The sequence below is a fragment of the Barbus barbus genome, assembly GCF_936440315.1.
Source record: "Barbus barbus genome assembly, chromosome: 49".
Classification (NCBI taxonomy): domain Eukaryota; kingdom Metazoa; phylum Chordata; class Actinopteri; order Cypriniformes; family Cyprinidae; genus Barbus; species Barbus barbus.
Genome location: NC_136727.1, coordinates 20214352 through 20331132, shown reverse-complemented (window position 1 = coordinate 20331132; position 116781 = coordinate 20214352). Strand labels below are relative to the sequence as shown.

Sequence of the window (116781 nt, the reverse complement as noted above, 5' to 3'; positions counted from 1 at the left end):
TGCTATTAACTGTAATATTAACTAACGACAGTGTAATTCTACATAATTAATTTGTAACATTTATAAGTAGCATCACAGCTACAGTCATGGCTAAAAATATCGGCACCCTTGGGGGGACATAGGCAGTGTCCTCATAAACCACCTTCATATTGTAATACCTCTGTCATACCCATGTCATTATACACATTTGTGTCCTCATAAACCACATAAACATGCACAGCAGTGAACACACACACACACACACACACACACACAGCAGTGAACACACACACACACACACACAGCAGTGAACACACACCCGGAGCAGTGGGCATTTATGCTGTGGCGCCCGGGGAGCAGTTGGGGGTTCGGTGTCTTGCTCAAGGGCACCTCAGTCGTGGTATTGAGGGTGGAGAGAGCGCTGGACATTCACTCCCCCCACCTACAATCCCTGCCGGCCCGAGACTCGAACCCACAACCTTTGGATTACGAGTCCAACTCTCTAACCATTAGGCCACAACTTCCCCTGACCATCCCTACAGTATAAATAACGGGTATCTCTTGTTCTTTGAAACCACAATAATGGAGAAGACTGCTGACTTGGCAATGATCCAGAAGATGAACATTGACGCCCTCCACAAAGAGGGTAAGTCACAGAGGGTCATTACTGAAAGCTGTGGCTGTTTACAGAGTGCTGTATCAAAGCATATTAAATGCTAAGTTGACTGGAAGGAAGAAATTGGGTAGGAAAAGATGCACAAGCAACAGGGATGACCGCAAGCTTGAGAATACTGTCAATCAAAGCTGATTCAAACACTTGAGAGAGCTTCACAAGGAGTGGACTGAAGCTGGAGTCAGTGCATCAAGAGTCTCCACGCTCAGACGTCTTCAGGAAAAGAGCTACCATGCCACTTCTGAACCAGAGACAACGTCAGAAGCATCTTACCTGGGCTGTGGAGAAAAAGAACTGGACTGTTGCTCAGTGCTCCAAAGTCCTCTTTTCAGATAAGAGTAAATTTTGCATTTCATTTGGAAATCAAGGTCCCAGAGTCTGTAGGAAGAGTGGAGAGGCACAGAATCCATGTTGCTTGAAGTCCAGTGTGAAGTTTCCACAGTCAGTGATGATTTGGGCTGCCATGTCATCTGCTGGTGTTGGTCCACTGTGTTTTCTGAAGTCCACAGTCAAAGCAGCCATCTACCAGGAGATTTTAGAGCACTTCATGCTTCCTTCTGCTGACAAGCTTTATGGAGATGCTGATTTCATTTTCCAGCAGGACTTGGCACCTGCCCACACTGCCAAAGGTACCAAAAGCTGTTCAAAGTCCATGGTGTTACTGTGCTTGATTGGCCAGCAAACTCTCCTGACCTGAACCCCATAGATTCTCTATGGTGTATTGTCAAGAGGAAGATGAGAGACACCAGACCCAACAATGCAGATGACCTGAAGGCCGCTATCAAAGCAACCTGGGCTTCCATTACACCTGAGCAGTGCCACAGACTGATCACCTCCATGACAAGCTGAATTGAGGCAGTAATTAAAGCAAAAGGAGGCCCGACCAAGTATTGAGTGCATAGAAATGAACATACTTTTCATTTGGTATGTTCATTTCATATACCCTCATTCAATGAAATACTAGATTTTTGTGATTTTTTTTAATAAAAGATCAAAAGGATTAATAATGCAGATTCATTTTCACAGCCTTCTTTGATCATATTTACCAAGGGTGCCGATATTTTTGGCCATGACTGTATATTAGGTGTCTAACATCATCTTTGGACTGTGGAATATTTATGCTAATAGTAAGCAATAAATGACTAATAAGGTTTTTTTTCGGCCACCCAAATATGACAATCATACTGGACCGAATGATCAGTTTACTTGTAGCCTGTTAGCAGAGGCTGCACTTTTTTCACCATGTAAACTCATATTTATGCTGTTGTATATAGGCCTACAGTAGGCTACCTAATCTAAATGTAAATTATTCATTATTATTATTTTTTAATTTCCATATACATGCACAACAGCACGCTCTAATTAATGTGTATTTAAAAAAATAATTCTGAACCGCCCTCTGCTCCGTTGCACTCACACATTAGACACGATTTTTTTATTATTATTTTATTTTTTGGCATTTGATTACAAAACAGAGAGGGTTTGCCAGATTTCGACTGATTTAAGTCATGTTGAAATGAGCTTCATGCGGTAACATCTTAGTTAACTGGTTTTATTTGAGGCAAAATTGCCACATCAGATTGTTTCTAAGTATATTCTACTATATTGTATTCTACTATATTCTATTATGGTGTTGTGGCTGGTTGCTACCATAAATTATACCTTCAAAAGCGAAATGGAAATATGCTGCCCTTGGCTCTAACTGTCAATGCAGAAAGCCTTAGAATATCTTAATTCTCATGTGCCTGTAATAACCTGACACGACACGACACGCCTGCTGAGTGACTCATGAAAACTGTCTTTGAAATCCCATGAAAGTTGTCCAAATGAAGTTCTTAGCAATGCATATCACTAATCAAAAATTAAGTTTTGATATATTAACGGTAGGAAATGTACTAAATATCTTCATGGAACATGATCTTTACTTAATATCCTAATGATTTTTGCCATTAAAGAAAAATCAATCATTTTGACCCATACAGTGTATTGTTGGCTATTGCTACAAATATACCCCAGCGACTTCAGACTGGTTTAGTGCTCCAGGGTCACATTTGGAAAACATTGGTTTAACAGCGCCACCGTGTAGCCACAACGTGTAAGGTCCCAAATTTTCTCATCGCTTCGGACAGTTGTATATTTGTATTTAAATTCAGTTCAGTTTTGGTTGTTTTTAATTGTTCATAAATATTTAGCTTTAAATATACTTAAATATTTAAATTGCATTTAAATGTAATCATAATTAAAATGAATGTAATGTAATAAATTAAATATAAAAATAAATGCAAAATGAATTAAATATGTCAAATAAATAAAAACGAAATCCTTCAATAATATTTTTGTGCTTTAAAATTATTTACATTTAATTTATAATTAAAATAAATGAAATATAATAAATATAAAAGTAATTAGAAAATAAATTAAATAGGCTATACCAAATAAATAAAACCTAAATAATTACTTCGAATATAATTCACATTTAATTAAATATAATACATGAAATATAAAAATAAATTAAATATACCATGTAAATAAAAAACGAATTGTTAATTAATATCTTGCTTTAAATACAATTTAAATTTAATTAATAATTACAATAAATGCAAAATAATAGGCCTAAATGAAATATTAAAATAAATGCAAAATAAATTAAACGTACCAAATAAAATAAAAGAAATTGTTCATGAAAGGTTCATTTCAAATACAATCCAAATTTAATTAAAAATTTAAATAAACGCAACGAAATAAAAAAAGCAAAATAAATTAAATTTACTACCGAATTTTAAAAATATAAACAAAATAAAATTGTTTTAAATTGTTCATAAATATTCTGTTTAGATACAACTCAAATATAATGAATAATTCAAATAAACGTGATATGAAAAACTAAAATAAATGCAAAATAAATGAAATATACTAAATAATAAACACCAAATTGTTCATAAATATGTTGTCTTAAATATAATTAATCATCAAAATAAATTAAATGAATGAAATATTAATCATGCAAAATCAATATACAAAAACAGCATTAATGAAATATATAAAATAACAGCTGGCGATTTTACTTAATATTACTTAATTACCTAATATTTAATCTAATAAGGGGAAATGATGACCAGTATGTGTTTTTATAAGATAAAATTCTACGTTTAACTTTTATTTTGAAAAACAATCCTCTTCCGCTACTTCAAGAAGCGCATCCGGTCAGAGCGCGCTTTATCTCCGACTTCACCGTCGTCTCTCTTGTTATGGTGAGGGACGCCCAGTGGAAACATCTTCTACCTGTCCGCGGATTTTCAGTGTTTAAACCCGACCTAAACTCTAAATCAAGCCGCTACCTGGACTGGAGATGGAAATATCCCTGGAGGCGGAAGATAGAGAGCGCAGGTAAACACAAACATTAATATCTAACACTTACAGCAGACCTGAGTTTGACAGCTAGACTCTCAGCTCTAGTTATAGTGCTAAATTAAATAGCTTTATCATCTCATACTTGTGTATATATGTATTTAAGAATATTTAAATGAAATACGCATACTCTAAAAGTCTTAGAAGATCAGATCGAGCTAGCCGGCTAGTTTTTTGGACATCCAACTACTAATGAATATTAATTACGCCACGGTACGTTTGCCCTCAGTGCGTCTCATCTGATTGGCCGAACTCTAGATATGATGACGTAAGCAGGAGAATCAACCAATGGGAGGCTTGGCGCTCGCGGAAGCGTTCGGTATCGTGATTAATATTAATGAGTCTCGCCCTCGCCGTAGTGGGCTTCTGTATCGTATGTTCTAGTAGCTTTAGACTTATAACTACAGTCTTGTGCCACGCTCACATTTAGCTGCTAAACAGCAGGTGCAAGCGCGAGATTTCATTTTAAGCGGTTATTTCGTGCGTTGTTTGCTCCTGCGAGCTGACCAAGTCATAATCATAACTCTTAGCTCACTTGTGGATTTTTTAAAGTCACAGGTTCATCGGAATGGTACGAAACTTGGTGACTTTTTTGATATTTGGAATGTGAACACAAAAAAAATAAAATAGAGGGCATGATTCGAGCAGGCTAAGTGGTCAAATAAAAGCTATAATTCAACTACAATGCAGTATAAAAAATGGACAAAACCGCTTCCTTTAAAACATCAAGAATGCAAAACAGACACCCACACAATTATACACACTCAAATGAACTGATATGCTATAACCATCTAGCCAAAACAAGTCATCAGACCCAGAAGAATTAAGCTCTGATATACATTTTTATAGAATTGTAATGTTTTGTGTAACAAACTGCTTTCTCTGTGTTCAGGTGTGACTGTAGTAGTACACTGATTCTTGAGAAGTGGGACAAAATGGAAAAAAATACAAATAAAACCTTGAACTCAGAGAAATGACACTTCATTTATGTACTAAGCTACTGAGCTATGCTTTGATACAACCTCCCAACGTTTCTATTTTTTAAACAAAATGTGGTTTTTACCTTGACTTTGTAATAGAAGTTCAACTTTATCTTTAACAGCATTCAAGATGTTTTTAACATTTCAAAACCTCACAAAAACTATTTTTTTTCTTGTTTTCTCGTGATCACGACATAACAAAAATGGTTCTTTTAAATGATAGTTAGATTTTTAAAACACAATGCATCGTGAGTCTACTGTTGCTATAGTAACGAACGCAACCTTGACCGGAACATTCTAAAATACTTAACCTGGCTTAATGCATTAATTGAGAGTTTTTAAAAGACAAAACGCAGTATATACACATTATTAGCAATTCATACTATGTACAGACAAGAAGATGAACCCATAATAAAAACGCAGTTTGTTTAATTCCGCGTTACGCATTTTCCTCCCATAGAATGCTTACGGAAAACACGTAACGTGGCCTCTACTCTCCTCTTCAGCTGCTGAAATTCATGTTCAATCAGATTTAAATCTGGAGATTGACTTGGGCAATCTAAGACTTTCCATTTCTTTGCCCTTATAAACTCCTTGACTGAACTGGCAGGGTGTTTTGGGTCATTGTCCTGATGCAATATGAAGCACTTCCCAATGAATCTGGTGGCATTTTCTTGAATATTGGTAGGAAAGATGGTTTTGTACCCTTCCAAATTCATTCTGCTACTGTCATCATACATTAAGTCATCAGTAAAGTTGAGAGGGCCTGTTCCAGAGACAGCATACATGCCCATGCCATGACACCACCTCCACCATGCTTTATAGATGAGGCTGTATGCTTGGGATCATTGCAGTTCCCTTTTTTCTCCACATTAGTGCTTTCCCATCACTTAGATAAAGGTTCATCTTTGTCTCATCGGTCCATAAACACAGTTCCAAAACTCTTCTGGCTCACCTTTGTGCTTTTTTGCAAACTCTAATCTTGCCTTTCTATTTTTGGTGCTGGTCAGAGGTTTGCATCTTGCTGTGTAGCATCTGTAATTCTGTGTCAAAGTCTCCTGAGGACAGTAGATTGTCAGAGCATCACCCCAGCTTTCTGGAAGTTGTTGCTGATTTTACAAACACGTCTTTAAGGATTCATTTTTACAGCTTTTATGATTTGTCTGTCATCAACTACTGTTGTTTTCTCAGCCGATCAGGTCGTTGTTGGTTGCTGGTGGTTTCCAACCTCTTGATTTCTCCATGCCCTTTGTTTTTGCTAGAGCTCTAACTGACTTCCTCTTTTCTTTTAGCATCCAAATTACTTGCTTTTCTCTCAAAGTCAGCTCCCTCATCTTCATCCTGGTTTGTGTGTGTCATCATCAAATGCAAGATTCAGAATACAGAAGTAATGGATATAACTGCTTTTAATATCTGAAGAATTAATGCAACATATTCATCTTTTAATCATATTTGTAAATGTCTTGACTCCACAGCCAACAGAGCAATTTTGTCTTTACTGTTCCAATACTTTTGGAGGGCACTGTATATATATTATTTTCAATGGGATTAAATTGATCATAGTTAAATCATAAATTCATATCATAAATATTAATTAGTACCATTAAATTATCCAAATACAAAATAAAAAAATTAAAAATATTATAGAACAAAGTAAAATTAATGTTAAGTTTTTACCTTAATGGAATGTAATGGCTGACTTGAGTAATACAATTTAATATAACACTACAGTTAAAATATAATGAAGTACTTTACATGTGCTTTAGTATGTTAGTCAACACATTAAAGTATACGATGAAAGTTTTTATTTAAAATCTATTTCAAAGCAAACAAGTACACTTAAGTGGCCTTTATTTACTGTAATTAATATTGTTATCTGTATATTTAAAATCATTAAAGTACAGTTTTCTATTAAATGGTACATTGTTTTTTTAATAAAATATGTACTTTTAAGATGTGAAGTACACTACAAGTGCACATTCAGTATACATTTACATTTGCTCTGTAAAAAGGTTTTAGAAATTTACTGTAAAAAACAAAACAAAAAAACTGGCAGATGTGGTTGCCAGAAATTTACCATAAAAAATATGGTAACAGTATTTTAGGTTTAAGGATTGAACTTAAATTTACAGTAAAAAACATATATAATATTAAATATTTAAATTCTCTCTCTCTCCCTCTCTACACTTTTTACACAATATACAGTAATGTACTTCTAAGTCCCTTTCAGGGAAAGTCCATAGGCGTAATGGTTTTTCTACTGTACAAACCGTATTTTCTATCGCCCTAAACCTACCCCTTACAGGAAACTGCAGTTTTACTTTCTCAAAAAAACTCATTCTGTATGATTTATAAGCGTTTTGAAACATGGGGAAATGTCCTCATAAATCACCTTCTCCCTGTAATACCTGTCATACCATGTCATTATACAAATTTGTGTCCTCATTATCACAAAAACACACACGCATAAAGACGCATGTAACCATCTTGTGAGGTATGAACTGCTTTAATTTTATTTGTTTGTTTATTTTTTTTTTTTATAATTTTAAGCAATCTCATACATGTCCTAAAAGACAATTCAAAAGACTTTTCATCTATCACCAAATTCTTTTGAGTCTATGGGAATTCTTTCATATATATATATATATATATATATATATATATATATATATATATATATATATATATACATACATGCATGCATGCATACATGCATGCATACATACATACATACATACATACACACACACACTTAAATAAACATGAGACAAAGTCAATTCTTAAATGAAACATGAAGCTTTGCGAGCGCAAACTTTGAGCAATGCATATTCCTCTATATATAATTATTTAAGCACACTTCTTTTTCACAAGGGTTGAAGCGTGTTCAGCACACTGTATTATTAATATACTTCTAAAAGCAATTTACATGTGTTTTCTTCAGATGGGAACACTGGAAGCTTCTGTCTAATCTGAAGACGACTGTTGAAGGGCTGCTGTCCACCAACAACCCTAACGTGTGGTCCCGCTACGGGGGTCTTCAGCGCCTGCACAAGGACATGAACAACATCCTGGGCCATGGCCTCAAACACGAACAGGTGTGGAGGAACATGAGGGTTTTTCTTGAAAGTACCTAGAAGATCCTGTGGTGACGGCAGGAATATGTTTAAAACAGCAGCCTGATTTACCAGGAACCATTAGACACACACAAGCTCTGTGGCTAATCAGACAAGGAAGAGGGTTTTTAAGTTTCGTTACTACTTTGTTTTACTTTCTGTACCTATCTGGAGATAAGAAATGGCCTCTGTGGCCTTTCCAACAAAGAAAATATTGTGCTAGTTTATAGATTAACTTCATGAAACCTACATCAGGATTATTATACACCACTGGTCGGTAAGATTTATTTTTATTTTTTTTACGTTTTTGAAAAAAGTCTCTTCTGCTCACCAAGGCTGCATTTATTTGATCAGGAAAGCACTAAAACTGTAATGTTGTGAAATATTGTTACAATTTATAATAACAATTTGACTTTTTTTAGTTATATATTTTATTCCTGTGATGCAAAGCTGAACTTTCAGCATCATTACTCCAGTCTTCAGTGTCACATGGTCACGTTTTAAAATATGTAAAAACAGAAAATAGTTATTTTAAATTGTAATAATATTTCACAATATTACTGTATTTTCACTGCATTTTTGATCAAATAAATTCAGAATTGGTGAGCAGAAGAGACCTTTTTCAAAACCCGGCAGCGTTTCTTTGAAAATCTCTAGCTTTTGTGTTTAAAGTCTAAAAAATATAAATTCATATCTATTTTCTAAATGCACTTTATTAGTTTTATTCTGAATTGAGCATGTAATTTTTTAATTTACATGTCATGACCGTCGGGGAATAAACCAATCAGCGCAGAGGGGCGTTTCATTCCACCCACATGTAGAGATTGAATATTCAAGTAGTTTATTCGTTTTCTATCCCTGAACGTAAAAATGAAAAATGAAGTTGAATTCTTGATTTTTCATAGTTTGAACAAATGAAAAGCGAAAAAATTCGCTTTTTTTTTAATTTTTCAGATTTCAATATTAAAATAAAAACAATTTCATCACAATTTTAAATTCCATTTGATTGTTCCATTTGACTCTATTTTTAGAGATTTTTGTTGTTTAAATGTAACTTTTTTTTCTTTTTTTTTTTTTTTTATATTTTTTTATTTTTTTATTTTGTTATTAATAAGTGTTGTCAAGCACAGAAGTGACCAAACACATTTTTAATGTACGAATCATTACGCTGTGGCACAAGATCTAATTTGGTAATTTTGTTTTGCAGATTTACTATAAACAAAAAGACTACTGGCGTTTCGTGTGGTGTGTGCGGTATCTCTGTCCTCATCTCGCCCGTCATGTAGAACAGGTACTTGTCAGTCCAATGAATATTTCCCTCGTGAAGCTTGTTTTGACACCTTCGGTGAGATTTTTGACTCCTCGTTCTCTCTCTTTCAGTTCAGTCAGCTGCAGCCGGTGTTGAGCAGCGGCGTTCAGAGTTTCGGTGAGGGTCATAAAGCCGAGCGTTGGCTTCTACACAGCCTCCAAGGTCACATCTTATCTGCCCAGCTCAAACCGCTGCTGCAGCATAAGACAAATACACAGAAATATTACAATGGTAACTCAACATCCTCCAAACCTTTAGCATCTTCACTTGCGTATATGGTTTTCCTGTGAGTGATAATGTTGTTGATTGTCCTCTTCTGTAGACGGGGCCTTCCTGTTGAGTGAACTACACGTGTCTGCCATGTTCCAGTGTCTGGAGGCTGTAGAGCAGAATAGCCCTCGACTACTGGCTCTCATAGACACCGGCAGGGTGAGAAACGTGACCTCCTGGTAGAGCAAGTCTGTAATTGATTCATATTAGTAAGGTTTTTTCTACATGACTCTAGAGGATGCGATTAAGCATAACAAAGAAGAGAAATGTTTTTCCTGGTCTTTGTTGAATCCAAACAGTGATGGAAACTCGTGTCTGAGACCCAGACCTAAAGGGATAGCTCACCCAAAAATGAAAATTCTGTCATTATTTACTCGCCCTTAAGTTGAGTTTCTTTCTCATGCTGAACATAAAAGAAGATATTTTGATGAATTAGGGTATCCAGACAGTTTATTGGGTGAACTGTTCCTTTAAGTCACAAATCAATATTAACTCAGTTTGTAAACAATTGACTTGAGACTTTTGTAGCAGTGTCGGTATCATTAATTAAAAGTAGATCTGTCAGTCGATTAAATTTTTTATCTTAATTACGCAATGTTGAGATTAATTAATTGCAATTTAGTTGCTCATCAATTTTGGCTGAGAAATCGGCCCCTAAAAGATAATTTAATGTCATTATTATCTTAAATGAGAAAAGCATGAAATGGATATTACAAAAAAAAAAACTATTAAAATCACTTTCTGTTAAATGAAATAAAGCTAAAGTAAAATGTAAATATTAGATGAAAAACTGAACAAAAGTTTGAAATGTTGCCTTGGCAAATAACTTAATTACTAAAGTTAGGATAAAGTTATAATACTTAAGTTCTAAAATTACTAACTGAAATAAAACTAATATTAAAGTAGAAGTAAAAAACTAACAAATAACAAAAGATAGTTTAGTATTAATAATAAGCATATCACAAAATTTAAAATCGTATTCAGAACTATAAAATAAGTACATAATACAAAAATATCACTGGATTTTAGCTGTGGAAGCATAATTTTAATACCATTACTGTCAAATTGTTTTCAAATATTATTTAAACTTAACATTGAAAAGCACAGATTTCTTGCATGACTGAAAATTGCTGCCCAAAGGCATTACCAAGATGGCCGGCGAGTGGATCGACTGAGGGGTGTGCGATATTGACAAATTAAATCCAATATGATAACTAAACAATGTTTTGCTGTGTGTTTTTGTGCTGGTACCTTGGCTGGTTTAGGCCTGTCATGGATAAATATATATAACACCAATACAGTCAGTAGATGGCAGCAAGTCCCTCCTTTAATGACTGATTCATTGAATCATTCATTCAAACGGCTAAATTTAAACCGCTTATTCATTTAGAAACAAAGTGATTTATGAATGGCTCATTGAATCATTGACTCAAATGATTTGTTCAAAAACACATTTATTCAGGAACAAAACACAGCATTGTATAGTGTTGAAAGCTGAGCTATAGTCAATGAATAGCAGCCTTACATAATTCCCATTGTTGCTGTCCAAGTGTGTGAGGGAAGAGTGGAGAACGTGAGAGATGGCATCGTCCGTAGATCTGTTTGGGCGATAGGCAAACTGAAGAGGGTCCAGAGTATCAGGGATGGAGGAGCAGATGTGGCCCTTTACAAGTCTCTCAAAAGCCTTCATGACTATAGATGTGAGGGCAACTGGGCGATAGTTATTCAGGCAAGAGGGTTTATTGTTCTTTGGCACAGGGATAATAATGGATTTTTTTAATGGAGTGGGAACCACGGAGGTAGCAAGGGACTCATTAAAAATGGAAGTGAACAAACCAGCGAGCTGATCGGCGCAGGACCTCAGAACACGGCCGGTTATCCCATCAGGACCGGCTGCTTTCCTGACGTTCACTCTCTTTAACGCCCTCCGAACCTCATCCTCCGATACGGTGATTACAGGATCATCGCTGCTCTGCCTGCTGCTTCCTGACGCGCCGCCGCCGTTGCCATCGAAGCGGCTGTAGAAGATGTTTAACTCGTCGGCCAGCAACGGATCTGCTCTCACCTCCGCGGAGGATTTGTTTCCGAAGTCACAGATGGTCCTCAGTCCCTGCCACATCCGTCGAGAGTCGTTGAGCTGGAAATGAGACTCAATTCTCTCTCTGTATCTGTGTTTGGCGGCTCTTACTGCGCGTCGGAGAGCATAGCACGATGCTTTGTACTCGCTCGTATTCCCAGACAGAAGAGCCTCATTGTAAGCGGCAGTGCGTGTGTTAACCGCGGCACGGATTGTTCTGTCCACCCACGGTTTCTGATTGGAGAATGTCCTTATCGTTATTGTTTCTGTAGCTTGCTCGGTTAGCGTGTTTACAAAACTTAATGCTACATCCGTGAACTCGCTGACGTCAGAAGAACTCGCCCGGAACATGTCCCAGTCGACGTCATCAAGTGCCGCCTGCAGCATAGTCTCTGAGTGGGAGGACCAGCGCGTCACTACTCTCTGCACCGGAGGTTCCTGAACGAGCCTTTGTTTGTATCCCGGTGTTAGAAAAATTGTGGCATGGTCCGATTTGCCAAAAGCCGGTAGTGAGCGGGCTTTGTAGGCATCCTTGAACTGAGTGTAGCAATGATCCAGTGTGTTTGGTCCTCTAGTTGGACAGGATACATGTTGATAAAAGTTCGGCATGACCTGCTTGGGGTTGGCTTTGTTAAAGTCCCCCGCGATGATGAAGGCAGCGTCAGGATGTTTGTTAATGTAGCCGCTGAACACATCGTGAAGCTTAGACAAAGCCAAGCCGGTGTCCGCCTGTGGTGGAATGTACACAGCAGTAACAATGATCGATGAAAACTCCCGGGGCAGATAAAATGGGCGGCAAATAATGGAAAGATGTTCCAGATGAGGCGAGCAGGAACGCGACTGAATGGAGATATTCCTGGGATCACACCATTTCTTGTTGATCATGAAACATACTCCTCCACCCCTGGATTTACCGGCCTCTGCTGTTCTGTCCGTCCGAAAGACAGAGAAGTTATCACTCGGCATTACAGCAGTGTCCGGGACCGAGGACGAAAGCCACGTTTCTGACAAACAAAGGATGTTACAGTCCCTTATGTCCCGTTGGAAACTAATCCTGGCTCTAAGATCGTCCATCTTATTCTCCAAGGATTGGACATTAGCAAGGAGAATGCTTGGAAGAGGAGGACTGTGAGCCCTTTTCCTGAGTCTGACTCGAATTCCAGCGCGCTTCCCGCGGTGTTTCTTGATCCGTCGCCTCGGGGGGGTGTTGTTCGTCTCCGCGTTCCGAAGAATCTCCAGAGGCCACGCAGGATTCGTGGATAAAGTGTCCTGAAGCAGGTTGGTGTAGCGGTTTCCAATGTCCAAAAGTGTTTCTATGTTGTAGGTGATCAGTGCCGACGTGAAATGTGTAAAAGTAGGTAAAAAAGTAAGTTTAAGCAAAATCTCAGTGGAGCGACCCGAACGGCGTCCGAACACAGCGGCGCCATCTTGGTAATAGATGATGCTTGTGTGATATCACTTAACTATATCGCATCTTACAAATTTACAAAAAAACGACCAAACAAACTTTACTTGAATTATAAGGGCGTTCTAACTGCATTCCACTAGGCTTCATCACGCAGTGAATGCTTTTTGTTTGTTTTTGCGAAGTGATTGACACATGACTGTCAGCTCGCGTATCGTTAAAACAATAATTACGTTATTATCGCAGACGATAAATATCAAAAACCCCTAGATCGGCTTGCCTTAAAAGGGCATGCAAAGACTAGGTGATTTTGTTGGGCTGCAGTGTGTAGTTTGGTTTTTGTACAAACACTAAGCGTTGACGCACCTAACATGTGCAGCTGTGACCCTGCAGTGTAAAACAAAATTGCTTTGGTAATCTAAAAGAGGTTTTAAATATCCTTCACTGGTAGGAATTCATTTGTTTGGGTTTATAGAGGCCAAAGTCCATAGAAAGCTTTTGTAATGAGCTGAGAAGGGTTTAATATTGTGAGGTCCTCTGAAGTCTGAATACCAGAAAACAGTTCCCTTTATAAACCTGTCCTGTGAAATGTTTATTTGTAGGATAATGACAGTCAGTGTTTGTGTTTGTCCATGATCTCATGTCACACACTTGGTTATCTCACTGAATGTCTGGCACAGATTCCACTTTTCACAGAGCTTTCATTGATCTATCCAATAAACATCTTTCCTATCAGATGAGACCATTGACGCAAGATAAAGAAATAAGTAGCTTTGAAAAAGAAAACCCCTTAGACAGAAATAAAAACATTGCATTTTATGATTATGAATTGTTATAAAGGATTATGTAAATTTAGGTTAGTTAAACTGTTGACATGTTTACAGCTTGCTAGCTGAGTAACATCCAGTTTTTAAGGGGTCAGGGTTTGGCTGATTAGCATAGTCCTTTTAGCCTCTTCTGGTAGAGCTTACTTCAGTTTAACTTGGTTAAACTGTTGACATGTTTATAGCTAGCTAGCTACCTAAAATACAGTTTTTAAGGGGTCAGGGTTTGGCATAGCCCTTTAGCCTTTGCTGGTAGAACCATAACTACACCAACCTTATTCGATTTAACATAGTTAAACTGTTAAAATCTACGTAGTTAGTTAGCTAACTAAAGTACAGTTTTTAAGGGGTCATGGTTTGTTTAGCATAGCCCTTTTAGCTTCTTGTGGATACCATAACTACACAAGCTTACTTGGGTAAACATATCAAAATGTTTATAGCTAGTTAGCTAGCTAACTAAATAACATCTAGTTTTTCAAGGGGTCATGATTAGACTGGTTAGCATAGCCATTTAGCCTCTGCTGGTAGATACCATAACTACACTATACCATCTCACTTTTCAATTTAAGTTTAACTGTCAACATTTGTCTAGCTAGCTAGGTAACTACATCCAGTTTTTCAAAAGGTCATGGTTTGGCTGGTTAGCATAGCTTATTTAGCTCCTGGTGGTAAATACCATAGATATATATACGTAGATGCCTCTTTAGCGACTGTTTCTATGGGCCGCGATACGTAAGCCATCTGCCATTTTTGGAACGGTCTGCGAACGCCTTTGAGTGTGTTGACTGTGTCAACAACAGCAAGTTATGTAAATGCCATGACTATACTATCTTCAATTTAAGTTAACTGTCAACATGTGTCTAGCTAGCTAGCTAGCGAACTACATAACATCCAGTTTTCAGTTGGTCTTGGTTGACTGGTTAACATAGCTTATTTAGCCCCTGCTGGTAGATAACATGACTACACCATTTTCAATACAAGTTAGTTAAAATGTCAGCATGTTTATACCTAGCTAGCTAGTTAAATAACATCCAGTTTTTTAAAAGGTCATGGTTTGGTTGGTTAACAGCCCTTTTAGCCTCTGTTGTTAGGCATTATAACTACACCATCTTACTACGTTGTTGGCCTCCACTGTAACTGTGCATTTCTACATGGAGATATGTAAATTTCTTTTGTCTCTTTTGTCTTCAAAGCTTTCGCATGTGAAAGATTCTCCCTTTGGTTTGCTGAAGAGTCAGAGTTTGTGTTTGCTTCCTGGGGCCACAGGAATTTGGAGGCCTGCGGACAATTCAGAGTCCCGTCGACTCGCCACGTCCCAGAGCTGCCTTACAGAGATTCCCAACACCCCACTCTCCAAGAGCAGCTCAGGTCAGCAGGTTTCAGAGAACAACAGACCGCTCTGTGGCTCCATTACCACACTAAATGCTTGCCTTGTTTACACACAAAATGTCCCAGAAAACAGTATGTTATTTGGCGAGAGAACTAGCAATGGAAGGTGGGCAGTTAGCAGTGCTTGCGGTGGAGAAGTGTGACCGTTCCTTAGTATCACAGTGCATCTCTTTGTTTGTCGTCAAGATGTCACTCCATCCAGCAGCACTCAGGGAGCTCCATCGTTGTGCGATAGAGGAAACCAGGACGCAGGAATCCCCCAGATCTCCTTCACTGAGCTTGCCTCAACCGCTCCGCCCGAGATCCAGGATTGTGTGGAAGCAGATCTGGATGACGGCCCGGAGTACCTGGCTATCGGTAATCTGGGGAAGCACAAACGGCGCGACTCGTCCAGCTCCACTCAGAGCAGTGAACACATGGGGGCTCAGGGCGACGCCCACACTCCTTTGGCCCCGCCCCCGCCACGCCGCTGCTCCTTCTCAGAGACTCAGAGAACCACAGGGAGGAGCTTGAGAGGCCACATCCGGTCTCTGTCCGACACGGGCGTCACACAGAAGCAGAAAAATGGTGCGTACAAACAATTCTTTGGAACACAGGCCTTGTCAAAACTAACGAAAAGTAGCGAAACTACTAACGAAGCAACATTTATTAGTGTAAAAGCCTGTTTACGCTGAGGACATTAACTATAAGGATAACTCAAGATATTCGTACTCATTGTATGAAAATAGCGACATCCATGCCACAGCTATATCGATAATGGATATAGAAAAGATATGGTTGGAATCACTTTCAGAACCATTTTTTTCTAGCTATTTAGTAAAATACTTGGAAAAAAGTCTGCGCAATCTCATATGCGACATTACTGAAAGTTTCTGTTTACTGAAAAAACAAAGCACCAAGGCAAACATTTCAGTCACATGTGACCTTTTTCAGTGCCAAGCATGTTTGCCTTGGTGCCTTGTTTCTTAAATTGCTTTTATCTCGCATTTGAGAGTCTGCAGACTTTTTTTCAAGGATTTTACTTTTTGGAACTTTTTTGGTCTAAGCACTTCGGTTGGATTGTTTTGAAGGCTTTTCCCATTTTTTTTTTCTTGCTATTGAAGAATAAAAGCTTCAATCATAATCCACCCGACTTAAAAGAGCTTGAGCATTTAAAGTGAAAACGTACTAAAAATGTTTATATTTAATGTAAAATAAATATTTAACAAAATATTTTGGAATCTAAAAATACTGTAAAATCAAAGCCACATGTCTAAGTTATGTTCCAAATTTGAAGTTAACATTACAAAAATTGAGGTTCCTATCATATTTTGTTTAGGCGCTATAGCAAAAATAGCCACAGGTTGACAACCAGACTCCAATTCATACAATTTATACAATTCTTTCACTACATAACCACCAAAATATGTGTTTTGTCAAGATTAGAAAAGTTTTGATAATACTGTAGTAAATTTTGTAATATGACACTTAACACTGGAGGAGGAGCCCACTGAAAGGTTTTAAAGTACCATTATCATGATTTCAAAATGGTTTCCACAAGATGAATTTTGAGTGTTTAAGCTGTCAAATTATATACATTTTAAAATTGATCCTATTTACTTTCTTAATATTTAAAAAATTGCAATATTACATTAAAATGTCAAAAAATCTTTAGCAGTTTTACAAAAATATATCCTTTGTTCCACCTTCATGAATCATTTAGTTTATAATTGATCAAGTCAAGTAATCTACTTTTTTTATTTTTCTGTCATGTATTTGACCTTAATATACATCAGATTATGGAAGTCAAATTGGCTGTTCGCTCACTTTAAATGATTTGTAATGCTAACTAGCTTGATTTTAATTTATAAATATAGCATTCCCATACACATATGCAATAAAAACCGATCTCCAACTCTTGCTTCTAGCTGTTGTACCTCTTGTGCTCTTTGGTCTTGCTGTGGATCAGGGTGATATTTTCTCTGCTTCAACTCTGTTCTTCTCTTTTTCTTCTCTGTATGGAAAGGAGGGAATCACAGGAAAATCACCATTATTATCGAGGACCCCGTCGCAGGTTTGCAGTGCCGTGGTGCTGCATCTTGTCCACCCGTCCATTTCTGTTACCCATGCATGAGTCGCTGTTGCCGCTTTATATTTTGTTTTTCTCTTTTTCTTCAGCTTTTGGCATCGTTGTCAAGCTGTTCCTGTCCTGTGCCATTCCATTTGTTCTTATTTCTATTTAGTGAAATTTTACACTGTTGGAAAGTTTTTAATATTAAATTTTTCTGAGTTTCCTTTTAGTGTTTTCTGTTTTTTGGCCATCGTGTTATCAGTTATAAACACTCAAACACTACATGTTGTGTAGATCTAAATTTTCATCAGTGTTTATCATGGATCAGATCCTGCACCAGGAAGATGCATTTTTTATCTTCCTTAACCTAATATCATGTATTTGTGCATAATTTGTATCATGTTTTTCTGTATTTCCCAGAGTCTATTGCAGCTACACCAATTTCAAAGAGCTGTGGTCCTTTCTCACCCCAGAGCAGCGACAGCAGCACCAACAGTTCCCTTTATATGGAGTCTAGTGAGTGAATTCAGTCTTTCTTTGGGGCAATGACATGATGCTTTCTATCTATCTTTAATTTATTCAAAAATACATAAAAAATGCAACTCATGCTTACAATGGCCTAAATACAATACTACTTTGAAGAGTGTGTTTTTATTTAAAATTTTGTTTTATATTATTCGTGAGCATAAAGTAAAAATGTAAGGGTGGTACAAATGTTCTGATGTTGAGACGAAGGAATATAGTTAAACAGTTAAAAATGTAGTAAATATTTTTCACTTGGTTACACCATATGACATTTTTGTCAAAAAATTCAGTTTTTTGTTCCAAAACCATGCAAAACAAACATGAACACACAGTGCACATTTCTAACTAGATTTCCTTTTCTTCATCATTGACACTTGCATATTTTATCAAATTATATCTTAATCTTAAACGTGCCTTCATGCTTCCAGACGGCAGCCAGTACAACAGCGTCCCAGACGGATTGTTCCGCAGGCCGTCCAAGGGTCAGAGTCTGATCAGCTACCTCTCCGAGCAGGACTTTGGCAGCTGTGCTGATCTGGAAAAGGCAAGCGCAAACTCCTCACTTGCGCTCAGCGTCTCATATATGGTGTTCATAACTCACATTCATATCCCATCACTGCAGGAAAATGCCCACTTCAGCATCTCTGAGTCTTTGATCGCGGCCATCGAGCTGATGAAGTGTAAAATGCACAGGCAGGAGGAGGCGGAGGAAGAGGGCGACAGCGACTCGGAAATCCAGCAGCTCAAACAGAAAATCCGTCTACGCAGACTGCAGATACGCCGCACGCGGATAAAGCCAGCGGTCTCCTCTAATAACCGTAAGACTGAGGTCGTTTGCAAGAGGGAAATTAAATGTAAACAGGATGTGTGCAATTTATATTTATTGCTTTTTTTGCACAGAAACCCTATCTGTGGATAGTGGCGGCTCACGGAGGAGCTCCCAGGATTCCTTTCACCCCTCTGACTCCGGCTCGGATAGAGATGTGGAGGATATCGAGCTCAAAGGTAGGAGCTCCAGACAGGAAGTCTGACCTCATTCCCGCTTGTGATCGTATAATCCTCCTCACAATTGCCCTCATTACCCATAATGCCATGTGATGAGAAATGTGTTTGCATCCCAATCACTTGACTGATTTCTAACTGATTATGCTTATTTTTGATCCCTAATTTGTAACTTTGAATGAAGTTTTTTATTTTTTCTTGATTCGTTTGTGTTAGCAGGAAAGAGCAGAATAGTCATTGCAGGTGTTGTTATTCTTAATGCATTAGACTTCAGTATGCAAATCAATCAATGTGAAATCAGAATTAACACGTTTACGTACAGAGATGTTCACTCTAAACGTTTTACGTGGTTAAAAATCTTGTTGGCCTTGGAAATGTCATATTACTGTATTGAAAAGGACAATACTTTTAACCTTCATAATGTGACATTTCAAAGAATCATTGAAATGTTTAGCTAGAAATAATGTATTGTGGGACTTATGGGTAATATTTATAAAATATGTTTCTAAATTTTAATAAAACAAAAGAGTCATATTGTGCAACCAAAAATGTATTTAGTACAACCAACATCCTGAAACACGCATAAAAACAGTCCCTTAAAATGTCAGATAATTTGGCTTTTCTATGATACCAGGATTAGTCCTGGTTGTAAAATGTCATGTGGTGCAACTGTCCTGACATAACGAAGAAATAATGTAATGTGAAAAAAAATAAACTGTCATAGTATAACATATTTCAACGAAATATCTGGCTAGAAATAATGTATTTTGATTCACACAGGTGATATATTCCAAAATTGTCAATCACTTTTTAGTAAAACATAATGAAATATTAATATAAAATTGTCTCTATTTATGTACCTGCTATAAAATATTTGTTCATATTTGTACACAATATATGAACATAATAAACATCAAAATTTTTTACATAAATGTTTAAATTTTAGTTTATGAGGTATATATTTAGAATATTTGCAATATATAAACTACCCAAAACTTGTTTTTTTTTAAATGAAAATTAATACTTATGTGAGGATACATTAAATTTATTACAAGACAGTAGATTTAATGACAGTAAATGCATTCATAATGTTACTGGCTTCTGAATTTTTTATTGATCAAAGAAGAAACCAGTTATTAAATATTAAATGAAATATAAATTTTGAATAATGTGCAGTTTCTGCATTGATGAATGTTGACCAGGACCTTTATTAAGACAGTAGTTGTGGCCCGTTTAGATTTCCTGTTGTCTTTATAAACTGTTGGACATCAGAAACGGGCGTCTGGTTGAGGAAACGGTCTCTGGTCTCTGTCTCTCAGATGGCAGTGATGGTCAGTCCCTGCTGGCGGTGTCTCAGAGCGGCCTGTCCCTGTCACTCGCGTCCCTCTTCTCAGGTACCAGAGACATGGTCTCACAGCCTTCGCTGCTTGATAGATATGATGGTGGATCAGAGGAGTCAGGGGTTTAGACTCTGTAGCAGTAGTTGGTGGCTGTGCCTGCTTTTTCCTTGGCTTTGCTTGTTCATCCCCTCTCACAAGTGTCCATCCCATGTGTCAATATGCATGCCATATAAGCCTCTTTTTTGATGTTGCCGTTTTCTGGCTTTTATTTATTCTATGTGCTAATAAACTTGCAACCTTTAGCACTGCTTTCCTGCATTATGATGGGTGTGTCTCAAAAATGATACAATACTATATAAGAATGGCTTCAATCATGTGCCCTAATCTTTTTTGTTAATATTAATCAGTAAATCTAAAGTTTTCTTATCTTAATGCTTCAATTCATAACCAGTGCCATGAATCATCTCTCTGTTGATCAACTTATGTAATGTTAGAACAAAGGCCATTTGCGAAATAAAAACTAAACTTTTCACTTAGTTTTATCAGACATTTTGCCAGACACTTCAATACTTCAATAATAAAAAAAAATATTTTAATTAACATTTGCCTATAAAATGTAACATTTAATGGTTTATAAATTATACTACATAATTATTCTATATATATTTATAAAAATGTGTGTAATGTTTAAATATTTGTGATTTTAAAATGTAACTTAATTTTAATATTATTTAATATAAATGCATCTTAGTTAAGAACTAAAAAAACTGTTATTACTATAACTACAAATTACAACTCTCTCTCTCTCTCTCTCTCTATATATATATATATATATATATTAATATATTAGTGTGTATATTAGTGCTGTTGCCACAGCCATATCAACCTGCAGCCCAAGACTGGTTGCCCACTGAAGCGAAGCAGGGTTGAGCTGGTCAGTACCTGGATGGGAGGCCTCCGGTGAAAACTAGGTTGCTGCTGGAAGAGGTGTTAGTGAGGCCAGCAGGGGGTGCTCACCCTGTGGTCTGTGTGGGTCCTAACGCCCCGGTATAGTGACGGGGACACTATACTGTCAAAAAGCACCGTCTTTCGGATGAGACGTTAAACCGAGGTCCTGACTCTCTGTGGTCATTAAAAATCCCATGGCACTTCTCGTAAAGAGTAGGGGTGTAACCCCGGTGTCCTGGCCAAATTCCCTCTACTGGCCCTTGTCTATCATGGCCTCCTAATAATCCCCATACACTTGATTGGCTCAATGACTCTCTCTCCTCTCCACCTGTAGCTGGTGTGTAGTGAGCGCACTGGCACCGTTGTACTGCGGCTGCCGTCGCATCATCCAAGTGGATGCTGCACACTGGTGGTGGTTGAGGAGAGACCCCCCACATGATTGTAAAGCGCTTTGGGTGTACAGCAATACACAATAAAGCGCTATATAAATGCATCATTCATTCATTAAACGATTAATCGCATACAAAATAAAAGATTTTGTTTGCATAATATGTGTGTTCTGTGTATTTGTGTAAATTATGATCCGCACTCGGTCTTCTTTTTTAGTTTTTTGTTTTTTGTTTTTAACGGCGATGAACGTTAAATAAAATGAAAAAAGAAGACTGAGTGCGGATCATAATTTCTCATACAAAGTAACTTAATAGATTGACGCACCAAAATATAAAGATCAAGTAACGGAGGAGCGCGGTGCAAACGACATTGTTTGTTACAATAAACTATATTTATTACGTACGCATAAATGCACACACATACAGTATATATTTAGAAAATATTTACATGTCTATATTTATATTCATATAATTTATATTATAAATAAATATATTTAATATACAAACATAACCTATATTTCTGAAATATATGCATGCATGTGTATTTATATATACACAGTACACACATATATTATGTAAACAAAAACTTTTATTTTGGATGCGATTAATAGTTTGACAGCACTAGTATATGTGTGTGTGTATATGTATATATAACGCGTTAATATTTTAACGCAAATTAATCGTTTGATAAGGTTTGAGCCCAACTTCTTGCCGTCATCGCAGCGCGGAAGGTAATCATTGCCTGCGTCCCAATGTGCACACTATCCATCCTAATTCTGTGTGATATTAGTCATTTTCAATACTATTTAGGGCAGATAGGGTGGATAGTATGCTCATTGGGACGCAGGGATTGTGTGATTTATGAGGCGCCGGGCTCGACAAAAGTGAAGCGAACGCAGAGAGAGAGAGAGAGTGTGTCCGAAAGAGAGAGAGAGAGATGTGTATACTCGTATGTGATAAGGGTACAGCGAACCAGTGTTGCCAGGGTCGCAAAAGGAAGTTATTACAAACACTTGATGGTGGTTTAAAGTGAGTTCTGAGTAAAAGCGTACTATTAATATCATAAATTGTTTTATGTAGCATGACGCTAATGTTGGCTCTAAAGCACCTGCAGAACAGGTCCAATTCTTCATCATAATGCATTTTGTCATAATACTTCATGTAAGGTCGCAAGAAAATGTTTTGTTGTATTTATTTAGATATATACGTTTGATAATAGTCGGGTAAATGTGTACTGGGATTGAAGCGATGTGGCTTGGTAAACGTTTTATTGCCAATATTAAGGCTGATAATGGCTGCCAAAAAATTCTCATTCCTGGCGGAGATGTGAAAGGTTCTGTTTCCTTAAACTAGTTTGTCACGCATTCCTTTATTTCAACACATTTACAGGTAAATGCTAGTATTTTAAATGTGCGATTAATCGTGATTAATCACAGTCCATGACTGTGATTAACGCGATTAAGTTTTTTAATGGATTGCCAGCACGTACGTATGTATGTATATGTGTAAAAATAGATGAGAAATTTGATTCCAAATTTATACTATTAATTTTTTATTAATATTTAATAAATGTTTACATGTATTTTCATACGTTAACAAAATATGTCTATTTAATTATTCAGATTTCTCCAAATATTTTAGGGACGCTAAGTGTTGCTCAGCTAAGCATGCAATAATGTAAAAATGTCTGATTTATTGGTCTGTCGCTGTTAGCTCTTCTTATACAGTAGATCTCATTGGAGATGGTTTTAATAGTTTTATTCTCGTTGTCAGATGCAGACATCAAGCGCAGTGCGTCAAGCGGCAGGTCCTTCCTCAGCTCCGACTCCATGTAAGAACATCGCAAATCTGTCTTTTTGTTTGTGCATCTTTTTGTGGTCGTGAAGTCTAGTGGTTTTGAATGGTATCCAGAACTGATTGGTGATCTGCTGTAATGTCTCTCTCCACAGCTCTCCATCAATGCTACAGTCAAACTCAGCAGAGTCTGTGGCGATGGGTCTCCTCAGACAGTTTGAGGGCATGCAGCTGCCCGCCGCCTCAGAGCTCGACTGGCTGGTTCCAGAACAAGACGCCCCTCAAAAAGTACCACGACTTCTCTATTTACATCCTTAGGCCTGAAACACGCACTGTTTTCTGCGATACTGACCGTATTGGAAAGTAACGGTTGATATATATGTTTAGGCTGCGGCTGTTTGCACTAAGTGAAAATAGCATATTTTCTAAGTGATAGATGTTATTTACAGTAAGTGAAAATAACAGGTTTTTTAGCGATATGCTATTAACACAGTGTAAATAGAATCTACAGCTTTTTGCACTGTTTAAACATGCAAATGAGGTATTATGTAATTAAATATGTACTAATTTGCAGAAATCTGAACATCAGATAAAGCCAGGTTCAAAATTCTTGTTTTGTTTTGATGGCATGCTACAGTTAAAGGTTTTGCATTTCTCTTTTTATCACAACATAATTAAAAAAAATACTGTCAACAGACAAAAAAATTAAAAAGTAAAATAAAATAAATTTTCACAATTTTTTTAGGAATGCAAGGAATGGAATAAAAATTTAAAATTTGGAATATGCAAGTGCTGTGGGATAGTTCACCCCAAAATGAAAAATACCCCATGATTTATTCTCTCTCAAGCCATCCTAGGTGTATATGACTTTCTTCTTTCAGACGAATACAATCGGAGTTACATTATAAAACTTGGAAGAGCCAGGATATTTTTTAATGGCAGTGAATGGGTGTCGAGATTTTGAAGCCCAAAAAAGTGCATTCATCCATCATAAAAAGTGCTCCAGATGGCTCCAGGAGGTTAATAAAGGCCTTCTGAAGGGAATCAATGCATTTGTGTAAGAAAAAATATTTTTATATTATATATAATATATGGATGTACTTTATTAAGGCTTGAAAATCTCAACAGCCATTCTCTGCCATTAAAAAAACTGAAGAGCCAGGACATTTTTTAATGACTCGGATTGTATTCGTCTGAAAGAAAAAGGTTATATGCACCTAGGATGCCTTGAAGGTGAATAAATCATGGGCTAATTCTCATTTTTGGGTGAACTATCCGTTTAAATCTTTAAAAGAGTGCTTTGTAATTAAAATCTCCAGATGCAGATAGATCAAGTGTAATAAAATAAACACTTAAGTGTATCTTTCCTGTTTTCTTATGGACTCAAAACAGCCCAAAATCTGTTTATAAATGCATGAAAAAGCCCGTAGTGTCTTGCCTTAAATTTTGGTTGTAACCGAAAATGTCAATTTCTGCTAATTTTAGCATGTTTGTTATTTTGTTTTAAAGCTTCTTCCAATACCAGATTCTCTTCCCATTTCACCTGACGACGGAGAACACGCAGACATTTACAAGTTACGCATCCGAGTGCGAGGGAATTTGGAGTGGGCTCCTCCCAGACCACAGATCATCTTCAACATCCACCCTCCTCCAAAGTGAGACCCTCCCCATCAGTGTTCAGCTTCATTCCCTTCATGACATGCTTCTGTAACATATGTATCTCTCCATTGATCTGTCAGGAGGAAAGTGGTGGTGGCCAAACAGAACTACCGCTGCGCCGGCTGCGGCATTCGCGTCGATCCAGGTACAAAACACACATGCGTTGTACAAATACAGCTCGATTTCCTTGACTCTGTGGCTTTACGCTGGTGGTTTCTCTGTGTAATAGACTACATCAAGAGGCTGAGGTACTGTGAGTATTTGGGCCGCTACTTTTGCCAGTGCTGTCATGAGAACGCACAGGCCGTCATACCAGGAAAGATCCTCAGGAAGTGGGACTTCAGTAAAAGCTACATCAGCAACTTTTCAAGGGACTTGCTGGCCAAGATCGCAGGAGATCCGCTCTTCAACCTGAACGACATTAACAGCAGCCTGTACAAGAAAGTCAAAGCCCTGGAAACCGTGCGCGTACGTTACAGTCTCATGACCAACATTTGCTCCTCTTTAAGAATTGACATCAGTTTAGTTGAAGTTACTACTTTGATTAGTTTTAGTGTAATAATAATATATAAATAATATAATTGTATATAACATGGAATATAAATAAATAAATAAAAATAATTTTAAATAAAATGGATAAATAAAAAAGAAAAATAAGAAATATGAATAAAATAAATAAATTTTTTATTTATATATATTTATATATGAAAAATTTAAATTTCTCTCTCTACTTTTTTAGTAATAGTGTGATATAATATGTAAATATTGATTATAATAAAATTATTTATATTAGGGGTGTAACGGTACACACATTTTCAGTACAGGTCTTTTGGTTCGGTACGCATGTGTACTGAAGAAATAAAGCGTTATTATAAACACTGCATGAGTGGAACTTAATTAGAAACTTCCAGTTTAATATATTGTTACTTTTGATAAGAGACAAAGTCTCATCTTTCAAATTATGCCCTTTTTTTCAGGAAATTCAAACATTAAATGCCGTTGTGGCGCGACAGATCTGTTCGAACAGCAGCGCGATCATCCCTTCCTCTTTACTACTAGTTTTACACGAAATAAACATGAATGAACATCTCATGTAACCACTCAATCAGTGTTTCAACCGCAGGAAGACGGCTTGTAAATAAAATATCAGGTACCGTTGCATTTACATCAGGCAAGTCGTCATTTCTCTAGCAAATAACGAGCTGTAGACACTGAAGTCTAGAGAAGAGCATTTCGTGAAATATCAGACTATATACTCATTATATTTTACGTTACCTGTTCGTGATGTCTTAACTTGTTTCATAACTCATTTATTCAAACATGCATTAAATAATTATGACAGCCACTGTGTAAATTAATTTATTTCAATAACAAATAGGCAGACATTTTATAATTTAGAAGTTAATTTAAAAACTGCATTATATGCAATTTATATGTTTGTATAATTTAAATTTTTTTTAGTTGTCGATTATTATATTTATTATATTTACAAATGCGTAGTAATTAAAAGGTCACAATTAACAACAGAGCCCAAACTAAAATTTAAGTAAGTAAATAAGTATATATATTTAATTTTATTATGTTTATTTTGTTAGGATTCATTAAACCATTAAAAGTAACTTTTTTTGCTTGGCACGAAGAACACATTTAGTTTGATCTTTTGGGAAGTATATCTATCTATCGTTTTGTTGTAATAGTGTACTAATTAATAAAGTACTGTTATAATAATATGTGACAATGTAGTTTATATAAATGCACTATTCGAAGGTTTGAGGTCAGTAAGATATATTTTTTTAACTAATACTTTTATTCAGCGAGGATGCATTAAATTGATCAAAAATGACAGTAAAGACATTTATAATGTTTATTTTAAATAAATGATGTTCTTTTAAACTTTCTGTTCATCAAAGAAACATTTAAGCTGCAGAAAATTCAGCTTTGCCATGACAGGAATAAATCATATTTTAAAATGTACTTATTTACAAAAAAAGTGGTTGAATTGTAAAAAATATGACTATTTTTACAGATTTTTGTACTTCTAATATTTAATGTTTCTAATTGTGAATTGTATAGTTTCATTAAGAATGCATTTACTGTATTACAGGCGTTGAGGGAGCAGTTGAACCACATGAAGAATCTTTTAAGAACGTGCCGTTTGGCTAAAGAGTGAGTGTTTCCTGCACTTTTTCTTCGAGACCGCACTGAAGAGCTGTGCGTCTCAAGTCTCTGTTCTGTTGACAGGGTTCTGGATCAGTTGGACACTCTTCCTGGACATCTGACCGAAGACTTTCACCTGTTCTCTCTCAACGACCTCACAGCTGTCCGCAGCGGTGGTCTGGCGTCAAAGCTGCGAGATCTGCTGCGCCTCGGCTCCAGCCACGTCACGAACTGCGTGGTGAGGGGCCATTCACACACCGCTTGACAGGACTTACAGAACATTGTTTCTTTAGATGCCTGAAATGGGGAATTAATATTTTATGGTTTAGATTTGCGGTTGATCTAGATTTATCCGGTTTATGTGTTCTTCTCCCACAGCTCTGCCAGGCCAAGGGCTTCATTTGTGAGTTCTGTGGAAATGACAAGGACATTATCTTCCCCTACGAGCTCAACAAGTGCCTACGCTGTGAAGGTGAGCCTCTTATTGACTGGTTGATTTATTAATGCATTTGTTTATTTTTGCATTTTTGTATTTATTTCAAAATTTATTGTTACACTTATGCATTTATTTATAAATGGAAAAGTATTTCTAATTTAGTTTATGCATTTATTTATACATTTATTTTTTCATTCCTACATTTCTACATTTATTTATAAGTTATTTATAATTTTGTTATGAATGTGTACATACAATTATTTATTTATTTATTTATTTATAAATTGAAAAGTATTTATACGTTTATGCATTTTTTAATAACTTTTTACATTTATGCATTTATTTATGCATAAATGAATAAAATGTAAAATGTGTGTTTTATATATATATAAATATAGGTATGCACTTATTTATTTTTTATTTTGCTTTTTTATTTTTCTGCTTTTATTTCTACATTTATTTAGAAATGTATCTAATTTTTTCCTATATTTAAGTATTTCAACATTAATGTATGCATTTATACATTTATTTATTTATAAACTGAATGGTATTTATTTATAAATTTATGTGTGCACTTATATACACATTTATTTATGCATGTATTTATACAATTATTTGTTTGTTTATAGATTTATGAATTCTTGCCTTAATGTATAATAATACATAATCTTAATGTTATTTTTTGTTATTTATAAAATTATTTCTGCATTTATTTATATGCTTAAATGAATAAAATATATGCATACATTTATGTATGTATTTGTTTATATGCATGTCTACATTTGTTTTTTATTTTTATTTATACATGTATTTGTTTATTTATATATTCTTTTATGCATTTATTTATACATCAATGCATTTGTTTTGCATTTATTTATGTTTATTAAGCTAAACTACAATGTTTTCTTTAGGTCTTTTCCCCATGTTATGGTGGTTGGTTGTAATGGTGTGTTTTTGTTGTTGTGCAGACTGTCGTGCGTGCTATCATAAGACCTGCTTTAAGGGAGGGAAGCAGTGTCCTCGCTGTCTGAGACTCGCCGAGAGGAGAGAGTGGATGGCTCGCAAGAACATGGAGGAGCAGGAGGACAGAGAGGAGGACGAGGGCAGCGGGACCTAACACACAACGCCAGTAAGATTTCACCAGAGCACAGCGCAGCAGTGAATGTAGTGACTGATATTCAGCCAAAAGTTGCTTGATTCCCGTCCCAAATAAGCTGCTCTAAAAGTCCTGCTGACTGGAGCACAATGGATCATTAATGCTAAAGAGTTTTATGTGCAAACAAGCGTTTCTGTTTTTAATGACTACCGCCTTTAGACACAAAATCATATTGTTTTTTTACTATATGCCATGTTTTTTTGTTTGTTGCATCCGTCCTTAAAAATCCAATTTGTTTTAATCAACAGTCTGTCGAGTCCTGTTGTAAGCTTTTTTGTAATTTTTTTTGTCTTTGTTGGTTATATTTAAGTGTATAACTTGTGTTTGTTTGTATCGATGAGAGACGGAGAAGGGCAGCTGAACTCCAGCGAGTTTTGCACAACCTTTGTTTCCCAAAGTTTCTAGAAGTGCCAAGTTCAAGCTTACTGTGTGTTAAAGATCAAAGCTACTAAAAGAAAAAATGCTTCATTCGTGAAATGCGAGCAAAAATTAATTTGTTCATTTGTAAATAAATATTAATTTAATGCGAAAATGTACCATAAGTAAACTACGAATTTCAAGTAAAACTAATTTTTATGTAAATGTTAACGATTGAAGCACAAATTGTCATATTGAACTGAATGCAACGATTTATGTAAGAATTATTCACAGTTTGTACGGAAATTCAATTTGCTTTTTCGTAAAACCATTTTAAAGACCGAAATTTGCTCTGGTTATTCGTAAAACAATTCATGCATAAATTGTTTTGGTTTTGTGAACATTTTAACCAGAAATATAAATAAAACCAATTTGTAAAACCATTCTTGTGGAAGTTAATTTTTTTAATTTGTTTTGCTCAAGTTTCACAAATGAGGCCCAATGCTGGTCTTTTAATTGTAAATTTGAAGGCCTTTTTGCTTTAACATTTTGCACCTAACAAAAAATGGCACTTTGTATGTTTTCTGTTCCTTTTTAGACAAAAAAAGTCTTGTTGGTTTTTTGATTTGCACTAGTTTGATGTTTATTTGAATGAGAATTGTATTAATGTTTGAGCCAGAACATCATTCCAACATCTCACATTCAGTCCATAATCTTGCACAGTGGCCCATACTCATCCAATGAAGCTACTCATTGAAAAATAAATTTGTACCGAAGTGTTAATTGATTAAACGAGTTTATTACATTGGTAAGCTGTATTAGAATTCTCTACATCATACATACTGGCCCTAAGTTAGTTTGAGTAGTACTTAAAAGAAAATATATTCAAGAGCCCTTTTGTATGCTGCTGTGAGTATATCTGAAGCAATAACGACCATGTGCTACTCTGCCACAAGCGTTAAATGACTTGAAATGTACTGTCCTTAAGTATATGAGATTGAATGAATGAATGAACAAACTTGCTTTCGTGTGGTTGCTTTTGAGATCTAATATTAAGTTTGTAATGTTTCATTTGATCCTGCTGACGATGTGTCTACTTGAGTTTATTGTTGTAAAATTACTGAGTTGCCTTTTTTATTCAGGGGCTTTTGATGCACTATTTGAGAAAATGTACATATATAATTTCTTATGTAAATATATGTAACTGACAATTAAAGATGTTTAGACTGCCTTATTATTTTGGAGTCATTATTGTATTGTTGTGTTACACTCAACATTTAGTCTTTATGTTAGAAATTAACTGTTAATCGGTTTTACAGATATCCCCCCCCCCCCAATATTTGTGCATTTTTCTATAATCAAATATCGGTGTTGTAATGTCAGATCCACCGATAAATGGTTCAGTTATGCATATCGGTTATCACCAGATAAACTTAATCAAATAATCGGTATCTGTTATAATAGGGTGTCCATACATACTATTTTTTTATTTTTTGGAATCGTCAGAATTGCCTAAAATGTCCAGGTTTTGCTTTGTTTTCATACTTGTACAAAGTAATGACTTAAAAGTACATAACTGACCAATGTGGCATGTAAGAAGGCAGAATCTACAGAGAACAGTCAAAGCAATGCAAATATACGTTCATATAATGTATGAGAGAACGTCAATAGGAAAACAGCCAAAATCTGGAAAAGTTTTGGTCCTGACCAGGACAGGAAATGAGGACATATGCAAATAATCAGTATCGGTTATAATAGGGTGAGCATGTTTATAAGCCGATAACTGATATGCAGTAATGAGCCATTTATTGGTGGATCTGACATGACAAAACTAGTATTTAATTATGTAAAAAAGTAGTGAAAAATACATTTCTACTCACTACATTTCTGCTGTAGTAAATATGGAAAAACTACCAAATGTCTATATAAACATTCTTTTCTGCTAGCCTGTACTCTTTCTACTGGTTTATCCAAATGCACCACATGCATATGATTACAAGTGCATATCCTGTGATCATCAACAGGTAAATGCGGAAGAGAAGGAAGTCCAGGATATAGCCCACATGACACCACTGGTTCTGTAGATGGTCTTCTTTTCGTAGAATGGACAAATAAGTGTTCATCTCTCTAAGATCCTGACTGATCTGTCTTAGTTCAGGCACATCCAGTGTCATGGATCCAGACGCTAGGGGACAAAAAGCAAACATTTAGCATTTTTAAATAGAGGTGTCCACTCCTGCTCCCTGAGGACCAACGTCCTGATGAGTTTAGCTTCAATACACTTGCCAAGACGTTTCTTGATTGGGTGAATCAGGTGTGTAAAATTAGGGTTGGAGCTAAACTCTGCAGGACACTGGCCATGCAGGAACAGGTTTGGACACCTTTAATTTGAAAGTTAACATCAGGTTCTATTCTTGTCTCACCGTTAGTGGACGTCTGTTGACTGGACGTTGATTCTGAGGGCTGGACGACCCATGGATTGGTTTCTTGTTTCCCTTCTAGCTTAGCTAAAGGGTCTTCTGGGAAACTGTAGCAAATAAGTCGAGCAATGAAGTGCATCACCAGCACCTGAACCCAGTGTGGCACCTCCCTGTATTTCATTGAATTGTGGTGGAGAACACAGGTAATGAGGACCGTCTCCAGTAGACTTATAGTCATGAATGCCAGACACACAGAGAAATAGATACCTAAAGAGGTGAAACCAAATTTTAGAGATATAACTAAATGAGTGTTTAAAAAAAGTTAACAATACTACATAATTCAATTCTTTATTCTCTCTGAAATACTTGATCCTTATTGGTCAATCATTTCAATTGTCCACTGTCCATGGCAACATACTGGTTGTTCTGTTATGTCTCTCAAATCACTCTCCATGTTACATCTTGCTACTGTGTTTTGGTTAACTATTGGCCTTGGAGGACTTAAGTATAATGGTGTGTTCACTTTTGTGAAATTTCATGAGTATAGAAAGTTCCATTGCCTACTGTCAGTAAAAACCAGTATAAAAAACTGCCTATTGTTAGTCAAACCAAGCAGCTTTACCAACTGAACCCAGTGCAAAATCTGCATGGGGAAATCTTTTTCTCACAAATGTGTGGATTCCTATTGAAATGACTGGAATTCACCTGCGAAAATTCTTCTGAAAGAAAGTAAATGTGACCGCATGTTAATGCCCAACACACACACACACACACACACACACACACATATACATATATATATATATATATATATATATATATATATATATATATATATATATATATATACTGAAATATATATATAGAACCCGAATTCCAGAAATGTTGGGATGTTTTTTAAATTTGAATAAAATTAAAACTAAAAGAATTTCAAATCACACGAGCCAATATTTTATTCACAATAGAACATAGATAACATAAATGTTTAAACTTAGAAATTGTAAAATTTTATGCACAAAACGAGCTCATTTCAAATTTGATGGCTGCTTAGTTAAACAATTTGGGTTATTAGTTTAAAATTTGCACTAATTAGTTGGTCCACAAGGTGGCGACACTGATTGTTTCACAGTCAAAACAAACTTTTTTGCGATGAAACAACAAAAACAAACTACTGAATAAATATTTATATATCAATAGACGGGCACGCTGAAGAGCGCTTGTGTGACAAAGTTAAGAAATACCTGCATCTCCAATTTAAATAAGTACAAAGACGTTTTTGTCTGTCATGATTCAGAGAAAATGCACAGACACCTAGATGAACACAAAGATTAACCATATGCGATTGTGCACACTATCAAATAGAGTACACGTTGAAAGACTATGTTTCGGTTGTACACATACACTTGGGACAAGATTTACTAAAAAGGGCAAATTAGTGCGAGACTGCAATTCCATTAAAGCACCAATGGGAAAGGAAAGTTCTGCCGGGCTAATTTTTCGCTGCCTGGTTTTAGTTAAACCAGACTATCTTAAAAACTTTAGTTAAACAAAAAAAAAGAAATCAACCGATAATCGGTTTTACCAATTTTTCCCGATAATTGCATTTTTCCACAATCAGACATTCTGCAGGTTTGCAGTTATAATGTACAAAATGTGCAAATATTAGGAAAAGAAAACGCAAAGAAAAATGTGCAAATATCGGTAAAAATCTTGGTACAACGATTATCGGTTGATCTTTCAAAGCTTTTGTTAAGCCATCTATCAAAGATTTTCTCTTCTGAAACCCAATGTTGACTTCCATTTTGATACAAACGCTTGAGGCCAGAAAGAAGAAAATGAAAGTTCACACATTGCTGCACAGTGGTGTGTTGTGGCTAATTGACCTATTAAAGGTGTCCCATTAGCAGTGCTGGGAAGCAGGTCGTTCATAATGAGAAGAAAGACTGTATATCCCAGAATAAGGGTCATTTTGAAAGAGGATCGATCCACGCTGTGCGGTGGCAAGTAGAAGGACAGGATGTCAATAATCATGAGGAAGGAGCTGGGAATTATCAGGTTCACCACATACAGTATCGGCCGTCGTTTTATCACCACCTGCAGGATGGAAAAAGTAAGACTTGGACTGACATATATTTAGCTTGAAGTGCTGTATGTTTCTTGGAATTTTTATTTTGGAATGTCACACATTTACAGAGCTCTGCACGTGAAATGCGGTAGTAAAAATATCTTGTTATTCATGGCCAATAAATAATTCATTTCTCAGACTAATTAGTTTCCTCGTTTTAATTTAGTTAAATTATGGGCAGACTTTAAGAAAACAAATTAGTAAAATGTGGCCACAAATTAATAATTATCTCACAATTCTTGCAATTTTTCTTGCAATTCTGAGAAGAGTTAATCGTGAGATAAAAAGTTGCAATTACACTTTTTATTTTTTCTGTGGGGGAAAAAAACAAACAAAAAAAAAAAAACAGAATTTTTAGAAAAAAAAGTTAAAGTTGCAAGAAGTAAACTCATAGTTCCCAGAAAAAAAGTCAGAAATATGAAAGGCAAGTTTGCAGTTCTGAGAAAAAGAGGAAAAATTACGAGTTTAAACGTGCAATTCTGAGATACAGACTTCCAAGAAATTCAAAATTCCAAGAAAGTCCAAATTATGAGATGTAAACTCAGAATTCAGAGAAAGAAAAGTTTAGAATTGCGATATGTAAACTCAGAATTCTACGAAATTCAAAATTCAGAGAAATAAGTCCAAATTGTGAGATGTAAACTCAGAATTCCAAGAAAAAAGTTTAGAATTGTGAGATGTAAACTCAGAATTCCAAGAAAAAAGTTTAGAATTGTGAGATGTAAACTCAGAATTCCAAGAAAAAAGTTTAGAATTGTGAGATGTAAACTCAGAATTCCAAGAAAAAAGTTTAGAATTGTGAGATGTAAACTCAGAATTCCAAGAAACAAAGTTTAGAATTATGAGATGTAAACTCAGAATTCCAAGAAACAAAGTTTAGAATTATGAGATGTAAACTCAGAATTCGGAGAAAAAAAAGGTCAGAATTATGATTTAACCTCACAACTGAGAAAAAAAAATCATTTATTTTTGGCAGAAATACGTTTTTGTAGTACACATTGTTACAATGTTATAATGATGACATATGATATCATTTGTCAAATGTAGTAGGTCATTTGGGTATAAAAATGTGCACATACAACTAGATACTAGAGAAACAGAGTAGTATGTTAGTATGTTATTCTAAACATAGCCTATTATCTGCCCTGCTTTTGTCTCTTTCTTACCCAGAAAGTGATGATGTCCCATTCATCTATTCCGAACTTCAAAATGTCAGCGTCACCCAAGATAAACACAAGCTCCCACTCTCCACTGGCCTGCAGGTAACGCTTCGAGTTTTCTGTCATCTCATTAAAGGACAGGGCAGGACTGACACGGACGTCCTTTACTGAAAGGGTTACAGGTTTTACAGGTGTTAGAATCGTTACTCTTAAAGAAACACATTCATGAAACAGGAAATTATGTTAGACATTCGTAACTGTGTGTCAAGGTCAGTAAGTCTTATTTTTAAAAATAAAGTGTTTTATTATATTTAAAAAGTATATATTTTTTATACTATTAAGGTGTGTACATTCACATGAATTCAAGATGCAAGGAAAATGTATTTATGATGTTTTAACGGATGGTTACACCACTTGACATTAATCAAAGCATTAAATTGAAACTTTTCAAAATTGGCATTCGCTTACTACAATATGCTGACTTAGACACACATAAAGGGAAATGCTTTCATGGCAAATATATGCTGAGATGGCAGGAAATGAGGAGAGCAGTGAAAGAGGAGCCGTTACTGGTATGCATGTAGGAGCCGAAGGTGAAAGAGCAGTTCTGTATGTCGAAAGGGAAACTGAAGATCTGTAGGTTACAGGCGCTAACCAGCCTCAACATCCTGTCATAGCGGATGTGGCCCGTGTGGTTCACATACACATAAGGACAGGCCTGAGAGACATCGTCATCCACGCTAAACAGGAGAAAAGAGAGAGTTCAAATTATTATATTTATGAATTTTTTTTTAATAGATTACTTGTAGTCTGTATTATTTTAAACCTTCTGCTAAAACAAAAATAATCCAATTTATAGAACTGGCCTAGATACAAGACGAACACTGCAACAATATTACATATCTATTTAATTCAATTTTAAATGTTCCGAAGACTTTATTGCTACAGTTTTGTTTATAGTTAATTAATGATAGCTGTATAGAGTGTTTATGTATTTCTCATATATTATTCCCGAAGATATGGGATAACATTTCACTGGCGAGAATGTGTTGGCTTGCGTTTTTATATGTATTAATTCAATATTAGGATGTTAATGGCATGTTAGCTAATGCCGTCACCTTGTTGTATTGTGTTAGATTAACACCATATTGAACCATATTGATATAAAAATACAAAGTCATAGAAAAATATGTTATTAAAGATATAAGAAACATCATGAAGTGCATTAAGCATTAGATTGTCAAATTTAATGAAAGGCTAAAAACAAAATAATTAAATAATTTAAAATGAACAATTATCTAAATGGAACACTTACTAAAAACAGTAATATATTTTATTTAACTGCATGTCATGTGAACGTGCAAATGTGTTACTTAATTATTAACTTATTAGCTCAATCTGAGTACTTCTCAAGTAAATATATTAGGTGACAAAAAAATAAAAATGTGGGAATCCCTGCATAAATAAGAAATAATCTTAATTTGAATGTGTTTTAAAGACAACAGTGACTAATGATTCAAATATGTTAATTATTAACCTGTTCATCAGTAGTTGATGCATGTTGAGAAAACACTGAACTTATATTTTGTAAATGCAGTGGTCTGATTATGTAGCCTAATATAATCAATAATTACCACATTTTTTCTAAATAGGCCAACCTAATTTTTGGAATCTGATAACATAATCCAGATTACATTGCAGAAATAAATATTCATCCATTCGTATAAGCACGTTTGCATACGTACAATAAACTTGTTCTAGCTGGCTTTGACCAGCTATGCCAATGAGGCATCTGTGTTTGTTGATCTATAACGGCAACACTAGCATCCACACCAACGAACGATAACGATAACGGTAACGGTAACAATAACGATAACGATAACGATAACGTTGTTTATTGCAAGCTGCAGTTTGCCGCTTTAAACTCATGTGGATTCTGATTGGCTGTCAGTGTTTTTATGGTTCATCCACTGGAAAAAATTCCTGCTGGTGAACCATACCATTAATTCTCCCCCAAAATATCCCAAACCTCCCCAGTAGAGGGCACTCACAACTCATAAACGATAATGTCGGGAGTCCAGAGATCTTTGACTGGAAGAGAGATCTTCGTAATGCCGTCACAAGCTTCTGGATCCCAGATGAGGAACTCATGGAACCAGTACTATAACAAAATATGATTGGAGAACAGGATTGAGACATATTCAGGTGATTATTCAAAGATCTCTTAGTGTTCATGCACCAAACCTACCAGCCTGAGCCAGAGGAATGTGGTAAGAATTTGTGCTTTTTCATTCTGCAAAACAAAACAAGCATCAAATGTTCAAACACAAGCACAGACTACACAACTAGAGACATACAGCTGGTGCTGCACTGACTCACCACTCCCAAGATAGCGTAGAGAGTGAAGGAGATGTTGGTTATGGTGGGGCTGCTGAGGTTGACAGAAGGTCTGAAGGACTTCTTGTCAATGACCTCCTGTAGAGAGTCATACGTGGGTCCACTTTGTCCTTCTTCACAGCGAAGCATGTTCGCCAGACACGATACTTAACATGACCATAAACCAGGGAAACTTGCTTAGAAATTCATTTGATATCCATTTATTAGCATGAAGTCAGCAAATAAATGCTGTGCTACGCAGTACTTTTGTATATAGTCACCCCAAAACGTATTTGGACACTTAAAAATGTACAGATATTACACAAAAAGCAATTTGTCTATGGTGTCTTTAATGAAATTCAAAAGTGTTTATTTTAAACATAAAAAAATATTCCAACATTTTAAGTGTAAATGTATATTATTTGATCACCCCTAATGGGTATTTCTAGCATATTTAACTTTGACAGTGAATTAAAAGTAGTGTACATTATCTAATCTTATAAACGTACATAGAACATAAATGTATGTAAAGCAGAAATAAATGTATGATATATATTACAGAAACTGTACTCTAAAGCATATCCTGTAACACGGGGTGAGATCAGTTTATCATTTTAGAAATTAGCAACAAGTGATGAAATCACATTGCAATTACAGAAGCTGTAATAAAGTAAAATACATTGCGTTATAATTTTATTTGTCCAAACAGCTGTGACGAAGATAAATATATGAATGTTATACCAATGTTTGTAATGCATAGCACAAAAAACCGAACAAGCACCCGCTTACAAAAAGACTATTGATTTGGTATAAAGAGTAATTCTGAATCACTGAAGATATTGCATAGTTGTTTTTAACAAAGACAAAAGTATAACTGACTAAAATGTTAAGTCTGTGATCTACATTTAAGTTTAATTCATTACCTTTAAGTAGAATGAAAAATGGCAAAAGAAGACGCCAAAGATGTCCCATAATGCTTTTTGTGGATGAGATATCCTTTTGTTTAAAACTGCTCACTTCCACGGGTGAAATGTGATGACTTTACTGGCACATCATGTGCGTTTACATGTTGTTCAACACCTTCGATAACCACTGACCTGTCTTGTTTTAATAGCTTTGGATGCGTTCGGTTGAACTCATTAGAGATGTATCTGTTTTCCATTAGATGATAAAAAACATGTTCAGTTCCACACATTTAATTAGAGGAAAGAACGCTTGAGCTATTATGGCTCCTCAAGACGTTATTAAATCTATTTTAGCATATTAAATCATCTTGAATATATTTCCAGTTGTTTTATTTACCATGGGCAGTTTTATATTTTCGTGATACCACCTAGAAATCTAGAGACTGGCATACATCAAATTAATAACTATCATTAAATATAATTATTAATTTAGAAATTCTTGACCCTATGCTTATTTCAATACAATAACTCAAATCAATAAATCCTTTAAAAAACAAACACACACAAAACCAGGAGCAAAGTTTGTTTGATATTTAAATAATATTTAGTATTATTTAATAATATAACATTTGAAAATAACAGTGAACAAAGTCATATTTGCTATTTATGTTACCAAAGCTAACAAAACATGTTTTGGTGTTACAGGTACAACCGAAAGTCAGATTCTACATATTTACTAATTTTGAATATTTATTTGTTTTATGTTCCAGAGCTTCAATGTCTATGGAAGTTTAAGTGTTGGGACACTTAAAGGGTAAGTTCACCCAAAAATGAAAATTCTGTCATCATGTACTCTCCCTTGAGTTGTTAAAAAACTAACAGTTACTTCTTCTTTTTTTGCCATGAAGTCAATGGCTACTGTCAACTGTTTGGTTACCAACATTCTTCAAAATATCTTTTTGTGTTTGAAACAACTTGAAGGCGAGTAGAAATTTCATTTTTGGCAAACTACCCCTTTAAAGCCCCAATAAAGAGTATAAAGCTAGAGTATTTTGTTGAAGATCCCTTTCGTTACATCAGAAATAAATCAGGACATCAGAGTTTTGGTGTTATCCATTTACAGAGCAGGCAATAATAAATCACGATCTTTTGTCTAGACTGTATGAGTACAGCCACAGAACCATAATTGTGCTTAAACTCACAACGATAAAGAGACTATATATTATAAAGAGCACACGGTCAATGACCTGACCAAACATGAACCAATCATCTGTTCTGTTGTCATTACTGAAGTGCTCTTCAACTTGGTGACGGATGGCCAATAAATCCGTACTCATCTTCTTCATTTCATCAAGGCATTGTTCCCAGACTCTCACTGGACTTGCACCAACTAGTTCTGTCTTTGGAATATCAGTCATGGTGTTTTTGTAGAAAGTGCACTCAGATGGGTTTGCTGTGGCAAGAAACAAGACCACCATTGGAAAACATCTTTTACACCAATGATATGAATTCTGACGTCAGGTGCACACCAATAAAGTGAAAGCATACTGGAAGACAAAAATATATTGGCTTCCAAAAAGAGTCTTACCTTCTAAGTGTTTATCACAAGATTTCTTCATACAAGCAAGTCGAGCAAGATATTTCAGGACCAGAATCCTGAGCCACTTGGGTAAGGGAGGCATGTCACGGGAACCATACAGGAGATTGGTGATGAGGATAGTCTCAAGGAGACTTGCTACCATCAAGGCCAAACAGAGTGAGAAAAACACATCTAGATCGAGAGAGAAAGATAAGATTGGAGGTAAAGAAGGATCAACTAACCTGCTGAAAAGTTCAGGTTAGAGTCCTCGGCTTCATTTCCCAAAAGTATTGTAAACCACTGTAGAGACCATTGATACCATTGATGGTCTACATTGCTTTTGAGAAATTCCGACCAGGGGTGCATTTCCCAGAACCATCGTTAGCTAACTATGGTCATTAGTTCCATTGGACTCTTTTGTTAACAACAGAACTTGCGACCATAGTTGCTTTTGGGAAACTCACCCCAGGCTGGTTTATGCCAGAATGTAGATCAGAAAAACTCAAGCCGGGGTGCCCAGTCTTGTTCCTGGAGATCTACAGTACTTATCTACAGTTCAATTTCAACCCTGACTGAACACACCAGTCTGTAATTATTAAGTGCTTCTGAAAATCTTAATAAGCTGGTTCAGCTGTGTTTGATCACAGTTGGAGCTGAACTTTACAGGAAGGTAGATCTCCAGGAACAGGATTGGGCACCCTGGACTTAAGCTGATTGACCAGGATGATCTTCACGATACAATTGGGGGTGGGGTATTCCAGTAAGCAGGTTATGTGATATACCTGGGTATGTTTGAGGATAAGCGAGTGGATAACCTCAGCTTTCGGTTCCAAAATTGGAGGTAACTTTCAGGGTAAGTAACCATAGCAAGAAGTTGCTATGAAACAGAAAGTAGGTTTTCTTAGCATCCGTTTCCATAGTGACTCGTCGATTCGTCGCTCTGTTGAGAATGTCTTGAGTCTTAACCAGGAACATATTCTGTGTTGAATGAACTTACTCCTGGACGCGTTTTTGGACCCACATACCTTGAGTAAGCAGGTTTTGGGTTAATTAACCGAAAGTTCAGGGTTCAGCTGACGGTAAGTTAACCGTGCTTTCTGGAATGCACCCCTGGTCAACTCAAAGAGGTCTGTAATACCTTGAGAACACACTTGCTCCAACTCTGATTAAACACACCTGAGCCAAAGTAATCGATGTCTTTAGACTCACTATAACCTTCTAGGCAAGTGTGTTGGAGCTGGTTGGAGCGAAACTCTGCAGGTTACTGGCTCTCCAGGAGCAGGATTGCACAACTTTTGACATATACTAGCCTTAGCTGGGTCATGCCAACTTTGGTTTGCCAAGAAAATATTGCTGTGTAGATTGCACCAGCATCCCATTCTGGAGACCAGCAACTTATGCTGGTGAGCATCTGGGGCCACATTTTAGCAGAGTAAAGACAAAAATATGCAAAATGAGTGAATAAGAAGGTTTGACAACATACTTATGAGTGGTAAATTGTTTCCTGTGACGGGCAGCAGATCGTTCATTAGCAGCAGGAAGACGGTGTAACCCAAGATGAGGGTCATTTTGAAGGAAGCACGGTCCACGCTTTGAGCTGGCAGCAGGAAGCTGAAGAGATCCAAAGAAAGCAGGAAGCAGCTGGGAATTATGAGGTTCACCACATACAGTGCAGCTCGACGTCTCAGGACAATCTATTCCACAATGAGTGAGGACATTAGTGTTTATCAAGTATAATTTTCACAGTAGAAAAAAACAAAACAAAAAGGGGCGAATTCACAAAGAAGTTGCACAACTTTTGTGTGTGGTATTTCCTACTTGTTTTCAGCTTTGTCCTCTGTTGTTTCATTGACGTTTTCCATCCACTTATTTAGCTAATTCTTTAAAAGTAAAGACCCAACTGTGAGTGTTGGAACCAGGTTGGCCTACAAATCTCCAAAAGAGCATGGGAACTCGCAGAACCTGATTTTACTAAGTGCGACATGTTCCTGGATCAACATCTTTGTGATTAACCAATCAGATTTGAAGAACCAGTTTTTGTGAATTTTAGGCTTACAATCAGTGTTTGGTGCTTGTACATCAGTGTCATTCATCTATAATTTACTCTGATTTTAGGGATTACTCATGGTTAAGGTTAGGTTTAGGTATAGAGATATGGTCAAGACTAAATATTTGGATTAAAATGTTCCAGGGTCAACAAAGTAAGTTGACCTAAGAACACATCTAACTCAGTAAAAATCAGGATATGCATGGGAACTCCAGATGGAGCAAAACCTAGCAAGGATTTCACCAAATTGTAAGAGTTAGATCACAGATTCAGAAAACTCAGTTCTTCTTACTAGAGGAATTAATGTTGCACTAAAACTGCATAGAATGTATGACATTACACTCTACCCACATTGGACAAGCGGTTTGGAAAATGGATGGATGGACGATTCAGCTGTTGGCACCAACTTCTGGTGAGATGCAGGAATTCATTCGGCACATCCCTCACAGGGCATTATGGGTATTCTCTAGTATACACCGGTTGTATACTAACTATCGCAGTGCATAATGGGATTGAATAAGTACACTCGATAATGTTCACCATGGGTTTGAACACCACTACAAATGGCTGTTCCCTTAAAAAGTGCCCTATTTAAGGGTAAAGGGGCGATTTCAGGCACAGCAAAGGTCTTCAGAAACTTCCAGGCAAGTGTGTTGGAGCTGTTTGTAGCTAAACTCTGCAGGACGTTGGTCCTCCAGGTGCAAGATTAGACACCGTTAGTGTAGTCAAACACACTTTCAGCTTTTTTTTGTTGATGTCTGGATCACAGTGGTGCAGCAGTGCTGCACAGTCCCAGTAACATGCACCAAATCATGACGGTGGCTGTGATTTTGCCAAGTAAGAAATGTTCCTGGATCAACGTCTTTTGTTTATCCTGGATCAACATTACTGTCCAAAAATATAGACTTAACCCAATCCCTACCACTTAACCGAAACCTACCTATAATTTATTCCTAAAATCAGTGTGAAATGATAGCTGATTAACAAGGGTGTAGAAGCACCTAAAACAGATATTTCCTGAAAGGTTATCCCTCAATTCTGATTGGTTGATTGGAATGTTGTTCCTGGATCATCCAGGATGTTGATCCAGGAACACACTGTACTTGGTGAAATCAGGTCAGTATCAGTTGCAATTCTTAGTGAATTCCCCCCCAAATCTAAAATGGCACCAACATAAACAATGAGGTTATCCCATCCCCCTTCCAGAAAGAGCTGTACAGGTTTTTCTGCTCTCATGTCTATCAGCTCCCACTCTCCTTTAGTTGTCATCGCTTCAAGAGAATTTTTGAATATCTGCTCCACTGGCAGAAAGAAGAACAACTGAACATCATCACCTAGAAAAAGAGACCAATAGGTACAATATAATCACAAGTAGCCAAACAGGAACATACTTTTCTCAGTTTTTGCTTACTCACGAGAGTGTTTATAAGAGTTGAACGTGTATGTACAGTTTTGAAAATCAAACGGAAAGGTGTAGATGTCCAGCCTGCAGGAGCTGATCACATGAAACGGCCGTCCGTCAAGCACCAGACCAGTGTTGGTCACATAGACGTAATAGGTTTCTGGTGCTCGGTTTTCATCCATGCTGCAAAAAGATGGTGGGTAGCAGGTTAAAGGTTATGGATGTCCATTGCAAGTGCGTAAACACCCCCCCCCTCCCCTCATAGTTGTTACATTCAATATTTGCAACTTACAATTCATTGATGACAATGTCTGGAATCCATATCTTTTCTCTTGGTAGTGAGATCTTTTTTGTTCCACACTCAGCAGGATCCCAGCTCAAACCTTCAATCTGCCACCTCTACAAAACATAATAATTCAACTAGTGCTATTGCTTCATGTGCCTGGAAGTATTTAGCGCCGTAAAATGTGAATGGATCATGCGAGGTGACTATTAATACTTCCTAAACTAGGGGTGTGTGATATTTATCATCCGGATTTATGCATAGGCTTAGTACAGTAAAGAGATATATAATATTTTTTTACTCTATGGGCTACGTACAACAGCAAAAGAACCAAAACCCCCCCAAAGTAATGACCAAATAAATACAAGAAAAAATAGGAAAAAAATGACAAAACTATTTGCATGTTTTCCAAGTTTTTTATTTATAGAAAGCACGTTTTCCTTCTCCCAATCTCTCTCACAAACGCATGCATACATTTATTAATAAATAATACACATCCCTGAATGGGATTTTGTTTTTAATATTTGTATGACGCAAAATAGTGAAGTAATCTCACATAAGCATCAGTGCCGTTTCCCTAACTATTAGCGCGGGAGCGCAATCGCGAATGCTGTATTGATTTTATACAACAATTCAACAAACAAGAAGTTAATATTCCATGAGTTTTCTTAGTTTCATTAATGAAAAGTAGCGCTTAGTGATCCATTCATAAATCACTTGCTGTGCTGGGTAGTAACTGATTACATGTAATCTGGATTACGTACTCAAACTCCAAAAATGGAGTAGCTACTTGTACTTAGATTATGTTTTAAAATGTTTATAATCAGAATAAAGTGACTTTTTATGGATTACTTATTTACATTTTATTCACATTTCACACAATTTAATAAATATGGTACACAATAGCCACTTTTCCACTGTTGGGCCAGTGCGAGCCAGTGCTTTAAACGGGCCGGGTGGGGCTAATAGCCTCGGACCTGTAGCACCAAGCCCAAAATCACGTTGCGTTTCAACCGTCGGGCCAGAAGCTCCACTCCGCTGCGCTTCACTAAAACCCACCCTTTACACACCTCTTTGGGACAACGTCATGCAATCCCTTCATTTCAGTTATCAGAAAACTATACATTGATCATAATTAAATAATTTTTCAGGACTGAAAATAAGCCACACAAAAATAAAATGGTATTTATCGTTATTTCACAAAAAAAAGAGGACACATTTATTCAGTCACATCTGTTTCTGTCTATTTGTAGTAACAGTATACATCACATTTAGAAAGAATGATTATTTCTATAATTTTTCTATCAAAAATACGACCTGAGTAGCAGAGGGAGGTCCTGAACACTATGATTATTTTATGACATACCCCATAAAGATTTGAGACTTACTGACAGATAAAATATGTTACTAAATAAATGCACGATTGTAATAGCCTATATGATTTGTTTGATTTCTTCAAGCGGTCGTATTATCATGTTTACTATGGTAATGGCTAGCATGCGTAGTCTTTTGCATCGCGTATAAATATTTCTGCCTTGTAAGGTGATTATTATCCACATCAGATCTCAAACAGAAGTTATTTCAAAAAGTTGCTGTTGTTGGAAAGTGAGTTTTGAGCTAAAATTATTTTTTAAAGTCTTTAATGCTGGTGTTATAGCTGTTAACTTTATGAAATAATCCATGGCGCCGACGCTCTCCAGACGCGGAGAAACTTCGCCTTTGTTCATATCCACTCCTCAAGCCCGAGCTGGCCTGCTTTGGCTCAATTTGTTTCGGCGGGCCCAAAACCCTGGCCGTTGGCCACAAGGAAGCCCCGACGAGGCACGATCAAGCCCCGGAAGTGAGAGTGGAAACGCGACTGGTCCTGGAACGCACTAGCATGCCCGCTTTTGGCCCGACAGTGGAAATGTGGCTAATAAGTCCAATCAAGTCAATGTGATAAACAAATTAGGTCAAAAGTAATCTAAAAGTAATTAAAAAGTAGTCAGACTACATTACCTAACATGTGTAATCTAGATTATATCACTAACTACAAATTTACTAACTGAAAATGTTTTAATGTATTTTGTAATCTGTAATGAACCATAATTTGTAAGTAATCTACCACCACTGATTACTTACAGTACATCATCTCTAAGTGAATCAGCCGTTTTTAATTAATCATGTGAATGAATGATTCAATGAATCCCCCAAGACAGGGACTTGGTGCCACCTACTGGTTGTTTTAGTGCCTTATTTATTTATCCATGACAGAGTAAACCAGCCAAGGTACCAGCACAAAAACACACTCAACAATATCTCAATATCTATAGTTCAAAGCAATATTGTTTAATTATCATTATTGGAAAAATACCAATAAATATTGGGATTTTTTTGTCAATATCACACACCCCTTGTCTAAACAGTGTATTTGTAGACTCTTACCATCCTCACCCACAGATATGTTTCCAACACCTGTGATTTTTCATTCTGAAAGGGAAAGTATAGCAATCTGTAACAAATTCTATAATATTAAGTGGGGTTAGTGCTATAAAAATGTCATGATTTTGTAAATGTTAAGTCAAAGTTGCTTACCACTCCTAAGATTCCATAGAGAGTCAAGTCCACGGTGACGTTGGTGGGAGTACTCAGACTTATAACCGGCCGTGCATCGCTGTAGAGGATGACTTCCTCTCTCACGGCATTAAGGAGCGATTTTGTGGTCGGTTCTGAACAGTTTAACGGCTCGACGGATCCTAGCAAGAGAGCTGAAAGAGCAAAACCTGAACAAAGCATTTTGCACTTCATGTAATAACAGTGGACAATGCAGTTTGTTTGTTAAATAATGTTTTTTCTTCTATCAAATCACCTCAAATGTTCTTGCTATAAAATCACAGTTCTTTGAAATAGATTAAGAAAAAAATAATTGTATGGAAATGAATCTTACTGTGTATAATTAAGCAGTTGGTGATCAACTGGAGCCAAGTGAGAGCGGCGTGCCATGTAATAACCTGTTGAATATTCAATTGGGTTACACTAAGGTGTCATTGTTACAGTGTAATTATACACTTAAGTACTGAGTAATATTAATTAACTACATGTAATTACTATATGGTTAGGCTTATTTGCATGTAATTATGTATAATTAATAGTGCTGTCAAACGAATAATCGTGATTAATCGCATCCAAAATAAAAGTCTTTGTTTACATAATATATATGTGTGTGTACTGTGTATATTTATTATGTATATATAAATACACACACGTGCATGTATATATTTAAAAAAATTACGTTTATATATTAAATATTTATATATGATGTAATTTATATGAATATAAATATATACACGTAAATATTTTCTAAATATATGCCATATGTGTGTGTCTTTATATATACATAATAAATATGCACAGTACACACACATATATTATGTAACACTTTTATTTTGGATGCGATTAATCACGATTAATCGTTCGCCAGCACTAATAATGAATTGTTATTATAATAGTAAGTACACCTTAAAATAAAGTGTTATCTCCAATTGCAATGTATAACATATAATCACAAAATACAACCTCATTGATTAAATACAGCAAAAACTGTCATTACCAAGATTCTTCAAGATATTAAACTAAATGAAATTAAAATTTGAATTTCAAAAGGTTAAAAAAGTATTGTAGAGGAGGAAATTAAAACTCAAGAAAAAACAAAACAGAAAAAAAAAAAAATTATTATTATAGCTATTAATCTTTTCAAACTAGAACAATGTGTATTTAAAAAAAAGTTTATTTTGCCCAATACACATAAAATTAAAATGAAATATTATAACACCAGATACAGTCTTACCTGCATTCTTGGAAGACGGATAGAAGCCATCAGCTCCTCAATAACCTGGACTGCAAGTAAATGTTTAGCAGATTTTTTTCCTTTGCCAATTTGTTTTATGTGTGGAGGTTTGAATAGCAGAATGGAGAGTGAACATTGCATAAATACTTGCTTTTTATATGGCTTATTTGTTTAAACAAAATAGAACACCACAAGGGGATCTCTCTCATATTTCAAAGCATTTTTCTAAATGGTGTAGTTAAAAAAAATTCTGTATCAGTATTCAGTATCTAAATTTGTCATGCATTTGATCAACCCCCCCCCCCCCCCCCCCCCCAATCAGAAGAGTTTTTTTTTTTTCCTCGATGGAGGCCAGCTTGAAGTAAGTTGCAGGAGTGAAGATGAGATCAGACTGAGGCCTGCAGCAGAATCTGAGCAGGTAAGAAAAGGTCTTGCAAATGTTTGATAAACAGACCAAATGAGATTTGTCTGATGCGTTACAAAGATTCTTGTCTTTCTGTGCGGGTGAGATGTCTGAGTTGACAAGTCTTGGCAAGGATGATTCTTCACTCTTAAAAGGTTCTTTACAGCGATACCACAGAAGAACCATTTTTGGTTCCACAGAGAACCATCCAGTCAACGTTTGTTTAAAGAACCATCTCTTTCTTACCTTTTAATAATCTGAAGAACCTTCTTTCGCCAAACAAAGAGCCTTTTGTGAAACAGAAAGGTTCTTCAGATGTTAAAGGTTCTTTATGGAACCATTTAGACAAGATGGTTCTTCTATGGCATCGTGAAGCACTTTTATTTTTCAGAGTGTTGGCTGGAATTTGCAACATTTAAAAAAATGTAGCTTCAGATGAAATGCTTTCATGCAGTATGCAGGTTGTATGTTAACATGCAGTAAAAAATCTGTAGTATAAATAATCTGCCATGACTTCTACACTGTTTTTTACTAAAGGAACATGCAAAAGAATATGTGACTCAAATCGTGTTTCGAATCATGTTCCTTTTGAGAAGAGTTGTCATATATTTCTGAATCATTGGACTTACACAATAAAACTTTGAATAAAAATATTGTATTAACCCCAGTGTTTTAGTGGCACAAGGTAACGTAAGTATAGTATATATAACTGCAAACAATAAAATCATTTAGTAGCATCATTTGTAGCAAAGTCAGCGTGGACACCTAGCCGTGTTTGTTCTGTACAGCTTAGGTTTTATTAAATCACATAACTAACACACCCAAGCTCCTACATGCATTTACTGTAGATGAAGTAGCAATTTTTATAGTGTATTAAACATCTATTTTTAATTATTAAATGATTTGATTTTGAAAAACTTTTGTAACAACTTAGAAAAATAATACCACTGTATCAATGAGAACACCTCCAGAAAATACAATGCTTAATAATTGATGGACAACGCTTAGCTTCCTAAAACAAGCACAGTTGCGGTTTTAGTGACAAATGGCTTTAAAATTTACGATAAAAATAATGGCAAACAAATCTCCAAAATGAGCAATAAAACCTCAAATGTTCTCCTGCTGAGGCAGTGACCACAAGGGGTTGATGGGTCATACAAACCAAGGAAAACAAGGTTGAAAGTTGGGTAAGAGCACTTACTCTATGTAAATAGTGGGCATTTGTACAACCTGAATATTTGATTAAAATCAAACAACCAAATACAGCATTGTCTTTGATCTCTTTGTCTTCTTCTTTAAAGTTTTGTTTCTAGCCAAAGATGTTGATAAATCTCAGCTTGGTTTTGCAGAAAAGCTTTAAATCATCATTGCTGCCAATAGCATGAATAGCATGAGACACTTAAAACCCAAAGCTACATCCACATTAATCTGGATACATTTGAAAACGCATCTTTTTCTCAACGCTTTGGCCTTTCTTCCATACTGAGACAAGCTTTTGTCATCAATATCATTTTCACATCGTAGTGTGGACTGTGAAAATGGATGTATTCAAAACCAATGACACATGTTTAGTCATGTGACACATATTGTACCCTATATGTATGTTTGTAAAGGCATTGTTTTGCGAGCTATTCACTTTAATTATATTGCTGAAGATAAATTTGCTTTGTATCTGTTACGGAATCAACAGAGGAGGCGTGTGAATCCATTTGCAAAAGCTTTATTCGAGGGCGTGATCATACAACAGGCATAGGTCGACAACAACAACAGGAATAGTTCAGGCAAGACAAGAAAGTATCCAAAGAAAGGCATGAGTCAGTCGACGGCAAATGGAATCTTGAGGGCGAGGCAAACGGGGAATCCACAAGACGAGCTAGAGTCCAGGCGAGGTGCAAACACAGTCTGAAACAGCAAGGCAAAGGGTAATTCCAAAACAGGCTATACATTTCAGGGCAGGCAGAGATCAGACGAAACGAGAAAACGGGCAAGGATCAAGACACGGGTAAACAGACAAAGAACAAGGCTAAACTAGACAATGGAAACTGGGAATGGCTCTGTAAAGTAGCTATGGCTATACAGTGACAGATGCTAAACAATACTCGGCAGTTTGAGAAGGATAATATGTGTGTGTGTGATTGGCTACAGCTGTGTGCAATCAGTGCAATGGATGATGGGAAATACAGTCCAGGGTAACGTGAAACAATCAGTGTAGTTTGAAAGTCAATGGCTACATTTACTTGCACAATTTTTGGTTCAATCGGACTGAATTCATACCGATTGATGAATTTGAATGTGGTGTTGACATGAACATTAAATAAAGTGATTGGGGGGATGTGCGCATATATGTCACAGGCTTCAAATCGGAATTGATTTTTTTTACATGCGCACTGCACAAATATAGAGTTTCTCACTGTTTGCACATAATAGCCACTCTCCTACACTGTTTCTTTATTTGATTTTAACAGCAGAATTAATATTAACATTTTTGGAAAAATGCCCCTCCCTGCGCCCAAAACGGGTTGCCTGTGGCTGAGAATCCAAAACAAGGACTGGTGGGAGGTTGTCCTGCTCCACTCCAGAGAAAGGAGAGTATTATAATGACAGGACATGCATTTGTACAACACTTTATTCAAAAGGATGCACCGCTCTTTCCACGCGTCATGCATCATTACGCTATTTCTGCGTCATTGCACATGCGCAGTCCTTTCAGTTTCGGTTTTCAATCCGATCGAGTGTTTACATGCACGCTCGATCGGTTTAGAAAAGGAATAAACCACCCCCTTCAATCCGATCTAAATTTCATTCTGATCGAGCTCAATCGGATCGATTAAGGTGTCGATGGAGAGCGTTTTGAAATAGAAACTATGTTTTCAAATATGTCCTGATTAATGTAGATATAGATTGATATAGATGTAGTCTAAGTCTACAGATTGACATCTCAATTGGATTTGCAAAACGGACAGCAGTAGTTGGTAGATTACTTACTGTACAAATTGTAATCCATTACTGATGACAGATTACATGATGAAAATTGTAGTTAGTAACATAATCTAGGTTACTCATTTTAGGTAATGTGTTCTGACTAATTTTTAGATTACTTTTTTACCCAACTTGTTTTAAACATACCATTAAATGTGCCATATTTAAGTGAAAGAATATTATGATATTACTGACATTGGATGAATAGTGTAATAATGTAATCCATAAAAAAGTAACTGTAATCTGATTATGACCATTTTATAACGTAATATAAACCAGTTACGACTACCAAATTTTGGAATCTGATTACGTTATCCAGATTACATGCAACCAGTTACTACCTAGCACTGCTAAAAAAACTAAACAATGGCAAACAAATCTCAAAACGTGGGCTAAAGACGTTCTACTTTTCAGGCGGTGACCACAAGGAATACATATAAGGATTCATGCTTACAAACCAAGCAAACCAAGGTTGAAAGTTGGGTTAGAGCACTTACACTATGTAAATAATGGACATTTGTAAACCTGAACATTTGTTTAAAATCAAACATCCGAGTTTTGTTCAAGCAAAAAGCCCTTGATTCTTGATTCAAAATGCTGTTGGTTTACTTTGCCTGTTTAGACATGGCATCTTGTTGACACCATGTTTTTTTGGACACAAATTCTTACATTAGATTACCATGGTATCTGAACATGCATAAGGTTTACTACCATGAACTGGGTGATATAATGTGCCAGTAGGAAAAGAAGCATCATAAACCTAAGCAGATTGTAGAAAGCATTGTTGCCAATGCTTGGTAATGCTTTTGGGATATGAAGCCATGGCTGCTAATTGGTGCACTTGTGGTCTCATCTGCTTAATTCAATGAACTTCAGGGTGTTCAATGTCTGATTTTAGGTTTCTGAAGAAACTCATGAGTGTCCTTTTATAGTTTGGGTGTATACACGGGGAAGGTATTAATAAAAAGTAAATTCATTGCTCTTTATAATTGGGAAAGCATGTTCATGTAGAGGTTTATTTGGGACAGTGTGTCCATATAAATCAAGATTTACATTCAAAGAGACAAGATAGTCTACAGTGACCTGACATTTCCATGACAGTCGTTCAACCACATGTCACGCCCAAGCTCACACCTGTGCCTTATCCAACATTCAGAGCAATCATGATGAGCTCAAAGCGGTTAAAAAAACAAAACAAAAAACTTATACTCGACATGTGGTATCTGAATTATGTTGCACAGTGATGAATAATTTGCTATTTCTTTTTAAACACTGCCTATATCTCTTGATGTATATTTAGCAAGCTTTGATGGCAGTTAAAAATATTACCGAACTGCACGTATGTATGAAAGTGGTATGTATAATAAAACATGCAATTACTTTTTTTTTACATTGTATAAAATCCATGTTTTATTTCTTTCTTCACCTGTGGAATGTAGAATATGAAGGGTCTAAGGAGTCTTCATAGCAACCTGTCGGCATGATCTAACAAATATACTGAAATAGTGTGTGTGAATGTGTAAGTATCCATTACTGTGTGCCATGTACATACTGTACAATAAAATGTACACTAAACACAATGTGCAATATGTTAACAGTATAATGCAATATTCTGTATAGTACAACATGCATTATACAGTACATGCATTTCTTTCTTTTTTTTCAATTTATTGTTTTAAATGTAAATAGCATATTAAGCTAAGTATATAAAAATATAAAAATAAAATCAGTCAATAACTCATCTGATCAAAAACTCATCCATTATTAATGTAGTGCAGTGTTATTTCAGAATTTAATCCTCAAGTATTATATAATATGATGTAGATGTTTACTACTAATTTACTATGAATAATCTTACATTTTAATTAGTGTCCATCAACTATTATATTTAATAAAAAGCAACCAAGAACTGTATGTTTCTGAAAACAAGACAAACTAAAATAAGAAATATGATGTCAGTAAAATTGTATATGTACACTTTAAATCCTTTGTGGTTTTTAACACTTTAATGATATCATATGTGACCCTGGACCACAAAACCAGGGAAATCATTTAAAAATTAGATTTATACATAATCTTAAAGCGGAATAAATAATATTTCCATTGATGAATGGTTTGTTAGGATAGGACAATATTCGGCTGAGATACAACTATTTGAAAATCTGGAATCTGACGGTGCAAAATAAATAAAAAATAAAAATATTGAGAAAATCACCTTTAAAGTTGTTCAGATGAAGCTCTTAGCAATGCATATTACTAATCAAAAATTAAGTTTTGATATATTTACGGTAGGAAATTTACAAAATATCTTCATGGAACATGATCTTTACTTAATATCCTAATGATTTTTGGCATAAAAGAAAAATCGATCATTTTGACCCATACAATGTATTGTTGGCTATTGCTACAAATATACCCGTGCTATTTCTGACTGGTTTTGTGCTCCAGGCACACATATTTTATTATGAATTTATAGATTATTTTAAATGCTTTGCATGTTTAATTTTTAATTTGTTGATTATACTGTTTGTTTTAGTGAGTTAATGTTTTATTTAGATTATTAATCAACAATAACAAACATTACTGAAGCTTTAAGGAACTTGAGGTCCGAACGCGCGCTTTCTCTCAGTTCGCGGGAAGCAGAGCTGAGGAGAAGTTGTTTTATGGCTTTGCCGAAGGCAATGATATTGTTATTAGTGACAATACTATGTGATATTATGCTTTTTCATGTTGTCTGAGCATGCTTTTATGTAGGAGTGCACTCGAATTTGCATATTATGACATCATCAGGAGCGGCCCTCTTGAATTTCATAATTATTCAGGAAATATTAGATATTGAATTGATGTTTGAACTTATTTGCATGTTTTTTTTGTTTTGTTTGTTTTTGTTTTTTGCTTTTTATCCTCATTCCAAATGATCAGAAAAGAGGAAACCAACAATAAAACAGGAGAAAGTACTAAAATGCATGTGAACAGTAGCCTACTTTTTGATCAGTTCATCAGTAATATTCAGGAAATAATAGCGGTTCCCTTACCAAAACGTAGTATTCGTCAAGTTTATTTTATTAAGTATACTTAAGTAAAGTTCAAGTATATTTTTAAGTAAACTTAATGTAGTAAGTATACAAATATCAGTGTACTTGTTATATACTTATGTTTACTATTTCAATCCTCCTTGGTAGAGATGCACCGATTGCAATTTTCTTGGCCGATTCCGATTTCCGTTTTTTTGGAAGTGTGACCTGCCGATACCGATTTTTGCTGATTCCAGTTTTCTTTCTAAGAACTATAATTGACAGCATATACAAACAAAAATCAATGCAAATTTCAATTTACATAATAAAATAATTTTTAAAACATTGCAATTCCCCCAATCTGGACTAAGTTACAGATTTTCTCTCACTTAAAAAACTCTCAAAATAAAGTGCTCTGTGACTGGAAAGAGGAAGAAATGGCTAACGTAAAAATTAGGTGAATCAGAATCAGAATGAGCTTTATTGGCCAAGTGTGTTTACACATACAAGGAATTTGTTGTAGTGACAGAAGCTCCACAGTGCAACAGAAAGACAGCAACAGGACAGGACACAGATAATAAAAGAATAACAACAAATAACCAAATAGGCAATGTACAAAGCAGCAAAAACACAATATATAATATAGACAACTATGTATGTACAGGTCAAGTATGCGCAAATTAAAAATTAGAAAATAAAGATAAAATTAGTGAGTGTGGTGAATGGATAGTGTATTATAGTTGCGTGTTCCACGTTTATTGTTGAGTGTTCATGAGATGGATTGCCTGAGGGAAGAAACTGTTCCTGTGTCTGGTCGTTCTGGTGCTCAGAGCTCTGTAGCATCGACCAGACGGTAACAGTTCAAAGAGGTTGTGTGCTGGATGTGAGGGGTCCAGAGTGATTTTACCAGCCCTTTTGCTCACTCTGGATAAGTACAATTCTTGGAGAGTGGGGAGGGTTGTACCAGTGATTCGCTCAGCAGTCCGGACTACCCTCCGTAGTCTTCTGAGGTCAGATTTGGTAGCTGAGCTGAACCAGACAGTTATTGAAGTGCAGAGGATGGATTCAATGATGGCGGAGTAGAACTGTTTCAGCAGCTCCTGTGGCAGAATGAACTTCCTCAGCTGGCGAAGAAAGTACAACCTCTGCTGGGCCTTCCTGACAATGGAGTCTATGTGAATATCCCACTTCAGGTCCTGGGAGATGGTGGTGCCCAGGAATCTGAATGACTCCACTGCAGTCACAGTGCTATTCATGATGGTGAGTGGGGGGAGAGCAGGGGGGTTTCTCCTGAAGTCCACTATCATCTCCACAGTTTTGAGCGTGTTAAGCTCCAGGTTGTTAAGACTGCACCAGACAGCCAGCTCCTTAACCTCCTGTCTGTAAGCAGACTTGTCACCGTCCTGGATGAGGCCGATCAGTGTGGTGTCGTCTGCAAACTTCAGGAGCTTGACAGAGGGGTCTTTAGAGGTGCAGTCGTTGGTGTAGAGGGAGAAGAGCAGTGGGGAGAGAACGCAGCCCTGAGGAGCTCCAGTGCTGATGGTACGAGTGCTGGATGTGAATTTACCAAGCTTTACTAACTGCTGTCTGTCTGTCAGGAAGCTGTTGATCCACTGACAGACAGAGGTGGGGACGGAGAGCTGGGTTAGTTTATTTTGAAGGGTTTCCGTGATGATGGTGTTAAAAGCGGAGCTGAAGTCCACAAACAGGATCCTCACATAAGTCCCTGGTCTGTCCAGATTTTGCAGGATGAAGTGCAGTCCCATGTTGACTGCATCATCCACAGACCTGTTTGCTCTGTAGGCAAACTGCAGGGGGTCCAGTAAGGGTCCAGTGATGTCCTTCAGATAAGCCAAAACCAGTCTTTCGAATGATTTCATGGCTACAGACGTTAGGGCCACAGGTCTGTAGTCATTAAGTCCAGTAATTTTGGGTTTCTTTGGGATGGGGACGTTTGAAGCATGAGGGGACTTCACACAGCTCCAGTGATCTGTTGAAGATCTGTGTGAAGATGGGGGCCAGCTGATCAGCACAGGTTTTTAGGCAGGCTGGTGACACACCGTCTGGGCCTGGTACCTTCCTTCTTTTGTTCTTCCTGAAGACCTGGCACACATCATCTTCATTGATTTGAATCGTAGGTGTGGGGGAGAGAGGGGTTGCTGGAGGTGTGAATGGTTGAGTGGAGAGGTGATCAGGGCGGGTGTGGGGTGATCTTTCAAAACGACAATAGAACTCGTTCAGGTCGTCTGCCAGGTGTTGATTCTCCACAGTGCTGGGGGATGGTGACTTGTAACTGGTGATATCCTTCACTCCTATCTACACTGAAGCAGGATCACTGGAAGATCATTTTTTTCCTGAGCTTGTCAGAATAATTCCTCTTTGCCACTCTGATCTCCTTTTCCAGTGTGTATTTGGCCTGTTTGTACAAAACTTTATCCCTCTTTCTGTAAGCATCTTCTTTGGCCTGACGGAGCTGTCTGAGTTTGGCAGTGAACCATGGTTTGTCATTGTTGTAGATTAGATGAATCCTGTTAGGAATGTACATATCCTCACAGAAACTGATATAAGATGTTACAGTCTCTGTGAGCTCGTCCAGATCATCAGCAGCTTCAAAAACAGTCCAATCAGTCAGGTCGAAACAGGCTTGTAGATCCCGCTCTGTTTCATTAGTACATCTTTTAACAGTTCTTAATACAGGCTTTGAAGACTTAAGTTTCTGCCTGTAGGTCGGAATAAGATGAACCAAACAGTGATCAGAGAGTCCTAAAGCTGCTCGTGGAACAGAGTGATATGCGTCCTTTATTGTTGTGTAACAGTGATCCAATATATTACTGTCTCTGGTGGAACATGTGATGTGCTGTCTGTATTTTGGCAGTTCGTGGGAGAGATTTGCTTTATTAAAGTCCCCGAGAATGATTAAAACAGAGTCCGGGTGTTGTTACTCACTCTCTGTGATCAGATCAGCGAGTTTCTGTAGAGCTGTGCTCACGTGCGCTTGCGGTGGAATGTAAACACTCAAGAGAATGAATGAGCAGAACTCCCGCGGCGAATAGAACGGCTTGCAGTTAATGAAGAGCGTTTCTAGATCTGAACAGCACATCTTCTTTAACACAGTTACATCTGTACACCACCTCTCATTCATGTAAAAGCACGTCCCTAGAGACATGCTTTTACATCATAGTTGCTGTATGTAACAAAACAGATGTAATTTCCCACTATGTTTATAAATGGTAATTTTTTCCCCCCTAACCTTATTAAATGTGTGATCTTTCACATCAAATTCTTACTTTGTTTCAGTTAATTCAGTTAGCATAATAAGAAACTGTAGAGCTGTTACTATTCAAATTAAATTAGTATTAACAAACTTTATTTTTCTGCTGAGGAAACAGAAGCTGCATCTGAAGTGGCATTAGATGCATTTACACAGACAGTTTGGTGAAGCATTTACACTGCAAAATTTCAAATGCATAAATTATTTTATAAGATTAATGTTTATTTAAAAAAACATCAACATACAAATAAATGTTAAAAAAATGCAATGATACTTTTAAATATAACTAAACCACCAGTAGTTGGCGACAAGTGTCTTGTCGCTATAATGAGTCATTTATTCATTCATTCAACTGATTCATTGAAACGGCTGATTCATTCAGAAACGAGGCAAGTGACTGTCCTTATGAATGGGCCACTGAATCATTCACTCACTCGATTCGTTCAAAAACGTGGATTCATTCAGTAACGAAACACCGCTGTGTGTTGCTCGGAGACACACAACAGTTCTGCTGTGGCTTTGATCACAACTATTTTCGTCAGCGAAAATATCAATGTTTTGTCTAAAATCTAAGTCACTTAATTTTAACTTCTTGTTTATTTAAATACTATTGCATAAAATCAGTGTCACTTTGCAATCGTGTTGATATTGATATTCGGGGAAACATCAGGGCCATATAATGTTGCTTATCTAAATCATATATTGAAAATATATTTTTTTCTTCTACCGCAGTATGCATCTATAAATTTCTGTGAGTTATTTTGTGTGTGCTGCCTCTCTCACATGCTCACTCAGGCTGTGCAAGCCTCATCTGGCACGACATAAATACATTATCAGTCACCGTTTTCACTGAACGCAATTAAAATTATAATCATTCTCACACGAAATGACGTGTTTACAGTCTGTGGTTTACACGCGACTGTGAGTGTGCATGTGGCTGTGACGTCATTACCTGCGCCGCTGGCAATAAAAGGATTGGCTCGGAAACGGTGAGACTGACCGGCTAGTCACCGATCACTGGCCGGTCAATCGGTGCGACTTGAATAAACTTCTTTTTCGTAAGGGTAAGCAGCTGAGGAAAGTAGGCTATACATGAGAAATTCTCAAATACATGTAATGAACAGTAAGTTTCCATTTAAATTAGCCAGAAGTATATGTTTCATAACATTTTTCAATTATACATCACACAACACAAACTTTAAGTTTAACTCCAATCCTAGACATCTTAACACTTAGGTAAACAATAATTATATGGAGAAACATTTTGTAAATTTTTTCTCTGAAAATTGTTTCCAAACATAGACACAGCAGTACTAATAGTGTCTGTCTGATGGTGTTGTGGTGGTGTTTCGTTACTGAATGAATTACTTGTCTGAATTACTTAAATGACTCACAACAGTTACTTATCGCCACCTACTGGGATATTATCTTTCATACACACATACTCTGGAGACTTTCCATAGATGTAATGATTTTTATACTGTACAAACTACAGTTAGGTCCATATATATTTGGACACTGCCACAATTTTCATAATTTCGGCTCTGTATGTCACCAGAATAGGATTAAAATGAAACAATCAAGATGAAATTGAAGTGCAGACTTTAAGCTTTAATTCAAGGGGTTGAACAAAAATATAACCTAAAATGCTCAGGAATGATTTTTATAGTCCCCCCATTTTCAGGGGCTCAAATGTAATTGGACAAATAAATATAAACATAAATAAAATGTTCATTTTTAATATTCTGTTGAGAATCCTTTGCAGGAAATGACTGCCTTAAGTCTGGAACTGATGGACATCACCGGAGACTGGGTTTTCTCTGTGATGCTTTGCCAGGCCTTTACTGCAGCTGAATTCAGTTGTTGTTTGTTTGTGTGTCTTTCTGCCTTTAGTTTTGTCTTCAGCGAGTGAAATGCTGCTCAATCGGGTTGAGATCAGGAGATTGGCTCAGCCATCGCAGAATATTCCACTTTTTTACCTTTAAAAACTCTTGGGTTGCTTTTGCTGTATGTTTTGGGTCATTGTCTATGAACACCACCCAATCAACTTTGCTGCATTTGGCTGAATCTGGGCGTAGAGTATAACTTCAGAAATCTTCCGGCTGCTTCTGTGTTCTGTCTCAACATCACTAAACACCAGTAACTCAGTGCCACTGCAAAGCCATGCTCATACCTTCACACTGCTCCACCATATTTCATAGATGAAGTTTTATGCTTTGGATCATGAGCTGTTCCAAGCCTTCTTCATACTTTTTTCTTCCAGTCATTCTGGTACAGGTCATTAGATCATGTGTATTATAGTTTTATTATGCATAATGTAGATATTAAGATAATGCATATCTTCTGCATATTAGCTAAGCTACAGAACATAACCTATAAGTTATTTAGCTATAAGGGCAAATGTGTTAGGGCAAATGACAATATATGTAACTACCTAAGAACTTCAATCACAGATAAAGATATTATTTCACAATTATATGGCCCCATCGTCTTCTTAATATACACAACATCTTGGTAGAGAACCCTTCTGTCACATGAACCAACCAATGGTGTACCTCAAAGTTCTGTATTTGGGCCCCTCTTCCTTTTAATATATACATCATTGAGGAGACCCTTCCATCACATGATGAACAAATAATGGTGAACTTCAAGGTTCAGTATTGGAATAGTAATATATCCAACATCTTAATTTCAGCCGTCCAAAGAATGCTTTTCCAGAAGCGCTCTGGCTTTTGTAGATGTTTTTTTTTAGGCAAAGTTTTTTCACTTGTATGGAGAGCTCCTTTGACCACATGATGTTTACAGCAACAGCTTCCAAATGCAAATGGCACACTTAGAATCAATTCCAGACCTTTTACCTGCTTACTCGATGTAGAAAAAATGAAGGAATAACACACATCTGTCCATGAAACAGCTTTTGAGTCAATTGTCCAATTAGTTATGGTCCCTTGAAAAAGGGGGAATGTACATATTAAAGAGATGTAATTCCTTAACCCAGGGGTGGCGAACGTTAATCCTGGAGGGCCACTGTCCTGCAGAGTTTAGCTCCCACCCTGAAAAAAAATACCCACCTGTATCCTGAAGACCTTGATTAGCTTGTTCAAGTGTGTTTGATTAGGATTGGAGCTAAACTCTGCAGGAACACCAGCCCTCTAGGATCAACGTTCCCCACCCCTGCCCCAACCTTTCCTCCAATTGTGATGAGAGTACCCTCAAATTAAAGATCAGAGTGTGCACTTTAACCTCATATTATGTTACATAACTGTATTATACATTATATAACTTTAACTTGAATATGTTTTGGTCAGCAGCTAAAATAATAAAAATTGTGCCTGTGTCCAAATATATATGGACCTAACTGTATATATTCTACCCCTAACCCTAACAGTGTTTTTCTTGGCCTCAACCTAAATCTTCAGAAAACTTTCTACATTATTACATTTAAAAAAACAACTAACAAACAAACATCTATATTTTTGTATGATTTGTAAACCAAAAATCTCCCCACAAGGTCAAACATTTCAGGTTTTACTATGCTTGGGGAGACATTTGGTCCCCACATCATACAGTTCACCTCAAAAGTTTAATAAACTGTAAGATTATATTTTAATGAAAAATATAATAAGTAACATTGTTTTCATTTTTGCACCTGAAAATTAATTCCAAACAAGGCAACAGTGGTACTAACCATTGTGTCTGTCTGAAAAACAGTAGTGGTGTTTTGTTCCTGAATGAATCACCAGTTTGTCACCATCTACTGGCTTTATTATGTAACCTACATATTTTACACACACGTTTGGATTTTTGGGTTTTATGAAGATTCTCCATAGACGTAATGATTTTATACTGTCCAGACTTTATTCTATTATTTATCACCTAACCCTAACCCTTACAGAAAATAAAAAACAAAACAACAAAAAAAAACCCTCATACTCTGTATGAGTTATGAACTGTTTTCCTAATGGGGACTATACAGTATATTGTGTCGCCACCTATATAAAGGACTAAGCCTATTTGTTCAGTGTGTGCACTCACATATCTTTCATGCATTACTCTTTTAGATTTATTAAGCATGTGCATGCTAATTAAGCTCTGTGGTATGTTTTTAATTAGTATAGAAAGTAATTTTGTCTCATTCCTCAGTTTGTAAAAACAAATCAAATTTTACAGAAATACACTTGCAATGGAAATTTCATGAGAGAATAACATAATGAAAAGTGAGGGTACTTTGAAAAGTGGATACTTTGTAAAGAACCACCATTAAGTCTTTACACAGCATAGCTTTATTGATGCAAAATATAATATTCACGACAAACTGAAATTTCTCAAACTGATTTTCGGTATATAAAACAAAACAATTACATTAAAAGATTCTTGCAAAATTTGCACAATAAGATGCTTTAATTTCTATTTCAAGACGATAGTGATTCAATATATTAATTTATTATTAAACCTTGGTCTAACCATTAAAAACATACAATGTTATATCTGTGTAGCATACACAATGTTATATTTATGTCTTTCCGTAGTTAAAGGAAGCCATGTGTATTTAAAAGAAAACTTCTGCAACTTCTGCTAGAGAAGCTCATGTATGCAGTTAAGCAATCTTGACCAATGAAAGAAAGACCACTGAATTTTGAGCAGCTACATTTTGGCCGGCCATTATGATTTTTTGTCAAAACTGTACCAGTACAACAAGAATATTGATATAGTGAAGAAGCTGACAGAGAGGAAAATAACATACAAAGCGAACAGAAATCGATCAATGACCTCCCCCAAGTGTATCCCCTCCTCTGAGTTTTGATCAGTGGAGAAATGCTTGTCAACTTACTGGCGAATGGTCAGTACGTCTTCATGAATCGTCCTAAATTCCTTCAGTCCTTGCTATTCACGGTTTAATGGTGATTTAAGGCCTTTTTCTTGGTGTCTAATTTGGTTTATTTCTATCTCAAGTGAACAGGAAATTGTGCCTTTGGTGTTTTCTGCTGGCAGAAATTATTAAATGTATTAATGTGATCTAAAGGTAAGCAAGCGCAACATGAAAGTGAAAGTGAAAGTCGTGACGTATTGTCAAGTATGGTGACCCATACTCGAAATTGGTGCTCTGCGTTTAACCCATCCAAGTGCACACACACAGCAGTGAGTAGTGAACAAATGCACACACACACACACACACCGTGAACACACACCCGGGGCAGTGGGCAGCATTTATGCTGCGGCGCCCGGGGAGCAGTTGGGGGTTCGGTGTCTTGCTCAAGGGCACCTCAGTCGTGGTATTGAGGGTGGAGAGAGCGCTGGTTATTCACTCCCCCCACCTACAATCCCTGCCGGCCGGGGGCTCGAACCCGCAACCTTTGGATTACGAGTCCGACTCTCTAGCCATTAGGCCACGACTTCCCCATGACACGACATGCAGCATCATGTTTTTTACTTGTGCGTCAATTTCGATATATGCAGTATTTTATTAATTTAATTTAATTTTTTACACAAAGAAGAAAACATTATATACTGTCAATTGTTCAAGAGGGTTCATATTGTTTTTCTTGTTATTTGCAGAAAGTGTTTGACATTTTGTTCAGCCTGTTACAAGACTCACTTTGAGGTTCAGAATTCTGGTCAGAGACTTTGTTGCGCAAGCAATCCAGTCGTGCCAGGTAATGCTGGAACAACACTTTAACCCAGTTTGGTAGAGGGAGATAATCCCTCGAGCCACAAAGAATATTAGTAACGACAATTGTCTCCAATAGACTGGCCACCATCAGCGCTAAACATAGAGAGAAAAACACATCTGTTGGGAGAGAGAGAGAGACGATAGTGTAAGTTTCCTACCATAAAATTAGTTACTGATGTATATATATATATATATATATATATATATATATATATATATATAGTTAGTTAATCCAAAAATGAAAATTGGTTGTTAATTTACTTACCCTCAGGCCATTTAAAATGTGTGTAAGTTTTTTCTATAGTAGAACAGTAAAGATGATTTACTGCATTTTATGGTGATTCATAAAATGCAAGTCAATGCTACCGTCACTTTGTGAGTCAAACAATAAATATACTGACAAGACAAAATAAATACCCATAGCTGATATATTACGGTCTTATGAAGTGAAACAATCACCTACTGGTCAAAATATATAGAAATTAACATTTTTGTTTAGAACTGAAAAGTTTGCCCATACGATTGGTGTTAATAGATTTGGAATGGCATACTAAATCAAACATTACTCAGTTTTTTCTATGTCGGCCATGTTGGGTGTCTTTAACAGGCAGAGTGCAGAGTTCAGCTCCAACCCTAATTAAACTTGCCTGAACCAGCTATTCAGGGCTACTTGATAATTACAGGCAAGTATGTGTAAAGCAGAGTACTGAAGGGAACTGAGGTCTGCAGGAAGGTAGCTCTCTAGGAGCAGAGTTTAGTGAGTAATTAAAGACAGTTCCTTAGCTTTTCATTTCGCCTATGTTGTGCTTGGCCCATTATTTGCTGCTTGCAGCTATTTTTTTAAGTTAAAGTTGTAGAATAGTAAAAGTTTATTATACGCTTATGTAATGGTTAGATTTTTAAATCTTTATTTTGGAACTCACAATTCATTGTTGACAATATCTGGCCTCCAGAGTTTTTTTCTTGGCAGTGTGATACGTTCCACATTCAACAGGATCCCAGATCTAACCCTCAATAGTCCAGTCCTTCAATACACCAATGTCATTGCCGATTAATTTTTACTTATATAATACAAATATCAAAATATTTTTTTTATTTTTAAAACTATATTTTAAAATACAACATTATAGATTTAAGTAATTGAAGGCAAAGAATAAATGGCAAGGTAACAGTTCATAATAGATAATTAGAGCTCTTACAAACCACAGCCAGATAAACGCATCCAAGATTTGAGCTTTTTCATCCTAAAAAGGAAAACATCCACAATTCCTATGTAACCATTTACATATGTAATGTGATTGCTTACCGTGATTGGTATATTTGGATATTTACTCGCCACATCTAAAGCTGCATACAATATGAAACCCAAATGGATCTTTGTAGGTGTCCTTGGATTAATAGCTGGCCGCACTTTTATTTTGTCAAAGACACTCTCTCTGAGCGCTTGTAGGAGAGACTCTGCGGTCGGCTGGGAGCAGTTTATAGTGTCTGCAGATCTCATGAGAGCAGCTGTGTTTCAGACCCAAAGAGAAAAGAGAGTGCAAAGATAGTCATGAAAGAAACAAGCTATATGCTTATTAAAGCAAAAAGATGGATTACAGTCCTAGAGGCCATGAGCACCAGGCACCTTTTTATGATTTGCTCATATTTTGGACTTAGTGAACTGATTCTTACATTGCATAATGAAGCAGGTGAAGATGAAATGTGTTGCAGAGAATTGGCAGTTCATTGTCTAGCCTGCAATGACAAACATAAACATTTGTTTCTGAATTCATAACACCACCAAATCTCTAATAAATCAACAAATAGGGTTCTTGAACACATTTGGACCTTTTGGACTGATCAATCAACAGTTTGATCAGACCAGACCTACATGAATATTTCCTTCCGAGTTATATCTACAAAATGCAAATAAGATTTGGACCTAGTATTCGACCAGTTTACTTATGATAGGCAATATATGTCTGCAGAAACAGAAGGGTCCAAATGAAGTTTTAAGATTGAGAGGTTACTATAAATTTACACAGAAAAACAAAAATGCTGTAGAAAATTGCCAGTAGATTTACAGTTAATTACAGAGAAACAGCTTAATGAACAAAGAAATTAACAATGAATTAAACAAGAAATTTGGAAGAAGAAAGACTTAAATAGTATTTTCTTGTTATACCCCAATAATCTTGTATTTACAGCTTTGAAAACATATTTTTAGACACACAGTTCATAAAATTCTCTTTGTGAGGAAAACAAATTATTTTTGGTAGGAATAACCTGTCACACTTTATTTTAAGATCCAAATCTCGCCATTAACAAACCATTAACTATGACTCTTGCCTCAATCAACTCATAATTAGCTGCTTATTAATAGTTAGTAAGGTAGTTGTTAAGTTTAGGTATTGGGTAGGATTAGGGATGTAGAATATGGTCATGCAGAATATGTGCTTTATAAGTACCAATAAACAATAAATATTAACTAGTGAGAATTGGTCCCTATACAAAAGTGTTACTGAATATACACTCAAATGAATGAATCAAATATTTGAGCTTTTTCATCCTGAAAGAGAAAGATTAAGAACATACAAAATTTTTATCCCTCAATTGCCCGAAGACCTGCTCACTAACATGTGTGTCTTATAATGAATTATGGAGTATCATTGCCAAACCAATTCAAAGTGACTTCAAAATGGTGAGTAGGCAAATCAAAGTGTTTAAATGAACAAACAAACAAAACCCTTAAATTTAAATGAAAAACTTCAAACAGTTTTTTAAATAAATCTAAATAAATACTAATACATAAATTTTAAAACCCCAGGGTTCGGTGCTTGGCCCCTTCCACTTTTTGAAATACACAACCACACTGCCTTTCCAATTACTGCTATGCAAATTATATGCAGCTCCATTTATCATTCCAGCAAGACAGCTCAACAATATCTGATTGTATTTCTGGCTGTCTCGCCTTTTAGACTCTTGGCCCTAATTCTAGAATATGTGGTTTACCCTTTTGCGCTAATTTCCATGTTCGTTTGTTACTGATGTTAAATAAACTTACCACACCTAAAATGCCATACAGAGTGAAGCTCACACTGATGTTGGTGGGAATTTCAGGTAATTAACTGGCCTCGCATCAGTTTTATCCAAGATGCTGTCCTTCAGGGCAGCTAAAAGAGCATCTGAAGTGGGTTCGGAGCAGTTGATAGTCCCTACAGATTTCATTAACAGAGCTGCAAGATTAAATTAATACATTAAATAAAATGAGATATAATCATGAAAAACAGCTTTGAATGAAAAATGAGAAATGAATGAAATATCAATTAAAGAACATTAGAGGTTTTTCAGTGTTTTAAAATGTGGTCTAAATTTGAGACCAAAAAGTAGACAACACGTTATACCATTTTAGAATATCATCTGAATACTGCAGAAATCATGAGCATTTATCCCTTAACATTCATTTTTTACTCAACCAAAAAAATTAAATAAAAATGATAATAAGAAATCTAATAAAATAACTTTAAAAAATCTACTATTCCTTCAACATTACATATGATTAAAGTATTTTTAAAACAGTATTAAAATCTACACAAACAACTATGTAAAAGTTGAACATTACATGACTTAGTTTATTAATTAAAATAATTAACAAAGTGATGAACTTGTATTCTTAATGAAATTTTAATTTGATCTTACATTGTATGAGGAGACAATGAGCTGGACAATGTTATTTGTTGAATTCTCAAGGATTTTCTTTCACCACATGTAATAAACACAAAAATTAATATTGAATCTCTACACCTCTGACAACAAATACTTTTTTCTTTTCTTATATGTCATTGTACATGTATGTCATCATAGAATGTTTACTGTTATTAAATGTGACAAGAGAAATGGCAGGTATTTATTTTTCAATTCAAAAATTCCAAAGACTTGTGAACATTTTATGTTTAGTAACGGACATTTGGACTCAGTGAGTGGCATTTCACGCAACAGTATCTGTATTACGTAACGTGTTAAAATAAGAAACACCTAAATGTGTAAACTGTTCCTGGAAATGATTACATATTAAAAACAGTTCATTGCATATGTAATAACACCATAATGTATAGAAGACGAACAAGAGTTTATTATTAATAATTATTGTTTTAATATTTTATTCAACAATTTGCATACAGTAGACAGTGTTGAAAAGAAACATTTAGAATAATATCAGAAATGTACTATTTTAAGGTTATGTCTTACCTGTGGTCGTGAGAGCACAGCTACAGCCATCATCTTCTTAAGAATGTAAGAACAGTTGGCAAAATCTTACAAAATGTCTTTACAAATATTATTAAATCTGCAGTTTCATGTTGTCTGCAAGGATTCAAATAGAGTGTCAAACTATATACCAAAACTGATTTGCCTAGACATTTGTCTGTCCCATAGTCTGAGAAGCCAACACCATGCAAAGCAAAAGAAACGTGGTGTAAATCCCCCATTACAAATATGGTGGTTTCCGTGTTTTCCATTTGAAAAGCAAAATGAATAACTGGTAAGGATTAAGAATTTATATAAGAATTTTAACGAAACAGCATAAATCAGTAATAACTAATAAAACCATCTTAGTGTTGCAGTTAGCATGGTTTCCTTGACATTTCATACACCTTATTAACACTGATTAGTTTGTGGTAGCTGCCGAATGAAATGTTCATCTTCAAATATTCTTAACCAAATCCTGATAACATTACTAAAAAGTTTAAGTGTTGGTGTGATAAAGATACAAATATGAAATTCCAGTTCTGATTTGATCTATAAAAAATTCTCTTCATGTAATAAAATTGTGTTTTATTTTAGCAATTTGAAATGAAATGTGCAAACACAACAAACTGAACAGTCTCGATAGAAAATACATTTCAAACATGGTTGAACCTGTTTTGATTCTACTTTCAAAAATGACTCAAATGCAAAATCACTCATGTTGAGTCTCGTGTAGTGACTCAAAAGTCTATTTCTAACTGTCAAGTCATAAGAAACAAAACCGAACCTAAGCTATCTGTTTTGATTTCCAAAGGCAAGATTCCAAAGGTCAAACTAACAGAGATAATGGACTATAGCAGAAAACATTACAGTATAAATATGTGATTTTAACTATCATTAATATGAAAACCTCCTGATTTTTAAGATAATACCTCATCCAGTATTGGCTGATTGCATGAAAACCATCACAAGACAGTTATCTGTCATAATGTGTGTGTTGCCATATCACTGCATCTGTCACAAATGATCAAGTCTGTGATAGCAGGAATCACAGAAATGAAACTGAAAGTTAATTTTCCTAATCTTTGCTCATATGCTTATTGTGCATAATCATAAAGTATACATTATTAAATAATGAATTATAAAATAAAACATTAAAATGTTTCTTTTAAACATTTTTCTCCACCTCTGAAACAGCTTTCCTTTTCCCTTTCCTTATGTCAAAAATCCCTCCTTGTTCTGTAACTCCCACTTTTCCCACAATCAGCAGCCAGTCAATTCCTAATAGATGACTTCACATCCTGCCCTACATTTTGTTCTTTCTGACTGAAATAGATTATTTCCACACATTTGATTTTTTCTTTATGGGGAAAAAAGAAAACTACATAGAGACAAATTTATGATAATGAATTAGTTGTGTAATAAATACAGCAAGTACAGACAAAAAATTTAAAAATAAAATAAATGAAAAAATACAAAAAGTAAAGATTTTTTGCAGGAAATATGAACTATTAGCCATAAAGAAGTATTACCTTCCATTAATAAATAGCAATATAGGTTCGCAATGTATGTTTTCTTAATGTATAATATTTAAATACATAATATAAGTAAATAATGTCTAAGAAATGTCTAAGAAATATTTTAATACCTAAAAAACAAAACAGTTAACAGTGCTGATGTATGGAGTAGAGAAGACACAAATACTTTAAATTTATAATGACACGTCTGCACAAACTTATGAGAGGTAAGGAGTTTCCAGTGACGGGCAGCAGGTCGTTCATTAGCAGCAGGAATACAGTGTAACCAAAAATAAGGGTCATTTGAAAGGCAGAACGATCCACGTTTTGGGGAGGCAGAAGAAAGCTGAACAGATCTACTGTAATGAGGAAGCAGCTGGGAATCAGGAGGTTCATCACGTCCAGAGTCGCTCGACGCCTGAGGACGATCTAATAAAGGATTTAACCAACTTCAATTAGAATGCAATTCATTAAATTAAAAACAATTCAACAATTTCCTGAGTTGGTATGAATTCATACAATTTGATTTGTAGAAAAAAAACTAATCATGAGGGTCCATCCCTAAACCTTAACTCAGAGGAGATTGTTTGAAAACATACAAATAAGAGTCATACGAATTTGCTGGCAATTAACCAAAATTTAAAATAGTTATGAATTGCCATGATAGAATGTTTGCCTTGACTAACATTGTTTTTTAGTTTCAATGTAAGTTTTAATTAAGTTAAAATAATAATACATAGTAAGTAAGCTTGTCCCGCGAGTTATTCATTTCCTGGGGAGGTATTGTAGGATTTAGTTGTCATCGCTTCAAGAGAGTCTTTGAATGCTTCCTCCACCGGTCTATCAAAGGACAACTGAACATCCAGCACTACAGAGAAGACCAAAAAATGAGAGTTATTGGGGTCATACCACATGGTAGTTGTTATAAGAGACATTTTACTCTTCGGTCAAGATAACTTACCAGTGTGCTGGTGAATGTGCAGTTTTGAATATCAAATGGAAAGGTATAGATGTCCAGGTTACAAGAACTGATGACATGAAATGGAATATCACCCATTACCTTACCAGTATATTCTACGTAGAGGTAATATGTGTCTGGGACTTTATTTTCATCAATGCTTCAAAGTAAAAAGAGGTATGGGTGTTATGATCTTTCTGGTATCCATGCAAAGCTTTGAAGTTTTTTAAATAAAAAAAGGTCTCCAAAAATCTAGGAATCTAGATTCAGAAATACAGATATGCTTAAACTCACAGTTCATTGATGATAATATCAGGCCTCCACAGTTGTTTTCGTGGTATTGAAATGATGTCTGTTCCACATTCAACAGGATCCCAGCTCAAACCTTCAATATTCCAAACCTACAGAACACAAAATGTCATTATCAGTAAACATGGATCCAATAGATCTACTACTGGGTCTCCGGCTAGGTCACTATACCATCGAGGCCTACACATATTTCTTCTGTGTGTGGATGAGCCAGTCAAGCCATGTCTACCAAGAAGCATATGTGACTTCAACCTTGAACAATATGTTGACTTGGCCTTAAGACTTTGTCTTTCTCTTTACACTATGGGCTATGGCTCACTGTCTCCCGTGAATCCCAGTATTTCCCTCTCAGCACTCCCAAGACCACTGGTCTCTGTGTTCCCTGGCCTGGTGGTCTCAAGTTCATTGGTCTCTGTGCTCCTTGGCCTAGTGGTTCCAAGTCTGATGGTCTCTGTGTTCCCTAGCCTGGTGGTCCAAAATCAGTTGGTCTCTGTGCTCCTTGGCCTGGTGGTCCCAAGTCAATTGGCCTCTGTGGCTCACTGTCCTGGTGTTCCCCAGTCAAGTGGTTTCTCTGGTCCCAAGTCCACTGATCTCTGTGCTACGTAGCCCAGCATTCCCAAGTCCATTGGTCTCTGTGCTCCTCGGTCTCTGTGCTCCATGGCCTGGTGGTCCCAAGTTCATTGGTCTCTGTGCTCCTTGGCCTGGTGGTCCCAAGTCAATTGGTTTCTGGTGCTCCCAAATCCACTGCACTCTGTGCTCCCTAGTCTGGTGGTCCCAATTCAATGGTCTTTGTGCTCCCTAGCCCAGTGTCCAAAGTCCATTGGTCTCTGTGCTCCTTGGCTCGGTGCTCCCAAGTCCATTGGTTTCTGTGCTCCTTAGCCTAGTGGTCCCAAGTCTGATGGTCTTTGTGCTCCCTGGCTCGGTAATAATAAAATTAACTAAACTGTCCCTGAACTCACTGAGCTCCCTGTCACAGCCATAGAGGTAGCCCCTGAACTCCCTCTCCCCTGTGCTCCCTGTCTCTGCACCCGCCATGGCCTACAGATCCCTAGTGGTCTCCAGCTCCACCCTGACTTCCCACTCCGCTGGCCTCACCATGGTCTCCAGCTCCACTGGCTCCACCGTAGTGGTTTCCATTTCTTCCGTAGTATTCTTCAGCTTCACCCGCTCCACAGTGGTCTTCTGCTTCACATTGGTGGTCTCCTGCTCCTCCAGCTCCACTGTAGTCTCTTGCTCTGCTGGCTTCCCAGTGGTCGTCTGTTCCACTGTGGTGGTTCTAAGCTCCACTGCCTCACTGTGGTGGTTCATGGATCTGTTTTCTCTGTCATGTTAGTTTTCTCCTCTGCCAGCTCTGCCTTCGCTTCCTGCTCCACCAGTGTTCCCATTCCTCCCCCTGGTCCCCCTCTGCTCCTCCAACCTCGTGGACTTTTTGTTGTTGTCCTTCAGTGGGGAATTATGTAATGATTTGTATGTTCTCTGTGCTCTTGTTTTATAGTCTTTTAGTTTGTAGTTTGCCCTGTTTTGTTCCTGTTTCCTGTGCCTTGTTCTGTAGTCATTTTGTAGTCTTTATTGTGATTGGTTACACTTGATATTCTCCCCAGGTGTGCCTTTTTATCTTAATAGCCCATGTAAGCCCCACTGTTCTTGTGTTCTTTGATAGCTTGTCCTTTCTATGGATGATTTTGTGTTTGAGCTCTTTGTGTTTTTGGATGTCTGTACTTTTATCTTCACTATTAAATCTCTATCTGCAATTGAATCCGGCTCTTATATCATCTCTGAGTCTCCTGCGCATTACAGCTTTTCACACTTTTGTACTGTTCTCATTTTTAAGTTAAATTTAATTAGTTTCATTCATTTATCAGTTAATAAAATAAGAGATATTGCTGCAGTTTCTGTATGACTTACCAGATTCACCCAAAGGAAAGTGTTAAGTTTCTGCGCTTTTTCATCCTGAAAGAAAAAATCTGACTTGATTTTGTCATTATTAGCAATAAGCAATTGCTATTCATAAACCAGTTATCAGTATGGTGGGTTTGCAAATCCAGCAATATGTGATAATGGTTTTAACAGACACTGCAATATTATACACTTTAATAAACACTAAACAATGCTATAAACCTTAAATATTGCATTACAATTTCATGACTATGTCTTACCTGTGGTCTTAAGAACAAAGCTAAAGCCATCAGCTGAAGAATGAGAAGACAGATAACAGTAAACATGCTATAAAATATATATAAGGCTTTTACCTCACAGTTTCATGATCTCTGTGAGGACTGAAATGGACCCTCAGGCAAACTATATACAAAAACTGATTTGCTTAGAAAACTAAAACCAAAAGAGACATTTGACCACAACGTTTCCATTTATTTCATAATCCCAGAATACAGAAGCAACAACATGCAAAGCACAATATATGTGATGTAAAACCCATAATAAAAATATGGTGGTTTCTGTGGTAGCGTACTGTTTTACATTAAGCAGGGCTGCAGTGAATTTTAGTGAAAGTGAAAGATTAAAACAGAATAATCGATTAACAAAGAGTAGAAGTCATATTACAAATGTTTTCAATAATATAGAATAACTTGGAAGATTTGAGCAATGAAATCAGTCCTAGTTGGCTTGACAGCAGATGCCAAGCCGACAGGCTTCACAGTGAGCACTTTCATGTGGCCCATCAAGTCTGCCATCAAACACTGAGAATCTGTTTGCTTCACCCTTTTCTCCATAGCATTTCTTCCGGATGTTTTTAACTAGTCTCTCAACCAGCACATCAATGTTTTCCACTGGGAAGTTTGGATCCTCCCACTGAGCTTCACTGCACGTCCTACACTCCTGTCTGTAGCATCGTAGTTTAATGGTTCCCTGTCTGCTTGCTCTGTTCAGGTGAAAATGAAACAGCACCTGCACTCTACTAGACCCCCAGGTTCTTCTACAAAGAGAACACCTGAACCTACAATCAAAATGGAAAATAAATCAGTTTATGTATCTACTAATACTTCCAGGTCCAGTCATTACTATGTATGATGATTTAATAATTAAATGATTTATTATTATTATCATTTACATTGGTTGGTGGTATTTGGCACCTTTATGTAGTATTTCAAAATTACTATTTCATTTATGTAATTTTAAGTTTTATCTGATAACATTTATACACTGTAGTAGCAGTTTAACTGTAATAAAGTAGTTGTGAAGTTTGTTTATTTGTAGATTTCTGAATACTGTACTTTCATTCCATCAAAATATCTCATAAAAAAACTCAATAAGCATCCTATTTTAGTTGATGGCTTAACTAAATTGTAATTTAAAAATAAGTGTATAGTAACATTTTAAAATAATGTACCATTTGTTAACATTATCTACATTTACTAATCATTTTAAAAATCAAAAGCTGTATCTGTTAATACTAATTAACAAACCTGAGCTAACATGAACTAATAATGAACAGCTGTATTTGTATTAACTACTGTTAACAATGATTAATGCATACATCATAAATCTTAATACAGTAAAAACACTGTTTAATATGTTTTACTGTGGTAAAGTCGTGCTCTTACTCTGCAAAGGAACCAGACATGTACTGGCGCCAATTAGAAGCTGGTTTGTTTTCCACAATAGTCTGATCAGTTTCAATGTTCCAGGTGTCGCCAACAAGATCACTTGCTTTCTTCTGCAAATAACTGTTCCACAGTGATACCATGCCTGTTTTCACACAGAGATCTCGTAGGAATGATGCTCTGCCTTGTTTTTAACCACTGAATATTTATACTGTAGCTATCTCTCAAACCCAGGGATGGATTATGACGCAGCGGTGCCCTGGGCACTGACTGATTAAATGCCCCCCCCTCCCTCAGTTGAAAGAACCCCACCCCAAACGTGTCAACTTTATCATGAGATGTCTCGATTCTCAAATATAAGTAAATGGATTTTGGACCTTTATATCCCACAGATGCACACACAGTACAGACATGCACTCGCGCACACACGGAGACATAAAAAGAAATTTATCAGTGCTGCGGCTGCCCCGCAAATTTAGCAATAAAATAGTTTCGCAGGTGAAAAGCTACATGCCATTTCTCAGTAGCGAGGTTCTTGAAGCAGTTCAACTTAAAGATTCGCTATTAGTAGATGCTGCTGCTGAACACTGCTTAGAGATGCACAGACTAGAGCCCTGCATTTCGGCCCGGGCCCAACTTTTTTATGCCCCTAGGGCCGGACTTCGGGCCAATTTTCACGTCAAATTTCAGACGCGGGCCGGGCCTCAGACCTGTTTTAGGTCTCTTCTTATTTTTATATTTCAGACATCCATGATGAAAAAAATTGCCGCGCTGGTGGAAACAACAGGAGACCGTGCCGCGACTGAGAGCTGCTCGATGGTGTTTAGTGTCCCGCAGCAGCAGCAGGTGCGCAAGTGACTTCAGCGCAGCTGAATATTTCTGCGTTCAAATGCACGCAATAGGCTGAAGCTTGCTGCAAAACCCCAGCAAACATAACCATGAATGTGTCTGCGGGAAATAATAAGGAGATATTTGAATTATTTACTAATAAACTAATATTTTCGGAGTCTGTGTTGCAAGGATGAAGTTGCTGATCCTGACTCGCCGTCTCCTCATTAGACGCGCCTTTATACAGAAATGCATCTTTATTGATTATGATTAAGATTATAATAAAAGAGTTTGTTTTCATTTTTTTTTTCGTTAAGCGATAATTTAAAGCTTTCTATAGATATATTTATCATGTCTGTGAGGCATGTATTCGCTCAGCTTCGGTTCATTTTTGTGAAGCGCTCCTGTTCAAGACACGAAGGCAGAAAGCGCATCATGTTTGTTTTTGTTTTATAAAAGCACAACGTTTTGTTGGTATTGTGAGTGCACACAAATAAAAGTAGACCCTTTATAGTTCCGAATGATGTATTACTCTTACCTTTATCAGAAAAAAATGATGTCGTAGGCTATTTTAAGTTGTTTCCACTAATAAAAAAGCAAGTGTTTGCTGGTGCCTCCATGTCCTGCAGAGCACGTTTTAGCTTCCACTCTCAGCACAAACTTGGATATAGGCTAGCAGCACATTATTATTATAGTGCAGGTTTAACGTTTAAACATTGTTATATGCTTGAACTGTTTTAGTATATCAATAGATTTTATTTTAGGCAAGTCGTGATGATTTGAGAAGGCTAAATTGATCAATCATAGGCTATGATCAGGTCACTGTATGCCGCTGGCCGCTTGGTCGTTACTTTAAAAAACAAAAAACTTAGGACTGATTACTATTTAACGAACAAAAATGCTCCAAACTTTTCTCTAAATGAACTTCATAAAAAAACGAAACGAAATATAATAATTTTGTCATTACATACAAAATTTAACTATTTTAATAGCTGAAACAGTAGTTTAAGCTGTTTTGGGAGATGGGGGAAAAAAGCCGGGCTTGGGTCGGACTCGGGCCGGTAATTCTGATAAACTGTTGGATACGGGCCGGTAATTCTGATAAGCTGTTGGATACGGGCCGGTAATTCTGATAAGCTGTCGGACACGGGCCGGTAATTCTGATAAGCTGTCGGATACGGGCCGGTAATTCTGATAAGCTGTGGGACACGGGCCGGTAATTCTGATAAGCTGTTGGATACGGGCCGGTAATTCTGATAAGCTGTCGGACACGGGCCGGTAATTCTGATAAGCTGTCGGATACGGGCCGGTAATTCTGATAAGCTGTGGGACACAGGCCGGTAATTCTGATAAGCTGTTGGATACGGGCCGGTAATTCTGATAAGCTGTCGGACACGGGCCGGTAATTCTGATAAACTGTCGGACACGGGCCGGTAATTCTGATAAGCTGTCGGACACGGGCCGGTAATTCTGATAAGCTGTCGGACACGGGCCGGTAATTCTGATAAGCTGTCGGACACGGGCCGGTAATTCTGATAAGCTGTTGGATACGGGCCGGTAATTCTGATAAACTGTCGGACACGGGCCGGTAATTCTGATAAGCTGTCGGACACGGGCCGGTAATTCTGATAAACTGTTGGATACGGGCCGGTAATTCTGATAAGCTGTCGGACACGGGCCGGTAATTCTGATAAGCTGTTGGATACGGGCCGGTAATTCTGATAAGCTGTCGGACACGGGCCGGTAATTCTGATAAACTGTCGGACACGGGCCGGTAATTCTGATAAACTGTTGGATACGGGCCGGTAATTCTGATAAGCTGTCGGACACGGGCCGGTAATTCTGATAAACTGTCGGATACGGGCCGGTAATTCTGATAAACTGTCGGATACGGGCCGGTAATTCTGATAAACTGTCGGATACGGGCCGATAATTCTGATAAGCTGTCGGACACGGGCCGGTAATTCTGATAAGCTGTTGGATACGGGCCGGTAATTCTGATAAGCTGTCGGACACGGGCCGGTAATTCTGATAAGCTGTCGGACACGGGCCGGTAATTCTGATAAGCTGTCGGACATGGGCCGGTAATTCTGATAAGCTGTCGGACACGGGCCGATAATTCTGATAAACTGTCGGATACGGGCCGGTAATTCTGATAAGATGTTGGACACGGGCCGGCAATTCTGATAAACTGTCGGATACGGGCCGCCAATTCTGATAAACTGTCGGACACGGGCCGGTAATTCTGATAAGCTGTCGGACACGAGCCGGTAATTCTGATAAACTGTCGGATACGGGCCGCCGATTCTGATAATCTGTCGGACACGGGCCGGTAATTCTGATAAACTGTCGGACACGGGCCGGTAATTCTGATAAGATGTTGGACACGGGCCGGCAATTCTGATAAACTGTCGGATACGGGCCGCCAATTCTGATAAACTGTCGGACACGGGCCGGTAATTCTGATAAGCTGTCGGACACGAGCCGGTAATTCTGATAAACTGTCGGATACGGGCCGCCGATTCTGATAAACTGTCGGATACGGGCCGGTAATTCTGATAAGCTGTCGGACACGGGCTGGCAATTCTGATAAGCTGTTGGACACGGGCCGATAATTCTGATAAACTGTCGGATACGGGCCGGTAATTCTGATAAACTGTCGGATACGGGCCGGTAATTCTGATAAAATGTCGGACACGGGCCGATAATTCTGATAAACTGTCGGATACGGGCCGGTAATTCTGATAAACTGTCGGATACGGGCCGGTAATTCTGATAAACTGTCGGACACGGGCCGGTAATTCAGATAAACTGTCGGATACAGGCCGGTAATTCTGATAAGCTGTCGGACACGGGCCGGTAATTCAGATAAACTGTCGGATACAGGCCGGTAATTCTGATAAACTGTCGGATACGGGCCGGTAATTCTGATAAACTGTCAGACATGGGCCGGGCTAGGGCCTAAATTTGAAGCCCGTGCAGGGCTCTAACACAGACGCTGGTAGTCACACGCTCTTAATCTCTCTCTCTCTCTCTCTCTCTCTCTCTCTCTCTTTCTCTAATAATTGTGTTAGACTGCATTAATAACGGCATTAGCCCGCATATCAATGGCTCAAGCCTTTGTTATTAGCTCTAAAATGACGTTTTGGAAATTGCAATGGAAGGTTTATGAGGTGCGCAAGAAATTAGACACACACGAGATTTCAGGATGGAAACATGACAAATGTCTTGAAATAAGTTATCTGAACAATGTCTTGATGCGTGGTTGTGACACCAGGCCATTCAAATTATTAGAGAAATAATGCACTCCCGAAGCAGTAATATGGCCACGACGCTGGAGCTTATTAATGAAAGGTCTTTCTCCATTCTCAAACAAATTAAGATGTTTGATTTCTATTGACTGAACGCAAGTGCTTATTTCCATAGAAAACACTGTAACGGTTTCCACTAATTACGAAATATTTTTGTTTGCTGTGGTGGTAATTATATAGGCCTATTAATAAGGAAGGGGGGCCCAAATAATATAATATATAATTAAATTTTGCCAATGTCAGGATAAGAGGGAAATCCGGCCCTGATATTGTGAAAGAGAGCAAAATAGCATTTACATTATCATTGACTTACTCTAGCCAGAATTCAAGCACTCTCAAAAACTCCCATTAATCCCTGAAGTTGCTTACATTGTGAAATGAATATCTTGCTTACATCTTACGCACATCTGCACTTTGTTGTTTCTGATGAGAGAAATCGGCAGAGAGCAGAATTCATTCAGGGAGCGCTCGCACTGAACAAAACACAGCTGTTTCAGCGACGACTCATCTGAATGCCTCTTATTGGCCATTGTACTCATAAGCTCAACAGAATCATGTGTGATTGGTTACAGTATAATGTATAATTACAGTATAAGGCTAATAATTGGTTACAACTCTCATTATGTCTGTGGCCTCCCATGGTTTTAAAATCAGTTAAGATTTTAAAATAGTCTAGTGTGTGGCCAGGCTAACGTAACCTGCTCTGTATATTGCCTGTCTGCACGTTGTCAGTTTCCTCTTTGCTCTGTGATGTATTTTTCACTGATGTGTTGCATTAGAACGCAATGGCTTGTCGGACATAGCAACAGTAGCGAAGGGGGGCGGGTCTTCGCGAAGAGTCAATTGCACCATCTCAGAATGCAAGATTCTGCAGTGGATAGTGAGGGCAGCTGAGAAAATCACTGAGAATTATACACTGCTGCCACTAATATTGGCACCCTTGGTAAATATGAGCAAAGGCGGCTGTGAAAATAAATCAGCATCATTTATCTTTTTGATCTTTCATTCAAAAAATTCTAAACGTTGAAGTAAAACAATTTAAAGTGGGGGGAAACTCACATTATGAAGTAAATGTTTTTCTCCAATGCATGTTAGCTACCATTATTGGCACCCCTAGACATTCTAACGAGTTAAATATCTCTGAAGTTTATTCCTATTTACATTTTTTTTAGCACACCAGGGTGATTATGAACATGAAATTGTCCAGCTATGACTTCCTGATCCACAGGATTATAAATATGAGAAACACAAAGTCCAAATTCCCTTAATCATCCATCACAAGGAGTAAAACCAACGAATATAGTTCTGATGTTGTTGAGCTTCACAAAATAGAAAGTGGCTGTAAGAAAAGAGTTAAAGCATTGAAAATCCCCATTTCCGCCATCAGGGTAATAACTAAGAGGCTCCAATCAACTAAAGATGTTACAAATCTGGCTGGAAGATGATGCATGTCTATATCGTCCTAATGCACAGTGAGGAGGAGAGTTTGAGTGGCCAAAGACTCTCCAAGGATCACAGCTGGAGAATTGCAGAGATTAGTTGAGTCTTGGGCTCAGAAAGCCTAAAAAATATATCAAACAGACCCTACATCACCACATGTTGATGAAACTAAAAAAAGAGCTTTTTGTCAGCAACCCCACCAGATGGGTTTGGTGTAAACAGGGTTAAAAAGTACCCCATGTCCACGGTAAAATATACTGCTGGATCTATAATGTTGTGGGCCTGTTTTTCTGCAGGAGGTCCTGAACATCTTGTTTAGACACATGGCATCACGTATTCTATCAAATACCAACAGATAAAAAATCAAAACCTGACTGCCTCTGTTAGAAATCTTGTAATGAACCATGTTTGGATCTTCCATCAAGACTATGATACAAAACAAACATCAAAATCAACACAAAAATGTATCACTGAGCACAAAATGAAACTTCTGCAATGGCTGTGTCAGTTCCCTGACCTGAACCCTACAGAAAATGAGTGGGGTGAACTGAAGAGAAGAAATACTAACATGGAATCTGAAGGATCTGGAGAGACTTTGGATGAAGGAATGGTCTCTGATCTCTTATCAGGTGTTCTCTAACCTCATCAGGCATTATAGGAGAAAACTCAGAGCTGTTATCTTGGGAAAAGGACATTGCAATAATTGGGTGCCAATAATTGTGTATGACTAATGTGAACTAGAGAAATACATTTATTTCATAATGTGAGTTTCCCCCACTTTCCATTGTTTTACTTCAATGAAAGGTTAGAATTTTGTACATTTTTTGAATGAAAGATCAAAAGGATAAACAATGCAGATTTATTTTCTCAGCCACCTTTGCTCATATTTACCAAGGATGCCAATATTAGTGAGCAGCGTAGTACATACCATGGCCAGAATGTGGAACAGTTGTCTTACCCAACCCATCTGACTCCTGAACTGTAACCACAATGGGCAATAACTACACCCACACACAAGTATACCATGTATGCTGCTCTCCCAATAATGTACCCTGTCCCTCTTGCACTGTTACTTTTTTCTTCTCAGGTACACACAATTGCACTTTATGTAGTCTGGTGAAGTCAGCATTTAAATGTTCAATTATTTTTTCTGTTTCTTCTTTTTTTCCTGCTCTTCTCATTTAGTTTTAGTCTATTTCATATCATTTAAATTATGTACAGTTTGTTTTTGTAATCCTTGTTGTGTCCTGTCTTATGTAGCACCATGTTCCACTGTGTACAGGCTATATAGCGCTGAAATTACATTTCAAGGATCAGTACACATTAGTAAAAGGATCTGTGGTCTGGCCTGTGGTTTGATCACAAATACTGTAATATCTATAACTCAGTGTAAAATAAAATGATAGTTGTCATTTGTGACATTCCATTGCAGTAAAGCCTTTAGTCACCCAATACACCTTTTAATACATTTATTATTTTACATACATTTTTTTTGTCCAAGATTTATTTGTGTTTGCATTGGATACAACATTGGAAAACAAATATTTTATAATGATAAATAAAAACTAGCCACTTATTCATTTAGATCAATAAATGAAATCAATTAGTTGGCCTGACTACAGACTCCTTTATGACAGGCTTCACAGTGAGCAGTTTCATGTGGCCCATTAATTTTGCCATTGAACACTGAGGATCTGTTTGTTTCACCCAGGTCTTCTCTGTAGCATTTCTTGCGGATATTTCTAGCCAGTCTCTCAATCAGCACATCAATGTTTTCCACTGGGAAGTTTGGATCCTCCCACTGAGCTTGGGTGCATCTCCGGCACTTCTGTTTGAAGCGTCGCACTTTAATGGTTCCCTCTCTGCTTGCTGTGTTCAGGTGGAAATGGAACAGCACCTGCACTCTTTTAGACCCCCAGCCTTTTCTACAAAGAGAACACCTGAACCTACGAATGAAATGGAGAATAGATCAGTTTAGTGCACTCTGATACTTCTAGGACAGTTCATTAGTACAGCAGGTTTGATGTTTTAAGGATTAATGTATTTTTGTTTTTACCAGGTTGGCAGCTTTTGGCAGGTTATGTAGTATTTCTAAATGCTGCAGTTGATTAAGTCTACACTGAAAATCTAACTGATAACGACTATACATTTTTTGTAGCAAGTTAACAATAATAGTTGTGATTCAGACAGCGACTGCATGTGACAGTTATGTGCACCTTTATTTAGGGAACCATCAACATATCTCACAAAGTGTCCTATTTTAGCTAATGGCTTAACTAAATTGTCTATTTCAAAATGTTAACACTTTACAATTAGGCTCTATTTGTTAACATTAGTTAACTAGGTAACATTAACAACGGAAAAATACTTCTAAAGCATTTATTTATCTTAGGCAATGTTAGTTTTAACATTTACTAATACATTATTGAAACCAAAAGTTGTATCTGTTATATTACTTGGATGTGATCTTACATGATCTAACAATGAACATTTGTATTTTTATTAACTAACGTTAACTTAGCATTAAATTATTACTGTAACAAATGTACTGCTCATTGCTAGTTACTGTAGATAACGCATTAACTAACATTAACTAACGGAACTGTATTGCATCTATATATTTTTTTACTTATAGACCACCAATTCATTCAGAAGTCTAGCAGTTTCCTATGAATATTAGTGAAACATTGCATTAAAAATTAGCATGTGAGGGCATTTATCCTATTCAGTTGTAAAATGATCAGTTCTGCCCTCTATATCAAACCTGTTGTATCTGTCTGTAAGACCTATAAATCTTTAGGCAGCGGCTATTTACACTAAGTGAAAATAGCATTATTTTATAAAGATACAATATTTACACTAAGTGCAAATAGCTATAGATTCTATTTAAAATGTTAAAGTAGCAAGATTTTCTGCTATTTATTGCAAATAGTGGCAATTATCTGCACCTCCGTATTGTCCTACATTATAAAACAATACGCAATAATAACGTATTGAGTGCAAATTATAGTTTTAATTCAAATTATTAAATGGATGCCACCTTATTGGGACAATAAAGCCCACCCTACACCTACCCAATACTCTTATTTTCAACTTTTTTATTATTTCCTTCATTTTTATTTAAAATAAATGCCTTTCTGATGCAATATGCGATTTGGCAGAAGGTGGGCTCGAACTCGGTCGATCGCGTCAAAAAGCATGCGCCTTACCATCTACACCACTGAAACTGAAACTGAATCAGCATCTTTTTTTAGTGTTGACTAACTCCATCATACGTTAGTGGGCAGAGTTCGTATAAATAGCCTTTGCCAACACGACGGCTATTTGCACTTAGTGTAAATAGACACTACGAAATCTTTTAACTACAAAGCTGTTAAAACCAGAAATACTATACTAAATAAACAATAAGCATAAGACATGATATATACATCATAAATCATAAGTCTGAACACACATTGTGGAAAGAAATGTTTGATATCTTTTACTGTGGTAAAGTTGTGCCCTTACTGTGCAAAGGAGCCAGAAATGTACTGGTGCCAATCACGAGCTGGTCTGTTTTCCTCAATAGTCTCATCCATTTCAATGCTCCAGGAGTCGTCATGAAGCTCGCTTATTTTCTCCTGCAAAGAACTGTCCCACAGCGATATCATGTCTGTTACCTGACAGAGACCTCACAGGAATGATGCTCTGCCTTGTTATCATCCGCTATATATGCAGCTAATCTCTCGTTTCACTAAAAACGAAACTGAAAGTAATAATAAGGATCTGTTTTCTACAACACAAGAGTGAACGCTGCTTTACAAGTAAACGTAACAGAGACAGTAAATAAGGATTATGGCAGAATAAGTTACTCATGAACAGGTAATAATATTTGAATATGTATTATTTTACTGTATTCGAATGAGAACCTCTTGGAGTTTCTGATGTCTAAACCAACAACCAAACTTTTATAATCTGCATTTCTTTAACACACAAAGCTTGCAACAAACATTTTTTATTTATTTCTGAAGTGTGTAGATAAACATTGTACACTTCATCAAAAAAAAAAATTTAACTTAAAATTATGGAGTTATAACTATACCATCTGTAACTATAGACTACTAGTAATAACAACTAGCCATTTATATCAAATAATGTCGGATAACAGAGACAGTGGTAAGACGTTTTTATTACTCTTTCTTAATTCTTCGAGAAACTGCACAAAATTAGTCATAACCAGCTATCTTATCAACATGAACAGTGAAGAAACTGTTAAGAAAGTTACAGGAAGAGATGTTTACTATAGTTTTACCTCCACCTACTGGACAACATGGTATATGCAAATGGTAAGTTGTGTTGATTTTAAGTGTTTTGATGACTTTTGCATTTTCTTATTTAAATGTGTTCAATCTAATATCATATAGGTCTATTTTATTTTAGAAGTTGCAGATCTCACTAAGTAAGTGATAATATACAGTAAGCTCGTCATGATTGCAAAATAAACCACAGTAATGAGTTCACAATATGTGAGAAGAAAGAGAGTAAGAAACGTTACAAGAGACACATTAAACTAGCACAGCTATGAAGGAAATCATATGTGTAGGACAATAGTTGGTCAGGTTAGGTACAATGAACCTATTGTGTTCATGCTGAATTGCAATTTTTATTTTTTGCTGCTATTGAGGTGGCATACAGTTAAGTTTTGGAACAGTTTAGGTTTGACAGTGTAGATGTAACAACAGAAATTAGTTACTGTATTTTGTAACTACAGGAAGGTATTTTTAAATATAAGTACAATGTAAAAACATACAATAAGTGCACTGTATCAAATATTTAAAAATAAGTACATAGTAGTTAAAGAATCTTAATGTAATGTGGGGCACAACATTTAGGCAGATTAGTTACAAGTTGTAATCTGTTACTGATTACAAATTACAGTAACTGTAGTCAGTAGTGTAATCTAGACGACTCAGGTAATGTATTCTGATATTTTTGACCTAACTGATGAAGCATTAAACATTACATTTTTCTAGGGTTTCTCAAATTAGCGTAAATGAGAGGACTGCAAGGGTTTTATGAGTTGATGAAAATCTAATAATTAATTAATAATAATGTAAAATTAACATGAATTAATGCATGGCAATGTGACCATTAACCAACATCAGATAAACGTCAACATGTGAATGTGCTGTAAAATTATTGAAATGTTCACTTTAAATTTCAGATGGGCTTTAAGTAAATATTTTATGCCAAAGGTGTTTGATTTAATAGTTTGGGAATCTCTGCATCACATGGGCAAACATTAATATACATGAAAATAGTAATGAGTTTTCCAGGTTTTAAATATTTTTGTCAGTTATACATAAGCAGCGTTTAGTAATTTGTGCAACCGTTTGGCTCATATGTGGCATAATTGACTAAGAGGTGATTTTGTCCCCAAATTCAGAAACATAGATGACAAACTAATTTACATTACACAGCCATTCTACTGTGAATATTCAGAGCCTAATGATATAACAGTACAATTTGTTTTAGAAAGGAAAATTTGAAAGAGAAAAATAGAGCTAGGTATAATCAATACTGTCGCTGTGTGAATAATTTGTAATCACATAATCCAAAAAAATGTAACTGTAATCTGATTTGGAGCATTTTTAAATGTAATCTAATTACAAGTACAAAATATTTGGAATCTGATGTTGTAATCCAGATTACTTGTAATCAGTTACTACCCAGGATTGACAAGAGTCAAAAATAAAGTTTAGTGTGATTATAAAGTATTTGTCTGCATATGTTATAACCCACCACATTTCCTGAATGCCGAATTAGCCTTTCAGTCGTTTTATCTATAGTATAGATTCTATACCGACCTCTTATCTTTCCCTTTATTTTACTTGTATAGTGACACCGTGTTATTGATTTGACAAAAGTGACACTCTCGGAAGGAAAACTTGAACTGAAATGAGACAGATAATGAAACTAATGTCTAAAAATGCATTAAAACTGGATGGAGTTTGTTTCAGAATTAATGAACTTTGCAACATCAACAGTTTTATTGAACTGAGATGAATCAACTCGACTGGTAGACGACAGAACAGTGTCACTGTTATTGACCTAAAGAAAGACAATATTGTCATCTGTAGAGACGTAGAAACTTAAATAGTTTCATAATTGAATAATTTTGTGTTTTAATAACACTGTTATTTTCCTGTTAACTATTGTAAACCTGCTTTTCTAAAATTCACTAATAATTACATTGTTTTTACGTTTTCAAATGTTTTATAAATAATAAAGGTTATTGCAAAATACTTACTTTGTTACGATTGCACAGCATGCTACATATATTATTGCTTAATTTTTGTAATAAAGACCTACCTTAATTTAGCAGGATGCAGCCTCAAGGAGGGCCGTCAATGGAAAATGAGACGCATGGTGTCTACGATAAATGCATAACCAGCACTAAGGCTTTGTTGATTGAAAGGAAACATTTCACCATAAACTAAGAATAAGTGAAACTTACATGCATCGATATAGGTCGGCCCACCGTTTTTTTTAATAGGCCATATCGCGTTTCTCATTAGATATTCAGGACAAGCCTGTGTGGGTGCTGGAAACTTCGCCATGCAGCTTACAGTCATGCTTCTCTTGGTGTTTGCATATTTTGCGGTTTGAAATGTTAGGTTTTGATGCTCGCATACATTTCTGAAAGGCGTTTTAATTTTCTCCAACTCTCGGTTTAAAATGCAGTATACGTGACTCCTTCAACACTCCTACTCACAACTGCCAACACATGCATCCATATCTGATGTTATCTTCATGGCCGTGTTCATGTGAACCTTCACACAGAAGTAAACAAAATCAAACGCTCTCTGGTGTTCAGGGGGGTGTGTAAAGTGCATATGTTTCTTTTAGGGTTAAATCAGGATGCTTGCGTTCAAAAATGACATACTGAGTCTATATTTTTAACTCCGCTTAGCATTTTTATACATTTTATGAGATTCCTTCATGGCTATACATTCATATGTAGTACAGAACTCATTCAAGTACAATATTTACACACAGTGCAATAATCATCATATACTATTTACATAATTCACAAACTGCTGTGACTTACTTTTTAAGATAAATAGTGTTAGGATACACAGAAGCATTTTAGTAGCACATGAGAAAATGGTAACAGGAGAGCGTCAAAATCAAAACTTATCTTCACATTTTCTGAAGAAAACGTGAGTGATGTCTGTGAATGCAAAACTCGCCACCACACTCTGGTCTCGAAATGACTCAGGTCCCTCCATGAATGTACGTCCCGGGGATTTTTGGCCAATTTTATAAAATCGTATGTCTTATTTTTAATAAATGTAATAGCACAAAAACCTCTCCTCATAAGCCCCACAGTTTGAGGTATTATTCTTGTGTATACCACAGATGCTGCATGAGAAATAATATGCTTGTGGTTGCAACATGGGCTTATTGGAAAAAAAACGTGCCTCTATATTTTTGCAAAACTCCACAAACGAACCTATGCACACACCTCGCTGCAGTTTCCAGTTGCAATGAACACTAGTGTTAGTAAAACACCAACAACTTTAATTCCTTTTCATACAAATGATGATTATGAAGGGTCAGATTATCGATTTTTCATGCATTTCTACTAGTGATGCTATGACCTCAAAACACTTTCACCACAGTGCATGAATTGTAATTGTGATGAATTTTCATCACATAATCAGCTCCATATGTATGGTGTGTGTCACACAGTAAATTTGCTCAGTAGCGCACCCGGTACAGTATTGCACTTGCTAAGGTACAAGTCTTGTGAAGCACAAGTCACGATAAAACAGCTCAAAGACTTGTAGTAGCAACCTCAAACAGCACGCTTGCTTCAACAAATGCATTTTTACTTCATGTTTGCTTTAATCAACACTATTGTGTATGATATTTTCAAATGCGCAGTTCTGGGTAGTAACCGATTGCATTAGGTAATCAAATTCCAAAAATGAAGTACTTGTAACTAGATAATATTACATGTGAAATATACATAATCAGACTACAGTTACTTTTTTACTGATTACGTGATTATATATTATTTGAACAATAGCAATAAATTCTCCCTAATTCGTCTAAAACAGATTATGGGCTAGATTTACTAACAGCTGGTGCCAGCGCAAACCTTAGCGCTGAAACGGCGTGGACACAGTCATTTTTGTGACTGACCTTATTGGATATGCATTTGTAGGAGTTTACATTTCAGATGCAAAATTTTGTGAGAGTATTTAAATGAATCAGGCAACATGATTTGCTAAGGTTTGCACTAGTCAGTTTACTAGTATTTGCGTGGTTATTTACAGTCTGTGTTCTTTAATGTGCGCATTGTCAATATTGCGCATAATTTGTAATCAGTTACAGATTACAATTTGTAAGTAATCTACCCAGCACTGCAAATGCGGTAGAGCATTAACCTTTTAGCGCCACCCACCAGACATTTCATTCATGGACTGCCACGATACACATACAACAACCAACTCAATAAAATGTTGCCAAATTCACTTTCATCTGTTTTAGATTGACTTGAACATCCTTTTAGCACCACTCACTGGACATTTCACTTGGGAAGTGTAGCAAAATGTGAAACAAACCAACATATTATCATTTTGCAGACAAGGCACGTTCTTTCCAATGAGCCTGGGTTGCGTTATACTGTACAAATATATTCAAGTGCCTCAGGTTTCTTTATGGGGGCTTCTGTGGTTAGCACCTCACTATGACTCAAGTGTTAAACTCTGTGGCATGTTTACAATATCATTATGAACTCGTTTACAGTGAGAAGATAACTTACAGTATTTGGCAGATTGTGATCATGTAATTTTTATCAAAAATCATAACAGCCTTAAGATTTCTACTCACTCTCAATAAAACTCCCAAATAGTATACATTAGGTTTACATGAGCAAACATTTAAACAGACTAACTTTAGTGGAAAATGCATGATATGCTTTTATGAGTCTGACTATCACTTAATAGTAGGTACTTGCTGTTTATATCTCATCCGCCCACACGGTGGCTGTTTTTGCTGAGGGAAAATGATGGCAGCATATTCCACTCCATCCTGGTCCTTTGATGTCGCCTCGGCAGGTTTTACTCTGTCATCTCTTTCAGGTCTATTTTGAAAGTCTAACTCTCCATACTCCACACAGCTGACAAACACAGCACCGGATGTCCCACACTGCCCCTGCTAACAGCCCAGGGCATAACATACAAAACGTGAAGAAAACAAAGCTGAAATGTAATACATTTTAAAGTGTAATTTAATGAAATAAAGAGGCCATGACATACCGGTTGTGTTGATTTGTTGCTGTGAACTGGTGGGTTTTCTGCATCTGAGAAGCCTTACAGTTACTATCAGCATACATTCTTTTAACATTAAAAATTGAGTCGTGTGTGTGTGTGTGTGTGTGTATCTTTGTCATAAGGATGTGTGGGGGAGTTTTTGCTATTTTAGTAAATCTGCACATTTACTTATTAATTTAATATTTATGTTTTTAAATTTCCTTTTCAGACTTTTTTTTTCTGAACTCTGGTTTAAAGTTGATTTAAAAGAGCAGAATTTATTTGGAATATAAATCTTGTGTAACATTATTGATGTCTTTACTCTCAGTATTGATTTCTTTCTAAAAACATCTTTTTGATCCCAAACTTTTGAACAGTCGTGCATAATAATAAAAGTTCTGAATATAGCCTAAGATGGCACAATGCAATTCAATAACACTTAAACACATTATATGTCTGATGTACAAAATCTAAAAAAAACTAACTTCGGATATGGATATGGATCTTTAAGATCACCCTATCAAACTGTAAAATCGGCTGTTTCATAGAATAAAATATAAGAAATTTGATTCAAAACAATTCAAAAATACTACATTACCTGGTTTTCTTGGATAGGTCCTAAAAAGCCAACACAATATGCCCACAAAAAGACATATAAATATTATGACTGATGCACTGAAGAAAATGAAGTACGGTTTTTGTTCCGATAGCTCCAGTTTAGGTGAATTAGTCACTACATATTCATGCACAGCTGTGGTTGTAGTTTCTGAAAGAAAAATCACTGTTTTAAAAATGGTATTCAACACTTCTTTAATTGTATTATTATGACTATAAATAAAACCATCAATTACAATAGCAACAGCACATAATATATATGAGTACTTATTATCAAAAACATTTTGGATTCTGTACAGCACTGAGGTTTTAAGAGAAAACATACCTGTTGTTTTATTGCCTAATGTGACTTTAATATACATTTTATTGCTCACAATAAGAGGGATAGCACCAGATGATATCACTGCAACATGATATGTTCCTTCATCTTCCAGTGTGAGATTTGTGATGTGTAATGTGACAGTTCGGTTTTCCACATCACTGAGTGCAAACTTTTCTTGACAAGGGCTGATTTGTTTGCAACTTCCTATCTTGTTCCCATTTTTGTACAGAGTAGGTCTATCAGGGATCTTGTTGATAACATTGTCTTGTAAAGTGAATATAATAGTGATGTTTTCTTCCGATGTACCATTGACTTCATGCATTGATTCCACTGAAATAAAAACGACACTTGGTCACTTCAACAGGAAGCTTAGAATAATTTAATGGCAGGTTCATCAATGAACTCATCTTTTTTTTTGCAAATGGAATCAACAGCTTTTTTTGGTAGCCAAGATTTCAACCTTTGTTTCTACAAAGAAAAAAAAAATCACCTTACATCATGAAAACTGAAATCTCAAACAGTCATGATGTTTCTTTTTAGCGTTAAATAAACCTACTCGCTGTTATCTCACTGATGGTATGATACAGGTTTGAAAGAGCTGTTGTTTTGCAGATCTCGCTCACATTTTCCATGAGTCAAAGGAAATTTATTGGTACTTCAATTGTCTCTTTTTTTGTACTATATTACAGATCCTTTCAACAAAAGTGGCTCAAAAAGTTTTGAACACTTAAACACACTTAAAAAACTAATTATTCATCAGATTTAGTCTATGGTTCAAAATGAAGAAAATTTTGATATTTGATATGTGATGCAATAAAATTCATTCATTTTTAAGCGTTTGCTCCAACTTGAGTGCACAAAAGCGTTCAGATTTCTTAGGTATATATCATCCCTTAATGTGAGAAACAAAGAAGAAGTGAAAATACCGTACAAATCAACAGCCAGGAACGAGAACTCAACACAGAGGAAAGACAAAACCTAAAAACGATCGTGACCTCTTTTACTCACCGTTAAGAATCAAGTGCAACATGAATGAAAAAAGTAAGAGTTTCTTCTTGAGGTCACACTTCATGCTGCAGAAGGAAACTGAACACAGGCAGCCAATGGAGATGCAAACGTCTTCCCGTTTCTTCTGATTTATGCTTTGCACTAACATGCTGTTTAGAAGAAAACCTACGTCTTTCAGGGGGAGGTACAGACAGGAACTGAATGTCAGAGGCAAGTTTTTTTTTTGTTAACTTTTAGATCTCTAGAAACCAAAAAAGTAGATGTGGCAATAAAAAAAAAAAAGAATAATAATAATAATAATTAATTAAATTAAATAATTACTTTTAGATCTCTAGAAACCAAAAAGTAGATGTGGCAATTCCAAAAAAATTAAAAAATAAAATAAAAATATTAATTAATTAGATACAAATATTAATAATAAAATAAATAAAACAACAACAAAAAAATAAATAATTAATCAATAAATAAATAAATATTATTAAAAATAATAACAATAATAACAAAATCTAAAAAAAATCTAATAAACTGCATATTTTTAAAAAAGTGGTCTGTAACATATTTGTGATGTAACTGTGTGGATCCTAAATTTGATCACATGCTCACACATCATCTCACCACAAGACCACTGCGAGACCACCTTGAGTTTCACAATCCCACAGAGGAAGTGTTTGGGTCTTTATAGCAGACACGAGCATGTGAAAACTGCCACAAAACAGACTCAGCATTACAGCTTACCAACGGCATGAAATTATAACGTTTAAAACATCTTCAAACTAAATAAACATTAAAAAAACCTACCCAAACCTAACATTTATGGAAAATTCGCTTGCTCTAAGATCACAGTTGAACTTTTCATATAAAATCTACCTGCATTGGGCCTATATCTATGGAAGCCCATTTCTGCCACTGACTTTATATCTCACAATTCTGACTTTTTTTTTGCGAGATATAGATATAGTCAGAATTGTGAGATATAAAGTCAGAATTGCGAGTTATAAAGTCAGAATTGCGAGATATAAAGTAAGAATTGTGAGTTATAAAGTCAGAATTGCGAGATATAAAGTCAGAATTGCGAGATATAAAGTCAGAATTGTGAGATATAAAGTCAGAATTGCGAGATATAAAGTCAGAATTGTGAGATATAAAGTCAGAATTGCGAGATATAAAGTCAGAATTGCGAGTTATAAAGTCAGAATTGTGAGATATAAAGTCAGAATTGCGAGATATAAAGTCAGAATTGTGAGATATAAAGTCAGAATTGTGAGATATAAAGTCAGAATTGTGAGATATAAAGTCAGAATTGTGAGATATAAAGTCAGAATTGTGAGATATAAAGTCAGAATTGCGAGATATAGTCAGAATTGCGAGATATAAAGTCAGAATTGCGAGTTATAAAGTCAGAATTGCGAGATATAAAGTCAGAATTGTGAGATATAAAGTCAGAATTGCGAGATATAAAGTCAGAATTGTGAGATATAAAGTCAGAATTGCGAGATATAGTCAGAATTGCGAGATATAAAGTCAGAATTGCGAGACATAAAGTAAGAATTGTGAGTTATAAAGTCAGAATTGCGAGATATAGTCAGAATTGTGAGATATAAAGTCAGAATTGCGAGTTATAAAGTCAGAATTGCGAGATATAAAGTCAGAATTGCGAGATATAAAGTCAGAATTGTGAGTTATAAAGTCAGAATTGCGAGATATAAAGTCAGAATTGTGAGATATAAAGTCAGAATTGCGAGATATAGTCAGAATTGCGAGACATAAAGTAAGAATTGTGAGTTATAAAGTCAGAATTGCGAGATATAGTCAGAATTGTGAGATATAAAGTCAGAATTGTGAGATATAAAGTCAGAATTGCGAGTTATAAAGTCAGAATTGTGAGATATAAAGTCAGAATTGCGAGATATAAAGTCAGAATTGCGAGATATAAAGTCAGAATTGCGAGATATAAAGTCAGAATTGCGAGATATAAAGTCAGAATTGCGAGTTATAAAGTCAGAATTGCGAGATATAAAGTCAGAATTGCGAGATATAGTCAGAATTGCGCTATACAAACTCACAATTTGGACTTTATGTCTCGCAATTCTGACTTTATAACTCGCAATTCTGACTTTATAACTCGCAATTCTGACTTTATAACTCGCAATTCTGACTTTATAACTCGCAATTCTGACTTTATAACTCACAATTCTTACTTTATATCTCGCAATTCTGACTTTATAACTCACAATTCTTACTTTATGTCTCGCAATTCTGACTTTATATCTCGCAATTCTGACTATATCTCGCAATTCTGACTTTATATCTCACAACTCTGACTTTATATCTCGCAATTCTGACTTTATATCTCACAATTCTGACTTTATATCTCGCAATTCTGACTTTATGTCTCGCAATTCTGACTTTATATCTCGCAATTCTGACTTTATAACTCACAATTCTGACTTTATATCTCACAATTCTGACTTTATATCTCACAATTCTGACTTTATAACTCGCAATTCTGACTTTAAATCTCGCAATTCTGACTTTATAACTCGCAATTCTTACTTTATGTCTCGCAATTCTGACTTTATATCTCGCAATTCTGACTATATCTCGCAATTCTGACTTTATATCTCACAATTCTGACTTTATATCTCGCAATTCTGACTTTATAACTCGCAATTCTGACTTTATAACTCGCAATTCTGACTTTAAATCTCGCAATTCTGACTATAACTCGCAATTCTGACTTTATAACTCGCAATTCTGACTTTATAACTCGCAATTCTGACTTTAAATCTCGCAATTCTGACTTTATAACTCGCAATTCTTACTTTATGTCTCGCAATTCTGACTTTATAACTCGCAATTCTGACTTTATAACTCGCAATTCTGACTTTATATCATGCAATTCTGAGAAAAAAAGTCGGAATTTATTTATTTAGTCATTTAGCAGACGCTTTTATCCAAAGCGACTTACAAATGAGGACATAAGAAGCAATCAAAACCAACAAAAGAGCAACAACGTGCAAGTGCTAGGTGTTGGTTAGCCTAATGCAGTACAGATAATTATTATTAATTTATTTCTTTTAAATAAAAAGACATCGATAAAATACAATTACAATAGAGAGTGCTAGAGTTAGAAATTGTGAGATAAAAAGTCGCAATTACCTTTTTTATTTTTTATTCAGTGGCGGAAACGGGCTTCTATATATATCAGCTCACCCTAATACATGAAAACATACTATAGTAATTTATAGTAAATACTATAAACCATACTATAGTAAAGTGTATTATACTGTATTTATTCTAGTATTTAAAACACTTTGTTAATGAATGCTACAGCATGCTGCAGTATTAACTAGTGAACTGGTATACAATAAATACTGTATACTTTAGTTTTAGTAAACTGTAGTGTATTAATATAATATAGTAGTGGAAAACTTAAAGTAATTTGTTTATATTACTATAGCCTAGTTGTTACATTACCATAGCATCTATAGAATTACCGCAACAAATTAATTCAATTACTTTACTATAGTATCGTGGTTCAAAACAACTATAGTATTTACTATAAATTACTATAGTATTTTTTCATGTGGGAATGCCAGTTGGGTTTTACTGTTTGATAACTAATTTATGTCCTCCAGACTGAATATGAATTTATTTAGGCTATTTCTAGAAATCAGACTTAAGACAACGCGAATGTTTTTTTTTTACCTCTGATCGATGTGTGTTTACTTGAGAGCACGCAGAGCACGTTTAAATCCGCGCCTCATGGTTTGAAGCGAACGCAGCCGGTGCCCGTGACGCCATGACGTTCGACCGTTCCCCGGATGAAACCGAGTTGTTATGACAACCACGGTAAAGCAGTAAAGTACCGTTGAACACGTTAAACGTTTGAAGCGTTTCATTCATGGACGCGGGAGCGAACACGTACCTCATTAGACCGAATTATAAAGACAAGTAAGACGACCTTCTTGTTTTGAAACGTTTTACGATTAACGTTAGCCGGCTAAAATAGCAGCTAGCTAAGCTGAAGGCTGGATTTGAGTGCTTGTAAACTGCGTTCATGAAGAGGTGTTTCCGTAAACTTCTGCTGAACTTGATGTAAATACCGTTCTCGTTGTAGGTTCAAGGCAGGAGTGGCGAAAGAGTGCATTAGAGAGATCCTGAGGGAGCAGCTGTATGGAGTGCAGTACAATCCTGAGGAGGTTCCCTCATTATCCAGCTCTTTAGCAGACTCCATTAAAAACAAGCTGAAAGGTGCTCCGGTTATTACTATCATCATTTCGTTAATGAAAAGGGGGCTGTGATGGATGGACTGTTCACTGTTGCTATGTCATGTCTAATTTTAACAAGATGCTTTTTTTTCTTCCTGAGTTTCTTTCCTTCTTTCTTTTTTAGGAATGTTTTTGGAAAGACATATCCAAATATTGAGTTATGTGTAACAGTTAATGTTAAAAACTGTCCTGCTATTATCCTGTTTTTCATCTATCTATCTATCTATCTATCTATCTATCTATCTATCTATCTATCTATCTATCTATCTATCTATCTATCTATCCATCCATCTATATATTATATTTATAGTTATCGTTCTTGGTGTGAACGGGGCTTTAGCCTCAATGACAGCCTGTAGTCTCCTGGGCATGCTGTCAACCAGGTTCATGCAAACCTGAACTTCAGTATTTTCCCAGACTCGCTGTTGGTTTTTAGCCACTTCATCCAGACAGCGACGTTCCATCACCTCCCAGAGATGCTCAGTCATGTTTAGATCTGGACTTTGTGGTGGCCAGTATATTACTTTAATCCTCTTCTGCTTAAAGAAATCACCAACCACCTTTGCAGTGTGTTTGGGGTCGTTCACATGCTGAAAGATGTAATGACGGCCCATGAGCTTCCTGGCTGATGGCAGCATCTGACATACATTTCCGAGTTCATAGTTCCATCAATGAAATGTAGTTTACCTAGTCCCCTAGCTGCCATACACCCCCACACCATAACATTACCCCCACCCTGCTTCACAGTAGGAGTAAGACACTAGGGTTTCAAGGCTTGTCCTTTGGTTCTCCACACTTTAGTTCTGCCATCACTGCCAAACATGTCAAATTTACTCTCATCATTCCAAAGGATTGGTTTCCAAAACTCTGCAGACTTGTTGATATTCTTTAGCAAACTGGAGGCATCTTATTTGATTTCTCCTGCTAATCAAGGGTTTCTTCTGGGGTATCTTCCCATGCTGCCCATTGTCATTGAGCCTGTTGCGAATGGTTTGAGCACACTGCTCTGTGTCAGTGGCCTTTTTGACTGCTTTTTGCCTTTTTCATTGCTAACTGTTTTACAAGTCTGTCTGTTCTGGGTGTTGTCTTTTTCTTTCTTCCATGACCAGGCACATTCTTCACCTCACAAGTCTCTCTAAATTTCTCACAATGGAAACTCTCACAATGTCACTCTAGGCATATCTAATCTTTTTGCTATATTTCTTATTGAAATGCCCTCCTTGTAGAATTTGACTACCTTTCCTCTCAAATCAGTTGATATTTCACTGGTTTTGGCCATCCTTCTGTTAGACTGTCTCGCAAATAGGTGAAATTTAAATTTAGGTAAGCCAATTACCAAGCAATGCTTAATTTAGTTCAGTCTGTGGTGTAAAAAGTTTTCATTAGCAATGAAAGATAAAACACTTAAGCAAAACATGGTCAGGTCAAATTGTCGGAGTAATTTTTGGTCCCAAATTTGTAATCAATTTTACTGGAAGTCCACTGTATGAAGTATTTTTGGAATAGTATGTTACAGTTCATTTTATTTTGCTATCCTCACTTAAATAAATTATCCATAAGCCCGGTTTCACAAACGGGGCTTAGCTTAAGCCAGGACTAGGCCTTCGTTAAATTAAGATATTTAAGTAACTTTTACAAAAATGCCTTAGAAGGAAACCTTACAGGTGTGCATCTTGACACCGAACAATGACACTGACATATTTTTAGATATGTCAGAGCAAGATATCTTCAGTTGAGACAGCTAAAATATGCATTGTCGTCTGGGACTAGCTTAAACTTTGTCTGTGAAACCGGGAGATAGTGTCCTGCACCCACTAGTACAAAAATATCAAACATTATATCTGGTGTCTGAATAATTTTTGGTTTGACTATATATGTATTTAATGTAATTGTAACCTGTATCTTGCTTTTTGTTTCTCTGTTGTAGTATGTAGTATTAATAAGTACATCTCAGACAGTAAGGACTTTTAATGTTAAAAGTCCTCTGCCGGATTCCAGCAGTCAGTGTCTGAAACTAAGAAAAATTATTTTACATAGTTTTTTTAAAAACACTTTTTTTTTTTTTTGGCTAAGCTTTGGTTTTGAGTGATACTTGAGTGACAGCAGGTTGTTGTATTTTCAGACGTTGGCTTTGACAGATACAAGCTCATCGTGCAGGTGGTGGTTGGAGAGCAGCGTGGAGAAGGAGTCAAGTAAGCGCAATACTTCTTAGGAAAATGACTGAATTGTGAAATCAGTATGGTTTCAAACAGACTCTTAGCGCTCGTGCAGTAGACCCATGACTACAGACATTTTCATGCGCAAGACGTGCCCTCAGATGTCTAGCTGTGACATTTGGGTTGTTTGTCACGTATCTGAGGTTTCTACTGATCTTTGTAGGACACCCACATTGAGTAAGATACAGTCTGGCTCACTGTGGGTTCAGGATGTGAAACCAATATTGCAGGGCATCTGAAACCCAGAGTTGTTTGTATTTGCAGATCTGACTTGACAAGATCTTGAGCCACCACCACCACCAAGAAAACAACAAAAAACTAAAACTGCAGTGTAAAAAATTAGTTGTTAGTTATATAAGACTCACCTTTAGATTCAAATGAATTATAATTATTCTATAGAATACAATCAAATCATTTACATATATTATAATTGTTTTTTATATTTATATATTTTTTAAGGTCCAGTTTGTGGCATAACTTTTCACTGAATATGTTTTCACAGGATGGCTGCGCGCTGCTTCTGGGATTCAGATACAGACAGCTATGCTCAAGATATATTTATGAATGTAAGTGAGGAATTATTTATACATTCATGTGATTTTCATCGCTTACTTTATCGTTTTATGTTCTTTTTCTAACAGGACAGCTTGTTCTGTGTGGCCGCTGCATTTGGTGTGTATTATTACTGAAGACACACAGGAGATGTGCTGAAGACCAAACATTTGCAGTTGATTTTCTAATAGATTTTATGTGAGATTTAATACATCACTATTTTTTAGTATCAATCGCATCCATGTTTGTTTGTCTGAATACCTCGCTGGATGATTTTTCCTACATTACTGTTATTTTCATCTTAATAAATATTTATATAAAATAATTTTTTTTCACTATTCTGTATTAGTTGGTTAAGCATTTTAAATATAGTATTTTCACTTTTCTCACATATTAATTTGATATGATTGACTGTGATATTGTTCTGTTATATTTTTAATACACATTCTAGAAATTTGAATTATATTATTTCATATTAATTTTATGTGAGCCTGGACCACAAAACCAGTCATAAGTGTCAATTTCTTCAATAATTAATGGATAAATAATCTTTCCATTGATGTATGGTTTGGACAATATGTGTCTGAGATGCAACTATTTGAAAATCTGGAATCTGAGGGTGCAAAAAAATCTAAATATTGAGAAAATCGCCTTTAAAGTTGTTCAAATGAAGTTCATAGCAATGCATATTACTAATCAAAAAATAAGTTTTGATATATTTACAGTAGGAAATTTACAAAATATCTTCATGGAACATAATCTTTACTTAATATCCTAATGATTTTTGGCGTATAAGAAAAATGTATAATTTTGACTCATACAATGACTTGTTGGCTTGCTTCAAATATACCTGTTCTACTTATGACTGCTTTTGTGCTCCAGGGTCACATATTATCATCTAACAACATATTATAATAGCTTCAAACATGGCTTGCATGGATATAAATGCCGCATTGATTAAAATAACGATATTATAATGGTTAAATGTTTAAGGGGGCTCCCTACTGATTGTTTGTGTGACTTACAAGAGCCAATTTATCCACTTTCACCCTACTTTAAAAACATTTGACTTATCAACATACAGCAGAAGATTTCTAAATGACCTTTGACCCTGCAAGGATTATTATTGTGTTTCGTTATTATGCACATCAGAAAAATCAGCGGTTACATTTTCAGGCAACTGTTTTCAGTGGGGATTAATTAGCATCTTTTCCTCAGCGTACTCTAAAAATTGGGCTGCCATTTCTGCATTTCAGTCACTGTTGATGAGATGTAATTGTGTGATGAGACTGGTGTCCTTTTCCCTGCCCATCGGTCACTGGCCTTTTGTTTTGCAGCTGTCTGTGTTGCTGAATAGCAGTCAGTGTGATCGCTGGACTGACAGTGATGGACTAGCATAGAAAGCCCACGGGTGTGCAAATAACAACCCCAGATGAAAACAGATCATACACTCACAAACTAACCTAAACACTCATCAAAATATGATTTGCTCTTTGCATTTTTGCTTTCGACAACTATCAGCCGAAGAAGCCTTGTATTATCATTTAATCTGCAGGAAAAAAATGCCAAAAAGAAATGATTTGTCTTCCTCTGAGCCAAATTGCAACTATTTGTTCAATTCTCAGCCCATTTTCACATGTATGAATGATTATGCAGAAATTCATATTTAGTCCTGATTTCAACTTCCTTTGCAGATTGTTAAATGATACATTAACTGATTTTTGTCCATAAAACCACAACTTTTGAGATTTGATGCTTTTCTTATTTTGATAAGTGTATTAAAGCTCATTTGAAAAATACTCTTTTTTTTTTTTTTTGTTAAATGTACATGTTTTTATATATATATTTTGAATTCAGCACCCTCAAATCAGGTAATATTAAGCCTTCTTTGCAAATCAGGTTTATATATATATATATATATATATATATATATATTTATTTTTATTTTTTTTAGATGCAGGGCTGTTATGAATTGCCAAAGCCAGTAAGCCATCACTAGAAATAAAATAAAAAAGCAGCAGCCATATAGTAAAATAAAAAAAAGTTTTTGTGTTTGTCGTTTTTTAGGATACAGGGCCTGTCAAAGCCAGTAAAAATAATAACTAGAATTAAAATGAGAAAAGAGAAGCTGCCGAAAAAACAAACAAACTAACAAACAAAAAATAAATAAATAAAATATATATTAAAAATTATAAAAAAAATGTTTGCTGGCTGATGTGTTGACACACAAAGTTTACTTCTGAAGGCTAAACTTATTAAGACAGTCTTGAGTATGATACAGTTGTAAGAGGGTCATACATTCAGGGGACACAAATCCCGGCTACCCATTTACTAGACTGAGGAAAACAAAATGATTTCTCCTATAGATGCTGTATGATATCTTACCATGGTAACTGATTTGTTTGCCCCTCATACCCTCCATAAATAAAGATTTTATCTATGATGGGAAATAATATATTTTTAATAAAAATGGCATCAAAGGCTTTGATCAGTCTGTCTGATCAGAGCTCCTCCGCTAAGATTAAAGTGATTCAGAATTGTTAATAAGCACAAGTATTATTCATGTAGGAGTACAGGATATTTCTTTGTGGCTTTTAGCATCACTTCAAAAAAAATTCTCAGGGACAAAATGACCTATTTATATATAGTCTTTCCAGACTCTCTTCATCTATTGAACTGTGTTATTATCCATCATCCATCTTCCCTTTATATCCAGACTTTCACCAAGGCCACTTTTAGACATTTCATAAAGAAGGATGCTGCCAGCACAGTTATGTTATTACGGATGTGTTTGTGTTACTGTAGATATCAGAAAATGGTTTGAAAACGTTGTGTTTTGCAGAGCAATATATTTTATTTACAAACCTTGTCACAAGAGGAGATTCACAGCCTGAAATATAATACACTATTGGACATTAAACATTAAATATAAAATATTTCATCATAAAATAAATCTTTTCTGGTATATTGTCTATGAATATTCCACATAAGCCTATATAAGGGGATTTGATGGGGATTTTCAGTGACTCTTTCTGCAGATTACACTGTACACCAGTAGATGGTGGTCTTTTGAGTCAGTTATTCATTTAACTGATTCATTCAAAGCGCTGATTAATTCTGGAACGAAATAAGTGTTTTTTATCATGACAAGAGTTTAGCATGGTAATATACATGGCGATGTCCATGTGTCTTGGTAGAATAGATCTGCTACGCTGCTGCGACGGCAGAGCAAGTACTGAAACTTGCTACTGCCAATACATCCACAACATGCTGCTTTGAGCATGTAAGAAATACTGCTGCTGCACATATAACATATATGAAATAACCCTGCCATACATAGCATACTTGAAATCACCCCATAGCAGATATACACAGGTGGAGCTGGGGAGGTGGAGGGTTTCCGAAGTGCGGTGCAACTGCTACAGCAAGCACTAGCCATGTATTTGAATGTTGAGCAGCAAGCTCATTGGTTGCTGATACAAAAGGTAACCAATCAGCTGTGCGGTTTGAATAATTATGGTTGAGTTATAAACTATCAGCCTGCGCCATAGAGTTTCTTGACAGAACTTTGTATTTATGAATGATTCATTGAATTATTCACTCAACTGCTTAATTGAAAAACACATATGTATTCAGTAATGGCGTAACAGTTCTGCTGCTTTGTTTGGAACTATTTGTATAAGACAAGTACAGGTTGCTGAACATTAACTGCTTGCTTATTAACCTGTTTTCTAAAAGCAATATCACAAGCTAAAATACCCACAAAACTTTGATACTGTACATGCGATCACCGTTATTCAGAAATAGGTTACAGAACTTTTGCTCATATAATAGCCTATTGCTTAAATCTATCAGGCTATATTCATAAATCATTTCTTGACTGTATTTTAAACAGCATTTGTTAATGCAGGATTTTATGTAAATGGCTGTAGTGTCATGACACCAATTTGAGAAATACAGATTTTTAAATGTACTTTTTCATATAATACAAAATTGAATATAATTGGGGTCTCGGTCTTTGACAGCACTGTAAGTGAAGAACGTTGTCTTGAAATTAATTTTAGTAGATACTGGTAGCCAGTGCAAGAAACCTGAATGGTTTTATAATGAGACAATTTCCAGCGAGTAAAAACAAGCCGATCTGCATCACTTGTAATGCACTCATTGGAAAATATGCTGATAAACCAACAAAGAAAGAGTTATAGTTGGGAATAAATGGGAGAGTCACAGATTCTTTATGCTTGATTAATGTCAGAAAATCACAAGACCATATATGTGACCCTGGAGCACAAAACCAGTCATAAGGGTCAATTTTTCGAAATTGAGATTTATACATAATCTGAAAGCTGAATAAATAAGCTTTCCATTGATGTATGGTTTGTTAGGATAGGACAATATTTGGTCGAGATATAACTATTTGGAAATGTGGAATCTGAGGGTGCAAAAAAAAATCTCAGAATATTGAGAAAATCACCTTTAAAGTTGTCCAAATGAAGTTCTTAGCAATGCATATTACTAATCAAAAATGACGTTTTTATATATTTACAGTAGGAAATTTACAAAATATGTTCATGGAACATGATCTTTACTTAATGTCCTCATGATTTTTGGCATAAAAGAAAAATCGCTAATTTTGACCCGTGCAATGTATTTTTGGCTATTGCTTCAAATATAACCCAGCGACTTAAGACTGGTTTTGTGCTCCAGGGTCACATATTTTACCCAAGTGTTTGTATACAACAATCGTTTAAATGTATGGTTTTGGATTCATTCATCTTTTATAAAGCTGCAGAGTTAATTTCAAGGAAAGACAATCAAAGACAAGTTCATTTCTTAGGAGAAGCTGGTCTTATTGTCCTGGCATTCATCTATAACAAAATCTTCTCCTTCGGTAGTTACAGTGCCGTTGCAGGGTGGGACATCACTCAGAGTGCTGCGTACAGTAACCCTCATCATGCTCAGAGAGCGTTTTCTTGGGACGGGACGCCATTTGTGGTGACACATCACTTCTTTAAACATCTCCCTGAAGCGGGTGGACATGAGGTTGTAGAGAATCGGATTAATTGCTGAGCTCAGATAGAAGAAGACCCCAGAGATGACATGGACGTATTCATAGATCTGGAAAATCTTCATGTGTTCGCTGCTCTTCTGGTCCATGAAACTCCACATGAGTCGATCGGTGTGGAACGGAGCCCAACAGATGCCAAACATGACCACTAGTACAACTGAAGAGAAAATACTGTGTTAGACATAAGATTTAGGCTTAAATTATGTCTAACCCAAAATATTAAGTCAAACTTCCTGTTATTTCATTTTTTTTTAGCATGCTCTCTGAACATTACCCTATTGAATATTATTCTGCATTTCACTGTTTAAAGCCTCAGAAATGTGTATGTTTCCTTGTCACTGAGTACTTAGATAAAATCAATTTTCACTCACTTTCGAAGAGTGATGCTGAGTGCTGACAAATGCAATTTAATGTTAATAACAGCCAAAATTGAATATGACTAAGAGTTATTGAAGGAAGGATTTCTATGCTGCGGGAAGACTTTATTAAAACAGCTTGTGAAAAACCTTACATGACCTCAGAAAATTAATTCAATGCCTATTGCTCTTTAGTAAGCTAGAAAAAAGACTTCATACAGTAAGAATCTTACATTGTATATATGCACTACAGTTATTTAATGTGTTAGAATAAAATCAGTTTTTTTTTTTTTTTTTTTATGGCAACCTTCCTATATGTCAACAATGGTTTGGAGTATAAACCTAATAATTATATCACTAGAATGCAGAGACGGCAGTCTATTCAGTGCATAAAACTCAAGATGTGTTTCAAAACGACTCAGGGATGGAGCAGGTCACATAAATTAAGAATACGCTTGCAGTGTAATATGATCTACAACAGCCAAGGCACTGTAATACATGAGAATTCAGTTATTGGCCAGCTGGCCTACTTACACAACATTTTCGTGACCTGCTGGTGACGTGTTTTCTGCTGCTGACTGCGCACATTAGACGAGCTGTCTTGTCCCAGACTGGCTTTTGCCTCCAGGACCTGCAACATCTTTTCGCGTTTTAGCTGCATGCCGATGAGCAAATATAGCACGCTGATGGTCAACATGGGCAGGAGGAAAAACAACAGAGTGGTGATTTGGATGATCAGGTTGTACATCCAACGTGGCTTGACCAGCATGCAGGTGGCGGAGGTAGACATGGCACCTAATCCTTTCCCTTTGGGAAGAGGGAGGGTGAAAATGCCGTGGAGGCTGGTGTTGGGAATGGCGCACAAAATAGACACGCTCCACACGCTCAAGATCACCCGTTTGGCGTGAGTGCGCGTCACTACGTATTTGGCCCTGAGCGGATGGACTACAGCTATGTAGCGCTCCACGCTCAGCGCTGTTACATTCAGAATGGAGGCGAAGCAAACGGTCTCAAAGAGGAAGGTCTTGAAGTAGCAGCCACCTTTGCCGAAAAGGAATGGATAGTTACTCCACATTTCGTAGAGCTCCAAAGGCATTCCCAGAAGAAGCACCAGCAGGTCTGAAACTGCCAGACTGAACAGGTAGAAGTTGGTGGGTGTCCTCATGACCTTGTTGCGAGCAATAACAATGCACGTAAGAATGTTCCCAACCGCTCCCACCAAAAAGATGAGCAGGTAGGTGATGCACACAGACAGAAACACTGGGGAACGTCTAGACCCCAGATATTTTTCCAGATACTCATCTTGGTTGAGGCAAAACTCTTCCATTTCCACCTCACTGAGGTTCAACACAACAGTTGTGTTGCACAACAGCTCTTGGATGCATCTTGATGCAGAGGAATCCATTGAAGAACAGTTGGGTTTGGCAATCATTCTTGACCTAGTGAGGGAACATGAAAGGGTTGGAGACATCAGATAACGAACATGTTTACTTGATCTTGGAAAATGGGGAAATGAGAACCTGGAAGTTTTTAAAGGTTAGGCAGTGTGATATTTTTTTTAATCTATATTAAAATATTATTTATTTTCATTCAAATATTGGGGGGAAAATAGTAAGTTGGTTTATACACGAAGCACATAAGCTGTAGGTGCCAGTTTGCCACTGTTATTATTGCACAATTCATTCCCTGTGGTGAATCTGATGAGGTTCATCTTCCACTGGCTCATGCAAGCCTAAGCGCTGTTTTATTCAAAATAATCAAGTTTGAAATCACCGTTATGGAGGTAAGTGTTTGCTTTAGTAGGGCCCTTGACCCTTGACTTTTTAACTTAATTTTTTCTTTGGCTGCTGTAACTGTGTGTTTCTGAACCACATTTGTTACAGCAAAAGGTGCAAGAAGAAAAACTGATTTGATGATTCAGTCATCACGTAGTGGCCTGATTCATTGATCTCTCCCAGAGTTTGATCTCTGAGGACATTATTTAGATTGCATTATTTCACATTATAGTAGCCCTTGAGTACAACGGCATGAAATTTTGTCCCGGTTTACTATTTTGAACATTTTTAAGTCGTTATGCAGAAAATTATTTGGATGGGATCATGTAGACTCACACAGATATCAAGATTCAGCGTATGAACCTCAACAATGGTGACAGTCAATAAAATATTAAGATCAACTCTGAACATCACAAAACAAGCTTTTCGTTGATTGTCATCATTGTTGAGGTTCATACGCTGAATCTTGATATCTGTGTGAGTCTACATGATCCTGTCCATATAATTTCTGCATAATGACTTAAAAACACAAAATATTAAAGCAAGACAAAAGTTCATGCTATTAAGTGAAATTATTAAATCTAAATAACGTCCTCAGAGATCAGTGAATCAGAAGTCTACATGGTTACTGAATCATCAATAAGTAACCATCACCATCTGATCAGAGTTTCTCTCACAACTTTTGCTATACCAAATGTGCTTCAGAAACACACAGTTATAGCAGTCAGAGAAACATTAAAGTTAAAAAGTCAAGGGTCAAGAGCCCAACTTAAGCAAGCACTTATCTCCATAACGGTGACTTCAAACTTTATTATTTTCAATAAAACAGTGCTTAAGCTTCTTGGAGGCTAAGTGAGGGCTGCCCGTGCAGGCTAGTGCTAAGGGGCCAAAGTTTTGTCAATGAGCAAACTCTCAGGGGCTCTGCGTTGGCAGCCCTAAGTGGGCCCGTAAAGGGCCAGTGCAGGCTTGTTTGCAGGTTAATGCCTGGAATTTGTGACTGTTCTACTTTTTTATAGAAAGGTTATAAAATAATATATCGGAGTGTCTATTTACACTAAGTGCAAATAGACCACAATGTTTGCAAATAGCCCACCTTGTTGGCAGAGCCTTTCTACAGTAACTCTGCCCACTGACGTCCAGGGTTAGACAACATATCAAAAGACCTCTGTTATGCAGGAGCTCCAATGGCGTAGGTAGTAAAGCATGCAGCAATATTTGTTTTGACAGGATCAACCCGAGTTCGAATCTGCCTTTTGCCAAACTCTTTCTTCTCCCTTTTCACATCACATATCACACTGGAAAGGCATTTATTTTTTTATAAAAATGAAAGAAGTTATTGAAAAATTTAAAATATTGTATTTATTGGTTAAGGTTAAGGTTTGTTGAAGGGAAGGCTTTATTGTCCAAAAGTGGCATCCATTTATGAAAGGGAAGTGGTGTGTGGCCAGGTATGGTGACCCATACTCTGAATTTGTGCTCTGCATTTAACCCATCCAAGTGTACACTCAGTAGTGAACACACACCCGGAGCAGTGGGCAGCCAATGCTGCGGCGCCCGGGGAGCAGTTGGGGGTTCGGTGCCTTGCTCAAGGGTCTCACCTCAGTCGTGGTATTGAGGGAGGAGAGAGTGCTGGTTATTCACTCCTCCACCTACAATCCCTGCCGGACCTGAGACTCGAACCCACAACCTTCAGGTTACAAGTCCAAATCTCTATCCATTAGGCCACGACTGCCCTTTAATAATTTTAATAAAAATGATAATTTACACACAATACTTTAGTATTGTATACTGTTTTATAATGTACTACAATAGTGAGGTGCAGATATTATTTGCACTAAGTAGTATGAACAGCATGAAAATACTATTATTTGCACAAAAAAACCCTATTTTTACATAAAAATACTGTTATTTTCACTTAGTGTAATTAGAATCCAATTAGCATGTAGTGTAAATAGCATCTATAGCTAATAAAATATGCTGTATAGCCAAAATACATAACCCATAATATGTATATATATACACATACAGTGCCTATAGAAAGTCTTCATATCCCTTAATTTTTTCACATTTTGTTATGTTGCCTTATTATGTTAAACTGCTTTAAATTATTTTTTTTCCCCACATAAATCTACACCCCACTCACCATAATGACAAAGCAAAAACCGAATTTATCACAACTTTACTATCACAAATTTATTAAAAAGGAAACACTAAAAAAATGACATTGCACAAGTCTTCATACCCTTAACTCAAAACTTAGTTAAAGCATTTTGGCAACAATTACAGCCTCAGGTCTTTTGGGTATGGTTAAACAATCTTTGCACATCTTCAACCTGTCTGATTGGCTCCAAGTCCCAGCTCTGGTTGGGCCACTTGAGGACTTCCATAGAGTCATCCCAAAGCCACTCCTGCATTGTCTTGGCTGTGTGCTTACGGTGATTGTCATGCAGGAAGGTGAACTTTCAGCCCAGTCTGAGGTTCTGAGCGCTCTGAACCAGGTTTTCATTAAGGATATCTCTGTATTTGACTGCATTCAGCTTTCCCGTCTCTGATCACTTCCCCAGTCCCTGCCGTTGAAAAACACCTCCACTACATGATGCTGCCACCACCATGCTTCACCGTTGGGATGGTATTATGCAGGTGATAAGCGGTGCTTGGTTTCCCTCAGACATGAATAAAGAATTGAGGTTCATCAGACCAGAGAATCTGGTTATTTGGGTGTATTTTTGTAAATTCCAATCAGAGTTTCATGTATCTGAGAAGCTTGAGTTTGGTCACTTTGCCATCAAGTCCAGATTGGTGGAGTGTTGCAGTGATGTTTGTCCTTCTGTAAGTTTCTCCCATCTCCATATAAGATCATGGATCTCAACCAGAGTGACTATCAGTGTCTTGATCACCTCTCTAACCAAGACCCTTCTCTTTCGATTGCTCAGTTTGGCCAGGAGGCTAGATCTAGGAAGAGTCCTGATTGTTTCAAACTTCAACCATTAAGGATTATGGAGGCCAAATGCTCCTGTGAACCTTAAGCACAGCAGAATTTCTTTTGTAGTCTTCCCCAGATCTGTCTCAACACAATCCTGTCTCTCAGCTCTGCAGGCCATTCCTTTGACCTCAGTCTGTGCTCTGACATCCGTTTCAACTGTTAAACTTTAAATAGACAGGTGTGCGTGCCTTTCCAAATCATGTCCAAATCATCATCGGAGTATAGAAACATCTCAAAGACGATCCAGTGAAACTGGAAATGCTCCTGATCTAAATTTCAAGTGTCAAAGCAAAGGGTATGAAGACTTGTGCAATGTCATGTTTTCAGTGTTTCCTTTTTAATTAATTTGCAAAGTTGTGATAAATCTGGTTTTTGCTTTGTCATTATTGTGAGTGGGGTGTAGATTTATGTGGAAAAAAAGTAATTTAAAGCAGTTTAACATAAGAACACAACATAACAAAATGTGAAAAAAATGAAGGGGTATGAAAACTTTCTATAGGCACTGTATGTATATATATATATACAATATATGTATATTAGGGGTGTAACGGTACATGTATTCGTATTGAAAATTATCGTTATGTGTCTTTCAGTTCAGTACGCATGTGTACCGAACAAATACAGCATTGTTTTAACCACTGCACGAGTGGAATTATGTGGCATGGCAGATCGCTGTGGAAACACCTCAGTTGAAACGGCAGCGTGAAGCACAAGTGAGTGCGATCATCCCTTCCTTTTTACTACTAGTTTTAACGCGAAATAAACTTAAATGAACATCTCATGCCTCACACATCCGTTCAATCAGTGTTTCATTTACCTCAGGCAAGTCATCAGTGTCCACAGCTCATTAGTTCGCTAGAGAAATGAAGTTTAGAAAAGAACTTTTCGCAAAATATCAGTACAGTACACAATACAGTACTATGTACAGTACATATTTTTCTTTACATGTTAGTGATGTCTTATTTAATTTATATTTAATTAAATCTGTTATGACAAGTTATGACAGCCACTGTGTAAATGAATATATTTCAACAACAAATATACATTTTATAATTTAGAAATTAATAAAAAAACGCATTATGTGCAATTGACATGTTTGCATCCATTTTTTAAAACAAGTTGAGTGTTGATGACTATATTTAAAAATAAATAGTAATTAAATTTACGTTTGGGCTCTGTTGTTAATTATAACCTTAAAGTAAGGTCTCACTATAGTTTAGAGCATAAGCTGAGGTAGATTTTTATCCCTAAGAAAATTTGAATTTCAATCAAATTTATTTAAAGAAAGAACAATTTGTTTAGTAAACCACTGTTTAATAAAAAAAGCAATTTTATATTTAGTTTTCTCCTCCTGTTGTACCGAAAACATACCGAACCGTGATATCAAAACCGAGGTACGTACCGAACCGGCATGTCTGTGTACCATTACTCCCCTAATAGTGTGTGTGTGTAGCCAAAATATATAACCCATTTATTGGAAATTTGTAGCAGTACTAACTCAGGGTAAACAAAGTAGGGAAAAAGGAAGCTATATCCCAGTATGACAGTGAGGTTCCCAGTGGACCCACAGGTGGATGGTGACGTGTGGAATTGGAGGGGAAAGAGTGAACGGCTACAGGTGCACAGAAATCGTTATAATGAAGGGCAGAAAATTTGAGAAGGACTGCTGATTCCCCAGCAGGATCTGACCTCATGGTTGAGCAGCGATGCTATTACTGGAAGTGGTAGAGGTGGTTACTGTCTTTGGCAAGTTGGAGGAATGAAATAGAATAAGATACGTTTAGTTTAAGCTTGCATGATTATATTAGCATGCTCGTTTCTAAGCCAAAGCGGCTGGTATACAGCCACTTTAAATCAATTAGAGGAGAACAACTGCAGACACAACCAACGTTTCGGCTAGTAGCTTTTCTCAGGGTATAATTAAACATTATACCTTGAGAAAGGCTACAAGCCAAAACGTTGGTTAATAAACAGCCTATGCTTAAGTGAGCGTGCAGTTGTTCTCCTCTAATTGATTCAAAAAATATTTTTTCCTTCAACTTGCACCTCTACCGGTGCTAGTTCATGCATTCATAGATTCAATCATGGCAACAGGCTGTATATGCTAGTACAGACAATAAAATAGTATAGTATTAATGTCTTGTTTTTTCCCCCAAGCACTTGCATTAATCAAGAGAAAATAATGTATAGCTACTATTTTTTTAGCATAATCATGAGAGATCAACAAGTGTGTCAGACATTTAAACACCACATATAATCAGAAAGAGCCCTTATTTTACACAGTCACTGAGAACAGATCATTCAGTCTGAAGCTGGAGCATTTCATTAAGGAAACCTCCTAAATCAATTTCCATTCCAATCATGCCACTAATATCTGACAAAACAGCTATAATAAAAAAGTCTTTGAATAGATTGTCACATACACCAAATACACTATATCACCATTAACAAGAATCTTACCTTTTAGTTTGACACAATTCACAATCCACTGTTAAAACATCAGTGACATGAAAATTAAAGCTGAAGGTTCAGAAGGTTCTCCTCAGAAGGCCTGAGCGGATGCAAAAATGCTATTCTAGTTTAAAAGGCTGATAATAAGCCCATCACACATGTTATAATGCGTGTGTTTCCTTGGTTATACAGAGAAACACAGTTGCGCTCTCTCTCTCTCTCTCTCTCTGCCCCTATTCTGTATGTCATGGCAAGTCTTGTTTAACCCTATACAAGCATGAGCATTCTGTTTTATCCCTTTTTATCTTTCATACTCTAACAGTGCTTTAGCACATGATAATCTAATTTCATTTGTGCTATTTTACTATCAGCAGAGCTATGTTTTAATTGAGCTGGATTGCTGAATTGAATTTAGCTAGCTAATTAAATTGAGGACCTTTTTCACAATGCATCACACCTCTGGTTTCCATGATGATAATGATTCTCAAAGATAATGAGCATCTGAGTGTTTCTTTCATTCTTGTCCATCGGTGACGTTTCAATGGCATTTAGGAAATTAAGGAAAAAAAAATATGTCGCAGAAATCCGATCCTCCTTAATTATCCCAATCATCTGACTGAGCTGTGCTTATTCAAATCAAATACAAATCTAACTTGTGTGTAAAGGGGTACGTTCAAACAGAAATAGAAATTCTGTCATCATTTACTCACCCTTTTTCCCATTTCCAATCACATTACAAATGTAAATGATGTCCCTTCCGGACTCATTTACAGTTTAACAAGGTTTTAATGTAAATATATGCAAGGCGGACATTTGATATTTTCGCGTGACACATCTTTCTAAAAACACGGTGCTCAAGTTAAAAGTTGTTTAACTTAAAAAAAAAAGATGGTTCTTGCATTTTTAAAATGCAAAAACAGGCCATGGACTCATAATGAATTTTTGTGTTTCACTGCGCTGTGGCACTCAAATGAAAAAGAACTTGAAAAAAGCATCTTGAGGCCTTGTGGTTTTTGTCATTCCACTGCTCCGAATCTGCGTTTTAAAATGCAAAAGTGTGTTCTGTGCAAATGGCCACTTACTGTAAGTACCATTTTTGCATTTCTATGTGCAAGATTGAATTATATGATTGTTGCACTTGCGTATTGCATCTTTTGAAATGTCCTGCACATGACACGTTCTAAAAATGCTCAAGTTGTTAAATTAAAAAAACAAAAACAAATGCATCTCGTCTTTTTCCATCCCTGTGTATCGCATTGTTAAAAGCAAAAAACACATTCTGTGTAAATGTTCTCATACGTTATTCAGACATTTGTTATCATCTATTTATACACTCTTAAAAATAAAGTTTCTTTATTGGCTTTGTTGGTTCCATGAAGAACCTTGAACATCCACGGAACCTTTAAAATGCAGATAGGTTCTTTATAGTTTAAAAAGTTTTCACAAGGCTCTTTTTTACAGGTTCTTTTGTATCTTAAAATGTTCTTCAAAATGATTAATTTAAGACCTGTTCACTGAAAGGTTGATTGGGGAACCAAAAATGGTTCTTCTATAGCATCACTATAAAAACACCCTTTTGGAGCCTTTATTTTTAAGAGTGTATAGCAAGAAGCAAGAATAAATAAAAACTGGAACCAATATAAAGAGATAAGTAGAAATGTAAACATGCAAAAAAAAAAACACACACATATATAAATACATACAAACATACATATATATATATATATGAGTGATTTTGCAATTAAAAGTGAGATGCAGAGCACTGCATTTTTTAAAGGTCAAACTACTTTGAAGATGTTGCAAAAGAGACATGAGCGCAAACACTTTGTGTAACCTAGCACATATTTACATAGAAAAGTAGCACACTGGAATGCAAAAAGGTATTCTTTGTGAGCGGCCCCTAACTGAGACAATTACAATGTTCTCTGTCCTCTCACTTGGAGACAATGCAAAGGTGTGATAATCTGAAAGTGCCCCTGATAGCCTCTATTACTCGTTTAGAGTATTCAGGCTAAAGCACTAGCTGTAATTCTCCTGAACTATAATTATGCTTTATTCTCTGCACTGCATATTCATATAATAGTTCTGCTTTTTCTTGGAGGTTTCAACAAGATTTGAGGCAGAGTTGACCTGCCCTCCACCCATGTCTCTGAAACGGGTCCATTGAAATGACAGGATGTTGAGTGCTGCCATCCTCCTCTGGTGACAAAGACATGAAATTCATAGTTTCTGACAGAACACTAAAATAACTTTAAAAATCAAAACTCAAACTGCATTAGCAATGATGAAGGACAAAGACTTGAACTGCTAGAAACCATTAAAGATTTCATAAAGAATCAACACTCTAAAAAAGGTTCCTTATTGGTTCCTCAATGGTTCCTTGAAGAACCTTTAACAACAATGGAATCTTTCCATTGCACAAAAGGTTTTATAGTGGGAAATATTCTTTAGATTATTACGTTCTTTTTCACTAGGGAAAATGGTTCTTTTAAGAACCGTTCACTGAAAGGTTCTTTGGGAACCCAAAATGGTTCTTCAGTGGCATTGCAGTGAAAACCACCCTTTTGAAACCTTTATTTTTAAGCGTTAAGAAACATAAAGAAATTTATTTTTCATTTGTTTTTGTGATTGCGCTAAAAGATGGCAGATTCATATCATGTTGCCTATAATTTCAGGATTGTCTATGAAGTAATTTCTCATGCTCACAGCCTAGTGTGACCAAACCCAAAGTGTAGAAGAGTATTCGATAATTAGAAACAGATATGCAAGTTGTTATGGAAACCAATGACTTTTAGAGGTGTATGTGACCAATGCAGGGTGTGGATGTGGCATCTTCATATGCATGAATGCTTGAATAATATTCAAAGAGGCTTCCCTATAGAACGGTAAATTGCTAATTCTAATTTCTAATGGACTGTGACCAGTGTTAATTTTGTCCCTCTAATTTCAAGCAAGCTTGCTGAGTAGTCTCTAAAGCAACCCGAGCGGAAATACCTCATGTACTGACCTGAGTGTTCATTGCACATTCTATAAAGGTTTAAAGGGATAGTTCACCCCAAAATGAAAATTCTGTCATTAATTACTCACCCTCATGTCATTCCAAACCTGTAAGACCTTCGTTCATCTTTGGAGCAAAAATTAAGATATTTTTGATAGAATTTGAGAGCTCTCTGACCTCCATAGACAGCAACACAACTGAAATGTTCCCAGGTCCATAAACGTAGTAAATACATCGGTAAAACAGTCCATGTGACATCAGTGGCTCAACTTTGCGCACAAAAAGTATTCTCGTAGCTTCGCAAAACTGAAGTTGAGCCACTGATGTCACATTGACTGTTTTACCGATGTTCTTACAACGTTTCTGGACCTGGAAACAACAATTGTGTTCCTGTCAACAGAGGGTCAGAGAGCTCTCAGATTTCATCAAAAATATCTTAATTTGTGTTCTGAAGATGAACGAAGGTTTTACGGGTTTGGAACGGCATGAGGGTGAGTAATTAATGACATAATATTCATTTTGGGGTGAACTAACCCTTTTAAACTGTCTAATAAAAAGTTCACATTTTATTACCAACCCTTTTTGTTTGCAAACACACATATTTGGGGAGAACGGGTTGTGCCTGAACAGAACACCCTCTGCAATTAATTGTTAATGTTTTAAAATTCCAATATCTTGTACAATGAAATACATTTTTCTGAAGCTACACACCAGTGGCAAATCTACGACGGCGTTTTAGTGCCACGTTAAAAAATAAAAAATATCTAAAATTACAAGATTAAGTTGGATTATTTCGAGAATAAAGTCGAAATTACGAAAATAAAGTCGAAATGTTTTGAGAATTTAAATCGTAGAAATTAAAGTTATAATATTTTGAGAGTATAGCCTATATTGCGCATGCAAATAGCTGGGATTGAGAGCACCAGGAGAAGTTTAAGTTTTTCGACTTTATTCTCGAAACATTTAAACTTTATTCTCGTAATTTCGACTTTATTCTCAAAATATTACGACTTTAATCTTGTAATTTTAGATATTTTTATTTTTTTAACGTGGCACTAAAACGCCGTCGTACAAATCAGAGAGATGTGACCTCCTCAATCAAATACTGATATACAGTATATGGCTGTAATATTTAATGCCTGTGATTATGCTCTTGTTATTAATTGTAATGGCAGTTTCAAGCAAAGAATTATCACAGAAAACGTACACAAGTGCACAATTTGAATAGGCCACTTTTTTATATTTATTTTCTTGAAAACAGCAGACATGCAGATATTTTGCTGGCAACACAGTGATATAAATGACCTGATTTGACCCAAGAGAAATTGTAACCCTGCAGTCCCTATTCTGCTGTCTTCAGGGTTTCAAATATTGTTTCAAAGACAAAAAAGGCAGCAAATTCACCTGTTAGATTGCTCTCTCTCTCTCTCTCTCTCTCTCTCTCTCATCTTAGCACTGAATAGTTAATTGTATTTTCACTGACTCATCTCGTTCATTGTCATTTCAGTGGAACCATGATTTCTAAAGGCATTCACAACGAAGATGCTGTTTGCCATTGTCTTTCATTCTGTCTTGAAGGGTGCAGCGCACATAAGCAGCAGTAGAAACTAACTGCATACATTAACCTAATGTATCAGTACAAATAAATATTTCATTCTCTGGAAACATCAGTGAGTCATTGGTCATCCTCAAGTCAGTCACATCCAAAAAAGTGATAATAATAAGAACTGTGAGTTGTCAGTTTCTTAGTGGAAATAGAAGGGGAAATCCAGTTGCCTGGATGATATAAAGAAGACAAGGGGGCCAAATAGGGGACAAAATACCGAACCTTGAGGTACACCTTTGGTTGGTTCAAGTAACACAAATGTCTCTTCCAAGATATTGTGTATATCATGAGGACAAGGGGGCTGAATAGCGAACCTTGAGGTACACCATTGGTTGGTCCATGTGACAGAAGGGTGATACTCTGTGATACTGTATATATTAAGACTGGGGGGCCAAATACTGAACATTGTGACACACCATTGATTGGTTCATGTGAAGTGTCTGCTCCAAGATGTTGGATATATTACTATTCCAATACTGAACCTTGAAGTTCACCATTATTTGTTCATCATGTGATGGAAGGGTCTCCTCAATGATGTATATATTAAAAGGAAGAGGGGCCCAAATACAGAATTTTGAGGTACACCATTGGTTGGTTCATGTGACAGAAGGGTTCTCTACCAAGATGTTGTGTATATTAAGAAGACGATGGGGCCATATAATTGTGAAATTATATCTTTATCTGTGATTGAAGTTCTTAGGTAGTTACATATATTGTCATTTGCCCTAACACATTTGCCCTTATAGCTAAATAACTTATAGGTTATGTTCTGTAGCTTAGCTAATATGCAGAAGATAAACAAAGTTATCTACATTATGCATAATAAAACTTGGCTAATAAAAGTGGCTATTCAGAATTATAAGAATATAACTGATATAATCTCTGCTGGATTTAAGGGGTCAATACAAACCTGTTAATTAAAAGATGGTATTCATATTTGGGCCATGTAGTGTCCATTTTTTTAATTAAGCGTTAGCCTACCTATAGGAATACGACACCTATCGCGACATTGCTATATAAGCTCTATTCAGTATTAATCAGCAGCTTTTTCTGCTTGCTCAGGAGCAAATTAGAAGGCAAATTCCATCTCTATGGGAAAGCTTTCAATCAGGAATTTTCAGGGGCTTGTTTCCCACAGAGTTCTCACCAGATTCAACAATTTCATGAACTTGAATGCGAATTCGCCGCGATTGATATAAGCTGATAGACTCGGAAGTGACCTGAGCAAGCACTGCTTCTCACAACAATATATAATTGACATAGACTCTTTGCCTGAATTGCCCGCAATTCATCGCTGAACTTATGCTAATGTGCGGATAAGGGCAACATACTGTTGCCTAAACTTCGGGTATTGACCATATGCTGTACTGCATTAAAGGGGCATGCTGCTTTTCTCAGCTGCTGATTAAAGAAGAGAACCCCTTCGCTGCTTCTCTTCGTCTTGAAGGGCATGCTGCCCCAGTCTATGCTATTTCAGAAAGTCTTTGTTTTAAAGCTGTTAGGGTATTGGGATTTTGCTTGCTTTTATGGCTTATCTAGTGCTCAGTATCATGTTTGTTGCTAGACCTGCTTGTTGCTTGAAGCTATTGGTTGTTACTGCAAGTGCTGGTACTTGGTTAAATTTGCAACAGCAAGCGGCTAATGTTTAAGCTGTTGTTTAGACCATCTGATTATTCTCGAAATATGCTTGCTGCTTATGGCTTAATCATCTAGTATTTTGGCCTGCTATTTCCTTAAGGCTGACTACTGCAACATGCTGTGATTAAGCAAGCAACATGCTTGTTTCAAAGCTGTCGAGTGTATTGGTAAGGATTTCTGTCTTCGCTCACGTGGGTTGTCAGATTGAGGACACATAACATAACGAGCACAATGTCAATGGTAGAGGACAAACCTGTAAACTGATGAGTTGATTTGAGTTATTATGTGCTGTTTTTATAGTGTTTTAAATGGATGTGAAGCTTTTAGGCCAGGTAGAATCTGCGATCTCTCTCTGAACCATCCATTGCTTGCTTCTATGGCTGCAGTATGCTGTGTTTGCTGCAAATTAGGTTGCCAATTTTAGTGGGTTTTATGCTTTTTTTTCAGGTATTGCATTAAAGGGGCTTGCTGCTCTTCTTAGCTGCTTAAAAAGAAGAGCACCCCTTTTCTGCTACTCTTCTCCGGTAAGGGGCATGCTGCTCTTCTGAAGTGACATACTGCCAAGTATGGTGACCCATACTCGGAATTTGTGCTCTCTGCATTTAACCCATCCAACGTGTGCACACACACACACACACACACACACACACACACACACACACACACACACCGTGAGCACACACACAGCAGTGAACACACACCGTGAACACCTGGAGCAGTGGGCAGCCATTTATGCTGCGGCGCCCGGGGAGCAGTTGGGGGTTCGGTG

General features: G+C 36.4%; 7 protein-coding genes across 8 annotated transcripts; 2 read left to right on the top strand and 5 right to left on the bottom strand.

Moving 5' to 3' along the window:
* Positions 1–3827: 3827 nt before the first annotated feature.
* On the top strand, positions 3828–30475 carry LOC306867771 (run domain Beclin-1-interacting and cysteine-rich domain-containing protein-like). 2 transcript variants are annotated; one of them, XM_079413634.1, is made up of 21 exons: positions 3828–4039; positions 7982–8135; positions 9361–9444; positions 9534–9693; positions 9785–9891; positions 15232–15406; positions 15614–15994; positions 17898–17993; positions 18431–18546; positions 18625–18820; positions 18903–19007; positions 20324–20398; positions 23455–23512; positions 23631–23763; positions 24985–25130; positions 25215–25279; positions 25364–25602; positions 27239–27300; positions 27376–27529; positions 27670–27763; positions 28696–30475. In XM_079413634.1, the coding sequence occupies exons 1-21, from the start codon at positions 4002–4004 to the stop codon at positions 28842–28844; spliced, it is 2787 nt and encodes a 928-aa protein (XP_079269760.1). In that variant the 5' UTR covers positions 3828–4001; the 3' UTR covers positions 28845–30475. The 2 variants fall into 2 exon arrangements, with proteins under 2 accessions (XP_079269760.1, XP_079269761.1); XM_079413635.1 differs by lacking the exon at positions 20324–20398 and having other exon boundaries at positions 3851–4039.
* A 723-nt stretch (positions 30476–31198) lies between these two features.
* On the bottom strand, positions 31199–38293 carry LOC306867518 (5-hydroxytryptamine receptor 3A-like; the record flags this gene model as incomplete). The annotated part of the gene is made up of 9 exons (XM_079413195.1): positions 31199–31425; positions 31664–31927; positions 33544–33754; positions 34952–35112; positions 35516–35685; positions 36997–37106; positions 37194–37238; positions 37325–37488; positions 38245–38293. The coding sequence occupies 9 exons, from the start codon at positions 38291–38293 to the stop codon at positions 31199–31201; spliced, it is 1401 nt and encodes a 466-aa protein (XP_079269321.1).
* A 1072-nt stretch (positions 38294–39365) lies between these two features.
* Positions 39366–70371, bottom strand: LOC306867517 (5-hydroxytryptamine receptor 3C-like; the record flags this gene model as incomplete). The annotated part of the gene is made up of 12 exons (XM_079413194.1): positions 39366–39679; positions 39815–39997; positions 41289–41499; positions 43026–43186; positions 43268–43437; positions 43547–43653; positions 45962–46006; positions 46112–46272; positions 62627–62818; positions 68664–68874; positions 69407–69563; positions 70253–70371. 12 exons carry the CDS (start codon positions 70369–70371, stop codon positions 39366–39368), a joined length of 2031 nt encoding a protein of 676 aa, XP_079269320.1.
* Positions 70372–79999: 9628 nt separating this feature from the next.
* Positions 80000–82542, bottom strand: LOC306867254 (receptor-transporting protein 3-like). Its single transcript, XM_079412858.1, has 2 exons — positions 82359–82542; positions 80000–80797 (listed from the first exon to the last, which is right to left on the bottom strand). Exons 1-2 carry the CDS (start codon positions 82499–82501, stop codon positions 80455–80457), a joined length of 486 nt encoding a protein of 161 aa, XP_079268984.1. The 5' UTR covers positions 82502–82542; the 3' UTR covers positions 80000–80454.
* A 3249-nt stretch (positions 82543–85791) lies between these two features.
* On the bottom strand, positions 85792–90218 carry LOC306867372 (uncharacterized protein). Its single transcript, XM_079412983.1, has 5 exons — positions 90099–90218; positions 89094–89420; positions 88752–88919; positions 88160–88203; positions 85792–88058 (listed from the first exon to the last, which is right to left on the bottom strand). Exons 1-5 carry the CDS (start codon positions 90160–90162, stop codon positions 87837–87839), a joined length of 825 nt encoding a protein of 274 aa, XP_079269109.1. The 5' UTR covers positions 90163–90218; the 3' UTR covers positions 85792–87836.
* A 3704-nt stretch (positions 90219–93922) lies between these two features.
* Positions 93923–97356, top strand: LOC306867147 (dynein light chain Tctex-type protein 2B-like; the record flags this gene model as incomplete). The annotated part of the gene is given in 7 exon segments (XM_079412697.1): positions 93923–93969; positions 93971–93991; positions 93993–94052; positions 94219–94352; positions 96492–96561; positions 97088–97151; positions 97227–97356. Coding segments are annotated over 7 exon segments (444 nt in total). The 3' UTR covers positions 97275–97356.
* A 4614-nt stretch (positions 97357–101970) lies between these two features.
* LOC306867516 (neuromedin-U receptor 1-like) lies at positions 101971–103993 on the bottom strand (the record flags this gene model as incomplete). The annotated part of the gene is made up of 2 exons (XM_079413193.1): positions 101971–102362; positions 103096–103993. The coding sequence occupies 2 exons, from the start codon at positions 103991–103993 to the stop codon at positions 101971–101973; spliced, it is 1290 nt and encodes a 429-aa protein (XP_079269319.1).
* Between the last annotated feature and the right edge of the window lie 12788 nt (positions 103994–116781).

What these genes read in the sequence shown, in the direction of transcription:
- LOC306867771 (XM_079413634.1), top strand. Translation starts at nt 4,002, where the DNA reads ATGGAAATATCCCTGGAGGCGGAAGATAGAGAGCGCAG. An exon ending in GCGGAAGATAGAGAGCGCAG is followed by an intron (nt 4,040 to 7,981) that starts GTAAACACAAAC and finishes TGTTTTCTTCAG; the next exon opens with ATGGGAACACTGGAAGCTTC. An exon ending in CGGCATTCGCGTCGATCCAG is followed by an intron (nt 25,280 to 25,363) that starts GTACAAAACACA and finishes TCTGTGTAATAG; the next exon opens with ACTACATCAAGAGGCTGAGG.
- LOC306867372 (XM_079412983.1), bottom strand. Translation starts at nt 90,162, where the DNA reads ATGAAGTGTGACCTCAAGAAGAAACTCTTACTTTTTTCATTCATGTTG. An exon ending in GTTGCACTTGATTCTTAACG is followed by an intron (nt 89,421 to 90,098) that starts GTGAGTAAAAGA and finishes TTTTTATTTCAG; the next exon opens with TGGAATCAATGCATGAAGTC. An exon ending in ATTAGGCAATAAAACAACAG is followed by an intron (nt 88,920 to 89,093) that starts GTATGTTTTCTC and finishes TTTTTCTTTCAG; the next exon opens with AAACTACAACCACAGCTGTG.
- LOC306867254 (XM_079412858.1), bottom strand. Translation starts at nt 82,501, where the DNA reads ATGATATCGCTGTGGGACAGTTCTTTGCAGGAGAAAATAAGCGAGCTT. An exon ending in ATTTCTGGCTCCTTTGCACA is followed by an intron (nt 80,798 to 82,358) that starts GTAAGGGCACAA and finishes TTTCATTCGTAG; the next exon opens with GTTCAGGTGTTCTCTTTGTA.